This window comes from Eptesicus fuscus, chromosome 25 (genome assembly GCF_027574615.1).
Source record: "Eptesicus fuscus isolate TK198812 chromosome 25, DD_ASM_mEF_20220401, whole genome shotgun sequence".
Lineage (NCBI taxonomy): Eukaryota > Metazoa > Chordata > Mammalia > Chiroptera > Vespertilionidae > Eptesicus > Eptesicus fuscus.
The window spans coordinates 11,723,111-11,862,927 of record NC_072497.1 but is presented as its reverse complement, the minus strand read 5'-3'; the positions used below and the strand labels follow the sequence as shown (position 1 = coordinate 11,862,927).

At 55.0% G+C, this 139,817-nt stretch overlaps 6 protein-coding genes, 1 long non-coding RNA gene and 1 other non-coding gene across 8 annotated transcripts in view; 4 read left to right on the top strand and 4 right to left on the bottom strand.

Moving 5' to 3' along the window:
- Positions 1-11,906: 11,906 nt before the first annotated feature.
- NDN (necdin, MAGE family member) lies at positions 11,907-13,047 on the top strand. The gene has a single exon (XM_008160158.3). It carries the CDS (start codon positions 11,983-11,985, stop codon positions 12,991-12,993), a length of 1,011 nt encoding a protein of 336 aa, XP_008158380.2. The 5' UTR covers positions 11,907-11,982; the 3' UTR covers positions 12,994-13,047.
- A 4,284-nt stretch (positions 13,048-17,331) lies between these two features.
- LOC114229187 (5S ribosomal RNA) lies at positions 17,332-17,450 on the bottom strand. Its single transcript, XR_003615280.2, has one exon. It is a non-coding gene; the product is annotated as a 5S ribosomal RNA (ribosomal RNA).
- Positions 17,451-26,218: 8,768 nt separating this feature from the next.
- MAGEL2 (MAGE family member L2) lies at positions 26,219-29,722 on the top strand. Its single transcript, XM_054713187.1, has one exon. The coding sequence runs from the start codon at positions 26,219-26,221 to the stop codon at positions 29,720-29,722; it is 3,504 nt and encodes a 1,167-aa protein (XP_054569162.1).
- An 11,866-nt stretch (positions 29,723-41,588) lies between these two features.
- MKRN3 (makorin ring finger protein 3) lies at positions 41,589-44,209 on the bottom strand. The gene is made up of 2 exons (XM_054713185.1): positions 42,969-44,209; positions 41,589-42,126 (listed from the first exon to the last, which is right to left on the bottom strand). The coding sequence occupies exons 1-2, from the start codon at positions 44,207-44,209 to the stop codon at positions 42,105-42,107; spliced, it is 1,263 nt and encodes a 420-aa protein (XP_054569160.1). The 3' UTR covers positions 41,589-42,104.
- A 79-nt stretch (positions 44,210-44,288) lies between these two features.
- Positions 44,289-50,309, top strand: LOC129148354 (uncharacterized). The gene is made up of 3 exons (XR_008555420.1): positions 44,289-44,603; positions 48,314-48,480; positions 50,049-50,309. It is a non-coding gene; the product is annotated as an uncharacterized LOC129148354 (long non-coding RNA).
- Positions 50,310-54,671: 4,362 nt separating this feature from the next.
- CHRNA7 (cholinergic receptor nicotinic alpha 7 subunit) lies at positions 54,672-74,792 on the bottom strand. The gene is made up of 10 exons (XM_008160147.3): positions 74,747-74,792; positions 74,376-74,515; positions 63,666-63,710; positions 61,299-61,408; positions 60,171-60,250; positions 59,730-59,897; positions 58,464-58,658; positions 57,540-57,626; positions 57,000-57,109; positions 54,672-55,205 (listed from the first exon to the last, which is right to left on the bottom strand). Exons 1-10 carry the CDS (start codon positions 74,790-74,792, stop codon positions 54,672-54,674), a joined length of 1,515 nt encoding a protein of 504 aa, XP_008158369.2.
- Positions 74,793-111,775: 36,983 nt separating this feature from the next.
- On the top strand, positions 111,776-123,272 carry OTUD7A (OTU deubiquitinase 7A). The gene is made up of 11 exons (XM_054713345.1): positions 111,776-111,926; positions 112,562-112,744; positions 113,504-113,722; positions 114,260-114,361; positions 115,104-115,231; positions 116,378-116,493; positions 117,410-117,537; positions 117,946-118,095; positions 119,834-119,948; positions 120,088-120,172; positions 121,500-123,272. Exons 1-11 carry the CDS (start codon positions 111,776-111,778, stop codon positions 122,955-122,957), a joined length of 2,835 nt encoding a protein of 944 aa, XP_054569320.1. The 3' UTR covers positions 122,958-123,272.
- A 12,712-nt stretch (positions 123,273-135,984) lies between these two features.
- Positions 135,985-139,817, bottom strand: part of KLF13 (KLF transcription factor 13) — a 23,723-nt gene continuing 19,890 nt past the window's right edge. Inside the window, exon 2 of the mRNA XM_054713371.1 lies at positions 135,985-136,517. Coding sequence (XP_054569346.1) covers positions 136,228-136,517 — 290 coding nt within the window. The 3' untranslated portion in view covers positions 135,985-136,227. The remainder of the gene's footprint in view (positions 136,518-139,817) is intronic.

Sequence of the window (139,817 nt, the reverse complement as noted above, 5' to 3'; positions counted from 1 at the left end):
ACAAGGATGGTGGGATATACAGGCCTGGACCAAGCCTGACCGTTTAAAACATCCTTCCTTCCTTCCTTCCTTTCTTCCTTCCTTCCTTCCTTCCTTCCTTCCTTCCTTCCTTCCTTCCTTCCTTCCTTCCTTCCTTCCTCCCTTCCTTTTCCCTCTTCTCCCTTTTTCTCCTCCTCCTCCTCTTCTTCCTCCTCTTCCTCCTCCTCCTCTTCCGTTTTCTTCTTTTTCACCGTATTTCTAGAATCCTTGTTCCTTTCCACGCTAGTTAATTTGCTCTTCTGGTGATGGGGTCTTGCAGTGTTTGCCCCTCTGGGCAAGGTGAACAGTGAACAGGTGTACAGAACGAAGACTTAGGAACTGTCTCCCAAATTATCCCAGTAAAAAAGGAAAGGGGAGTCAGGTTCACCCTTCAAATACTTGTTGGGGGTGGGTGAGGGGAGCTGAGAAGTCAGAGGAGCTGGTGGTGGATCTAAGGGACTATCAAAATGTGGCCTCTTGGCGGGGCTCAGTGGTTGAGCATCAACCTAGGAACCAGGAGGTCATGGTTCGATTCCCAGTCAGGGCACATGTCCGGGTTGTGGGCTCGATCCCCAGGGTGGGGCGTGCAGGAGGCAGCCGACCCATGGTTCTCTCCCATCAGTGATATTTCTCTCTCTCTCTCCATCTCCCTTCCTCTCTGAAATCAATAATATATATATACTAATCCGTGCACCAGTAGCTCGCTCCCGCCCTCCTGTAGCTCTCCACCACCCGCTTGTAGCTCCCTGCCCCACCCTCCTGCTGATCTGTGATCCGGTCGTTAGGTGGTCGGTCATTACGCTTCAGCGGCATAACGACCATTTGCATATTACATCTTTATGATATAGGATATATATATATATGATATGTGGTCTCTTTTCCACGGGAAGGGAAGAAGCACAAGTCCCTGGCCCTCCTTGTGGTTCAGACCTTGGAAGACACTGGCAGAGAATGTGCTGACAAGACAAACTTGAAGAAGAACACAGGACAGAGGAGCTGCATTGCCGTGAGACGTTCACAATGAACCGTCAGTGGGAAGAGACAGGAAGAGGAACACAATTCGCCCCCACGCACACACGGCGAAGATGGGCCCAGGAGAGCTCTCCCCCATTCAAAGCGGCTGCGTTAGAGCCAATGGATTATAAGGACGTTTTGCTTCTGTTCCGTGTTATTCAAATCTCACAACAAAAAAATCTACACTAGATATAAAAGTGACTTAAAACCCAAGGAACTGATTTGCTGCCTTTCACGGCCTCGCCCTGGGGCCAGCTTAGAAGCACTGACCGGGTCTCCAGGAGAACCCGGGACTCCACCTGTGTCCTTGAATGGATCATCTTGTCACCGCTTCCTCTGCACGGGGGTTTGTTCTTTTAATCTTCTCGTGCCTATCCCTCCGAGTCACTAACCAAGGTCCTTTCCCCAGGACAATGGCCCTCAAGGCTGGACTATGGCTCACTGTGTGCATAAACGGGTTTAATCCTACATCCAAGTGGAGAGGACAGTGCAGGGAAGGCCAACCAGTAGAAGAAATCACAACAGGAGACTGGTTTTGATTTACAACTACTGTGCTAAATAAGAAACAGCGATACGATTAACAAGCAAAACGTAAAAATAATGAGAGATTATCTTCCCTCTGTGTGGTCAACAGGTAGTTCAGATCCTGACCTTATCTATAAGTAAAAGGCAAATGAAAAAAAAAACAAAAACCAAGAACATCCCTTTTCAAAGTAATTTAGAGAAGCAAATATTAACTCAGAGAGACATTCATTGTAAGGTGGCTAGCCTCATTGGTATGAAATACATTTATCTTTGGAAGATGATTTACCAGTAGACAGTGTTAATGTATGTGAGAGAAATCGACATTAAAGGGATACTGGTGGACTCCAAACTTGTGAAATGTATATGAAGGCAACTGGGCAATATAAGAATAAAACATTAATTTATATTCTTTAATACAGCAATTCCATTTCCAGAAATATGTAAATTAAATATTCAAAAATGAGGACGTCTATTGTGTCAATTAATACTAGTAAAAATGGAAAAATATTCCTAAATGTCTATCTATAAGAAATGTTTTAAATATTCTATGCCTAGTGAACGTAATAAAATGTTGAGCATTCCTTAAAAAAGGTATTGGCATGGAAATACATTTTCAACATTACAAGTAATATAAACATATATTATTCCATTTTTTTACAGTGTATACATGTGCAACACCATTGCAAATAGATAAACTAAATTGTGGTTATAATGAAATATGGAATTGCTGGAGTGTTTTCTCTTTACACACATCTATGTTGTCATTATAATTTACACTTTATTTTAATATATTTTAAATTTTTGTTTATTTATTGTTTATTGATTTTTTGCGAGAGAGAGAGAGAGACATCGATTTGTTATTCTACTTATTTATGCATTCATTGGTTGACTCTTGTATGTGCCCTGACTAGAGATCGAATCTGAAACCTTAGAGTATCAAGACGACAGTCAACCCCAGTGGTCGGCAAACTGCAGCTCGCAAGCCACATGCGGCTCTTTGGCCCCTTGAGTTTTTAGCAAAGGCCAGCTTAGGAGTACCCTAATTAAGTTAATAACAATGTACCTACCTATATAGTTTAAGTTTAAAATTTTTGGCTCTCAAAAGGAATTTCAATCGTTGTACTGCTGATATTTGGCTCTGTTGACTAATGAGTTTGCCGACCACTGGTCTACCCAACTGAGCTACCTGGCTAGGGCAATACATTTTAAATGTATAAGTATGAAATAATATTGTACTTTGAAAAACTAAACCATAAACACTTAAAATGGGCAAAGACAGAGAAATTAGAAATATAAATAAATATAAGACAATTGTCTGACCTTCCAAATAATTAAACAAATTCAGAGTGATATAGCACTTCCATATATCCAGTTTTCAGGGATGAAAAAATAAGTACTGCAATGTTGATGAGAAAACATAATATCTTTTGCACCCCTGGAAATTAACGAGGCAAACCCTAGCAAGTACACTGAAAATGCCTTACTTTTTCTGAGTTTCCACATTCAGGAATCAGTATGGAGCACACAATAAGAGACTAGACAATAACTTCTTTTTTTAAATATATTTTTATTGGTTTCAGAGAGGATGGGAGAGGGAAGGGAGAGAATCACTGATCGGCTGCCTCCTGCACGCCCACTACTATGGATCAAACCAGCAACCGAAGTATGTGTCTTTGACTGGAATCGAACCCGGGACCCTTTAGTACACAGGACAACACTCTATCACTGAGCCAAACTGGCGAGGGCACAAGATGTATTTTTATACCTTCTTAGGATGATAGTGGCACTTACCCTGATTCAACCTAGGGCTACCACGGTCATGTACCTGGGATAAGGTCATCTTTCCACAGAAAACTCTAAATACAACATCTGGCTTGCTTGGTGACATTTTTGCTTACCCATTTACCAGCTGTCACGAGGATCATGTTCCTACTGTGGAACGTTGCTCGGGGCAGAAATATGAACTTTGTTTTTAAAAGGAAAGGTCAGCGCGCATTTTTGACCTGTCATGCAGTTCCTTGATGGGGCGGAGCAGAAGCTGACACTTGTTTTCCCCCACCTTGAACTAGAAGATGAAGAAACATCATCACTGATGTTTCTGTTTCTCTCTCCCTCTCCCTTCCTCTCTGGACTCAATAAAAATATACTTTCGAAAATAAATAAATAAAGTGTCCCCTAAATCTAATGACTGATGTGTCTATCGGAGAAAGGAGAAGACTCTTCCAGCTACACAGACCCGGGGGGGTGGGGCGGGGGAGAGACAGGCATGGGAATACTCAAGTAAAGATGGAGGTAGAGATTGGAGTTATTTGGCCACAAGCCAAAGAATTTCTCCAGAATCTGGGAGAGGCAAGGAAGGATTCTCCCCTAAAGCCCTCGGTGGGAGTGTGGCCATGCCAGCACCTTGGTCTCAGACATATACTGACAGAAGGAGGAGAGAATAAGCTGTTATTTTAAGCCACCCACTCTGGCAATTTGTGACAACAGTCCTAAGAAACGGATGTGGGGGAACGGCTCACTGTTGGCAAAACAATTAATGTGATGCCTACCAGCCACCAGCCCAAGGATGAGAAATCACGGAATCAGCTCCATAGATGCAGGAAAAGCATCTGACACATCCAACCTCCATCGATGATGATGAAAGCTTTCAGCGAAGTGGATAGAGAAGGAATTTACCTCAAAATGATACAGATTACCTATGACAAGCCCACAGCTGACATCATACTCAACGGTGAAAAGCTGAAAGCTATTCTTATAAGACAAGGATGCCCACTATTATTCAATATAGTATTGAGAGCCCTAGCCACAGTAATCAGGCAAAAATTTAATATGGTTAACAAATGAATTCAGCAAAGTAGCAGGGTACAACAAAATGAATATACAGAAATCAATCATGTTTCTATACATTAATAATGAATGATCAGAAGGGAAAAAATGGAGAAAACACTCCCATTTACAATTGCATCAAAAAGAATAAAATACCTAGGAATAAATTTAACGAAGGAGGTGAAATACCTGTATTCTGAAAACGACTAGACACTGGACAATGAAGTGAACACAAATAAATGAATGGATAGTCCATGGATTGGAAGACTTAATATCATTAAAATGTCCAGACTGCCCAAAACAATCTACAGATTCAATGCAATTTCTATTAAAATACCTATGGCATTCTCTCAGAATTATAAAAAAAAAAAAAATCCTAAAATTTATATGGAACCAAAAAAAGACCCTGAACTGCCAAAGCAATCTTGAGGAAGAAGAACAAAGTTGGGTGGATCATGCTTTCTGATTTCAACCTATACTACAAAGCTATAATAACGGAAACAGGATGGTACTGGCACAAAAACAGACACAGAGTCCAGTGGGATGGAACCCTCAGCAAAAGATCAGCAAATTCCAACAATATGTGGGGGGGGGGGGAGAAAAAGAATTGTGCATCCCAAACTTGAACCCCGGGGTCTGCGTGAACAGGGTTTAACTTCCAGAAGAGCGTTGAAGATGAAGCAATCTATGTTGATACGTCCCATAAACAGATGTGGAGAGGAAACTCCTATGGCCGTCTGGTAACGGGCTTCGGTGGCCTGGGCCTGTTGGTTGTCCCTGCTTCTTGTTGTGTTTTTCTTTTCAATGGCTCTCAAGTAGTGCGGGGAGACGTTCACCTTGTGGCTTTTCTTCCACTTTATGTTTGTTTCCTCTGTGTCTGGAGGGCATTTATACGTGTGTTTATGGGGACAGAGGTGTGGACCTCTGTGGTGTGCATCACACTTTCACACAATGAAGAATTATTCCACCCTAAGAACACCCCTCTGGGCACTCTCTCTGGGTGAGGCGATTTACTTTCACCTCCCAAACGTGGATTCCCTCTATTCCCTGCCACAACATCGAGTCCCCTTCGCAGTATGCATTGCAGAAAAATTACTTTTTAAGAATATCCCATTTCTAGGAGACATATGTAGTACTTCCAACGGTAAAGAATTAAAAAAAAAATAGAATGTTCCATGTCTGTTTTTTTTTTTAATAGTGTATTTTTTCTTTTTATATTTTTATCGATTTCAGAGAGGAAGGGAGAGGGCCAGAGAGAAACAACAATGATGAGACAAGAATCAGGGATGGGTTGCCTCCTGCACAAGCGCCACTTGGGGATCGAGACCACAACCCGGGCATGTGCCCTGAACGGGAATCGAACCTGATCTCCTGGTTCGTAGGTCGAAGCTCAACCACTGAGCCACACCAGCTGGGCTCAGTCCACTTATGGACTGAATGCAATGATGGGATGACCCATTTGCTCGTTTGCTGAGGGGCCCTTTTCCTTCCACCACGTCCCCTCACTACGGATGGCAGAGACCACCTCCCTCCTCGTTATATCCCGGGAACAATGGCAGCAGCATGTGCAACTCATAGTTGCAGCGTGAAGAGGGGACCTGTTGTTTTTCCTTCACTCCGAGGAGTCCCGGGGAAAGGTCTCTTATCCACCTGCAATCTTATCTCTGGTTCCCAGGTGACCTTTCCAAAGATCAGTGCCTCCGTGCAGGCAGACCAGCTGCCTCGTGGGTGTGGGCGTTTCAGTCCTTCGGCCTTAGCTGGCCAGGCATGTGCAATGCCCCCCCCCCCCCGCCTTAGGGATACTGGAGAGACCGAGGGGCCGAGGTCGAGTCCGCTCCCCGCCCAACGGTGAAAAGCAGCAGTCCCTGCCCTCACTTCTTCTTTTCTAGCAAAAAGGGGGCCAGGCTGCCACACAGCTACTCCTCGCACATGAACTTCTTCCTGCCCTGCTGGTGGGGCTCGGTGGTGGGACATCGACCTATGGATGAACCAGGAGGTCACGGTTGGATACCCACCCGGGCTGGATATCCGGTGTGGAGCGTGCAGGAGGCAGCCCATCGATGATTCTCTCTCATCATGGATGTTTCTCTCTCCTTCTCGCTTCCTCTCTGAAATCAATAAAAAAAATATACATTTTTTTTTTAAAAATGAACTTCTTCCAGGCACATGATATGACATTGCTCAATAGCTGCTAAGCACATTCCTGGGAGTGCTCTTTCTCAATCCTTTGGCCTGTCTTTGGGGCCAGGATGGGGGCTCCAAGGTTGACTGAGGTTGCAGCCAGCAGCCTATGTGGACAGGAGGGAGCCAGAAGGATTCACATTTCATGTGGGATAGGGGAAGGGGGGCGGGGGGACGGGGAGCCTGGGCCTCTGTGCTGGGAGCATGCGCACTGTCCACTGGAGTCTCTGGGGGCGACCCCCACCCCCTTCCCCTGGTCACTATGGAAACCAGCGCTGGGACAAGGCTTCTCCTAGTCCCGAGCCTGCCAAAAACAGCCTGTCCACAGCTGTGTGATCTGTTTCACATTACAGTTTGAGGCAACCCACCCCCAAAACCGTCCCGCCCCAGAAGGTTTCATTACAATGTCTCCATGTACTTCCTGCATCCCTGGAGCTTGATGGACAGAATCTCCATGCAAAGAGTAACCCCTTTTCCTGAGTTTGACTGGCAGGTGTTTTTTGCAAACTCCAGGCTTTCATTGCTAAGCCGCTGGCCCCTGAGGTGACTTATTTTCCATGTCGAATCGGGTCGACCTGGGAGAACCCGGCCAACCCAATGTATCACTGGAGCTCCAGACCCCACCCAGTCTTGACCTCGAATTAAACAAGTCGTCGTGGAAGGCCGTGGCCGGGTGGCTCAGTTGGTTAGAGCGTGGTCCGGAGACACCAAGGTGGCAGTTTCGATCCCGGGTCAGGGCACATACAAGAACCAACGAATGGACGCAAAATTAAGCGGAACAACAAATGGATCTTTCCCTCGCTCTCAAAAAAAAAACTTTTTTTTAAAGGAAGTTGTGTCTGCCTTCTTTCCCACAGTGCCATCCGTCCCGTGAGGAGGTCTGCATCTCTGTTTTATGGACTGGCACCTCACTGGATAGCAAGGAAGCTGCTAACCCCTCTCCCACCCCCCAAACGATACTTTCTGTACTTGACGCCTATCCCAAGCTTTTCATCTTCCCCACCATCCCCCTCTCCATGAATCCTCTTCTTGGTGGGAAATCCAGCCTCACCAACAGATCTTTTCCTGGGTAGAAAGGATGTCCTAGGGGTCTGCCTTGTACTTGGCTCCAAACTTGAGCATCAGTTCCAATGCTTGAAAACCAGGGGTGGGGAACCTTTTTCTACCAAGGGCCATGTGGATATTGGTAACACCTTTCGAGGGCCATATAAAGTTATCCACTTAAATATTAGCCTGGTCACGTTATTTGCAATAGCTAAGATCTGGAAACAGCCCAGGTACCCAGGTATCCATTTATCCATATGTCCGTATCAGTAGGTAAATGGGTAAAAATTCTGTGGGACATTTACACTATGGAATACTATGCAGCTGTAAAAAAGAGGGATCTCGTACCCTTTGGGACAGCATGGATGCACCTGGAAACTATTATGCTACGTGAAATGAGCCAAACTGAGAAAGAGAAATGGTCTCACTTGTTTGTGGAATCTAATGAACAAAATGAATGGACCAATAAAATAAAACCCGAAGCAGGGAGGCATGGAACACACGGACATACCTCGATGTGGGGCTGTGAGGTAAACCAAAGAACTTACATATGTGCAAGAGGCCCGATGCACGAAATCCGTGCAAGGAGCTCAGCCCTCACAGCCCCGCTTCGTCCGGAAGGTCATCTGGAAGGATGTCCGGTCTAATTAGCATATTACGATTTTATTATTGTAGATATGCATAGCCCATGGACACATGGACATGGGGTAGTGAAGACCTGGGGGTGAGGGGGTGGGTAGGGGCTGGGAGGGGGAACCGGGGGGGGGGGGAATGGGAGATATCTGTAATGCTATCAACAATAAAAAATATACTTAAAAATGAGGGGGAAAATTAGCCTCCTCTATTTCATTAACTCGCCCCTCATGCCTTGGCAGGGCCAGACCAAATGATTTCGAGGGCCTTCCTTCTATGGCCCACGGGATGGACGTTCCCCACCCCTGCCTTAAACCCTCTGAGCATAAGACCTCAGCGTGGTCCTAACGCTCAGGCCCTGCACAGTATTAAACAACTCTCGTCACAAGTGAGGAGGGAAGTGAGCTGTCGTAGAGGTGGGGGTCTCTAGGTGACCATGAACGACCGCACCGGAATGAGGTCAAGTCCAGCGCACAAGGCAACGAGAACCCAAGCAGCCTTCTGGCCAGAGCTCTGATTTCTCACGGCAGCCGGAGCTTTTATAACTTTATAACTGTTTTTATAATAACCGCATTTATACTTTTTTAAAAAAATATGCAGCGGTGTTCACGCTTTTACAACGGTTGTGCCCAAGTCTGAAGTGTAGTGTCATGAATCCATTAAATCCGGACAGGAAAAACAGGAGGATGCAATTTTAATAACTTTACAATGGCAAAGATGATGGCCCGTGGCCCACGCTGAGCTGAGATTTAAATAATTGGCTCAAACATTTTCATTAGAGGGGGAAAAAAATATCTTCGATGAACTAGTTTGCCAGGATCATTAGAAAATAATAAATATCCAAGTGAACAGAAGAAACAAAAAAAGGAAATGAATGGATATAAAATGCAAGAAGTGAGGATGATCTTGAAGAAGCATGTGGGCAATAAGTTGATGCCGATCCAGTCTTAAATAATAAAAAATAACATAACTGAAAGCACTCTGTCAGATGTACTGAGAAAAATAGAAATCTACAAATTAAAGAAGAACATGAAAGATGGGAACAATCCAACTAAGATATATCTGAAAGATATGTAGGCATTAACCTTGTGAAGGGAAATGTTAGGAAATCCTATCGGAGGGACTGGGGTGGGGATGATCCCCCTAAAAGTGATACAAGCAGGAAAATCCAAAGAGAGAGAAACAGCGTGGAAAATCCTTCCAAGTCAACCTACTCGAGAGAAAAATAGAGAAATGAGAAATGGGATACAAGAAATAAAGAGAGTGCTAGAAATGCCCAGACAATATTGGATATAAGCTTTGGGTTTCAAGGGACAATAACCAGACACAAGATGGCATATTTTTTTTTCCTTTTTTATTCTTTGTTTGGGTGGCATTTTTAATTGATTTTTTTTAGAGAGAGAGAGAGAGGAAGGGAGAGGTATAGAGAGATAGAAACATCATCGATTGGCTGCCTCCTGCATGCCCCCCCCACCCCCCAGGGAATCGAGCCTGTAACCTGGGCATGTGCCCTGACCAGGAATCAAACCAGTGGCCTCTTGGTTCCTGGGTTGACACTCAACAGCTGAGCTACTCGGGCGGGGCCAAGGTGGCCTATTTAATCAGCCCTAGCCGGTGTGGCTCAGTGGCTAGAGCGTCAGCCTGCGGCCTGAAAGGTCCCCTGTTGGATTCCCGGTCAAGGGTACATGCTAGGGTTGCAGGCTCGATCCCCAGTAGGGGGCGTGCAGGAGTCAGCCAATTAGATTCTCTCTCATCATTGATGTTTCTCTGTCCCTCTCTGAAATCAATAAAAAATACATTAAAAAAAGAAGAAGAAGAGAAGCTTTCAGCTTGAGGAAGCCCAGAAAGGACTGAAGGCCCACACTGGCTCACGCCAGGGATGCTTCCCTCCGGGGGTGGGGGGTGGGGGGTGGGGGGTGGTGGTGGTGTCAGCTTTGTTTGCCCACTGCACACTTGTTTTTATAAAATACCAAAAAAAAAAAAATAAAGAAAGAAAGAAATTAGAAAATACAGCCACCAATATGTGAGCGAGGGGGCCAGATATCATCTATGCTACCAGGTTTGAAAACAAGTTCCGGGCGTGGCTGGCAGGTTGGGACCAGCCAGGTGCTGGGAGCAGGTGGAGGTGACATTTCCCCGTGAACTCGGAGCGGAGGTCGCAGGCAGCAGACGTCAGGGGAGGGAGGGTGCTGGGCAAAACGGAGGGGAAAAGGTCTCGTACACGTTTCGGGGAGTGAACGTGGCGATCTTGGAAGGATGGGCACTTTCATGGGGAAAAAAATAAAATCAAATAAAAATGACCCCAGGGACGTGGGAAACAAAAATCAATGGCTAGTCCCCTGGCCGGGTTGCTCAGTGGTTAGCGTGCGGGACCAAGGGAGGAGGACACCTACTAGGGTTGCAGGCTCGAGGTCAGGTGCATGCTGGGAGGACACCTACTAGGTTTGCAGGCTCGAGGTCAGGTGCATGCTGGGAGGTAACCAATCCATGCGCTTCTCTCACATCCATGTTCCTCTCTCTCTCCGTCTCTCTCCACCCACCCTTCCACTCTCTCTAAAAATCAAGGGGGAAAATATCGCCGGGTGACGATTCAAACAAACCAATAAAAAATAAACATATAAATACATATTTTAAAAAATCAATGGTAGGGTTCAGTAAAATACGTTTAAAAATAAAATCCATGACTATTCACACACGACCAGGGTCACCCAGGAAAGTCCCATTGGCCCATGGGAGTTGACGACATTCGATATTTCTTTTTTTTTTTAATTTTTATTGGTTGGTTGATTTGAGAGGGAGCACGGGAGAGAGAGATTTGCTGCTTGCACATATTTTTGCATCCCTTGCTGGATTCGCGCCTGGGCCCTGGGCTCGAACCCGCAACCATGGCGCGGCCGGGGCTGCCATTTTTTGTTTCTGTTTCTCAGTCTTTCCCGCTGGAAGCACTGCCTCCGCTCCCTCTTTCTGCGTTTCTTCACCCTGTCACCCCTCTGCTCTGGGGGGGGGCCTCGACGGGGCGGGCCTGGCCTCTGGGTTCCCACGTCCGACCGACCACCGACCGACTCGCCGCGGAGAGACCCCTTTTCTCGGCGTCCCCTCGCACCCTCGGGGTCCGGACACCACGCGGACACCCCGGCCTGGGTCCCTCGGAGGCCGGACGCCTGTCTGAGGTGATTCCGCGTGGAACCACGGCCATTTTTCCTCAGAAACGCGTTCCCCCCGGCACCGCAGCCGTCAGGGAACACCTTACCTCGTCCCTGTCCAACTTCGGCAGCGCTCGGCCTTCTCCCTCCCTCTCTCCCCACGACCCGCTGCGGGCACACGGGACACTTCGGGGGGTCATGGCTGCTATCCATTCCAGGGGGGTCTGGGCCTTCTGGGGGGGCGGGCCTCGCCACGTTCCCGACCCGTCGGGCGCGACGCCCCGCCCCGCCCCCCTCCGCAGCTGGAAAGGCGCGGGCTCGCGGTCGCGCATGCGCAGTGTCCCGTCTGTCCGAGCTCCCGCCCCGTCGGGCGCCGCGCCACGCCCCCTCCGGCAGCTGGGACGGCTAGGCTGGCGGACGCGCGTGCGCAGCGGGCCCGCCTGGCCGCTGGCCCCGCCCCCGGCCCGCCCGCCGCTACGGAAGGCGCCGCGCGCCCAGCGACGCGCACTTCCTCTCCAGGCGTCCGTCTGCGAAGGGAGCGCAAAGGCTCGACGAGCTGCTGGACGCGGAGGCCCTGCCCTTGTCGCCCGGAGCAGTCATGTCCGAAGCAAGTAAGCAGGGGTGCGACCCCGACTTTGCAGCCGAGGCCGCCAGCGCCGAGGCGTGCGGCGGCGGCGGCGGCCCTGGGGTTCCCGGGGGGCCCCCCGCGCTCGCGTCCGCGTCCGCGTCCCAGGCCGCGGCGACCCTGGCGGGGCCCGACAGCCCACCCTCAGGCCCCGGCGACGCCCCTGCAGCCTCGCCGCCGCCGCCGCCGCCCGAGGCCTGGAGCGACGAGGAAGACCCGAAGGCGCTGCTGCAGGCCGCGGAGGAGGGGTGCGCCCACCAGGCCCCGAGCGCGGCCCAGCCGGTCCCCGCGCCGCCCACCGCGGCGCAGCTGGTGCAGAAGGCGCACGAGCTGATGTGGTACGTGCTGATGAAGGACCAGCGGCGGATGATCATCTGGTTCCCCGACATGGTGAAGGATGTCATCGGCAGCTACAAGAAGTGGTGCCGCAGCATCCTGCGGCGCACCAGCCTCATCCTGGCCCGCGTCTTCGGGCTGCACCTGCGGCTGACCAGCCTGCACACCATGGAGTTCTCGCTGGTCAAGGCGCTGGAGCCCGCCGAGCTGGACAGGGTGGCGCTGGGCGGCCGCATGCCCATGATGGGGCTGCTGCTCATGATCCTCAGCCTCATCTATGTCAAGGGGCGCGGCGCCCGCGAGAGCGCCGTGTGGAACGTGCTGCGCATCCTGGGGCTGCGGCCCTGGAAGAAGCATTCCACCTTCGGCGACGTGCGCAAGCTCCTCACCGAGGAGTTCGTGCAGCAGAACTACCTCAGGTACCAGCGCGTGCCCCACGTGGAGCCCCCCGAGTTCGAGTTCTTCTGGGGCCCCCGCGCCACCCGCGAGATCACCAAGCTGCAGATCATGGAGTACCTGGCCCGCGTCTTCAAGAAAGACCCCCAGGCCTGGCCTTCCCGCTACAGGGAGGCGCTGGAGGAGGCCCGAGCCCGGCGGGCGGCCGCGCCCCCGACCCCCTGCCCCCGCAACAGCTTCTCCGAGGACTAGCTGGGTCCTCGGAGGGAGGCGGGGAGTCCCCTCCCGGTGTCTGATCCTCTCTCACCAGGCTGGTGGGGGGGAGGGGGAGTACGGGAAGGGGCCTGTAGAGTCTTAAGGGGGTTTCCAGCGCAGTATTTCACGTGTTACACGTTTTAAGTTTTTCACTACCCGTGCTTTTATACACCTTTTATTAATGCCATGTTGTATTCCTTTCAGCCCTCTTCGGAGGAGGTAGTGGGTAGGAGGTCTCCCCTGCATGTCTGTTTTATAAGTAACCTCTCTGTTGGTGCTTTCGGCTTCTGTGCTGCCTTTCTTGAATTTTTTTTTCTTCCCCTTTTGTACCAGAGACGTGCTAAAAAAAACACACACACACACAAACAACAACCCACACATTGAGAAGTTGTCCATCTTAATTCTCTTTCTATGGGACGGAGGACATGGTGTGCATCGGGGTGGACTGTGCCCCAGGAGAGGGTTGATGGATGAGAAGGACTCCACCCGCAAAAAAAAAAAAAAGGCTGGCCTTTTCGAAGCCAAGAGAGAAAAAGTCAAGGTTCCAGCCCCTCCGGCGGGTGACCTCGCCGTGGGCACAGGCGGCATCCGTGTGGCGTGATGTGGACTGGACTGGACTGGTCTCGTTTCAGTGTGGGCACTTGGCACCGTTTACTATAACCCGAGTTACAGACCCCCACCCCTGAGTAAACTTTAAAAAAAAACACGCAGTAAAGTTCTTGTGATACGATCATTTCTGGAGAGAAGCGTGCTTTTATCTTTTCCGCCGCCGCATGCATGCGGGTGGGGTGGGGTGGGGTGGGGGAAACGGGGACATTTACGAGGGGGAGCACATGACAGCTATTTCCGTGGGGCTGGGACACACGACTCACGCTCACTCATGAACAGTGTGAACTTCTATAGTTTTGTGTGTGTGTTTTTTTAATGCAACACACACACGTTCAGCACTTGGGCCAATCCAGAGAGGTATAGAGAAAGCACATATGCTCATCGTCCTAGTCCAGAGAAGTAAGTAGCAGTGATTAATAGGGAGGGTAATTTCCCTTCCTGTGGTCACTTTAACTTAACCCCCACAGCAGCCAATTGCACCGGGGAGGAAGGTCAGGAACAAAGCCAGCATTTAACTTGCCCGAGATCATCAAGTTTAATGAGAGGAAGGGCTGGGATTGGAACCCACACAAGGAGCCCAGAGCCTCCACGTTTGCCCACCTGCCTGCCCACAACTGCCCCCTTCCCCGTCCCTTCCAGTTTATTTCTTTAAAAATTGCACGTTAGAGTCTCTACTCTTGGTTCCCTACCCCAAATGCGTGTACACACACACACACACACGTGCACGCACACACACGCACACGGCTAAGGGATCCTCCCATTAATCTTAGAGAAAGCAATCCTATTCGGGTTGTACAGATGAAGAAACTTGGTTTCAGAGAGATTAATGGGCCTGATCAAGTCACACTCCGGCTAAGCCGTGAGGCCAAGATTTGAAACAGGGCCCTCCCTGGAAGGGCTGAGGTGAAGGAGCCAGAACACCCGTGGGACTCCCGGGGGAGGGGGAGGGAGGAGGGGTGGGGTGGGACGGCTGCCTGTTGGGACATCTGTGGCCCAGCAGTTCTTGAATTGCAAAGCGCCCCTAGCGAGTCCTCGGAGGGTGGAATGGGGTGAGGGTGAGGGTGAGGGTGGGGTGTGGGGTGGGAGAGAAACCCAGGAAGGTTTCAGTCTTGTGAGCGGGTGGGGGAGAGAGAAACCCTTCACCCTTCAGGAGGCTGGAAAAGACCGTGGAGGGAGCGTACAGCTACAACCACTCCGTGGGGTGGGGCAGTCACCGCTCGTAAACGCGTGAATTTTATAGTTTTATTCGTTTTTAAGTGCATCTCCCGTGCTCAACGCGTCGACCGATACAGAAAAAGGTGTAACTAAAGCCCCAAAATGCTCATAATCACAGCCCATAGAAGTAGCAGCTATTAATATCTGGTCAAAGCCATTTGGGGGGGGGACATAGACGATGAGAGGAATGTATCGCCCCTAAAAGGACTAACCAGGAAGTTCTGTTGGGGTGAGGGGGTTCGGTCCTGCTTTGGGAGCTCGGATTCCCAACACTTCATGGCAATACCCAACAGGTGGGTGGGTGCAGGTGCGGAAGGTGGACTTCCTGTGGTCTCCCGGGGCGGAGGGGGGCACATTTCGGCAAAAGCTCCAGCAGCCGTGACCTGACTTGGATGCCCCCTCTCACCCAGAGCCAAGGGGGAGTTCATAGGAATTTTAGAATTGTGAAAAATATTTTTACCCTGCCCGGCCAGTGTGGCTCAGTGGTTAAGCGTCGACCTATCGAACCAGGAGGTCACAGTTCAATTCCCAGCAGGGCACGTGCCCAGGTTGCGGGCTCACTCCCCAGTGTGGGGCGTGCAGGAGGCAGCCGATCCCTGATTCTCTCATCATGGATGTTTCTAACTCGCCCTTCCTCTCTGAAATCAATAAAAAAATATATATTTTAAAAAACGTTTTACCTAGCCCTGACCAGTGTGGCTCAGTGGATAGAGCGTCGGCCTGCGGACTGAAGGGTCCTGGGTTCGATTCCGGTCAAGGGCGTGTACCTTGGTTGCGGGCACATCCCCAGTAGGGGGTGTGCAGGAGGCAGCTGATGGATGTTTCTCTCTCATCGATGTTTCTAACTCTCTACCCCTCTCCCTTCCTCTCTGTAAAAAAAAATCAATAAAAATATATATATTTTTAAATGTTTTACCTAACCCCGCCCCCCCCCCCCAAAAAAAAGAACTCCCAAAGAATCAAAATCCATTGCTCCTTGGAGTGTAAAAGGACAGCGCTCTCCAGGAGGCTCCATGCCTGGGGCAGGACCAGGGCTGCCACTCCTGCCCGGCGGCATGCTGGTCGTGTTTTCGAATGCCCTCGTACTTGGTTCCTTGTGCAGTTCTTTCCTTCAAACCCAGTCCCTGCCAGGCAGGCCCCTCAACGCCCCCGGGAACGCCCTGTGTTGGGTCTCTCGCTCATCTGTGCTACACGTGAGAGGTGGCGAGAACTCCACAGCCGCCCCCAGCTCGTGGGCACGGGGATAGGAGCCACACCGCAGAGGACAGACCCTCCGGAGCAGGACGGGGTCATGGGAATCAAGGAGCTGGCCCCGGAAAGTCACATGGGCAGGGCTGCGCGGCTCCTGTCTCCGGCAGCGAGAGGCTTCCCAGGTGTGCCGCTGACTTCATTTCGGATCCCTGGTCCTGCAGGGTCAGCAGCTTGGGGCTCAGGAAAAAGAACAGTCAACAGTATCTCCGATTTCCCCCCCCCTTCTTCCTCCTCCTCCTCCTCCTCCTCCTCCTCTTCTCGTTTTTTTTTTTTTTTTTTTTTTTGGTCAGATTTTCATGCGAGGCTCCATTCAAAGGTTGGAGGGTTTGGCAAATATTTCCCAAACGGTGGTGCTCTGTGTAACTATGAGTTCTTGGTTTTATTCATCCTCACCGGAGGGTATTTTTCCATTGCTTTTCTAGAGAGAGTGGAAAGGAGGGAGGAAGGGAGAGGAAGAGGGGGAGGGAGAAAGGATAGAGAAACATCACCCACAAGTGCCCTGACCAGAGGCGGGGATCAAACCTGCAACCCAGGTACGGGCCCTCGACGGGGAATCAATCCCACCGCCATTTCAGTGCCTGGGTCAACGCTCTAACCACTGAGCCACACCGGCCAGGGCATACGTGTTTGTTTCTTAATTCCACTTAGAAGCGGTAATCTCTTTGGAGAGCCACATTTTTTAAACTTAAACTTCTTCTAACGCCACTTCTTCAAAATAGACTCGCCCAGGCCGTGGTGTTTTGTGGAAGAGCCACCCTCAAGGGGCCAAAGAGCCGTATGTGGCTCTAGCTGGTTTGACTCAATGGATAGAGCTTGGGCCTGTGGACTGAGAGGTCCTGGGTTCGATTCCAGTCAAGGGCATGTACCTCGGTTGCAGGCTCCTCCCCAGCCGGAGCCCTGGTCAGGAGGCAACCCATCGATGGGTTTCTCTCCCATAGATGTTTCTCTCTGTCTTTCCCTCTCTCTTCCACTCTCCCTAAAAAAAAAAAAAAAAAAAAGGAAAAAATAAATATCTTCAGGCGAGGATTAAATAAATAAATAACAATCAATCAATGATTTTTTTTTTCAGAAAAAAATATCCCTAGCCGGTGTGGCTCGGTGGATAGGGCGTCGGCCTGCGGACTGAAGGGTCCCAGGTTCGATTCCTGGTCAAGGGCATGTACCTTGGTTGCAGGCACATCCCCAGTAGGGGGTGTGCAGGAGGCAGCTGATGGATGCTTCTCTCTCATCATTGATGTTTCTTTTTTTTTTCTTTTTTTAAGCCTACAGCACCCGGCATTCCCAGGCGGTCTCCCATCCAAGTACTAACCAGGCCCGACCCTGCTTAGCTTCCGAGATCAGACGAGATCGGGCACGTTCAGGGTGGTATGGCCGTAGACCTCATTGATGTTTCTAACTCTCTATCCCTCTCCCTTCCTCTCTGTAAAAAAAAAAAAAAATCAATTAAAAAAATATTTTAAAATAAATAAATTACTTGGTTCACGTGACAGGGAATGGTGGCTAAGGAAACGGGCACCCGAGTACAAAAGCGTTTTCTGGAAAAGGTGAAATTTAAGCGGATACTTAAAGGATTAGCAGGGATCTAAGCAATATCAAGCGGGAACATGATCCCAGGCAGCAACAAACAAACAAAAAGGCGCACCTCGCAGCACCCGCGAAAGCCAGAGTTAATTAAGGGGATTTGCGGTCTCCCTCCTCAGCAGGAGGGTCGGGCTGACCAGCCAGCAACACCCAACCACTCTTTTCTCCTGAGAAAGTGCAGGCTGCATACTTGGTTTATCAGCCTCTCGGCCATGGTTTATCAGCATTCCGCCCCCGAGCCCTCAGGAAAGGGCGGCTTGCACTTTCCCTTCCCGGCTTCCTCTTACTATTATTATTTTTTTAAATTTCATTTCATTTTTAAAATATATTTTTATTGATTTCACAGAGGAAGGGGAGGGAGAGGAGAGAGAGAGAGAGAATCATGGATCGGCTGCCTCCTGCACGACCCCTCCTGGGGAATCGAGCCTGCAACCCAGGTATGTGCCCTTGACCAGAATCCACATCGAACCCAGGACGCTCCCTGCATCCTTTAACATCAAATGCAACAGAGCCAGGACAAGAACACAGCAGGACCCGGCCCGTGTGGCTCAGTGGTTGCATGTGGACCTATGAACCAGGAGGTCACAGTTCAATTCCCGGTCAGGGCACATGCCCGGGTTTCAGACTCAATCCCCAGGAGGGGGCGTGCAGGAGGCAGCCGATCCATGATTCTCATCATCAATGTTTCTCTCTCTCCCTCTCCCTTCCTCTCTGGAATTAATAAAAATATATTTATATTTTAAAAACAAACAAACATAAAAACACAGGAGAGACCTCAGGGGCCGGTGCAGCTCCTGGGATGACCAGGATCAAAGAGTTGAACCAGCCCTGACCAGTGTTGCTCAATGGTTAGAGCGTCCACACTGGGACCAAAGGGTGGAGGGTTCAATTCCAGTCCCCAGTTGGGACATGTGTGTGTGTGTGGGGGGGAGGGGCAGGCAACCCATTGATATGTGTCTCTCTCACACAGCAATTTTTTTCTCTCTCTCTCCCACTCCTCCCTCCCTCTCTCCCTTTCACTCTCTCTAAAAAATGAATGGACCCTGGCCGGTTTGGCTCAGTGGATAGAGTGTCAGCCTGTGGACCAAAGGGCCCCGGGTTCAGTTCTGGTCAAGGGCACGTACCTCGGTTGCAGGCTCCTCCCTGGCCCGGGACCCTTGTTGGGGCTCATGCAGGAGGCAAGCAATTGATGTGTTTCTCTCACATCAATGTCTTTCCCTCTCTCTACCACTCTCCCTAAAAATCAATGGAAAAATATCCTCGGGTGTGGATTAACAAAAATAAATCTAAAAAAATTGAAAAATAAGTAAAAAAGAGCTGAACGAATCCGAGATGTTGGCCTCTTTAAACCCCTTAACAAATATCAATAGTCATCTACTTATCTCTGTATCTCTTTTCCTCCCCACCTGGTTGGGATGCGTGCGGGGGCAACCGATCACTGTTTCTTTCTCTCTCTCCCCTCCCCTCTCGCTCTCTAAAACCAATAAAAAACATATTCCTGGGTGAGGATTTAAAAAAAAGAAGAAAGGAATATCTTCATCGCACCCAACCGTGACCTCCATGTTCACAGGTTGACGCTCAACCACTAAACAGTCTTTAATTTTTTAAAAAATTTCATTTATTGATTTGAGAGAAAGGAAGAGAGAGACAGAGAGAGAGAGAGAAACATCAATTTGTTTTTTACAGAGAGGAAGGGAGAGGGATAGAGAGTAGAAACATCAATGAGAGAGAAACATCGATCAGCTGCCTCCTGCACTGCCGAGAACCAATTCCGGCATGTAATCATTACAAGAGTTTTACCAAAAGGGTGGTGAAGCTCGGGGAGCTCAACGGGGTTGAGTCACATGTAGCTTACCTGTTGGAAACGGCTAAAAGGCACTTCCCTCAAACCTGAATAGGATTGTTAGCTGCCAGACAGCTCAGGGCATTCTATTGCCTCCTGTTGGCCAAACACCTGAACAGCTGTAGGCTGTTCCCCAAACTGACAATACCTTTTGATACCTTACCCTTTGAAGTGTATATCTCCACCTTGCCTTGGGACAAATTGTGTTAGAATAAAAGCACGGGTCCTTGGTCAAGGAGGGTCTTCAGTTCCCGTTAGCTGAAGCTCCCCTGACCCCCAATGCCTTTCAAAACTATCTTTCGTCTTTGAACTCCTTCTTGAGTCTACGTGCAGCCCCTTTCTCCAGCATGCTGAACCCTTTGTGAGGCTGGGACAAGTATCCTGGCATTGCACACTCCCTACTGGGGATGTGCCTGCAACCAAGGTACATGCCCTTGACAGGAATTGAACCCAGGACCCTTCAGTCTGCAGGGCGACGCTCTATCCGCTGAGCCAAACCGGTCAGGGCCATTGGTTGCTTCGTCAATGTGCCCTGACCGGGGATCAAACCCACAACCTTGGCGTGTCAGGACAATGCTCGGCAAACCGCGGCTCACGAGCCACATGCGGCTCTTTGGCCCCTTGAGTGTGGCTCTTCCACAAAATAGTACAGCCTGGGTGAGTCTATTTTAAAGAAGTGGCGTTAGAAGTTTAAGTTTAAAAAAATGTGGCTCTCAAAAGAAATGTCAATTGTTGTCCTGTTGATATTTGGCTCTGTGGACTCATGTGTTTGCCGACCACTGCTCTAACCAACTGAGCTACCCGGCCAGGGCCAGTCTTTAATTTTTTATAACATATTGTTTCACACACAATAAAAAAAAATTTCAGCAACATGGGAAGAAGCAGAAAAACATAACCTGTGGACAAGGAAGGAGGCAAGCACACCAGAGGAAGGCTAGGAGAGGATCCAGATGTGTAAATTGGAGGAGGAAGACTGTGACCCCCAAGGCTGGTCCATACGTTCAAGGACAGAGAGAAATGGGTAGAGAACCTACACGAACAAATGAGAGGCTGCGGCAAGAGAAGAGATGGGGAGCCACGCGGAGGCGTGGACACGTCTGAGAGGAAAACACAATTTCCAAACGAATAATTCCCCCCGATGGGCTTCCTATCGGACTGACTGAGCCTCGGAACAAAGGGTCAGTGGACAGAGAGGCAGGTTCGTGAAAAGCAGCGAAAGCGAGAAAATGGACAGCGCATCCGCGACCCCGCCGGGCGCCGTGGAAATGATTTTAATGTGTGTGTAATCAGAGAGCCGGAGTGACAGCGGAGAGAAGAATACCGAGAAATTATCTGACAAGATAATGGCTGAGGATTTTTTGCGAACGTGGTGAAATGCATTAACCTCTCCATCCAATCAGCTCAATCAACTCCTACAAGGATAAATAAAGAGAACCCACACCCAGGCCTATTATGATCAGGGGGGGAATGAGGGGGGCAGGGGGGGGAGGAGATACGAACTCAAAAGCAGCGGAGTGGGGAACATTACATCCAGAACAAGGATGCGGAGAATGATGCTTTCTTGCGAAATGCAATGGAGGAACAGCCTTCAAGTGCCCAGAGGAAACATCCAATTGTGCACCGAGAAGTCCTATCCAGCAGAAAGATATTTCAGGAAGGAAGGGGAGCGCCAAGGAGGTCGAATGGGTCGCCAGCCACAGGCAAAAAGATGAAACGGGCGCTAGTCGGTGTGGCTCAGTGGATGGAGCGTCGACCTATGAACCAGGAGGTCACGGTTCCATTCACGGTCAGGGCACATGCCCGGGTTGTGGGCTCGATCCCCAGTAGGGGACGTGCAGGAGGCAGCGGGTCCATGGTTCTCTATGATTGGTGTTTCTCTCTCTCTCTCTCTCTCCCTCCCTCCTCCTTCTTCTCTGAAATCAACAACAACAAAATTTTATTTTTTAAGACAAGTGCAGATCTATGCATTTCATTGTCTGTTCATTAAACCAAAATTTTGGCAGACCTGGCCTGATGGCTAAGCATGGTGGCTCTCGGCAACCCCGTGGCGCAGGCTTCGGTTCCAGAGGTCGGTTGCCAGGTCGGCCACAAGTTCGCTGACCCACCTCAGCCTCGACTTCTTGATCTGCGAAATGGGCTCAGACCGCCTGTGGATGTTGTGAGGCTCACACCATGTCTGTAGGCTTTTTGGGATGGCATTTGACCAAAGAATAAGCGTCCAATCCGTAGTCGTTAGACTATTTTAAGGAACCCTTGCAATGCTTGCACACGCCAAGTACTTCGGAGATGGTCTATGTTTTTCTTCTTGGGCTCAGCCTGTCTTCTTGGGGAACACTCAGGAATCTCCACCTCTTTAGAATTGGTTTTTTCTCTCTTTTTTTTGCTACAGCACACACCCCCACACTCCAAACAGAAGGGAGGATTCCATGACTGACTTGCACCAACTGTGACCAACGCTGAGTTTTAAAAACAATGCGAAATAAATACTACATGCATATCCGAGGTGTCTGCAAGATCCGGTGTCTGTAGATCCACCCAACATAGATCCTTCATGAAAGGCGTTTCTTAAGTAAATAGGTTTGGGCTTTGGGAACACGGTAAGAGAGTCTTTGACTAGCTCCTAAACATGTGCACCAATTCTCACAGCTATGGGATGGGGTGGGGAGGGGCGGCGGGGGGGCGGGCAATTGTGGTGCTAATTTTACACGTTCATTCAACAGTTCATTACTGGACACTCAGGATGAGCTGGGGTTTGCAAGTGAACAGAAAAAGGCTCCTGCCCGGCCGGTGTGGCTCAGTGGTTGGGCATCGACCCATGAACCAGGCAGTCACGGTCGGATTCCCCAGTTGGGGCACATGCCTGGGTTGCTGGCTCGATCCCCAGTGTGGGGTGTGCAGGAGGCAGCCGATCCATGATTCTCTCTCATCATTGATGTTTCTCTCTCTCCCTCTCTCTCTCTCTCCCTCTCCCTCTCGCTAAAAAAATCAATAAAAACATATTTTTCAAAAGAGAAGTCCCCAGCCCTAGCTGGTCTGGCTCAGTGGATAGAGCATGGGCCTGTGGACTGAACGGTCCCCGTTTCGATTCCCAGTCGGGGCACATGCCTAGGTTGCGGGCTCGATCCCCAGGGGAGGGCCTGCAGGAGGCAGCCGGTCGATGATTCTCTCTCATCATGGATGTTTCTGCCTCTCTCTCCCTCTCCCTTCCTCTGTGAAGTCAATAAAAACACATATTTAAAAAATGTATAGCAAGGAAAATTAAAAAAAAGGAAGGCTGCAGTCCCTAGGGGAGTCTCCCCTCTTGTGACGATGCAGATAATCAGCACATTCACACATTCCCCCTGCACCCCACTCAATGCTTTGCCTCCTTGTCTACACTCCGCCTTCATCTCCCCCCTTTTTGGTTTGTTTTGTGTGTTTTTTGGGGGGGATGATGCGTGTTACCCTTTGGAGATAGACTTATGCAAATACCAGAGTTCTTCCTGATCAGAAGACAAACATGCAAGCTCTGTATTTGCCTTCGGGGTCCCACTCACCTTGGATTTTGAATCTGTCCCGTGGCCGAGCGAGGAGGAGGATTCTGGCGACGCCTGGTTCCGAGGTCTGGGGTACGAAGAGCATATAGGCAGAAGAGGGGTTTGGGGGTGTGTGGGGGCTTCAGAAAGCCAGATGGGACCAGAAGGAGAAGGTTTGGGGGGGACCTATGTAAAATTCGTGGCCCCAATTTCCCACTGGATTCAGGAGAGTCTTGGGTTTTGCTGGTATCAAAACAGTCGACCTTGCCCTCGCTGGTTTGGCTCAGTGGATAGAGCGTGAGCCTTCGGATGGAAGGGTCCTGGGTTCAATTCCCCATCAGGGCACATGCCTGGGGTTTTGGGCTCCATTCCCAGTAGGGGGCGTGCAGGAGGCAGCTGATCCATGATTGTCTCTCCTCATCAGTGTTTTTCTCTCTCTCCCTCTCCCTTCCTCTCTGAGATCAATAAAAATATGTTTTTTTTTAAAAAGTCAGTCTCTACAAAGGGGCTGTGGGTCAGCTGCTTCCTCAGGTGTATTTCCTACTGGGAGTCAGTCATTTGCGAGCCTTTCTCTTTCTCTCTCTCTCTCTCTCTCTCTCTCTCTCCCTTCCTCTCTCAAAAATCAATTGTTTAAAAAAACATTTTTAAAAATAAAGATAAAAAAATAAAGAGAGTAGACATGGCATCAGCTGAAACTCACTTAGAAATGTCAACTGACCCCCCCCACCACCCTCAAAAGCCAACCACGTCCAGTGACTATCCTGGGGCCGAGCCCGTGACAGGGGGGCGTGAGGGCTGACGTGGTTCTAACTCCCCATCAGATGGACAAGTCTTGTGTGGACTGTGAACCCGGGAGAGGGGCCCAGGAACCCTAAGCCTGAGGACGGGGCATCGTGAGAGGTTTGGCGAGAACAACTCTGATGTCCCATTCCTCCGATCATCGTTAAAACCAGATACCACCGCCCTGACCGGTGTGGCTCAGTGGATAGAGCGTCGGCCCGCGGACTGAAGGGTCCCAGGTTCGATTCCGGTCAAGGGCATGTACCTTGGTTGTGGGCACATCCCCAGTAGGGGGTGTGTGTAGGAGGCAGCTGATTGATGTTTCTAACTCTCTATCCCTCTCCCTTCCTCTCTGTAAAAAAATCAATAAAATATATATTTTTTAAAAAAACCACCCAGATACCACCTTCCCATATGGCTCTCTCATTACACAAGGCCAGTGTCTACTGAGAACGTGTGGCCCCGACTCCCCCAGTGGACTTGGGGGGGTGTCTACGCTGTCCTGGGGACTCAGACACGCCCAGCTCTGAGAAGCACTGGCTGGAGGGGTATCCCTTCAGGGCGAATGGGGTAGAGCCCTCTCCACTCTCTTATGCCCCCTGGTGGCCTGTTTCATATGGTGTGGGTTTTTTTGTTTTTGTTTTTTTTGTGGTTGTGTGTTGTGTGTGTGTGTGTGTGTGTGTGTGTGTGTGTGTGGTCGCTCTGGACTCTTGCCCTAGGGCTGAGAGCAATCCCTTCTAAATGAAACCACCTGAAGAGTCAGCACTTGGTCGATTTCTAGAAAACCATTTTCCAGGAGAACTTGGTCAGCGGGGAGCAGGGGCCCCGGGTGGGCGCGGTTCATTCATCCCCTCGCTCGTGGGGAAGCTGATTTGGCCTAACCAGGATTTATCCCCCCCACCACCACCACCCCGCGGAGGTATGTGTTTTGGGGTTCACGTGTAGCTGTGTTCCTCTTCCCCACACATGCACCTGGGGGCCTGCGGGCTCGCCCCGCTGCTCGCTTGCCCGCCGTCACTGTTTATTTTTGCAGCTGCTCTCCCCGCTCGGCAACGAGAGGAGAAACACGGGGAAGAAACCCACCCCAACCCTCCCATCCCGGCCGCGGCTCGGGAATGCGTCCTGGTGCTAAAAAAGATAAAAATAAAATAAAATAAAAATGCTGCCTCCCCTATGTTTGCTCCGACCTCTAGACCTTCTAGGATTTCTTTCCTTCCTCTCTGGACTCTTGGCCACCCCTTATCCTCTGCCTGTGTCCAGAAGAAAAAAAAAAAAAAGAAAAGAAAAGAAAAAACCACCGCCTGTTCTTTCTCAAGCCCCATTTCCTGCATTTCAGGCTAAAACACGGATGCTTCTGCAAACCCCGGTGCACACCCAGGGGGTCTTATTTTCCCCAGACGTGTGCCTGCCTGCTGCCTCCGTTTCCCTCCTGAATCCCTCGCCCTGACACCAGCGTGTCCGCGGGGCAGGCGTCCCTGCCCGGCCACCCGACAGCCCCGCAGACGCCCGCATCCTCATCCAGACGGATGCGCGGGCCTCCCGCCGCGTCCCTGAGAGCAGGGGCTGCAGGGGGGCTTGGTCCCCATCCCCCAGGGGAGGCCAGGGGGCAGGCGTCTCTGCCTCCTCCATCAACTTTGACAATTAGATGAAAGGAGGAGGGGGGTGTGGGAGGGGAGTGTGTTGGGGGGGGGGGGGGGGGGCGGGGGGCGGCTCCGGCTGACGCCCGCATCGCAGACGTCTTCGCTTGCCGCGGCTGCGGCTGGGCTGCGGCTGCGCTCAGCCCACGCCATCGCCCCCCTCCTCCTCCTCCCCCCGCGGGTGGATGCCTTCCCCTGCTCCGCGGTGGTCCGTCCCCACTCCGCACCGCAGCGCGGAGGGCTCGGGGAGGCAGAGCCGCGCTCCTGCTCTCGCCGCCTCAGCCGCAGACGCACCGACCAGCATCCTCCCTCGGACGGAGCCGGCCCGGGCTGCCTGCGTTTGGAGACGGGACCCAGACAGAGAGACAGACGGACACAGACAGAGGGGAGAAAGGTACGTGGCGTCCAAGCCAGGATTTCGGGTAGGTGCGCCCCCCTGTGCGGGATCCGCTGGTGGTGGTCGGGGAGGCGGGGAAGGGGCGGGATCGGGCCCCCTTCCCTCCTCCTCCTTACTGCGCAAAGCCGCTGCGGAGAGCGAGCCGCCGGCACGGACTTCCTATTCAGCAGACGCTCGGCGGGGAGAGAGCCGCCGACCGGCCACGTAGGCGCGTTCTCTCTTCTCTCCTCTTCTCTCCCCTTCTCCCCTCTCCTCCTCGCCTCTCCTCGCTCCGGGGGAGAAGGAAAAGGAACAGGAAAGGAAAGGAAGGAGGCCCGGCAGCTGTCGGAGAGAGCCCCATCCACCGGCTGTCAGAGCGCAGCGGCGGCGGCGGCGGCGCACGCACCGCACCGGCATGTCGCAGCTAAGTAAGAATCTGGGTGATGCCAGTCCCCCGGCCGAGGCGCCCAAGCCTCCGGTCTACAGCCGCCCCACCGTCCTGATGCGCGCCCCGCCCGCCTCCTCCCGGGCGCCGCCGGTCCCCTGGGACCCACCTCCGATGGATCTGCAGGCGTCGCTGGCCGCCTGGCAGGCACCGCAGCCCGCCTGGGAGAGCCCGCAGGTCCAGCCGCCCGCCCCGGTGGCTGCGCTGGCTCAGCCTCCTGCCCTCGGGGGTCCCCCGCTGGTCCAGGGGCCCCCGCTGGGAGGGCCGATGGGCAAGCCCCCCACCACCGGGGTCTTGATGATCCATCCGCCCCCTCCGGGAGCCCCGCTGGCGCAGCCTCCGACTCCGGGGGTCCTGATGATGCATCCTTCGGCTCCCGGGGGGCCCCTGGCCCCTCCTCCCCCTCCCGGGACCCCGATGGCGCCTCCTCCTCCTCCCGGGACCCCGATGGTGCCGCCTCCCCCTCCCGGGACCCCGATGGTGCCGCCTCCACCTCCCGGGACCCCGATGGGGCATCCGGCCCCTCCGGGGACCCCGATGGCACAGCCGCCGGCTCCGGGAGTCCTGATGGCGCAGCCTCTGACTCCCGGGGTCCTGATGGTCCAACCTGCTGCTCCGGGAGCTCCGCTGGCCCAGCCGCCGCCCCCGGCAGCCTTGATCGCCCAGCCGCCGCCTCCGGGAGCCCCGATGGCCAAGCCTCCAGGTCCGGGAGTCCTGATGATTCATCCGACGGCCGGGAGAGCTCCAATCAACCAGCCGACGGCGTCTCCGGCCCCGATGGCGCAGCCGATGGCGCAGCCGACGGCCCCCCCTGCGCAGCCCCTGGCGTCCTGGGCCCCGCAGGCTCAGCCTCTGATCCTGCAAATCCAGTCGCAGGTTATAAGGGCGCCTCCGCAGGTCCCCCAGGGCCCGCAGGCGCCGCCAGCCCAGCTGGCCACTCCCCCCGGCTGGCAGGCCGCCTCGCCGGGGTGGCAGGCTCCTGGGCAGGGCTGGCAGGCCACGCCCCTGGGCTGGCAGGCGGCGCAGGTCACCTGGCAGGCGCCCACCATCGCCTGGCAGCCTCAGCCCCCGCTGCGCCAGGTGCCCCCGGCCATCCGCCCGGGGCCCCCTCCCATCCGCCCGGGACCCCCTCCCGTGCGCCAGGGGCCGCCTGCGATCCGCCAGGCGCCGCCGCTGATCCGCCAGGCGCCGCCGCCCATCCGGCCTGCCCCCCAGGTCCTGAGCACCCCGCCGCCGCTCTGGCAGGCCCTGCCGCCCCCACCCCCTCTGCGGCAGGCCCCCCAGGCTCGGCTGCCCAGCCCGCAGCTGCGGGCGGCGCCCCCGATGAGAGCGGCTCCGCAGGTGCGCCTGGCCCCACAGGTGCAGGTGGCCGGCCCGCAGGTGCCCACGGCGCCCCCTGCTGGCCCGCAGGTGTCCCAGGCTGCCCTGCCGGCCCCTCTGCCGGTCCCTCCCATCCTCTGGGAGGCCCCCAAGGAGCAGGCTCCGGTGGCCCAGGAGATGCCCACCTCGATGGAGTTCCAGGAGGCGCCCCAGGCTCAGGCGCTGACCTGGCAGGCTCCCAAAGCCCCTGGGCATTTCTGGCAGCCCCTGCCCGCCCAGGAGGCTCAGAGGCAGGGCCCCCCCCTCCTGCAGATGGAGGAGCAGCCCTTTCCGGGGGCCCCGGCCTCCCAGAAGGCACTGCAAATGCAGCTACCCCCCCAGCAGGCCCCGGCGCCGAGTGCGCAAGCAGAGCTGCCCGACATGCAACTCCAGCCCTCCTGGCAGCAGGGCCCCCCGGCGGCCCTGCAGGGCCAGCCCGCAGCCCCCCTAGTGGCGGCAAATTTTCCCGTGGGCCCTGTCAAATCACTGCTGACTCCGTCGGGGGAATCCAGGGCCTCGTCCATAGACCGTAGGACCTCCTCGTCCAAGGAGCGCCGCACCTCCTCCCGGGAGCGCAGGGCCCCCTCCAAGGAGCGCATGATCTTCGCCGCCACCTTCTGCGCGCCCAAGGGGATGGCGGCCCGCGCCCCGCCGGCCTGGAAGAGCCTGCCCGCCGCCCCGGAGACCTACGGGGCCGCCCCCAGGGGCTGCTTCCCGTCGACCTCCCAGTTCCAGCCGGCCTCGTCCGACGCCTTCAAGGTGCCCCCTGCCATCCCGGAGGTCCCCAAGTCGCTGCCGCCGGCGCCCAAGGATCCCTTCGCCTACGCCGAGGCCCTGCCCGCCGTGCCCTGGGTGCCCCAGCCCAACCCCAATGCTCCCAGCGGGTCCAAGGCGGAGCCCACCATGCTGATGGCCACGGCGGCGGCCCCCCAGGCCATGGCCTTCCCGCAGGAGGGTTCCAAGACCCCCGACGAGCCCCCCCGCCGCCCTGGGGGCAAGGCCACCCGGAAGAAGAAGCACCTCAACACCGAAGACGACGACGACTACTACGACGACGAAGACAACGGCCGCGGCCGCATGCTGGCCATGCGCAACTGGCAGCCCCCGCGGCGCTGGGCCGACGTGGACTATGACGACTGGGAGGTGCTGGGGGACTGGGAGGACCCCATCGCCGCCGCCCGCGACCTGAGCGGCTGGGAGGGGCCCAGCACCTCCCGGATCCTGAGCGGCTGGGAGGGTCCCAGCACCTCCTGGGCCCTGAGCGCCTGGGAGGGCCCGGCCACCTCGAGGGCCCTGAGTCTGTGGGAAAACCCGGGGAACCCTCAGCCCCTGATGCTTGCCGAGATCGCCGGTGTGTCCCTGGGGGTGGGGACCAGCCAGGGGGAGCCCAGGGCGGAGGCGGGGCCCCTGTCTCCCTTGGATGAGCGGGCCAACGCCTTGGTGCAGTTCCTCCTGGTCAAGGACGGAGGCAACGTGCCCATCCGGCGGTCCGAGATGGTGAAGTTCATCATCCGGGAGTACAAGGACCAGGCCCTGGACATCATCCAGCGCGCCAACCACAAGCTGGAGTGTGTCTTTGGGTACCAGCTGAAGGAGGTAGACCCCCAGACCCACTCTTACATGATCATCAACAAGTTTGGGGGGGGCCCCGTGGCCACGCCGGCCCCCTGCCTGGAGATCCCCAAGTTGGGCCTCCTGATGGCCGTGCTGAGCCTGATCTTTATCAAAGGCAATTGCATCCGGGAAGACATGCTCTATAGCTTCCTGGACAAGCTGGGGCTGGATGTCCGGGGCCATCACGGCCTCCTGGGCAACATAAAAAAGCTCATCACCGAGGAGTTTGTCAGGCAGAAGTACCTCGAGTACAGGGAGGTCCCCAACACCCAGCCCACCGAGTACGAGTTCCTGTGGGGCCCCCGGGCGTTCATGGAGATCAGCAAGATGCTTGTGCTGAAGTTCCTGGCCAAGCTCCATAACAAAGATCCCGAGTGCTGGCCGTTCCACTATTTCGAGGCCCTGGCCGAGTGCGAGTCCGACGACGAGTGGGATTACGAGGAGCTGGGTCCCTTCTACGGTCGCGCCGGGGGTCGCTACCGCAGGTCCCACCCCCGCTAAGTCAGATCCCACCACTATCTCTGTTCCTTCGTGTCCCCCCGTCCGCCCCCCAGCCCCGGGCCAAGAGCCGCTCACAGGGTCCTCGTGCGTGTGCGTGTGCGTGTGTGTGCGTATTGCGGGGGTCGGGGGGGTGGGGGTGGGGTTGTGTCAATTTGTTTCCTGGTGTTGTTTTCTGTTCCAATCCTACCGTGTGTAACACACTTGGATCTCAAATCCGGTTCCTGTTATCTGCCAAAGCTTTGTACATCCTCACGTGCTGTTGACTTCAAGTGGCTACTGTCCTCCTGGGTACCTCCTGGCACTTGTGTACTTCAGTGAGCCGTGTGATTCTCTCTCTCTCTCGCTCTCTCTCTCTCTCGTTTTCGTGTTCGACGACGTGTTCGACGTGTTCAACTTGTGGCTGTACCCAGAGTTGTGCTGGCTTTGTGAAACGAACTGTCACGCAGCCATCCACCTCATCCTGGTGCAAAACTCTGTAGTCTCGAAAGTTAGGCTGTCCTTTGACGTGTAAAACATGGCTCATCAGTCACGCTGTCTGCAGAGAAATAAATATCTATATCTATATCTAAATAAATATACTTTCAGCATAACACAGAGGTGTTTGTCTTCATTCTCATTTTTTACTCGCCAAGTTTTTGTGTGTGTGTGTGTTTTCCCCTCTCTGAATACACCAGAACATCAAGACTATGACGGGACACATTCTTCCTTACAACGCAATGGTTTTGATGGGGGTGGGGGTGGGGGGCGGTGGGACATAAGATTGACATCAAACCCAGAGTCCAGACTTCACAAAGCCCCTCGCCGTGGGCTTATTTCCGCACTGTAGGCAAGTGTTTAAATGCAGGGGGATTCATTCAATGGCAGGGGCCAACGGGAGGTGAATGAGGTGGGCATTCAAAGCAGGTTTTCTGGAGGTTATGTGGGTGAGGGGGACCCTCCACCTGTAGGAACACAGGTATCCAGGCATTTGTCAGTCACGTGGCCCTGGGTGGGGGTCCAGTAGCTCGGGGGAACTTGCGTTTTATCAACACACGGATATTGGGGTGGAGACGTGCATCCTGGCCAGGGTTCTAGTAGGAAAAAGGGAACGGCAGCCTTCAGACAACGAGGGGTCCTATATATTGGGGGTGATGGGGGGTGGTAAGGGGATCCTGGGGGTTGGGGGGCTCAATCCTAACATGCAGGGGACGTCAGCTGCCAATATCTGAGCCCTGGGGTGCAGGGACTGGTGAGGGAGGGGTCACAAGGGACCATTGTGCCATCCTGGGTGTTTGGGGGGGAAGATATTCACGCCTGCACCGGGCTGGCTTATAGAAGACTTTCTTGAAGTCATTCTCTCTTCAAGAGGACGGGGATCATCAGCGTGGCCGCCACCCCTACTGTCCTATAAGGGCCAAAACCCCCCAACCCTAACCCCCCTCCCCCCCCTCCCCCATCTCTAGGTAAAGATGAAGTCCCAGGCAGGCGGTCATTGGTCATGGTGGAATTCGCCTGCCACCTAGCGGCCGACCCTGGTTCTGTCGCTCCGGCAGCTGCCGGGTGTACAACGTCGTCGCCACCCCCCCAACACCATCAAACTTGCTTCATCACCTCTGCCCCAAGTTTTCCCGCCCAAACATTCCTCATTTCCTCTTAGGTCGTAGCACAAGGTAAAAACCTCTTCTCCACCCTTTCTAGGACGAGAGGCCTGGCTACAGGGGATCTTTCGCAAGTTGTCCACGTGACCAGGGGGCCCTGAAACGGGGGAGCAGGTGGGTTGGGGTGTTTTTGTTTTTGTTTTTGCAAACGTGCTGGGTCAGGGAGTATAGTACAGCGCTTCTGCCCCCAAAGCAACAGTCAGGTATTTATTTGGGAAACAGCAAGTGCCCATGGAAGGCAGCTGAGAATTACCCCCCAAAGAGGGTTTGCTGGCTCTCGTCTTTCTTGTTTGTTCCTGCAAAGTTGTCTCTCTAGCTTCCTCTACATCATTTACTCACGGGCGGGGGCTTGAGCAAGATGCTCTTTGGGCGTCGCCATCTTGGGCACTGAAAGGTGGCCAGTTCGACTCCCCGTCAGGGCACTTGCCCGGGTTGTGGGCTTGATCCCCAATGGGGGGGGGGGGGGGCGATGAAGGAGGCAGCTGATGGTTGTTTCTATTTCACATCAATGTTTCTCTCAAAATAATTTTTTTAAAAAGATGTTCTTTGTGGATCAACATCGGAAAGTAGCATCATATGACACTTGCAATTTATAATCCACTAAAGCCGTGGTCGGCAAACTGCGTCTCGCGAGCCACGTGCGGCTCTTTGGCCCCTTGAGTGTGGCCCTTCCACAAAAATACCACGGCCTGGGCGAGTGTATTTTGAAGAAGTGGCGTTAGAGGAAGTTTAAGTTTAAAAAATTTGGCTCTCAAAAGAAATTTCAATCGTCGTACTGTTGGTATTTGGCTCTGTTGACTCATGAGTTTGCCGACCACTGCACTAAAGCAACCATCACATAGAAAATGTAATGAAGACCCACTTTTCATGGAAACCCCCCAAAATATGTAGTGGAATGTCATGGCTGAGCCCCACACTATGGAACTCACAGCCTTCCCATCACTACACGTGAGAACTTTTTTGTATTCGATTGTAAGGAGAGACAAATTACAATAATAATGAATGTTTAAGTACAAACAAACTAGCCAGATATTCCACTGAAAAGTTTAAGAAAAGAGGGATGATATTATGAAAGTAGAGGCAGAAAACAACATCTGAGGATATGTAAAAAGATAGGGTAAAAAGCGGTAAGAATAATTTCAAGACCCATTTATTCGAAAGCACTAAAGTGTCGATAAACGTAACGCAAGGCGTTTTATCGTAAAGTGGAGAAAAGAATAAATTCCCTGTAATTAAATGGGGAAAAGTATCAAATGACAAAAAAGAAATATAAATAGGAGATAACTCTGAAAACGGTTGCACCTCACTCACATCTCAAGACAGATATTCCAGTTTTCATGTGTTAAATTGGCATAGATAAAATAAAAGCCCGTGGAACACCTAATATACATAAAGTCGTGCAACTGGCATCCTTAGACACTACGGACGAAAGTGCAAAGTACTACAACCTCCCCTGAGATAAATTCGGCCCACTGCGTTTTTAAGATGTTTAAAGATATTAATGCTCTTCTACTTAGAAACTCATATGGGACTATAGCGAACAGAAATAACCTTCCGTGGGAGCAAAGATTTCTTCACAAAAACATGCTTATCAGAGTGTAAGATACTGAGATATTAAGTAGAATATGTATCCCCCGCCCCCGCACAGAGCCAGACATACTAACATCAAGTTGGTCCAATGAGTTTTCTGCTGAAAAGACAGAAGACTTCCCCAGAAAACAACTTGCCATTGGTTCTAACACTAAATGACATTCTGGGGGATTGGAGACATGACCACATGTGCCTGAAAAATACTTTTTTTAAAATATATTTTTATCAATTTCAGAGAGGGAGAGAGGGAGATAGAAACATCCATGATGAGAGAGAATCATGGATCGGCTGCTTCCTGCACGCCCTACACTGGGGATCAAGACCACAACCCAGGCATGTGCCCTGACCGGGAATCGAACCGTGACCTCCTGGTTCATAGGTTGACACGCAACCACTGAGCCACACCAGCCGGGCCTGAAAATTTTTTAAGTGGGGGCTAGCAGACTCCCATCAAAGCCGTAACATTATCTCAACAAAAGCCATTTCCCATGACGCTGCCTGACTCCTGGGAAAGAGAAATTTAGAAATATTTCTCCAAGTGACCAAATCCAGGATGTTCAGGTACAAGCAGTGTAGGATGATCAGTTACAAGCGAGTGGATATCTTAGTATATTTCTCTAAAAGGGATGATCCGATTTGGGGGGGGGGGACAATTTTTACTTTAAGTGATGTTTCCGGAGAGCAATCAAGATGTGGGCTAGTGCCCCGCGGGCATGGCTCAGTAGTTGAGCGTTGACCTACGGACCCGGGAGGTCCCCGGTTCGATTCCCGGTCAAGGCACATGCCCCGGTTGGGGGTCGATCCCAGTGTGGGGCCTGCAAGAGGCAGCCGATCAATGATTCTCTCTCATCATTGATGTTTCCCTCTCTCCTTCTCTGAAATCAATAAAAATATATTTAAAAAAAATTTTTTTTAAAGACGCAGGCCAGTTACTTGTCAAAGTTGTACATAAGGCAACAACGTTGTCAGCAAACGGGAACTGATGGTTGAAGCTGTGATGGATGGAGAATTCTTCAGGGTCTCTGTGGCCTCTACCGGGCATGCAGTCCACTTGTTATTCATTTACCTTCATGCCCACAACTGTAGGACATTGCTCGCCCACGGCTCCAAGACTTGAAAGGCTACGGCGCCCTCTGCTGGGAAGTTCTGGCAACTCCTCAAATTCGCACATAAAAGCTTCTCAGAGTTAGAGAAACCCCCCTTCTTGATTTTTTTTCTTGTCCCCAATTGTCCAAGTGGTAGGGGCACAGAAAAGAAATGGTTAGCACAACAGGCATGGCCCCTCTGGGGAGAATCCCCACGAAAAGGAAGACTCGAGAGATCTACCTGGAGAGCCCAGGTCTTGGGTTCCCTTTCTTTCTGTCAAATCTTCCAGTAGGTTCTAAGGGAGAATCCCAGGAAGGGATAGAACACTACTAGCTATATTCTCGCTGGTGAGATGTCTCTTCGTCCTCTTTGCCCGTTTTCTAAAAGATATGTTTTCATTTCATAATGTTGGTTTTCGGGGTTTCTTTCACCTGGATTTCCGTCTTCCTGAGGCAGGTAAGGCTAGCAGGTGGCTTTTCCTCATCGTAACAGGGCCTTTCACGCAGCACAAGTTTTCCATTTTGATGACGTTTAATTTGTGGATTTATTTCTTTGTATGAATCATGCTCTTGAGTTCATATCTAAATATCTTCCATCAGACCTTAAGTCCTAAAGATCTTCTCCTAGTTTTACTCTAAAAGTTTAGGGTGATGTGTTGTTGTTGTTTTTTTAGTGCTTTTGTACTTTATACTTAAATCCACAATCCATTTTGAGCTTATTCTGTATACAAGTGTAGGAGATTTATTTCTCCCGATGCTTTTGCACCTTCGTCAAAGATGCGCTGGCTGCACCTGTGTGGGCTATTTCTGAGCTCTCCAGTCTGTCTCCTTGATGTACATATCTATCCACCGACACTAGCATCTTCATCACTGTAGCTACGCAGAAAGCCTTGAGATCAAGCACAGTGATTCTCTATTACTTCTTTCCAAATTATGTTTATCTATTCTAGATCCTTTGACATGCCACGTATATATTTAAAAATATTTTTTAATGATTCCAGAGAGGAAGGAAGAGGGAGAGAGAGAGACTTCAAGGATGAGAGAGAATCATTGATTAGCTGCCTCTTGCACACCCCATACTGGGGATCCAGCCGGCAACCTGGGAATCTAACGGTGACTTCCTGGTTCGTGGGTTGATGCTCAACCACTGAGCCATACCAGCCAGGCATCCATTGATTTGTCAAGGAATTATTTTCCAATACAGATCTGCTCCAAGATTGGGGAGTTTCTGCTGTACATAAGGAAAGATACTCCAAAGGAAAGATACCAGCTGGTCCCTTAAGATGATGCAAGAATGGGTGTCATTGTTAGGAGAAGCCGGGTTCGGCGTCAGCCCCTGCCTCATGGCTCCGGGCAGAGTCCTGTCTCATGTCTGAAATTCCACATCAGAAGACAGGGAGTTTGGCCTTGGTCTTTGATCTATTCCTATCTTTTACCCCTTGCGAGGCTCAACCACCTCCCCTTAGGGATTTGTATGATGAAAAACAAAGATACCAACACTCAACCTCCAACCCAGGAGATCTGGAATTGTTAAAGATAGAATCAGAAGATAAAACAGTTCTCAAATGCAGCGACGGGAAGGCGCCGAACTCTAATCTGGGGCTCAGCCACTGGTATTCCACCAGCCGTGACCTATTTTGGGGGTTTCCATGAAAAGTGGGTCTTCGTTCCATTTTCTCCATGGTTGTCATTTTAGACGGGATTTTCTTAGTACCTCACTGGTTTTTGCTTTTTGAAGTTTTCCAGATACGTTTTCTGTTTTCTTTTTTGTTGTTGTTAATCCTCACCAGAGGAGATTTTTCCATTGCTTTTTAGAGAGAGTGGAAGGGAGGTGGAGAGACAGAGAGAAAAACATGGATGGGAGAGAGACACATCGATTGGTTGCCTCCTGCACATGCCCCAACCAGGGCTGGGGATCAAACCTGAAACCGAGGTATGTGCCTTTGACCTGGAATCGAACCCGGGACCCTTCAGTCCACAGGCCAACGCTCTATCCACTGAGCCAAACCGGCTAGGGCAGTTTTTTATTTTCAACATGCAATATTCTATCACCTGCTCAGAGAGAAGACTTCACATCCCTCTTTGAAATGTCTGTATGTCTCATTTTTGTTTTTGTGGGCAACGCATTAATTGTCAAAATAATTTTCACTGTCAGTAAAGAGAAGGGGCCTGCTTGTTTGGGCCTGATCCAAGCCGATAGCATTACTTCCCTTTGACTTATTCACAGGTATAAAAATACAGCAATATTTTTACTCGGATTTTTTTTTCTAATGTGTATTTTTACATTTTTCATAAAGTGGATCACATGGGTGTGGAGGGGCAGGTGTGTGCGTGTACCGGCTATACTTTGGTATAAATTATGTCCTACAATGAAGTGTTATTAAGCCATAAAAAATGCAAGGAAATCCTGCCATTTGTAAAGCCATGAATGAGCCTGGAGGCCTTATGCCAAGGGAAGGAAGTCAGAGACAAATGCTGTATGATCTCATGTATATGTGCAATCTGAAAAGCAAAACAAAACCCCCAAACTCACAGAAACAGACAACAGGTTGGTGGTTTCCAGGGGTAGAGAGTGGGAGATGAGAGACGTTGGTAGAGGTGATGGGAGAAAAATCCTGAGATGTCCCTGAATGAAATGACATGGGTGGGTCAGAGTGTGGGAGATAGAGACAAGAGTGACGGAAGCTCATTGCTGTGGGCCAGCTAACAACAGACAGCTCACATTTCTGAAGGTATGCTGCAGGTGTGTGTGTTTTTTTAATGTATGGGGGTGACACGGGTTAATAAAATTACACAGGCTTCAGGAATACTGTTCTACGGTACATCATCTGTATTTCGTCTCGTGTCCTTACCATCCAAGTCAAGTCCCCTTTCATCACCCTTTGTCTCCCCTTTACCTTCTCCTCTCTTCCCCCTTTCCTCTGGTAATCACCTCACTGTTGTCTGTGTCCATGAGTCTTTCTGGTGTTTTGTGTTTTTTTTTTCGTTGACTCAATCCCTTCACCCTTCTCACCCAGCCCCCAACGTCCTCCCTCTCTGACAGCCATCACGTCTGCTCTGTGTCCATGAGTCTGGCTCCACGTTGCTTGCCAGTTCATTTTGTTCACTAGATTCCACATAGGAGTGAGACCAGCTGGTACGCGTTCTTTCTCTGACTGGCCTATTTCCCTTAGCGCAATGCTCTCCGGGGCCATCCCTGCTGTCCGGCTTCAGGCGATGAATGTTGGGGCTTTGAACCAACTTCCGGGCAACTGCCTCCAAGGTAGCTGACCACCATGTACGGCCACGTCCTGCTTACATGTGAACTTTCAAAACTGTTGCCCGGGGGCAGCCAAAAGTCATACATATGTCTTCCTTAGGGACAGTTGTACTTTCTCCTTTAACTTTTGGTCAAGTTACTACATTATCTGTTCATTGATTTATTTTTTTTCCAAAGAAGCAGCTTTTACGTTCCCATTTCCTAACCCACTAATGTTTACTTTAATCTTGTTTCTGATTATGTGTGCGTGCACTTTGCGTGTATGTTGTTGTGTCTTTCAAGTTTACAGATTTGGATGCTTATTTTATTACATGATGGGTCTTTCTAGGCAATGCATATTGTATTCGTATTTAAAGTTGGTTTTACTCTGAGCACAGACCAGCACTGTCCTGTAGATCAAGGCGTGCATCATTTTTGATTACTCTATCCTGCTGAATGATTCTGCATTCATTCATTCTCTGATCAAATTATTTTTGAGAGACACTTAGAAGAATTTTCATGTGGCAGTCACTTATTTCCTTGCTATCGACATCAGAGAATGTTGCCTATACTACTAACTTCTCAATCTCAATCAACAGGTTCATTGTGATTAAATACAATTATTTTTTTAATATATTTTATTGATTTTCCACAGAGAGGAAGAGAGAGGGATAGTTAGAAACATCAATCAGCTGCCTCCTGCACACCCCCTACTGGGGATGTGCCCGCAACCAAGGTACGTGCCCTTGACCGGAATCGAACCTGGGACCTTTCAGTCCGCAGGCTGACGCTCTATCCACTGAGCCAAACCGGTTTTGGCAAATACAATTATTTTTGTTAGTTGTCATTCAACATGGAAAATGGAATATAGTCTACATTTTCATGGTAAAAATTCTGATGTATTTTTTTTTTTTTGCACTAGTGCTGGGCCATTTCCCAAGCGCCCCTTTCCCCATCTACACCCCAACTCTATTCTATGGGGAAAGTTGTATTTTAGTATCGTCTATAGAAACAGAAACCAGCTTCCCCCCCCCCCCCAAAAAAAAAACTGTTTAAAAAACTTACCCAAAAATAAAAGTTTATTAACTGGAAATATTTCCCTTCCCATCACTGAAATTCCAGAAATCACACAGTGCTGGGCGAGGCTTAGGGAGGAAAGAGTAAGGACCATGTAGAGTTGCAGCATCTTTGTTAAGTCTATACATCGACCAACTTGAGACACACCCAGTGTAGGCAAGTCAGACTTGCTTCACCCGGGCATTCTTCATGTGGTTAGAACCAATCTTGTGTACAGACCCCAGGGCTGAGTGAATGAGTCCCCATGGAGGAAGGGCCCACACACTCTCTGAGTCACTCAGAGCAAAGCTATGTGTGGGGAGGGGTCCTTTGCTCCTGACCCCAACAAGGGTGGCCTGGCTGTCTCCATGGGCAGGCCCTGGGGACGTGTCACCCAGCCTTGGGGTCAGTGACATCCCTATTAATGAACCTCTTTCTGATGGAGCTGATGAGGGACAGGAAATTTCCTATGGGTAAACATCATCTTATTTCTTATTTGACTCATGTAGGCATCCATCCCAAAGAAAACATCTTTGTTGTGTAGTATATTTTCAGGAATAGAATAGCATTTCAGTTTTACCTGGATGGGCTTTTGCTGGGGGGAAAAAAATTACTTGGGCCTCTTTGAAATTATGACCAAAAGGGAATGAACCCCCTTTCTATGAAAGTAATCTACACTAATAAAAGAGAAAGATGCAAATTGACCATACCTTCACAACACCCACCAGCCAATCAGGAGTGAGTATGCAAATTAACCCAACAAAGATGATGGGTTAATTTGCATACACAGGTGCCCAGCCACCAGGGGTGGGATGCTTGTTACGTTAATTCCAGTTCCAAAGGTTCCCAAAAAGAAAAAAAACTTAGTGGACTGCCAATTCTTGGGTCTGCTCTGATCAGGTCCACAAACATACCCAAGTCCCACTTTTAAAACTGCCACTTTAAAAAATACCACAGGATTCAAGCTCCTTGCCTCATTATACTTGCTCCTCACAGCACCCCTGCAGAGTACGTGCTGTTGTACCCATTTCTCACATGAACAAACTGAAGTGCAGACGTTGGAACTAACATGCTCCTGAGTGCATGGCTGGTGAGAAGCCGAGTCAGGATCCTGTTGCCTGAACATTTTACCTTCTACTAACCCAGGTCCCACTGCCTCCCAAGCCCCTGCATTTCATGATTGTTATCTGGTGCAAGAATCTATGGGAATAGAAAAAACGTGACATTTCACAACACCAGGTAGCGTACGTTAGAACACAGCTCTCTGAGCTTTCCAGGTTGTTTAAAAACCCCCCTCTGACGGCGTAGCCACCACTCGATGCTCACCAAGCCTTTGGCGTCAGCTCAGTCTTTTGAGTGTCCCATCCCTTGGGGGTGGGCACACGCTTAGATTTCACGTCAAACCGCTCACCCTGCATGCCAGTAACAGCCAGAACCTCCTGATGGGGAATTCTTTGGATAAGAAGGAATCAAGAGGGAAGGACTATGGCAAGGGTCGCAGTGAAAACAGGCTGAATGCTAACTTATGGGCGTCACGTCACAGGGGAGAGGCAGTGTACGGATAGGGGAGGCTGAGAGGTGGGCCAAGAAACACCGCGTCTGGCGGCCCACGGAGAAAGCCCCAGGACTCCCGCACTCCCCCGGCGTGTATGTATGGCCCTCTTTGTCCCACCTGGCACACCATCCATACTTAAGAGACTGCAGATGTGCTTCTGGTAGCCAGTGTCACGTGCTCCACCTGCTCTTGGCCATGTATATGGGGGATCACAGTGTCTGTGACCTGGAAATACACTGAGTACCTGTAGGTCATGTGTACCCATAGGCCACAGTGAAAGCAGCAAGTAATTTCACCTCTTTACTTGGACTCATCAGGATGAGGAGAAAAACCACAGGAAGGGGGGGGGGGCGGTTCTGGGAACTAAACTCATGCTTTGTTGAGTGCTAAGTACGTGGTAGAAACTCGGCAAATACGTTAGATATCGAATCTCCTGGGACTTGGGGCCCCCAGCATATTTTCAGCTACGTCAGCCCAGCGGGGTGCATTCTCAACGAATTCAGACAGCCCTTTATGCAGGTTCACTCAACAGTTAACCCGTGCTGTCCACCTCACATTCTCTCCTTGTTTGTTACTGAAAAGACTTTTAAAATTTTTTCACTCAAACACTGTAATTTTTCTATTCTTATCAATTATTCATTTGTGCATCTGATGCTGGGTTATTAAATGACTACAAAGTTGGGATAGTTTTATCTTCCTGGCCAATTTTAACTGAATTGTATTGCCATCCGTATTTATCTCCAGGGATGCTTTTATCCTTAATATACACTTTGTTGATAAGAAGTCACAGCCTCCCTGCTGGATTGATTTTTTTTTTCCATCCGATCGCTTTTAATGTTCCTGTATTCTTACATTTCAGCTGTGTCTTTTAAACAGCATAGAGTTTCATTTTCATTATAATCAAGGCTGGAAAACTGTGGCTTTTCATTTCTAAAACATGTTCATGCAATCTAATGGGGTATTTGTGTTCTAAACTTTTGACATTACTGTTGTATTTCATTCATTTCTGTTAATTTCTAGATTTCAATTTTTTTGCCTTTCCAATCTTGTATTCTGACTGGTTTCAATATTTTTTATTATTTTTCTATTTGCTCTTTTAAAAGCTTTTCAGTGACATGTTGAAAACTTCTGTCAAAAGCCCCGCGTGCGGAATGTCTAGAGATCACACAAAATACGGAATACAAAGAGCTGTGTCCAGAATTGTGCTGTAATAAGGGAAAATGAGATGGTTGTAACACACATTTCTTTATTGATAACAGCAGAGCGAGCTAGTAAAGCCACCACGGAAAAAAACAACATCCTACTTAGCAAATCCTTTAAGATCTGTGCCCTACTTGGCCAGATCCGTCTGAATAGCCTTTTTCAACAGATGCTAACCACTGACGCCTGTGGAAGGAACACAAGAATTATTCACCACCTCACACACACACACACAACAGCGAAATTTCTGTTAGCCTGTGGCCTTTAGCTTCCAGTTCAATATTTACTTTACTACATAAACATTATAGAGACGTCTTCAAATAAATAACTTTTTTTGTTGTTGTTGTTCATCCTCACCCGAGGACATTTTACCATAGATTTTTAGAGAGGGTGGAAGGAAGGGGGAGAGAGAGAGAGAGAGAGAGAGAGAGAGAGAGAGAGAGAGAGAGATTGAGGAGAGAGGGAGAGAGAGAGAGAGAGAGAGAGAGAGAGAGAGAGAGACATCGACTGGTTGCCTCCTGCACTCGCCAGGACCAAGGCCGGGATCAGGCCTGCAACCGAGGTACATGCCCTTGACCGGAGTTCAAACCCGGGACCCTTTGGTTCACGGGCCAATGCTCTATCCACTGAGCCAGACCGGCTAGGGCTCAAATACATCACTTGGATACTCACTTCTACGCACACAGACTGATACGCCGAGTTCTGAAATAGATACTTCCAAGTAGAAATACTTTTCACATCAAGTTAAGCAGGATGAGAACATGTAAACATAGATACCTGGTTCACAAAAAACCACAAGGTCACCACAGGTAAGAAAGGGCACTTGAATCGGGGCGGGGGGAAAAAACACACATGTAAACAGCGGAGACGAGGGAGCAGCTGCCCAGGGCCCCCCGGATGGGTCCGGCTTTCTTAAGGCTGTAGCAGCACAAAGGTCCTCTGTTCAGTTAAGACTTCTCCCTTCACCCTGTCCCATTTACTCTCGAGGGGCTTCACAATGAGTGTGGAAGTCCTGCAAACACTAGCCTAGAACTGAGTCAATCCTGTTGAAAACAGAGATGACAAAATAAACCATAAAACTGACAGTCAAGAGGCATTGCACCAGAAAAATAAAAATTTAAAAAACACAAAAACACCACCACACACCAAAAATAACAACAACCAGCAATAACATTAAAGGACTTTGTGTTATTCTGGGGGGGGGGGGGGCAGGGGGCACCACACTCCTGGGGGTTGGGGGGAGAGTAATGGGGATGGGCGAGAACACGGATGAGTGACCCATAGAAATGGCTTTCCACAGCTGCTGGTACATGGCGGATGGGCCTATCCACGGGCAGCATTAAACAGGCAACAGCGGATGGGAGAGCGTCAGCACAGAAGCAGTGAACACACTACACCACATGCCACAGAGTCAAGTTGCAATCTCTTTCCCCGGGGCCTCCCCACTCCTTCCCAACGAACCACGTCCCCACGGGTTCTCTGAACAAAAAAAATAAAAATAAAAAAATAAATAAAATAAATAAAAAGAGGCTCATTCTCTCCCAGTGAAAAGAAACACTTACACAACCACAGACTGACCAGCCAAAGCGTGACAAGCTCTCGCTGACGGCGGTTAAAGGGCATGCTGTCCTCTCCCACCTGCTTAGGCTCCAACTCTTGGTTGCTCGAGGCCCCAGAACCCTGCCTCTCAGGCTCAGGCTCAGACTCAGGCTCCTCCTCCTGCTCCTCCTCCTGTTCCTGCTCCTGCGCCTGCTCCTGGGCCTGCGCCTGCTCCTCCTCCATCTCCTCCTCCTCCACCACCTGCTCTCCCTGGCCCTCGGGCTCTGCATGCTTGTAAAAACAGTTCTCGCCGAACGGGCAGCAATCCCTGACTACAGCAAAATACCTGCAGGTCTTGGTGCGCATGGCCTCCTTGTACTGCCGGATCAGTTCCTGCTTGGCCGCCGGCTCCTCCACCCAGAACTCACTGGGGATGACCAGGCGCGAGGAGACCCTGCACTGCGGGCAGGATTTGATCACCCTGCTCCGAAACTCGCGGGCCGTCCTCCAGGTGCGGATGCACCGGAGGCAGTAGGTGTGGTTGCAGTTGGAGAGGATGCCGAAGCGGCGATCGCCCTCGTTGGCTTTGTCGTAGACCACCTCCATGCAGATGCCGCACACTTTGTCCGCGCTGCGCTGCACGGCGAAGGAGAGCTCCATATCCTGCTGGTGGCGCTCCATGCAGGCGCGGAGGTGGTCTGCCCTCTGCGCGGCGTCCGCCGGGTGCAACGCCTGCCGCCCGCACAGCTCGCACAGCTCGCCGTGGAGATACGCGCAGCTCTCCCCGCGGAAGCACTGCCCCGTGGCGGCATCGCGGCAGAGCCGTCGCCCCGAGCCCGCGGCATCGGGCTCCCTTTCCATCTCGAAGTTCTGCTGGGGAACCTCGGGGGCGGGGAACACCTCGCGGCCCCAGTACGGTTGCCCGGGAACAAATTCAGTGGCATTCGCCCAGCCGTGCGCACCGGCGGCCCAGCCTTCCGCACCGGCTTCCCAGCCTGATGCACCGGCGGCCCAGCCTTCCGCACCGGCTTCCCCGCCTTCTGCACCGGCTTCCCAGCCTCGCGCACCGGCTTCCCCGCCTTCCGCACCGGCTTCCCAGCCTCGCGCACCAGCTGCCCAGCCTTCCGCACCGGCTTCCCAGCCTCGCGCACCGGCCTCCCAGCCTGATGCACCGGCCTCCCAGCCTTCCGCACCGGCCTCCCAGCCTGATGCACCGGCCTCCCAGCCTTCCGCACCGGCTTCCCAGCCATGCGCACCGGCTTCCCAGCCGTGCGCACCGGCTTCCCAGCCTGATGCACCTGCTCCCCCCACAGCTCCGAGCGCTGAATCGTCGGTCTCGGCTTCCAAGGAGCCCCTGTCAGTGACCCAGCAAATCCCAGGCAAGGCGCCCCAGGAGGCAGGAGGAGGGGCCCACGCCACTTCCTGAGGCTGGTTCTCTGGCTCGTAGTGCGCAGCCGCAAACGCGCCGGGGCCTAGCTCCTCCTCGGGGGCCTGGGGCGGCGGCGACGACGGCCCGCGGTCCTCCCCGGCCTCCTCCGGGTCCGGGAGGGCGTGGGAGTAGCGACAGTTCTCCCCCTCCTTGCACATCCCATGGCGAAAATACCTGCAGACGACTTGGTTGGTCCAGGGGCCTGGGCGCCGCTGGCTCTGCAGCCAGCTGGGTCCGGGCCCTTCCCTGGGCCTGGCCCCGCCCACAGAGGCGTAGGCCAATCGCAGACGTGACGTGCCGATGGGGGGCGGGCCTCCAGGCTCCAAACGCCGGAAGACCGGGTGCGTGCGGTAGCTGGGCCCGGCGGCCGCCTCCTCGGCCTCCGGGGCATCCGTTGCGTCCCCGGCGGCTTCGTGGGGCTCCGAGGGAGCTGCAGCCTCTTCCATTGCACCTTTTGCCCCCTGAAACGGTGCCAAGACGTGTCCGGTGCCCCCTGCGCGCGGGCTTGAAGCCCGGAGGCCGAGGAGCCCTCACGGCTCTCCAGACGGGAAGGTGCGCCTTTTTTTTCCTTCCGCCCAGCCCTCTACTTCCGGTTGCTATTGGTTCCGGCTTCCTCGGGCCGCCAGCGTGGCGGACACTTCCGGTGGGGACACCGGCTGTCTTCTAACCAGTCCGCGCCGTGTGTAAAAAATCCCGGCGTGGGAACAAAGCCTCGCGCCGGCTTTGTTCCGGGCAGCTGGGTTCCCTCCGCCCCCCAGGCTCTGCAGCGGCAGCGCAGCGGGGCGCGCGCGCGGCCGGAGGATGCAATCGCCGCCCGCTGAGGTTTTGATTTTTTTTTTTTCTGTCGCGCCGTTCACGCAGACACACTGCATTTGCTCGTTCGTATGCATGTGTCTATTTTTTAAAAAAAATCATAAAAACCATAAAACCCTTGTTTCCCGCCCCCCCCACCCACCCATGTTGAAAAGTTCGCCTCGTAGTGACTGAAACATCTCACAGGTGAATGTTAATGAATGTTCTGTGCCTATGATGTCCATGTGGGGCTTTTTAAATTTCAATCGGATTCTTTTATTTTTATTTGTTTATTTCTGCCGCGGATGGAAGCTTGCATCCTTTGGCTTCGTTGACAAGATCTGTTCTGGTCTGTGTGTGCTGGGAATTCTCAGGGGCTGGCGTTGGGGATGCCTCGGCCTGCGGGGTGCGAGCCAAGGGGGCGCTTGTGATCGGAGCCCGCCTTTGGTGGGGGGCGGGGGTCCCGGTTTTATGGGGGTTTCGGACCGGCCTCTCCCCGCGCTGTGTGTGCAGGAGCCGCAGGCTCCGCTCAGCCCCGCTGCCGCTGGCGTGAGGACCGCCCCGGCCCCCGTGCGCCCCGGCTTTGGTGCTCTCCTGCTGGTGTCAGGCGCGGGGGGCTCCTTTGTTTCGCCGCTTTCTTTCCCCGAGGCGCGCGCTGCTGGGCGGTGGGACCGCCTTTCACCGCACTCTTCCTCCGCCCTCTGCTCAGAGCGGTGCTTTCTAATCGCCGCCTGTGAGCGCTCTGTCCTTTTTGCAGATGCATTTTATTAACGGGGTAAAAGTAGTGTAGAGTCCTACTGTGCTGAGGGTCCTGATCATGAATACAGTCCTGAATTTTATCATGTCATTTTCCGAGTCGTTTTTTGAGATCTTGCCGTGATTATTTGCACTGATAGGTGTTTGCTGTTTTTTTTTGTGGGTTTTTTTTTTAAGATTTAACTTACCATTTTTCCAAGAATAAATGTGTTAGGCTGTATCATCGTATTATGTGTTATTAGATGTTGTTTGCTAAAATAAGTTTCTGAGGGAATTTTATATCCTAAATTTATAATTTAAAGTTATGTACCATGTAAATCAGATCGAAGCAAATAATAAAGAAATTAATGAAAGAAAAACAAACATGAAGTAAGGGGGCTGAATCAAACAAAATCCTTTGAAATTTATTATTATTATTATTATTATTATTATTTGAAATTACTATTGAAATGGATAAATTTCTGGTGAGGTTTATTGGGAAAATATATGAATAAGGCACAAATAACCAAGATCAGATATTTAAAAAATAGTATCACTCACTACATTAATAACACATTAAAATAATGAAAGAATTTCAGGAACGAGATTAATGTATTAAATTAGAAAATCTATATGAAATGGTCATATTTCTAGAAACACACTTATTACTAAAAATGACGATTAGAAATAAGAAACATACATATCGATCTGTTGCATAAGTGATTCTGTAATTAAGAACAATTCTTTAAATGAAAGCTTTCTGAAAAAAAAATAGGCAAAATGGTCTATATTTATTTTATTTTTTTTTTTTTTGGTCTATATTTATTATTGCAAGTTCTTGCCAGTACAAAAAGGCGAAGCAAAAAAAAAAAAAAAAGATGTTAGAATTGGGAAGGAGTTATTGCTAGGAGAGAGCAAAAAATTGAGAATAACTGATAAATCTATTGGATTTAATAAGCACATTTAGCAAGGACATCAGATAGAAGCCCAGTGTACAAGATCAGCTGTATTTCCTGCTACTGTGATATTACATGTGTACAGTCAATGACAGGAAGACATTTAAAATTCATAGCACTCACAATGTTAACAGTTAGCCATCTCGGGAATTAAGCTAATCCACGTTGTGGAACTTGAAATCGTTTTTGCTCATGAAAGGGCTTTCCCACCACGAATCTAGGAATCTAGGAGTTGTTCTCCCGAAGCCGGACTCTCACCTCTGCTAAATGTATTTGTTAATGGCTGTTCCTTTGACGGTCCCTGAGAGTTTCACAGGAAAAAGACTGGGAGCATAGATACTAGGCTCACTAGTCTATACCAGGCTTTTCACAGATTCACACAAACCTCAGAATCCTGACTATAAATGTGTTATTTGTTTTAATGGTACTTTGTTCCCAGCACTGTTTAAATCCTCTTCGATCCATCTTTTTTTTACAAACAGCCCCGTCCGATGGAAGTTCTGTGGTAATTGTACATACGTGTTGTCCCGTGCAGTGGCTGCTAACCCCATGTGGCTCTCGAGCACCTGAGATGTAGCTAGAATAATTTAGGAGCTGAATCTGTAGTTTTTAAATTTCAGAATTAATTTAAATAGCCACACGGGGCTAGTAGCTATTATACCAGACAGTGACGTTGCAGGCAGTATTTCACCATCTTACTTCCTCAAAAGGAGGGATCAGGGACGATTTTGTAACTTGGCCAAGGCTATGCTGCTGGCATCGAGGGGGCTATTTGCTTCCACATCCCCTCCTGTGTGCCTCCTGCTCACGTTCATGTCCTAGCACCTCATAGGGAGCTGTATCGTCTTGTTTCATAGTGACAAAATTTCATATGCACCATCAGAAACTAAAATTGTATCTCCTGATGATAAATATTATATGATATTGAGTCCGTGGAGTTACTGGGTGTGCATCTGGAGAGAAATAAGCAAATGTTTCCCCATCCCAATCAAACCACTATTCTCAAATAATTTTCTCTGTCATAGTCCATTTTCCTGTCTTGGTATATTTCTTTTTCTGAGCCCTGATATTGTTTTCACAGTCCCTGAGAATACACATCTGGCCATTTATCTAGTTATTTGGTTCAGTTGATCCTTCTTTTCTCCCCCAAAGCCCTGAGGGGATCAGGGGCCGAGACTTGACTGCGACAGACTTGTGTACACACTCCAGTCTGCAGGGCTGCACGAGATCTCCTGGCTGGTCCGCATTTGGGTGTCCAAGTAGAAGGAAGTGACATTCCACTTGAGCAGGCTGTGCTAAACACCCGCCCCCCAATCACCAGGGAGCAGAGTGACAATGTGTGTGTGGGTGGGGGGAGGGGGGGTTACAGCAATGCAGGGGTGAGACCCAGTCCAGAAAACATAACAAAAGCCAGAGAGGCAGGGACTAGTTCAGAAGTGGCCTGTAAGGACGGACGGAAAAGATTCAAAGGCCTCCTCCCTCGTCTTTTATCCCAGACAGCTCAGGCCTGCTGGGCTGAGCCCCACACGGCCCCTACATTGTTAATCTATTTATGTATTTTAATGGAATGTATTGGGGTGGAGCCCGCAACCCCGGCATGTGCCCTGACCAGGAATTGAACCGTGACCTCCTGGTTCCTGGGTCGATGCTCAATCCCTGAGCCACACTGGCCGGACAATAAAAACATACTTTTTAAAACCCATTACATAGCCCTCTTTCGTAAAAGGGTCCTGCTGTCCTTACCAAGGGTCATGAATAATTTTTTCTTTAACTGCTCAGGTGCCTGCAACAACTCAGATAGGATCCTATTCATCCTTGGAACCTCCAGCCCTCGCAAGCCAGGACACCTGGGAAGCCTGCATCTTCATTCCTGGCTGATTGATCAAGGAGCTATCAGCGAGGGAGACCCCTTAGCCAGTGCGCCAATGACAGTCCCTGGACGCACGGTAAGGACGCAGTTTGATACCTGTGATTCTGATTCTGAAATGCTGTCGGAAGCTGGGCTACAGACACCCCAGGCTTCGTGAGAAAGCTTCCCGATTGGCCGGAAGTTTTCTTCCTGGCTTCTCCTCCATGCTCCACTAACTCTCCTCCTCCTTTTTTTTATTTTTTATTTTTTTACTATATTGATTTTAGAGAGGGAGGAAGAGAGAGAGAGAGACACATCAATGATGATAGAGAATGGTGGATCTGCTGCCTCCTGCACGCCCCACGCTGGGGATGGAGCCTGCAACCCAGGCATGTGCCCTTGACGGGAATCGAACCCAGGACCCTTCCGTCCGCAGGCTGATGCTCTTATTCACTGAACCAAACCGGCTAGGGCCCACCTCCTTCTTGTTGGCATGATGTTTGCAGAGGGTAATTTGGAACTTCAGCGGCCTTTGGGGAAACTGAAGGGTTCCCAGCTGAGAGCACAAAGGGGGAGTTACTGGAGAGTCCCGGGCCTGGGCGCATGCGCACTCTGCTCTTCTCAGCGCCAGCGCCGCACGCGGGGAGGGATGGGGCGGGGGGGGGGGCGCTCTCCCAATCTCGCCGCCCTACCCCGACCCTTTCACTTCGGCGCCACGGGACCTCCAGCGCCTAAGACCCAGGCCTGCTCCGAGCACCGCTTGGCACAAGGCACCTTCGGAATCAGGGTCAGCTGACTTCCCGGGACCGTGACAGGGAGATCGGAGCGGAGAAGCCTGGGACCGGGCTGTCGGGACTACATTTCCCACAATGCCCAGGGAGCCCTTCCGGCGTCTCGGCTTGCGGGGCTCAGGCGGGGCTCTGGCTCCGCCTGGTGGCTGGTTCTGGCTCCAGCGGGTGATGCTAGTTGTGGAGGTGCAACTGCCGCTTTAATACCTGAATTCCCCTTATTTTAATCCCTGTTGAGGAAAGACTGAAGATGGGAAATATATAAAATGGAGTCCCTTTAGCCAAGCTGCCGAAATTATTAACACTATGAAGGAAAGCCCCCCTTCTTAGTCTAACTAGCCTGGGAACTAAAGATCAATTAGAACTTGGCAGTCCATCCTCCATGTCTCTTAAAAGGCTTTTCTCTGTGGTCCCCCCCCCGCCTGGTCTGGTGCCTGGCCCTGCAGATTTTATCCTGTTTCCCCGGATAAAATGCTATTAAGTTCTGAGTTTCTTTTATTTTAAAATTATATTTTTATCCAGAGAGGAAGGGAGGGAGAGAGATAAAAGCATCAATGATGATAATCATGCATCAGCTGCCTCCTGCACGTCCCACACTGGAGATCAACCCCGCAACCTGGGCATGTGCTCTGACCAGGAATGGAAGGAACCATAGCCTCCTGGTTCATAGGTTGATGCTCAACCACTGAGCCACACTGGCCGGGCAAATTCTGAATTTCTTATTCAGAAACACCTCTTAGTGGAAGTTGGTGCCTGTCTGGTTCTGCTTCAGTTGCTACTGAGAGAAACGACGTGCCCAAATGAAGTTTCCGAGGGGCAGGGTGTTTGTCCTATGCTGTTCTTGTGAAGTATTAACATCTGCTGTTTTGAATCCTAGTTATCACAGATGGGCATCGTAAAGGCTCAGGGGATACATCACTGCCGGGATAAACTGTCGTTCTTTGAGGGAGGTCTAGTCAACTGTGAAATAGCCACGAGGGATAATACTTTGGCTGTCTTTCCCGAGCCCAGTGGGAGAAGCCCTCTTATGACATAAATCTTTGCGGAGATAGGACAATCTGAAATGAGGACAAGCAAGAAAAATGTCCAGATCAGGGGCTCTGACATCCAGCAGGAACGCGACCTTTCTGGAAATAGAAACGATCAATAAAGCGTATCTGAAGTGGGGATTCATACACATCAATATGTCTTTTGCCTTTAGAGGGGGTTGGTAGCCAGTTTTTTTCCATGTGGAATTCCATATATCTTGTCGGTTGCTTCAGCCTTCCAGAAGTTAAATGCTTGGGTGCTTTGGAACTGGGAGAGGGTAGCATATTTTAGCATAGTGTGCAAGAGCATATAAATGGAACAGAAATATCTTCTCACATCAGTCAAAATACGTTTATCGTTTTGTACATGCATATATGTGTTTACTTATCGATTGATATGTTCACATAATGATAAGGACAAACCAGAACAAGGTAACTTCTCTTTTATTTTTTTCATCTTTGGAAAAAGCCTAGTTGCCTTTGGCAACCCTAGGCGATTAGTGAGTAATGTGTGTAAGTCTTGCTAAGTGATGATATTTATTTTAATTATCTTAGTATTGTGGAGCATCTCCTGACATCTTTTTGGCTGCCATTTACTGGTTGGGTGGCCTTGATTAAGTTAGCCAATTTTTATGTGTTCTGGTTTGCTTCTCTGTAATCTGGAAATACATCATCTATTCAAAGGGTTATTAAGAAGGTTAGAGACGAAAAGCACTTTGAATAGTATCTGGTATGAACTGTTCCGGGAATGAGTGGTAACTTTCAAAAGTACTTAAAATATACATACATACATATATATATGTACTGAGTGGCCAGATTATTATGATCTCTGAACACATAATAATCTGGCCACTCAGTGTGTGTGTGTGTGTGTGTGTGTGTGTGTGTGTACACACACTAGAGGCCCGATGCACGAAGATTCATGCAAAAATAGGCCTTCCTTCCCCTGGCTGCCGGCACCGCCTTTGCTCTGGCCCAGAGCCGCCTTTCCGCCTCTCACCTTGTTGCATCAATTTGCATATTCCTTCCTTATTGGCTGTGGGCACCACCATCTTTGTCGCAGAGTTACGTTCAATATTTATATTCCGTCTTTATTAGATAGGATATGTGTATATGTATATGTATATGTATATGTATATGTATATGTATATGTATATTGATTGATTCTAGAGAGGAAGAGAAAGGGAAAGAGACAGAAACATCAATGAGAGAGTCATTGATCGACTGCCTCCTGCACACCCCCTACTGGGGATTGAGCCCAAAACCCGGGCAAGTGCCCTGACCGGGAAATAAACCAGCGACCTCCTGGTTCATAGGTCAACGCTCAGCATTGAGCCATACCAGCCGGGCTCGAAAGTACTTTTGAAAAGGGTCATTTGTTTCTAGATACCAAATACTCATCTGGCTTGATAAAAATCAGAACTCCTAAAGTATAGTTGAAGAAGAGTTATAAATGAGATAGCATAATAATTTTTGACAGTGAATTTTTAGCCATTGTTCCCTCAAAGACCCTATTATTACTGTGTGTGTGAGAGAGAGTAGGGGAGGGAGGGAGGATTAGTTGAGGGGAGTGTTGACTTGCAGATATTCACGTTAATATGGTTATTTGATACTAATATGAATAAAGCCTGAGAAATTTGAAGGCATTCATGGAGAGATAACAAAACAGAAATAGAGCCAAACATTTAAAGGCATTTAGCTTACAAAAAGGTGGCATTTTGAACAAGTGGGGAAAGGATTATAATTGTATCACCAAAATGTAGGTTATCTATTTTATTGTACAAGTGACCAACCATTTGGAGAAAAAACAATTGCATGTTTACCTCCATTACCTGCAACAAATGAATTCCAGGGAGTTGGAAGATGTAAACAAATGGAACCCTAGGGATTTAGAAGAAAATATGAGTAAGTTTATTTGTAATCTCAGAATGGGAAGGTCTTTTACAACTAGAACCAAACTCCAGGATGTACAAAGGAAAAGATGATAAATTGACAACATGAAACTTTACACTTTCTATATGCCAATCAGTCAATAACATCAAAAGACAAACATTTCAAGTCGTAAGACAGAAAGATTCCCAAGTGCACAGGCGAATTAATTAAGACAACGGCTGCTGTTTTCAGGCATTCACTTTTCTAACCACACGTCCTTCTCCTCCGAACTGCGCCTTTAAATGGCAGAGTAGTTATTGGGATGATCAAAATACAAGCTATTTTGTCTGCTTGTCAATATTTTTCTCTACAAAATACAAAACCACAAAGGCTGTTTTCAAAAGCAAATTTGTAGTAGGGATCAGTTTTCAGATAGCAAGAAGAAATGAAGTGTTCTCTTTTTCTTTTTTAATCCTTACTCTAGGATATGTTTTCCATTGATTTTTGTTTTGTTTTGTTTTAGAGACAATGGAGGGGATGGAGGGGAGGAGAGAGAGAGAGAGAAACATCAATGTGAGAGAGATACACCCTGACCGGGGCTGGGGAATCGAGTCTGCCACTGAGGTATGTGCTCTTGACCTGGAATCAAATCCCAGATCCTTCTTGTCCGAGGACTGTTGCTCTAACCACTGAGCAAAACTGGTCAGGGCTGAAGCATTCTCTTTATACATCAAAATGCTCTACTTGTTTCTAAAGGTAGTTTAATAAAAGAGAGAGAGAGAGAGAGAGAGAGATATGAAGGAAATACTGTGTGTTGTTTGTCCCATGTAAAATGGGTGAAGTCTTGAGGACGGTGTGTTTTGGGGATGCTCTTATTTATCCATTTTGTTGTAAACAAGGTGTCCGTTCTGAGCAGGTGCACACAAACACGCAACATACACACACACACACACACACACACACACACACAGCATGTACAAGCCACCACCCCCAGTGCACAGCAATCTATGTGCATCACCCAGCAAGGAGTGAAATAAATGGCTGGAGACATGTATGGAGTTTCTTTTGCTCTGAAAAATCAAATCTTTGCTCATGATGGATCCATCTTGAGGATTAGAAGCAAATTAAAGACCCTGAAAGTGGGGTGAGTCGGGGGGTTGGGGGGAAGAGAAGGGCTTAAAGCCTTTGGGCTCTGAGCAGTTACTGGATGAGACAGTAGAACGGGCAATATTTTCTTGAGTCTCCCTCTGATATTATTAAAAAATAAGAACTATGGGAAGAAGCAACGTGACTACTGTCAGCTAGATCATCTAAGCCGGCGGTCGCCAACCTTTCGGACCTTGCGGACCACCGGTTGGCGACCCCTGATCTAAGCAGTGACTTCTGTCACCGTGTCAGTTTAAAATGAACATTTCCTTGGCTTTCAAAGCACAGCTCCAGGGAGCCCACCTGTGCAGCCAGCTTTCTAATGCATTCTCTCTTTTTTTAATATATATTTACTAGAGGCCCGATGCACAAAATTTGTGCAAGAGTAGGCCTTCCTTCCCCCAGCTGCAGGCACCGGCTTCCCTCCGGGACCCGGGCTTCCCTTGCAGCCCTGGCTTCGTCCAGAAGGAGATCTGGTCTAATTAGCATATTACACTTTTATTATTATAGATCGATTTCAGACAGGAAGGGAGAGTGAGAGAGAGATGGAAACATCAATGGTTGAGAGAGAATCATGGATCGGCTGTCTCCTGCACGCCCCCTACTGGGGATCGAGCCCACAACCCAAGCATGTGCCCTTGTTTGGAATTGTACTCAGGACCCTTCAGTCCGCAGGCCGACGCTCCATCCATGGAGCCACAGCAGCCAGGGCTAATGCATTCTTTTTAAATGTTGGATTCATTTAGCTCTGGAGAGTACACTGGCTGCTGGTCCTGAGGGAACCCGGCCATCCTTTGGGGTTTGCAGCATGGAGCAGACTTGCTGAACTCCCCAGTGTCTCTGGAAATCCACCTGCCTGGCCTGGGGCCGGTCCTCGCCCGGAGGAGGCGGGGTGGCAGAAATCAGGCAGGTGAAAGGATCATGGACAAGGTCAACTATGTCTTTTTTTTTTTAAACATTGAAGCAGCACACCATGATTTCTCTCTACCAATTCTCTCTGGTAATTAAAAGCTGAATCGCCGGAAAACCAGCTGGTTAGGTTTCTAGGTTTAGTTGGGCGTCCCCTCCCCAGTCAGGTATGGGGATGGAGGGAGTGTGGCTTATTCTCACGCGTTCCAGTCGAGGGCTGTGCACAGGCAGAATCGGATGGGGGGTGCTCACGTGGGCCTGGTGGCGGGGGACGTGCAGGCATGCAGTATCAGCCCCGAGGGCCCCCAAAGCTGTCCTAGCCACCAGGGCTCACCGGGGGCAGGGTCCAGGCCCGGTGCCCTGTCAGGGGTCCCGCCGACCTGAAGGATGCTCCAGGGATGTCCAGCTGAAAGGATTTAAAAACAAAAACAAAAACACATGCTGACTGGCATCCTGAGACGGAGCGTGACCAGGAGACATAACCACACGCCTGACAGCCACCGGCTGGCGTTCCCCACCCCCCGCAGCCTGGCGCCAGCACCGCGTTAGGTGAAGTCCTTGGACACGGCCTCCACGAAGTTGGGCGCGGACATGAGGATGCCGATGGTGCAGAGGATGGTGAAGACGGAGAAGGCCATGAGGCACAGGCGGTCCACCACGCAGGCGGCGAACTGCCACTCGCTGCGCACCGCCTCGCTCTCGTCCTGGCCGCGGAAGCGGTTGGCCAGGTAGCGCACCTCCTCCAGGATCTTGGCCAGGTCCGGGTCCCCCTCGGGGGGCGGCCCGCCGTGCAGCAGGTGCTCGTCGTGCAGGTGCGCGGGGGAGCAGGCCAGGCGGCCGCACACCACCCCCGAGTCGGGCGTCGGGGCGCAGTGCACGGCGCCGTCCAGGCCGCGGAAGCCGATGTAGAGCAGGTTGCCGCCGTTGGCGGTGGCGGGCGGCCCGGCCACGGCGCTCAGCTCCACGCTGGCCAGGCTGCAGCGGCGGGCGCGGTGCTGGCAGGCGGGGCGCACCTTGTCCTCCCCCGGCCGCTTCATGCGCAGGAACCACGCGCACCAGTTCAGAAGGATGACCCTGGTCTGGGGACACAGGGGAGATTAGGGGCGGCAGTGCCATCCTGCAACACCAGCCCTGCCCCGTGCGGCTCGGGTTGAGCGTCCGCCTAGGAACCAGGAGGTCACGGTTCGATTCCCGGTCAGGACACATGCCCAGGTTGCGGGCTCTATCCCCTGTAGGGGGCGTGCAGGAGGCAGCAGACCCATGATTCTCTCATCATTGATGTTTATCTCTCTCTCCCTCTGCCTTCCTCTCTCTGAAATCAATAAAAACGTATTTTTAAAAAAATCTTAACAACAGCAGGTGCCGGGAAAGGTGACATCGGGACAGAAAAGGCGGGCAGCGTGCTCCTGAGATGGGGAGGTGTCCTGGGCGCCCAGTGCCAAGGATGGAGTCTGATAAGTCGTCCTGGCATACACCTTCTTACTGATTTTATAAAGGACGGGAGAGTGAGAAACACCGATGTGTGAGCGAGACATCAGCTGGTTGCCTCCTGACCTGGATCAAACTTGCAACCTTTGGGTCACGTGACAGCATGCCAACCACTGAGCCGCCCGGCCAGGGCCGTTCTGAGCTATTTAATGAACAGAACTGCTAGGTATTTCTTTTGCCCGAGGGGCTCTGTGGGGGACATCTCAGACAGCAAAGGTGTACTAAGCGAGGGAGTTTAGGAACCTCTAACCGAACTCGGTAGACGGCAAGGAAGACGGAATAAGGGGATATGGTGAAGGTACTTTGTAAAGTCTGACGCACGGCCTGCCGACCTTCCTGTACAGGGTCAGAGAGTAAATGTTGTAGCTTGTGGGCCATGAGGTCTGCTTTTACTCCGCTCTGCCGACAAGCAAAACCAGCCATAGACAGCCTGGTAAAAAAAAAAAAAAAAAGAAGGCAGGCCTGGCTGTCTTGTAATAACATTTCATTTGCAGACGTACTCGGTGGACTGGCTGTGGCCTGCAGCCCACCCCTCCGCAGAAGGCACCGGGAAGCTTGGGCCAGAGCTTGAGGGAGTGCGTCTAACCCAGAGGCAGCGGGCCCACGGAGAGCTGCGCCGCGCCGCTGGCAGCTTCTCCCGCCACGTGGTGGTGGTGGGGGGGACTTTGCATCTCGTGGGGCCCGTCTCAGGCTAATGGGACCCCTCCCGCCGAGCTGACGCTCCATTCCACGGCTGAGTCATCAGCTCTCAAGGCAAAAGCATCTCCAAAGTGAAATGATGCTCTTACACTGTCACCCTGAGCTGGCGACTCCTCGGTTAGGTCACGGTTTTGTCTCTGGCTGTGCAAACAGCCACATAATGCCGCCAGGCTGGGCAGTGCCTCCTTCACGGCCACCGATCATCCTGAACGGCCCTGGGAGGCTCGTTATGCGTCAGGCGCCCCGGGAAGAAGAAAAACGCGGGGTGTTATGTAAAATGAGAGAGCGCGCGCCAAGCTTCACGTTGCGCTGGCAGCCATTGGTTAGAACATGGTCTTGTGCTGAGAGGCGAATAATTATTGCTCTTAATTAAGATGGTTTTTTCTGGGGCAGTCAAGCACCACTCGGTCATTAAAAATGGTTTGGGCCCGGCCGGCGTGGCTCAGTGGCTGAGCGTCGACCTAGGAACCAGGAGGTCACGGTTCGATTCCCGGTCAGGGCACATGCCCGGGTTGCAGGCTCGATCGCCAGTAGGGGACGTGCGGGAGGCAGCTGATCCATGATCCTCTCTCCTCATGGATGTTTCCCTCTCTCCCTTCCTCTCTGAAATCAATAGCAAATACATTTTTAAAGATTAAGTACGTGAGCCCCCCGGCGCCCCCTGTGGGGAGAGCGGAGGAACGCACCCACTTGGGCATCTGGCCGCCATCCGGGTCGTGGTGGTGGTACTGCAGCACGATCACCGTGACAACCACGGAGAGGCCCACGATGATCATGGTGCTGGCGAAGTACTGGGCTGCGGAGAGAGCAGAGGCGGTGAGGCCCGGCCGGCGGAGGGCGGGCCCAGAGGTCATGCCTTAGATCTGTCCGGGCCCAAACACGTTTGTCCTGCTCGCGTGTCCTTCAGCGAGTCGTCCCAGGAAACCGCTGCTGGGGATGACAGTGCGTGCCTTCCCGTCTTAAGGGAGGCGCTGAGGGGGACGGGGTTCTGGCAAACACAGTGAATCTCTAATGCTAAAATCTCTGGCTCCGGAACATGCATGAGGGGGAGTGAGGGAGGAAGGGGGCCATGTCTGCATCTTAGAGCCGACTGCAAAGCTGAACTCCGCACCCCCTCACCTGTGCCCAGGTGAGCAGAGGCCACAGGCCACTGAAGTGACAGCAAGACATCGCCCCACGGCAGAGCCGGCGGCGCCGCGCTCCGTGCCCGTGCTAGGAAGCCTTACCTATCAGGGGCACCGAGTCGGACGTTGCAGGCATGATCTCAGCCACCAGCAGCATGAAGACGGTGAGAGATAGCAACACTGTTATCCCTGAGGCAGAGAAATGGCGCCTGAGACAGACCAGCCACAGACCCCAATTCCCTCCAGCAGGGTCCTGCCCCGAGGTTCCAAGAACTAGAGAGGGGGAGGGAGGGGCAGGCATTCCTGAACACGTTTTCTGTGTGTCTGGGGGCGGGGTTTCTCTGGGGACAGGCACGTCCTGTACCCGCGTCCAGAGAAGCCCCGGCTGGAGTCGGATTGAGGCGCCAGAACTTTAGAACAAGACAAAATGCATCTCTGACATCAACGCTCGCATCTCTCATTTTCTTTATTTCATTCGTAGGGAGAGGTAGTCTCATGAGGCAGGAAAAAGAAAACAGCCAGTCCAGCTGGCGTGGCTCAGGGGTTGAGCATGACCTAAGAACCAGGAGGTCACGGTTCAATTCCTGGTCGGGGCACATGCCCGAGTTGTGGGCTCCATCCCCAGTAGGGGGCGTGCAAGAGGCATCAGATCCATGATTCTCTCTCATCATTGATGCTTCTACCTCTCTCTCCTCTCCCTTCCTCTCTGACATCAATAAGAAGATATGTACTTAAAAACAAACAGCAGAATGGGGTGGCGGAGGGGAGAAACCCCAGGCCCCCAGGGAAGAACTGGCCCCTTCCTGGGTGTTCCCACCCTCCTTGTGGGATCAGAGGCAGGTAGGGTGTCTCATGAGGGCATGGCATCCGACACAGGCGGTATCAGGAGCCTGCGTCCTCAGGGAGACCCAGGTCACACAGACCCCGCCCCCAACCTCTCCGGGCGCTGTCCGTGGTGCTGATCCCCAGGCAGCGCCCTCCCCCTGTCCCTGTCCCCTCTGGCTCCCACGGAAGGCGGGCACTCACCCAGGGAGATCTTCTCCCCCGAGTCGGCGGGGAGCAGGAAGACCAGCAGGGCCAGGGCGGAGATGAGCACGCAGGGGATGAGCAGGTTGAGGCCGTAGTAGAGGGTGCGGCGGCGGATGGTCACCGTGAAGGTGACGTCGGGGTACGGCTCCTTGCAGCACTCGTAGAACCTCTCGCTGCGCTTGCCCGGGATGCCTCCGTGGGGACAGGGAGGAAAGGAAACTACATTACCCTGCTTGTTCATTTTAACACGTGTGACACACACGCACAGCCATGGAGTTTATGCCCTAAAAATACTGGGGCCTGGCCGGTGTGACTCAGTGGTTGAGTGTGGACTTATGAACCAGGAGGCCACGGTTCGGTTCCCTGGGTTGAGGGCTCGATCTCCAGTAGGGGCCGTGCAGGAAGCAGACGATCAAGGATTCCCTCTCATCACTGATCTCTCTCTCTCTCTTTCTAAAATCAAGAAAAAAAATATTTTTTTAAAAACTGGGTAATTGGTGTCTGCATGAACACTTCCTGGTTTACCATAGAGTTCTTTAGGGGTATATTAGTGATATTTGAACAGCTTAGCAGGGTTTTTTGATGGATTGGAATTACATGGGCTATAAACTGAATGTCTGGGTCCCCAAAAAAATTCATAGGTGGAAACCTAACCCCTAAAGTGATGGGGTCAGGAGGCGGGGCCTTTGAGAGGTGATTAGGTCAGAAGGGTGCAGCCCTCATGTGTGGGATTAGTGCCCTTGTAAGGGAGACCCCAGAGTGCTCCCTGGCCCCTTCTGCCACTAAGACACAGCGAGGAGGCCGCTGTCCATGGGTTGGAAGCTGCCCTCACCAGACACCAAATCTGCCAGCACCTTGGAGTGGACACCCAGGCTCCAGAGCTGTGAGAAATAAATGTCTGCTTGTTATTTGCCACCCAGAATGGACTCAGCGCCATGACTGTAAATAACACACTGTGAACTTTACACCAGTATAATGCAGTTTGCTGCTGTCCAACGTGACTGCAGGAACAGAAGATTCGCAGATGCACGGACGCCTATCCTAGCGCCGGCCCATTTAAATGTTTATCACCAAGGCCCCCGGGAAGCACTGAATCTTCTCACCGCTTTGGCGTCTAACCCTCTAGCTCTTGATGAATCATGGGGAGTGCCGCCGGGTGCAGTAAACACACCGGAAAGCAGAGTGGAAAATCCCCAACTGTGAGCAAGCCCAGGAATAGAGCCGCTTCCTCCCGGGCAGCGAGCCCCACGCCCGCGGGCTTACCTATGAGGTCCCATTCTCCGTTCGGGATGTAGCCGCTGACGTCCGCCTCCTGCATCTGGAGGTCCAAGGACCACCCTCCGTAGGACCAGGACCCAAACTTCAGCTCGCACTGCTGCACGTCGAACGGGAACCAGCGCACGTCGATGTAGCAGGAGCTCTTGAATATGCCTGCGTGGGCCCGGGCCGTCAGAGCGCAAGGGGAGCCGGCGAGGTGCGCGTCAAACCCACAGCAGCCTCGCAGCCGGCAGCATCATTCACAACAGGGAGAGCGCACCTGGGGGGCCACATCTGGGGCGGCACCTGGGGAGCAACACCTGGGGAGCAACACCTGGGGAACAGCCCCCGCCCAGAGCTCAGGACGAGCTCACGGCTCATGGGAGAAGGAGGATGACACCCCTCCCTCCGCCTGTCTCCGTAGGAGCACCGGGGACGCAGCCTCACCTGGGGGGAGGTACTGGCAGTGCCCGGAAGAGTTCACCAACACATTGGTGTGGAACGTGGCGTCAAACCGCTCGTCGGCACTAGGAACGGGAAAAGGATTCCGTGAGCTGGCACTGCCCCCGTGCCTTTCGGGCTGTCAGGACCGTGTCCCGGCAGCTTGGAGGGGCTGCCGTTTGTTCCCCGGCCACGGACTGAGGGCGCCTTACGCAGCCGGCCTGGGAGACGGGTTCCCAGGGGCCACCATCCACCCCCATTTCATAGAGACTGAGAGGGAGAGAAGAGACATCGATGCGAGAAACAGCCACTGGTTGCCTCCCATACCAGCCCCCTCCTGGGGACTGAACCAAAACGTAGGCGTGTGCCCTGACCGGGAATCGAACCCGTAACCTTTAAAATGTTTTTCAAAACCACAAAATTTCCTTTTGTATCTAAAAATATTTCATAAAAATCCCAACACTCCAACAAGGCTGAGGCAGCCACCCGCACAGCACAGCTCAGGGGCCCAGCCATCCCGGCTCAGGCTGCTGACCCCCAGCCAGGCCTTTCCTCCGCCCAACAGGGGAGACGTGACAAGCCGCCCCCCTCGCGGCTCTCCGAGCGCCACAGGCTTCAGGTAACTCGGGAGGAAGCAAGCAAGAAACGCCTGGCTCAGCACCCGCCCTCTCCGCTGGCAGCCCGGCCAGCTGGCTTGTCCACCACCCGCCAGGGACATAAAGCAGCCGGTCCCACAGGACAGACGGCTGGTCTGCAGCCATCGCCTCTTTAAAAAATACATACGTTTCCTGATGTCAGAGAGGAGAGGAAAGGGGAGAGAGAGACATCCATGATGAGAGAGAAACGTCGATGGGCTGCCTCCTGCACGCCCCCTCCGGGGGGTGGAGCCCACCACCCGAGCGTGTGTCCTGACCGGGCTCAAACGGGAGACTTGGTGCCGGGGTCGACGCTCCCTAACTGACCACACTGGCTGGTGGGCATCTCTCTTAAAAACCATTTAGCTCTTTGCCACTTTCTAGGCCTCATTGCTAAACTCTGCATTTACACACACACACACACACACACACACACACACACACACACGACCGCTAAACAAAGGCGAGCGCGCAGCCGCCTCTCCTCCCGCGGGCTCACCTGTTGTACAGGAGGATGTCCGGCTTCCAGATCTGACCGTCTGGGAAGCGCACGGTCGTCACGCCCGGGTACTCCGACGTGTTCCACTGCAGATAGTGATCTGTCCAAGACTGACACGCACAGTGCCGTCAGGAGCACGTATGTCCGGGACCCCTTAAACTGGCCTATGACACCACCAGGTAAACTCAGTGCCAAAATGAGCGAACCGGGAGGTGACAGTTCGATTCCCGGTCGGGGCACAAGCCTGGGTTGTGGGCCCCATCCCCAGTAGGGGGTGTGCAGGAGGCAGCCAATCCATGGTTCTCGCTCATCATGGATGCTTCTCACTCCCTCTCCCTTCCTCTCTGACATCAACTTTAAAAAAAAAAGGGAAAAAAAAACAGAAAGGGGAAGAAAGAAAGAAACATCACCTTTAACTACGGATTGCAAGCATGGCCCCCAGCAAGCCACAGGTTCGCGTGTCTATGAGCCCAATGTGTGAAGTGACAGAGTACAGAAATGAACAAGAGAAACGCGTTAGAAATAAATACAGTTGCACTACCCGGTTTGTCTCAATGGACAGAGCATTGGCCTGCGGGACAGAAGGGTCCTGGGTGCGATTCTCATCAAGGGCACATGCTCAGGTGGAGGGCTCGATCCCCAGTGGGGGGGGGAGGGTGTGCAGGAGGCAGCCGATCCATGATTCTCACTCATCACAGATGTTTCTCCCTCTCTCCCTTCCTCTCTGAAATCAATACAAATGTATTTAAAAGAAAGAAAGAAATAAGGTTTTAGCATCTGCCATGTGGATGCTATCAGGCCCACAATTAGAATCAGGAGGTAAGAAAGAATAGAGACTATGATAAGGCAGCTTGGAAACCTAGACCCAAGAAGAATGACCGACATTCCACACTCAGAGAAGACAGGTTTTTTTTCTTGACTCGGTGACAATGTCCCTGTTTTCCAAGGAGCACCGGGGGGTGTGAGTGGCCGGAATGTCCCTGCCCACAGGAAGCGGCGCCTGCGCTTCTTTCCCCGGGTCAAATCAGATGGTGTCTAACAGGCCCTCGGAAGCAATAAAGTAAGCCACGGAGCAGATCTCCCCCCCCCCCCCCCCGCTTCCTCCGAGGACCAGAGAGAGGCAAATATGACATCAGCCGCCTTCCCCTCCTCCGGGCCAAGTCACCGGAACGCCGGACAGACGGAAGCAAGGCCGAGTAGGACGACGGGAAAGCAAGATCATACCCCGCTGGTCAGGAAGAACTCACTGTGCTTTCGCTGTTCACCTTTCTGCCTCTGTCCTCGGGACGCACAGAAACATGGAGCATCTGCAGGAACATCCGCTGGGGGGCCCTGGCGTCCAGGAGGTGGATGTAGATGTTGGGAGCAGGAATTCAGCAACGTGAAACCCCAGGAGCCCCATTTCCTGTGCACATGCCCATCCTCCCTCGGAACCCCGGCCTTCCACCCGCAGCTGCTCTTGTATCTGTCGTGTATTTTTAAAAATATATATTGTATTGATTTTAGAGAGAAAGGAAGGGAGAGGGAGAGAGAGAAACATCGATGGGCTGCCTCCTGCACGCCCCCTACTGGGGGATCGAGCCCACAACCCCGGCCTGTGCCCCGACCCGGAATTGAACTGTGACCTCTTGGTTCATAGGTCGACGCTCAACCCCTGAACCGGGCTTTAACCTTTGTTTAGACTAAATGACACAGCCTGACTGGAAGTGGCTGGGGAGCAGCTGAATCAGTAAACGCGATGAAAGGGATGTTTTCAAGCAAACGAAGCGGAGGATGCCTGTGCAGCAGGACAAGCCTTAACCAGAACCGGCTGTGCCTGAGGGAGCTGAGGTCTCTGGGGCTCCTCCAAACGGAGGGGGGTGTTTATGGAGAACGGGACTCAGACAGTACCCGGTCACCCAGGTATGGGCTTCTCCTGACAATCAGCACCCTTCCGCATAAATTGCCAAATCTTTTCCTTTCAATCCTCACTCGGGGATATGTTTTCATTGATTTTTTTACAGGGAGAGGAAGAAGAGGAGGAGAGAGAGAGAGAGAGAGAGAGAGAGAGAGAGAGAGAGAGAGAGAGAGAGGGAGAGGGAGAAGGAGAGGGAGAGAAGGAGAGGAGAGGAGAGGAGAGAGGAGAGAGAAGCATCGATGGGAGAGGGAAACATCAATCGGTTGCCTCCCGTACACACCCAGACCAGGGATGGAACCCACAACCTAAGTAGGTGTCCTGCCTGGGAATCGAACCTGCAACCTTTCGGTGTCTGGGACAGGCCTGGCTTTTCTCCCGGGGCCTCTGCTGTCCCTACCGTCCACACACGAGCATCTCAGAAGCCAGGGCAGGGCCATCCGAGGGCGAGGACTGCCCTGGTCTCCACTTACCATCTGCAGCCAGATGTTGGTGGTGAGGACCTGGTTCTTCTCGTCCTGGAAGGAAAAGAAGGGATTGTGACTGATGGATACGGTTTCCAAAAGGACCTGACCCGCCGCTCTGAGAGCAGCCGGTTCCTGGGACGGCGGGGACGTGTGGAAAGTGGCAGGCGCCAAGCCTGCTCGAGCCGCACGGCCCCGGAGTCCAGCTGCCCTCTTCGGAGGTAGCACGCATTTATCATCGAGCCCTTACAGAAGGCTGAAAAGTACAAAATAGAAAATGAAAACCCTGCCCTCGCCAGTGTGGCTCAGTGGATAGAGCGTCGACCTGCGGACTGAAGAGTCCCGGGTTCGATTCCAGTCAAGGGCATGTACCTTGGTTGCGGGCACATCCCCAGTGGGGAGTGTGCAGGAGGCAGCTGATGGATGTTTCTCTCTCATCGCTGTTTCTAGCTCTCTATCCCTCTCCCTTCCTCTCTGTAAGAAAACAATAAAATATATTTAAAAAAGAAAATGAAAACCCTGCTACCCCACCACCTAGAGGTGGCACCTGCTAATGGCTTAGCTTATTTTTCTTTCTATTTTAAAAATAATTTATATACCTAGAAAATTAAAGTGGGCACAAAGTCCAATATTTTAAAAAACCCTCACCCGAGTATAAGTTTATTGATTTTAGAGAGGGAGAGGGAGAGAGAGAGGAACATCCATGAAGAGAGAGAATAATGGATCAGCCGCCTCCGCACACCTCCTACTGGTGATCGAGCCCACAACCCCGGGCATGTGCCCTGACCTCCTGGTTCCTAGGTCGACGCTCGACCACTGAGCCATGCGGGCAAGGACTTGTTCCTTTGAATGGACTTAGTGAGCCAGTCGGTGTTCCATGCAGGTGGCTGGCTCTGTTAATTGCGTCATGTCTGTCTGCCTGGAAAAAAGGCTTCTGTGGTTTGGGAGTCTGATTGCTACCGATCTAATTAAAAGGCTTTCTTCCTCCCAGCACCCTGCCTGAAACCTCATTAGAGCGGAGCGGGTTTCTGTGGAGCGCAGCGGCGTGGGGCCGAGACGGCATTTCCACAGTCAGCAGCAGCCAGCCAGCGGCCACAGTCTGCGAGTGTCGCAGTGCCAGGTAGGGACCACTCCGGGGGACAGACCCACAGAACCGGCAGGCAGGGACACCCACTCGCTGGCTTAGCCTCTCAGCTCTGTCTGCTCCATGACAAGGCATCAAAGCTCCTTCCCACCCCCACCCCCCAGGGCAGTACCACCTCCTCCCTCCCCAGATTCCTACATCGAAATGTAACCCTCACTGTGAGGGTATTTGAGGTGGGACCTTTGTGGGGTGATTAGGTCAGGAAGGTGCGGCCCTCGTGACTGGGATTAGTGCCCTTATCAAAGGGATCCAGGGCCCTGGCCGATGTGGCTCCATGGTTGAGCATCAACCTGTGAACCAGGAGGTCACGGTTGGATTCCTGGTCAGGACACATGCCCAGTGGCAGGCTCGATTCCCAGTAGGGGGCATGAAGGAGGCAGCCGATCAATGATTCTCTCTCATCATTGATGTTTCTCTCTCTCTCCCTTCCTCTCTGAAATAAATAAAAATATATTTAAATAAATAAATAAATAAAAGGGAATTGGGTTAGATCCCTGTCCCTATTTAGGGCACATTCAGGAGGCAACCAATAAATGTATTCCCCTCACATTCTCTCTCTCTCTCTCTCTCCCCCCCCACCTCGCTTCCACTCTCTCTGAAAAATAAGTCAATGGAAAAATATTCACTCACTCATTATTTACTCATCCATTCATTCACTCATTCATTATTCACTCATTCATCCATTCGCTCATTCACTATTCACTCATTCATCCACTCACTCATTCATTGTTCACTCATTCACTCATTCATATGTTCACTCATTCATTATTCAATTATTCATCCACTCATTCATTATTCACTCATTCATATGTTCATTCATTCATTATTCACTCATTCATACATTCACTCATTAGTTATTCACTCATTCATTAGTCACTCAATCATTCACTCTCATTCATTCAGTGAATGCTGATGGAGCACTTCCTGTTTGAGGCATTTATGCCAGGATGACAGGTACAGGGGCCCTAAACGGACATTGTCCCTGAGCTCATGGGGTGGGGGTCACACAATTCAACGTGATAGATATAACCACAGTAGTGACAGGCCCTGGAGACAGGAGAGGACAGAGAGGCAGGCTTTCCGGGGGGGCGGGGGGAGCCAGGAGCAGAGAGCCCTGCGGACGAGCCTCCCCGTACACAGCTCTGATCCAGGAAGCAGGCTCGTGACGTCTAACAATTACGAAAAATGTCGACTTCTCCGCTCTCCTGAGAGGAGCTGAGACACTCTGGTCCCAGGCCAGCGACTGGGGCCGTCTGTGCTGCACAGACACCCGAGGGAACCCTCTTCTGTGTGCACCACCACGGTGGGCCGAGTCGGACATGGCGGGCAGAGGTGTCTCGCGGCTCAAACGACAGATTACAGACTGTCTCAGCTCTCACCCTGAGCCGTGCACAGGGCCAGGAGCGTGGTTGCTTCACAGCTGTGCTTAAGCACCGGACCGGCCTGGCTCAGTGGCTGAGCTCTGACCAAGGAACCAGGAGGTCACGGTTCGATTCCCGTCAGGGCACAGGCCCGGGATGTGGGCTCCACCCCAGGAGGGGGTGTGCAAGAGGCAGTCGATTCATGAGTCACTCTCATCATGGATGTTTCTCTCTCTCCCTCTCCCTCCCTCTGAAATCAGTAAAAATATATTTAAACAACAACTGTGCTTAAGCAGCCCCTTCCCTCTTGATTATGTGCTCCCTGCAGAACACTGGGCAGAGCAGAGACACAGAGTTACGTGTGGGGCTCCCTCACCACCCCCATGACTAAATGGGAGCAGTGGCAGTAGTGACTGCCGTGCGTGTGCGTGTGAGAGAGAGAGAGACAGTTAGACAAATGCACTCTATTTAAGGTTCAGCCCTGTTATTTTCAGGGTTTCATTTGCTGACATCCTCGGTGCTGAGGACCTCATGCTTCATTTTTTCTCCCGGATTGCCTGTCTTTGCCTTTCTGATTGGTAGGAGTTGGCTTCTTATTCTGAATATAACTTTTTTTGTCAGCTCTAATATCTCGCTGACTCAGGGAAAAAACACCCTCTCAACTTACTCCTCTTTAAAACGGGGGGAGGGAGAGAGCGGGAATGTGGTCGGCGGGAAGACTAAATGAGGTAGAAGGAGTGATTCTCGCTCTAAACGCCAGAGTGCTGCGCAGATGGGGGTTTCTATTACCCAGCCATTTTCCGTGCAAACAAGAATGTAGACACGGGGAGATGTATGGCTATCGGTTTCTCCCGACACCGGCACAAAAGCAGAGAGAGAAAGCCTGGCGGCGCTGCAGGACCCTGAGGAGCCAGGCCGCCCCATCGCTGCGGGGAGAATCATCGCCGTGGAAATGCAAGACAGCACTTTACACATTACCAGGGGAGCTGTATCCACAGCCGATGCACGCCTCTTCCAGAAGATTGATTTTAAAAAGCATTAGATACTTAAATCAAAGTGCATTTTAAAAAATATTTTAAATACGTTTTTATGGACTTCAGAGAGAGGAAGGGAGAGGGAGAGAGATGGAAATGTCAACGATGAGAGAGAATCACGGATCAGCTGCCTTCTGCACGCCCCGCACTGGGGATGGAGCCCGCAACCTGGGCATGTGCCCTGACCGGGAATCGAACTGTGACCTCCTGGTTCCTAGGTCAACGCTCAACCACTGAGCCAGCCGGCCGGACAAACATGGGAATTTCTATTCAAAGGCTCCAAATGACTTTCCTCTTCTCTGAGCAGAAGGCTCCCAGCCCTAATAAACTGAGGAGAGAAGAGAGATTTCCGTGCGCCTCCCTCCAGTCGGGGATGAAACATGGGCGTGGAGAGATGGGAACCTTTGGGAAACACCGCCGGCAGCCGACCTGAAAGGCAGCGTTTACAAGGGAGCTTCCTGTGGCAGACGTGCCCATAACTCTCTGTAAAGCCGAGAGCATGGCGCCCCTTATTGTCCCAGAGCCAGAGAGAGGGCTGTGAGGGGTAACACCGCTCCATCATAAACCGGGACCCGTTGTCGAAGGGCCTTGTAAACACGCTTTAACCTAGCATTGCCCTTCTGCCGTCCCCAGTGAGGAGCAAGGGGCCCTCACCAACCTCCCGGGAGGACGGTGAGAACCGCTGGAGAGCCCGGGCGGTGTGGCTCAGTGGTTGAGCATCAACCTATGAACCAGGAGGACACGGTTCAATTCCCGGTCAAGGGCACATGCACGGGTTGCGGGCTCGATCCCCAGTGTGGGGCGTGCAGGAGGCAGCCGATCCATGATGCTCTCATTACTGATGTTTCTCTCTCTCTCCCCGCTCCCTTCTTCTCCGAAATCAATAAAAATATATTTTTTAAAAAAGAGAAACAAACATAAAATTGGAGAGTAGTTTCAAGACCGCCCCCCCAGCCGAAACCGGTTTGGCTCAGTGGATAGAGCGTCGGCCTGCGGACTCAAGGGTCCCAGGTTCGATTCCGGTCAAGGGCATGTACCTTGGTTGCGGGCACATCCCCAGTTAGGGGGTGTGCAGGAGGCAGCTGATCGATGTTTCTCTCTCATCGATGTTTCTAGCTCTCTATCCCTCTCTCTTCCTCTCTGTGAAAAATCAATAAAATATATTAAAAAAATAAAAATAAAAAAAAGATCGCCCCCCCCAAATTATTGCCACAATTTTTCATATACAATGTCTGGGACACAATTTAAAAATAACCAACCAGGCTTAGCAGCATCATGAATCATTTCAATAAATGCTTTTTAAACATTTTCTAAAATAAAGGACTGGAATAGGGATTGAATATGCAATGATGATGAGAGTTATGTAATAGTGGGACAAGATACAATTTCATTTTAAAGCTCCTATTTGTTTAGAACTTGGCCTATTTGTGTCATTTTTAGATTAATGCCTGCTAATTATTGTTTAAGGCGCCATAATGCTGTTAGACAGTTTTAATATTTAAATATATTTTTAAATGTATTTCTTTATTGATTTCAGAGAGGAAGGGAGAGGGAGAGAGATAGAAACATCAATGATGAGAGAGAATTATGGATCTGCTGTTTCCTGCATGCCCCCTACTGCGGATCGAGCCCACAACCCGAGCATGTGCCATTGACCCGAATCAAACCCGGACCTTCCAGTCCCCAATCTCATGCTCTATCCACTGAGCTAAACCAGCTAGGGCCATTTTAATATTTAGGTATTTCTCTATACCTCCTATAACCGTAGAGAAAAGATAGGAGGGAGTGTACCGATGTCTTGAGTAATCGTAATTTGGGTAATCACCTCCTTAGTCCTTTTTATTGTTTACTTTGGTATGTAGTCTTAAAAAGTAACACTTCTCACCTGGCCGATGTGGCTCAGTGGTTGAGTGTCGACCTATGAACCAGGAGGTCACTGTTTGATTCCTGGTCAAGGGCACATGTCCGGGTTGCAGGCTTGATCCCCAGTGTGGGGCGTGCAGGAGGCAGCCTATTGATGATTCTCTCTCATCATTGATGTTTCTCTCTCTCTCTCTCTCCCCCTTCCTCTCTGAAATCAATTAAAAAACTATTTTAAAAAATAACACCACTCAAAACATTACTAGGACAATGACTTCATTGCTCCTGGGACCATCTTCATAGACTGTGTTCAGGTGTGTGATTTTCATAGCTAATATCTGATCCCATTAAGTTAGAGTGGCAGCATTTTCACTGGCTAGTAAATGCAAACCTGTAAGTCTGACAAAGCAGAACAGAAAGCCCCCACAGAGGTACCAGGTGACATACACGCCCGTGGGATCCTGGGCTTCCCAACCCTGCCTGCCATCTGCAGTAGCAAACCCCAAACGCACCCCCACGGGGTGCTACTGTCTGGGGGCCAGAGCTTCCCAGAGGGGAGCCTGCAACCCAGACTCTACAGAAGACCCCAACCCCTTCAGGCATGACGATGTGCTTTACATGTATGTGTAAGGATGAGGTGAGTCATACTGTTCATTCTCAGTCGTTTGCCTTCTGAACACGCCTGCATAACTGTGCACTACTTTTATGCAAATCCACCCCTGGAATGGCCTCTCAATGCGTGTGCACCGGTGAATGACGAAATGGCACAAATTAAAAAGAAATATTGTGGGAACTGCCGGCAGTTTAGCCCTCCCATTTGCATCGCTTCACAATGATGTCTCAGGTATTCTCTCACTCCCAGCCCATGAAGTAAATTAATTATCACCGTGAAGCCAGGGCATGCATTCAGGGATAATTTAGGGTCTGTCACTTAACAAATCTGTCTCTGTGCCGACGTGAAGTTTATATACACAGTTATATATCACAGATAATTGGTCCCAAATGCCCCTGCAATCTGTCCTTTTCTCCACATTCCCATGGTGACTCTTCTACTTTTGACCTCCTCATCCCCTTACACTTTTCCTCCTTTCTATAATCTATACTCTATTATAGATTATAGATTCCGAGAATCTATAATCTATAACAGACTATAGATTCCTATAATCTATAATAGACTATAGAGCTCTATAATCGATAATAGACTATAGAGCTCTATAATCTATAACAGACTACAGATTTCTATAATAGACTATAGAATTCCATAATCTGTAATAGACTATAGATTCCTATAATCTATAATAGACTATAAAGTTCTATAATCGATAATAGACTATAGAGTTCTGTAATCTATCCCACACACACTGCCCTCAGCATCCTCTCTCTAAACACAGACGTAGCTACATCCCTCCTCCATAAAATCCACCAGATTCCCAGAATCCACCTCATCCTTCACCAAGAGACCCCGCCCCCCCCCCACCGCCCGGCAGGGAAAGCGTTCCTTTGAAGATGCATGCTTTGTCTTCCAAATGGATGCACGTCTCTTTCTATTCTCCTCCATCACTTATGCTGGCTGGACTGGATACAAACGCCATGGTTTGGACTGTTTCCACCTCTAGGAAAATATGCTACGGCAAGCTGATTTTGCTGCTTCACGAACACCCTGGCACGCGGCCTCCTGCTGCCCTCGGAGAGGCCCAGGCTGGGGCTCTGGGCAGAAATCTAAACTCTGCAGAGCCCCCCCCCCCCCCCCGCAGACACCTGCGTCCTCTACAACCCTCCCGTCTCTCAACTGGCCTCCCGCGACCCCCTCCTTCCAAAAATAACCCCACGCGCGCTTCACTTTGGAAGGTGTGTTTCTAGAACACACTCTGCAACCATTCCCAGCCACCCCGGCCGGAAGTGAAACGTTTTCTCCTGCGTGAGTCTGCAGCCCTAGGTACAGGCACTTCGGCTACATGTACACCTGCGGGAGTCCCGGATTTACCCGTCCGTTTCCCTCGCCCGGATGTTGGGTTTTAAAAAGTAGAAACGACTAGCGCTGATTCACGGATGAATCCCCAAGAACCTAGCCAACCTGACAAGCCAAGCTCAGCGACGATGTGTGGCGTAAAGCGGTGCCACAGAAAGGATCTGCCACAGAAGTAAAATGCGAGCATGCTAGGTCGTGTCCTTATCACCCCAGCGTGGAAACCTCCGCTGGGAAAAGAGGGGGACAGTAAGAAGACCTGGGGGGCAAGGGCGCAGCCTCTAAGACAGCCCGTCCCCACGGGCACACGCCCCCCCCGGAACTGAAATAGCGAAGAGAACCTAGTACCAGGCATGACTTCTTTCCATGGAGCCCCGCCCGACCGGAAGGCAAAGGCCCGCGTACCTCGTAGTCCCGGATAGAGAGACTCCCCTCTCCCCCAGGATCTCAGGACAGTCCCCGTCAGTCCGTTACAGCGCGGCCCGTTTAAACAAGTTAAGCGGACTTGGTTCTGCAAAAGAAGTCACCGACTCTCCAGGAGGCAGGCGGCGGTACTGGCTTCCCGATCGAGGCACTGAGCACCTCTCGTGATGGCGCGCCTGTCTCTCGCGGTACTGGCAAAGTCTCGCGATATTGACAGCGTCTCGCGATACTGTCTGCCTCTGGTGATACTGGCAACCTCTGTTTTTATTGGGAGGGAGAGAGCGGGTGGGGGAACATGGGTTTGTCGTTCCTACTGAGCTACCCGGCCAGGGCCCAGGCAGGGTCCTCAGTTCCACTAGGATGAGTCCGCGCCCTGGGCATCCGGGGACTCTGGAGCGCGTGGCCCTTGACCCGGGCGGGCTGCGGCTGCGTGGGCCTCGGTGAGAGCCCGTGTCACGGTCACCAGCGTGGCCTCCGTGCCCGGGCGGACTCCCGGCCACACGCAGAGGATGCAGATGTGCCCCGAGGCTCCCGTTGTAGACGGAGCCGGGTGGCGGTGTCCTGGGCCCGGCCTTGGCCATTTGCCCCCTGATTTTGGAGGCACCAGAGGACCTCTAGCTGCGCGGAGTCTGTAGACTACCTCAGGCCCGTGGTCGGCAAACTGCGGCTCGCGAGCCACAGGCGGCTCTTTGGCCCCTTGAGTGTGGCTCTTCCACAAAAGACCACGGCCTGGGCACGTCTGTTTGGAAGAAGTGGCGTTAGAAGAAGTTTACGTTTAAAAAATGTGGCTCTCCAAAGAAATTTCAATCATGCTGTTATTTGGCTCCATGGACTCATGAGTTTGCCGACCACTGCCTTAGGCAGTGAGTACATTTTAACGATATTCGACTCTCCAATCCACGAGCAAGGTCCATCCTTCCGTTTGTTTCTACCTTGTCCAACTCCTTTCTTCAGTGTCGTATCGTTCTCAGAGTACAAGACCTCCTTCGTGAACATTCATTCCTGGGTATTTTATACCTTTTTTTTTATTTATTTATGCAATTGTAAATGGAGCTGTTTTCTTCACTTCTTTTCCTGATCATTCACTGTGGGTGTAGAGAAATGCAACTGATCTTGTAGATTGTTTCCCACAAACTTACCGAAGTCATTTATTCTAACAGTTTTTTGGTGGCGTCTTCAGGATTTTCTGTACCGAGGGCCATGCCACCTGAAAGTAGTGACGGTTTTACTTCTTCCTTTCCAATCTTTTGGTGCCTTTGATGTCTTTTTTTCCTGGTCTGACTGCCGAGGCTGGCACTACACCGCACTGACCTGACCTCGCAGGGAGGCCGAGCACCTGGATAGCGTCGTCCCGTCCCCCCCCCCCCCCCACCTCCCAGGGGGACCCAGATGTGCACAGTGGTGCTCCCAGGCTCCTCTGCGCGGAGCATTCCCAAAGTGCCCCGGGGCCGCTCCCCAGCCTCCTCTATAAAGTCTCTGCCTCGTCTGCAGTGGAGAAAGGGCTCCCGTCTAGAAGCGGCCTCGAGCCGGGTCCCACCGGCGGGCGCCATGTGCAGGCGGCTGTAGAAACAGGAGGGCGAGCCTGCGCATGCGCTCAGGGCGCCCGCGCACTGCCTGCTGGGAGGAGCCGCGAGGGCGGGAAGGAAGCCGGGGACGGTGCAGGCGCCATTCTGCTCCGCGAGCGCGCCAGGCGGTGCTGCCGGCCGGGACCCTCCACCCTCCGCGGTGACCTTGCAGGTGGGCCAAGCCGCAGCCTGGGTGGGGAATGGGGGGGCGGGGATGGAAGGGCCTCGACCCATGGTGCTCAGGCTGGACAGGCCCTCGGCCTCTTGCTCTTGCGTGTGGTCCAGAGCTGGTCACTGGGCGCCGGCTGTCTCACAGGAGCCATTGCTCCGTGTCCGCCTGCACACTGGATTTTGCTCACGGGCGGGGAGCGTGCAGCGCCCTCCCTGGTTGCAGGGCTATGACCTATGACCCGCCTTCTTTCCCCACTGATGTGACCCCCTCTGCTGGCTCCGAGCTCGCCGTCCATCGTCCTCCGTGGCGTTGTGGCTGTTGTCGCGCCTCTCTCCCGCCATGCTCTTCCCTCCCCTCCCCTCCCCTCCCCCTGCACCCCCTCACCCCTGACCCCCACGCGCCTCGGAGCGGAAAGCAGTGCCCCATACAGACACACACCCTCCAGCCCAGTTACAAGGGAGGAGACCCGCGGTGACATGGTTGTGTGGCGGGAAGGCCTGGCCAGGGGACATGGAATAGTCAGAGCAGCCTGGACGAGCCAGACAGCAAAGTTACCGGGCGGTGGCATCGATCTGGCACCGGAAGCGAGCGCCCATGTGTATGGCCGGGGACAGCCGCCGGAAGGGACACCCCGGGGCGCCCGAGGCTGCTGCGTGCCTCGATCGCCATCCCGGCAGGACTGTCAGCACGACCCTCAGCAAGAAGGCAACAAGTTGGAATTGGGGAGCAGGGGGGGGGGGAGTATCCTAAATGCTCACAGCTCGCCCCCTGCCCGGGCATAGGAACCAACCACCAAGCCCAGAGCCAGGCCCTCGCCATAGGAACTGGATGGCACCACAGCAGAACAATCTAGAAGCGGCTAGAGGACACCGCACGCGGGCACTTGTTCCGGGGGCGGGCTGAGATGGGCGCAGTGGGGCCGTGTTCTCGCCGATGCCTGGCCCGGGAGACTTTCTCCCGGAGTTTCTGAGCGCTGTGCACAGGTGGCCGGGTGAAGCAGCCTCGCTGGGTCCTCCGAGGCAGGCGGGGAGACTGAGGCACGCCGCGGCCCGCAGGCCGGGTTGGGGTCCTAGCACGCCCCCCGCTCCGCCCCCCGGCCCGGGCCAGCTAGCTTGTGGCGGCCAAGCCACCCCACCGGCCGGCCGCCGCCCCCACGGCCCCGGAGCCCTTGGCGGCCGCGCGCAGGGGACTCACCACGTCCATGATCTGCAGGAGGCTCAGGGAGAAGTAGACGGTGAGCGGCTGCGAGTCGTTGGCCACCGGCCTCTCCAAGGGGTTGTAGTTCCTCACCAGCTCCTTGTAGAGCTTCCTCTGGAACTCGCCTTGCAGGGACCCTTGGGGCGGGGAGAGCCGGCCGGGCTGCTCAGGAGAGGCCGGCGGGGGTGCGCCTTTACGCCCCCGCCCCGTGCCCGCCACCCCAGCCTCCCTCCCCGCGTAGCCCCCCCCCCCGCATGCCCGTAGGGACCCCCAGAGCTGGCCGGGGCGCGGGGCGCACTAAGCCGCCCGGGTTGCGCCGGGGCAGCCCGTGGAGGAGGAGCGGAGTGCGGGGCGCCCCGCGGCTTTACCGTGCAGAAGCGACGCGGCCAGCACCAGCCAGACCGAGCGGCGCATGTTGGGTCCCCGAGCGGCTGCCGGCCGGCGCGCCCGGCGTCTCGCGGTCAGCGGTCAGCTGTCAGCCGGGCCTGCGCCTGGGGCCGCCGAGCCACCGCTCCCGCTCGGCGCGCGCTCCTTTAAAGCGCCGAGCGCGCCCCCGCCCCGCCCCGCCCTCCCCCAGCCTCTCCACGTGACGATCTCCACCCCCCGCGCCCCCACTCCCACCCCAGCCGGCCAGCGGGGGAACTGCAGCCCGGGGTGCACGTGGGAGGTGCGCCCCACCCCGACTCGTCTCCAGGGAGACCTCCCGCCGCCGCAGGGCACCCGGCTCTGCTGTTCTTTGTCTCCACTCCCTCCCTCCCGCTCGGACAGACAGAAGCTGACCTGGGGCAAAGCCTTGGGGAGGGGAGGGGGTGAGGGTGGGGGAGCCGGGTTATTCTGGGGTCCGGTCCTCTTCCACGCTGGCTGGCGGCTGGGGGTCAGCGACCTGGAGCCGGGCTCCCCTTCCCCTGCCCCCCACCAGAGCCGGGTGTCCTGCCAGCATCCCAGCCTGATGCTCGGGGGCGGGTGTGTGAGCCCTTCCTGGCGGGGTGGGGGGAGAGGCTGCAGGAGTGTGTGAGGGAGCCCCGGGCCCCCTCTCTCTGAGCCATCCTCTCGGAAGGAGAGGCGGGAGACGGAAAGTGGACTCCCAGCCTCTTGCTCTGGTGGAAGGCTGGGGTGTGAGCTGGGCTGTTGTGAGCCTGGGCGAGTTCAGTGCCAGGGGACGCTCAGAGGGGACCCAGTGGGGGGTGAGGGTGGGGGGTCAGGGACGAAGGCAAGTCCTAGGTGTTGAGGGGGGCGTGGTTCTGGGAGGGGAACAGGGAGAGGGTGCGAGGAGGGGCTGTACCTGGCCGAGAACTCCGCCTCTGCCCACAGCTCAGCCCCGGGGGGCGGGGGTGGGGGCAGCCGAGCCAATGCCCACCTTTCTGAACTGCATCCGGCACCGGCTCCGGGATGGCACCAGACGCCAGGCCGGGAAAGGCTCATGAGCACGTGGCCGCCCTGGAGTGCCCCCCTCGCAGCAGGAGTGGACGGCGGAGCCAGCGATGGCATCTGGGAACAGACAAGGGATGTGACAGCCGGCAGGGAGGTGCGTGTCCCCCAGCACATCCGCACCTGTTAACAGATGCGGGTACAAGCACATCCTCATCGGCAGGCCTTGAGCCCCGTGGGAGGATGCGGAAGGAAGGAAGGAAGGACGGATGGGCCCAGAGAGGGACCCAGATGGGAAGGATTCAGAGAAGAGGAGCCAGCTGCCCTGGGCTTGCCTCGGAGCAGGCGTTGGGCCAGGAGACGGGGACCCCAGGGCCATGTTTATGGGCGCAGACAGGCGTGACGGAGCTTTTCTGGCCGCCGACTTGCACACCATCTGCGGCTGAGCTGGCACGCGGTGGAGGAATGAGTGTGGGGTGTTGGCTGCTGGCAGAGAGGGAGTCAGAGGCGGCAAAGAAACCCCGACAGCCGCCTGGAGGAGGCGAGGGAGCATGTGCTGGGAGGTGCGCCCTGCCTCCTGCCTCCTGCCGGAGGGACGTGAGCCCAGAGGGGCCCCGGGAGTTCCTCTGCCTGGAGTGTGGTCATGGGGACCCTGTTCCTGAAAGCATCGCACCCCCTGCCCCCCATAATATCAGAGACCTAGAAACAAGCCACTTTCCGCGGGACAGCAGGTCCGCAGTGTTTCTTCATGGCCTGTGGTCTGCACGGGGCTCCCCGGGGACAATTCAGTCCGTTCCAGTCGGTGCTGTGCCCGTCGGTGTGAGTGTCCCATCCCCCCCCCCCCCCCCACGTCCCGCGTGGTTCAGGGTTCGGGCTCTGGAGGAGGCCGCACGCAAAGGAAAGAGACTAGAAAATATTAATTGGGAAATATTGGGGGGCCAGGCGGGAGCCCAGCTCTAGAGGAAGGACTCCGCTTTGCTCTGGCCTTGCGATCCCGGTTTATTCAGATTGTGGGATCCACCTATAGCCCTTAGGCAGGCAGTTTCCAGTAACCGGCAAACTATCTTATCAGTAAGGATTTACAGGAGACTCCAAGGTGGAAGCTGCTTCAGCTCCCTTTGTCTCCACCAGACAGTGGGTGTCTGGCTCTCTAAGGTTGACCAGCCTTCCGGTTCCTTGCCCACGCCTCTCCGCTAGTGAAGGCAATGGGCCGCTCCCAACATCTCGGTCCGTCTGTGAGGCTGGCTCTCTATGCACCCCCGTCGACGGGACTCTGTGTTTTGTTTTGTTTTTCGTTTATAAAATGAAGAGGGGCGCGTGGGACATTTAACTACCATTTCCCATCAATCGAACGGGAGATGAACACGTACTTGAGCTTAAAGGGCGGGCGGGGGCCAGACGGGCGGGAAAGGAAGGGAAGAAGACGTGGTGTCCCGCCCCCCCCCCCCATCTGAGATAAGGGGGTAACCTGTGAAAACTGGGGTACGGATGTTTGAAGTGTGAAGCTGTGGGTCATGGTGAGCAATGTCAGCTGAGGTCCCGGCCCCAGGGGAAGCTGGGAAACAGTCTCCCACCCGGGCCTGGGAGGAGAATGCAGGCTACGCAGGAATCGGCTCCCCTGAGGTCGGTGCAGGGTGGGGCCCTGGTAGGTTTACAGCCCCGGCCCGTGTGCTCAGCGGTCAGAGCAGAGCGCTGGCCCGAGCGCTGAAGGGCCGCGAGTTCGATTCCCGGTCAAGGCACGGACGTGGGTTTCAGGTTTGATCCCAAGCCTGACCGGGCCGTGCAGGAGGCAACCAACAGATGTGTCTCTCTCACAGTGACATTTCCTCCCTCCCTCCCTCCCTCCCTCCCTCCTGGTCGGAAGTCGTGTTTCTTTAGGAAGGAAAAGGCCTTGCTTGCCTGAGGCCCCGGAATAACTGGTCTTGGTGTTGGCCACTTGTGTACGTTTTTTAGGTTTTTGTTCGGTGCTCTGCCCTCGGGGTGGTGCTCGAGCTTCCTGTCACCCCCTTCTCTGCGGGGCACCCGATGTTCAGAGGGACCTTGCCATCCAGAGACTCACGCCCTACACTTCTGAAATGTCTAGCGTTTCCTCACCATCATGTACCTTCTTTTCTTTTTCTTCGTCTTTTCCTTTCTTTTCTTTTTTTTTTTTTGGAACTCTAATTATTTGCACGTCGGCCTTCCCAGCTTGGTCTTTGTTTTCTTAGAGCTTCTCCGTCTGCCCGCCCTGCTCCACACACGCGAGGAATAACTCCGCTTTATCGTCCAGCCCTGCTCATCCGTGTCCTGCTCTTCCCTTCCCAGAATGTTTGTTCTCTGGATGCTCTTTAAGAGCCTCCTGTTGTGTCTATCTCCCTCTCCCTCTCCCTCTCCCTTCCTCTCTGAATCAATAAAAATATATTTTTTAAAATTAAAATTAAATAAAAGCCTCCTGCTGTTATTCCATGGCTGCAGGCTCCTCCGTCACATTCATTGGCCTCCCTCCCCGGAGGCCCTTAGCTTCCCGGTAACTCAGACACCATTAGTCCTCGCACTTTGCTGCTTTTAAAGGTTTCTAACATCTGTTAATTACCCGTTAATTGATGTCATCATATTTGCTCTGTCCTTCCCACTGAAACAATGTGTCTCCTCTTTATTCTGATCTCACTGGAATGTTGAACAGAAAATTCCTTTCATTAAAAAAAAACAAAAAAACCTCTAGCCCCGCCGGTGTGGCTCAGTGGATACAGCGTCGGCCTGCGGACTCAAGGGTCCCGGGTTCGATTCTGGTCAAGGGCATGTACCTTGGTTGCAGGCACATCCCCAGTAGGGGGTGTGCAGGAGGCAGCTGATCTATGTTTCTCTCTCATCGATGTTTCTCTCTATCCCTCTCCCTTCCTCTCTGTAAAAAGTCAATAAAATATATTTTAAAAAAAAAACACCCTAGCCCCACTGGCATGGCTCAGTGGTTGAGCGTCGACCTAGGAACCAGGAGGTCACAGTTCGATTCCCGGTCAGGGCACATGCCCGGGTTGTGGGCACATCCCCAGTGGAGGGCGTGCAGGAGGCAGCCGATCCATGATTCTCTCTCATCATGGATGTTTCTATCTCTCCCTCTCCTTTCCTCTCTGAAATCAGTTTTTTTAAAAAATGGTTTTCTAAGGAAGAGGAGGCCCTGACCAGACGGAGGCGGAGTCCTCCACCGTCCCCTCGGTCCGTGCTGCCACGGCCATCGATCGAGGCGTCCGGCAGGCGAGCGCTTGCTGTCCTGGCCCCGGCGTGTATCAGCTGACCTTTGACATTAAGTCATTCTCAGCCTCGATTGTCCCTTTAACAAGGGGCCAGTGCCGCACACTGTGGGTGACCTGTGTAAAGCCCTGCTGCGTAGTTAAAGCCGAACAAAGTGTCCGCATGTCCCTCCTCCTCGCCACTTTGAATATGAGTCCCCCTCACCCCCCCACCCCCATCCTGGGACTTCTCTGAATAACGGGCATTTCTGCTGCACCCTCCTTCTGTACGTTCACAGCCGCTTAAGCACCGCCCGGCCATTCCCGGGGGCCTCCTGAAGAGATTATGGCTCCGGGGTTCTGTTCCTCAGAGAGTGTGAACGTGCAGGATGTTGGAGCGGGCGCCGGGGTTCTCCGAGCGGAGGCCGGTGGGGTTCCGCAGCTGGGAGCCCCCGATTCTGCCAGGGCAGGTCCAGGCCTGCCAGGGAACCTCTCAACGCGGCTACTCCGCAGAGTCCCGATGGCGTGCCCCACGGGTAATCGGAAAGCGTTGTGGAGGGGGTGGTCTCATGTCATGGCACCGATTTTCTTTTCTTTTTTTAATATATTTTTTTATTGATTTTTTTTTACAGAGAGGAAGGGAGAGGGATAGAGCGTTAGAAACATCAATGAGAGAGAAACATCGTTCAGCTGCCTCCTGCACACCCCCCACTGGGGATGTGCCCGCAACCAAGGTACATGCCCTTGACGGGAATCGAACCCGGGACCCTTCAGTCCGCAGGCCGACGCTCTATCCGCTGAGCCAAACCGGTTAGGGCCATGGCACCGATTTTCTACTTGGGCGACGCATACCCAGAAAACATAAATCTAAATTTATAGCAACCAACGGTGCAAAAAAAACCAAAATGCGCATCCTCAAATCATGCCCAGGGCCGGTCCTATTGGATCCCAAGAGGTCAGAGGGTATCTGGGCTGCGGGGCTCGTGTAGATAGGGTGTCGGCAGGGGACCTGGGCCTGGGAGGCCGGCTTATCAGGAAGACAGCCTCCCTAGGTGCACAGAGCATCGGCCTGTGGGCTGAAGGGTCCCGGGTTCGATTCCGGTCAAGGGCATGTACCTAGGTTTCGGGCTCAATCTCCAGTTGGGGGCATGCAGGAGGCAGCTGATCGAGGTTTCTATTTTTCTCTCCCTTCCTCTCTATAAAAATCAATTATATATATGTGTGTGTGTGTATATATATATATTATATGAGAAACAAGTGTTTATTAAAAAAAAGAAAGACAGAATAAGGATTTTCTTTTTTTTATATTTACCTAAGTTTCCTTATAATTTGTTGTTCCCCTATGACCCACAGGAAGGCGACTTGGTAGTATTTTTATTTTTTATACCATTTTAGACTCAGAGAAGAGTTGCAAAAGTTGTGGGAAGTTACAGGATACCCCCTCACCCAGCTTCCTTTTATGTTACAAACTTACGCAGACATAGAACATTGATCAAAACTAAAAAAAAAAAAATTAGCCTGGCTGGTGTGGCTCAGTGGTTGAGCATTAACCCATGAACCAGGAGGTCACGGTTCCATTCCCGGTCAGGGCACTTGCCCGGGTTGCCTGCTCCATCCCCAGTGTGGGGGGCGTGCAGGGAGCAGCTGATGGATGATTCTCTCTCATCATTGATGTTTCTCTCTCTCCACCCCCTTCCCCCCCCCCCCCCCGCCTTTCCCTTCCTCTCTGAAATCAATAAGAAAATATATTTTAAGGAAAGTGTTCTGTGGATGTTGACAAACGAATAGAGTCAGCCACCACAATTTCATTATCAACGTTTTCCTATCAAGCCGTCCAGTCTTCCCCTGAGCTCGCCCTTTCCACGCACCCCTCCTCCAGCGCACGGCACCCAGTGGACTGCTTGCCTCCCCGGAGGTTTGGCTCTCCAAGGTTACATAAATGGGATTACGTAACAGGTCACCTTCCACGTCCTTCTCGTCTCACTTAGAAAAATGCATCGACGAGCCCTCCATCACTCTGCATGCTTGAAATGGTTTGTTTCCTCCCTGCGCCGAAAAGTCTTTTATTTGATGGCTGCATCCTAGATGAACTATCCATTCATCATTTCAAGGACGTTCACATCCAGGCTTTTGGATGGACAAGCATTTTCATTTCTCTTAAAGAAATACCTAAGGCTCAAGGACTCTGGGTCACGGAGTAGGTGTACGATTAATTTTATGCAAAAAAAAAATATTTTTTGCCCATTTTTTCCCCCCCAGTCAAGACCAGGGTCAGACTAGGCGGAAGTAACTCCTGTCCTGTTCTTTCTACCCCAGGGACGCCTGTCCCTCCACCCTCTGCACAGACCGTCTGAGGCTGTCCACACACCCCTGCAGGGACAGCACCCCTGGCCTCCTGCCGCAGCCAGATTTATTTATTTTTTAAAATATATTTCTATTGATTTCAGAGAGGAAGGGAGAGGAGAGAGAGAAACATCCGTGATGAGAGAGAATCATGGACCGACTGCCTCCTGCACGCCCCACACTGGGGATCCAGCCCGCAACCCCGGGCCTGTGCCCTTGACCGGGAATGGAACTGTGACCTCCTGGTTCCTAGGTCGACGCTCAACCACTGGGCCACGCTGGTGGGGCCAGTTCTCGCCATTTCTGGAGAGGGATGAATGCAGTGGCTGCAGGCGGAGTAGCTCAGGGGAGAATCGGAGACGGGGGCTGAGGTTGTTCGGACATTCTGCCGGTCTCAGAGCCAAGAAAGCAGGAAGCCAGCATCCCTCCCACCTCTCTGCCGGCTCCCTTGGCAATCCTACCTCCGCTGGACTTGGAGATGAGCCATTTGTGCCTTTCGCCACTAGGTGGTGCCACAAGACAACCTTTTAAAATGAGGGACTTGGCCCTTCCTCCACCGATGAGATTTCTTCTCTTCCTGGAGGACCAGTGATTTCGTCCAAATAACGATTTGAAAATCACAGCCCCAGCACCTGGCCAGGGTGGCCACATCGTCGAGGAGCGCTGGAGGGTTTCTTTACAAAAGTCTCTGCTTTCCCCGATCGAAAAATCAATGCCACACCGCGATTCCAGTGCAGGGAATGGCTTGCCCTTCAGGGCGCAGTGACCTTGCCCTCAACCACCACCCCCTTGTCAGGGCAAACTGGTGCTTGGTAAACGTGTACATACGCAGTCAGTCTTTTTTTTTTAGTTTTCAGTATGCGTCCTGCCCGTGCTTTCTTAGCTTTGCATTAAGCAATTCATCGTCTTTTTTTTTTTTTCCAGTGAATGTAACTGGTATTTTATTTTCAATTTCAGTTTCCACATTTCACTGATAGTATATAGAAGCAAAATTGATTCTTGTATGTTGGCCTTATATTCTGCAAACTCACGAAACTCACCAGTATTTGTCCTAATATAAATACATACACTGAGTGGCCAGATTATTATGATCTTTGAACGCATAACAATCTGGCCACTCAGTGTATACATATATGTATTATGTGTGTATATATACACATACATACACACACACACACACACACACACACTCACAGTATTCCAAAAAAATGCATACACACCTTAACAGCTGATGGCTCAATTTTGAAAATGAAATGTATTTTAATAAACACTGCCTTTATAATTATTCAAAGTGTGTGTATACATTTTGGGACAAGCACACACACACATATATGTATGGATGCATGTATGCATTTTGTAGGTTCCTTAGAATGTTATACTTGGACGGCTACACGAGGCCTGCTTGATGCATGGACCCTTCATCATCGTGCCATGTCCCTCTCTGCCTCTGGTCATTGTGATAATGGGTTTGTTTTGGCCTTCTTTTGATTAATGTCTGTGTCTCGTGTGTTTTCTCATCCCCTTCTAAAGTAGATCATTATATTTGAAGTGAGTTTTTCATAGCTTAGGTGTATAGTTGGGTCATTAAAAACAATCCAGTCTCTCTTTTTTAATTTATATATTTTAGACCATTTATATTTAATGTAATGACTGATATTTAGGGCTTACGTCTTCCCATTTATTTTTGTCTTCTCGCTGTGCCCCCTGTTTTTGTTTTGTTTTGTTTTTCTCTCTGTTTTTATCCTGCTTTCCTGTGGCTCCCTGGAACATTTGTTTAGAATTCCATTTTGATTTTTCTATAATTTTTGAGTGTATCTCTTTTTATAGGTGCCTTATGGGTTGCCTAGATATTACATCTCCGTGCAGGTGTGAGCACGACCAAGAGGAGGCATTGTCGATGCGTTATGTGCGTCCCTGGCATCGGCGCAGTGCGCAAGCGGGCATTCTGATGTTTCCTGTCGTCTGGGCGGGCAGGGCCGTCGCCGGGAAAGGCTGCGTCCCCCGCTTGGCAATGAAAACGCTGCCAAGAGGAGACTCGGGTGGTGCGTTGTGGCCCGTGTGCGGAGGTGCGTGCGCCTCGTAAATGCGCGGGTACAAGCAGCTCCCCGCCCCTGGCGACTCCCCAGCCGCCCCGGGGCCTTCCTTTCACGTCCGGCCCATGGGGTCCTTCCCCGGGGTGTCACCGCGTCACGGCGCAGGCACCCGCAGGAGCCGCCGGGTCCCCACGGGGACTCTCACCCGCCGTCCTCCCGCAGCGTCACAGAAATCCCGCCGGTGCTCCAAGGCCACGGCCACCGGCCCCAGGTCAGGGCCGAGGCGCCAGCTGTGCAGGCGGCGGGCGAGGGCTGTGCAATGAGACCGACTGCACCGCAACCCCCTGCGCGGTGAAGGGCAGCGGGAGCAGCTCCCAAGGCACCGTGTTCTCCGTGGGCAGCAGAGGGCACCGTGTTCTCCGTGGGGAGCAGAGGGCACCCGTGTTCTCCGTGGGCAGCAGCGGGCACCCGTGTTCTCCGTGGGCAGCAGAGGGCACCGTGTTCTCCGTGGGGAGCAGAGGGCACCCGTGTTCTCCGTGGGGAGCAGAGGGCACCCGTGTTCTCCGTGGGGAGCAGAGGGCACCCGTGTTCTCCGTGGGGAGCAGAGGGCACCCGTGTTCTCCGTGGGGAGCAGAGGGCACCCGTGTTCTCCGTGGGCAGCAGAGGGCACCCGTGTTCTCCGTGGGGAGCAGAGGGCACCGTGTTCTCCGTGGGGAGCAGAGGGCACCGTGTTCTCCGTGGGGAGCAGAGGGCACCCGTGTTCTCCGTGGGCAGCAGAGGGCACCGTGTTCTCCGTGGGGAGCAGAGGGCACCCGTGTTCTCCGTGGGCAGCAGAGGGCACCGTGTTCTCCGTGGGGAGCAGAGGGCACCCGTGTTCTCCGTGGGCAGCAGAGGGCACCGTGTTCTCCGTGGGGAGCAGAGGGCACCCGTGTTCTCCGTGGGCAGCAGAGGGCACCGTGTTCTCCGTGGGGAGCAGAGGGCACCCGTGTTCTCCGTGGGCAGCAGAGGGCACCGTGTTCTCCGTGGGGAGCAGAGGGCACCCGTGTTCTCCGTGGGGAGCAGAGGGCACCCGTGTTCTCCGTGGGCAGCAGAGGGCTCCCATGCCGTGGGCGGGCTCTGGTGGCTGCCGGTCTTTTGTGCAAACAAACTTGAGCAGAACGGCCAAGGACCCGGGTCCTGTGCGCTCAGGTGTTTCCTAGCGTTGGCTGCTCGCACAAAGCAGCTTTCCCAGAGCATGGCAGACATGGAGGCCACCAGACAACATTCAAAGACTTCTCGAAAGCGAGTTCACATTTCAGCGAGGGCCATGACTCATCCTGTCGGCTTGGCTGAAAATCTAAGTTTGTGGGTGTGGGTTTTTTTGTTTGGTTGTGGTTTTTTTTACTGCGTGGGAGGAGCCAGCATCTGTCACCAGAAAAAAAAAGAAGAACAGGAAGGATGGATGGAGCGGCGTGGCAAGGCTGAACGTGTAGAAACACCCAGATATGATGTATGTTCTTTTTAATAAATCATGCGCCGTGAAACGCACACCACGAGACACCGGGAGAAAAGCCGACAGCATGGGAAAAGCATCCAATGCCGTGAGCAGGCCCTTCACCGTAGGACGCTTATTGCAGGGGTGTTAGGAGCTGGGGGTGGAAAACCCTGAAAACACAGGGGAAATATCTCCAGAGGAATGGTTTCACGACGAAGGAAGATGTCTAGGTATTCTGATTCTTGGCATTCTGTTTAGTGACTTGTTTGTAACAAACCTTCGCAAAACCTGTGCTTAAAAACAATGAACAGACCGGGCGGTGTGGCTCCGTGGTTGAGCATCCACCCGCGAACCAAGAGGTCACCGGTCCGATTCCCCATCAGGGCACGTGTCCGGGCTGCGGGTTCGATCCCCCGTGTGGGGCGTGCAGGAGGCAGCCGATCCATGATTCTCATCACTGACGTTTTTCATCTTTTTCTCCCTCTCCCTGCCTCTCTGAAGTCAATAAAAATATATTTTAAAGGTCAAAAAAATAGCATCTGCATGGCTAGAACGCTTTCATAGTCATCGTTTCTGTCCTCTCCTCATGCCATCTGCTTGCATCATTGCATTTCCAGTCTGCAGACACCCACGGGCAGCCCTCCCTCGTGTAATCTTCATCACCACCTTGGAGGGTCCTTGTGTCATCTACAGAGAGATGCTCAGGGGGCAACTGGTCACCCGCCTGGCGAGGACCCGTCCGCAGCTGCTGGCCCTCAGTCCTGCTGTGTCCCCCGTCCCACCCCCCAGCCCACCTCCCCCGGCTCCCCCGGCCTCGCTGAGGCCTCTGGGTCCTGCCTCCGCCTGCACAGCCCGGTCCTCTGCCGCCTCCACGCCCCCCGCACTTGCTTCCCTGACTGGGTTACTGTGACAGGATCCGCCAGCCCTGGAAACTCCTCCTGGAAAGTTGCTATAGAAACCCCCCTGCGGGGATGCTCCTCGGGCCGCGGTGTGGTCCGTCTCCCGGGAGACCGTGCCACCCCAGCGGGCGGAGGGGAAAGCCGCCCTGCTCCTGTCCATCGAAGAGAAAGGGGGTCTCTCCCGAAGAGCTCAGGAGGCTGGGCCCGGGCGGCCACCGGCCGGCCAGGGGTGGGCAGAGTGCCACCTCGCCCACGGAGGCGGCCAGGCCGTGCCCTCTCCAGAGCAGGCTGGCGTGCAGGTGGGAGGAGCCGCCCCCAGCTGGGTTTTGGACGACAACCTCCCACCTCTTGCATCCCCTCAAAGCCGCCTGGTTCCAGCCCGGCCAGTGTGGCTCAGTGGGTGGACATCGACCCGTGAACCCTGAGGTCTCGGTTCGATTCCAGGTCTGGGCACATGCCGGGTTGCGGGCTTGATCCCCAATAGGGGGCGTGGAGGAGGCAGCCGATCTATGCGTCTCATCATTGATGTTTCTATCTCTCCCTCTCCCTTCCTCTCTGAAATCAATAAAAATGTATTTAAAAAAAAAAAAAAACAAGACCTGTAACTGGCCACAGCCAGGGGCCCTGCAGAGGGAGGGACACACAGCTCCGCAGTGGGCTTCGAACCAGCAGCCACGAGGCCGCCCATGAGAGCATCACTGTCGGGGTGGGCGGGGCCAGTGGCTGCCAGCCGGCACTAGGGCACCGGATCCCCCATTGTGGGTTTCACAGCGTTGCCCGTGAAGTGTTCTCTGTTCCTACAGCCCTTAAAATACCAGGTGCACCGGTGAATAGTGCAGATTTTTTTCACTAGATGGAGTTACACACATGTTGATATGTATGCGATGTGATATGTCTGCTCTCTTGTTGTATTGCTCCTTCAGACGACCACACTTGTTCCGATCGATGGCACACGCACTTTCTGAGCAGCCCTTCAAAACGTACAAAGAAGCGGAAAATCGGGTCTCTGAATGGTCCGCCTCAAAACAAGAAAAGTCCTATGGGGACGGTACCCACCAATTACCTGAAAGATGGGGGAAAATGTGTAGCTAGCGATGGACATCACTTTGCATAAAGCACTTTTGATGTTTCTCTTGAAACGATCGTGTTTTCTTTGACTACAAAATCTGCATTTTTAACCGGTTGACAGTTAATCCGCATTGTTAGCCAGTTGAGAGGCAATCCGAATTTCTAACGGTTAATAATTAATCTTCATTGTTAACTGGTTAATAGTTAATCCGCATTATTATAACTCAGAGGACAAAGCCACAGATCCAGGGAGCATTTGCGGGAAGTTTTTGTCAGCAGTGCCTCACGGCCAGAGATGGGCTTTGATGTAATAAACTTGTCTATGAATAGCATCAATTCTGTTTCTAATCCAGAGGACTCTTCTTTTTCTTTTCTTATTGCATTTGCTAAGATCTCTAGGACATTGTTAAACAGAAATGATCCTAACAGACACTGTTATTTTGTCCTGAATTTAAAGGAATACTTCTAAAATTTAGCCATTAGGTATAGTGTGTGCTGTAATTTTTATTATAAAATAATACTATTAGGTAATAATAATTTTATCACATAAACCAGGATAAAAATATCTACTATTGTACTTTTATCGTACATTATACTTTTGCATATTTCAAGAAAGATTAAAATAATGGAATCTTTCAGTGCTGTAAGTTACACTAATCCATTTTTTTCAGGTTCAATTATTCCTGGGATTAACTATTCTGATAACATGAGGGTTTTTTTTATCACATTACCGGATCTGAATGAAATTAATATTCTATTTTTGTAGAGGTTATATTAATCTCATGATTTGATTTGGTCATCTTTGCTTCTGTATGTATTCTATGGAAAATTTTAATTAAAATTATGATGATTTGTTATTTGAAAGTTCTACGGAGCCCAATTGAAATGCCATAAGCCGCGTGCCATATGGGAGAGAATATAGGAGAGTCTCAATTCCATTTCTTTTTTATATATATATATTTTATTGATTTTTTCAGAGAGGAAGGGAGAGGGATAGAGAGCTAGAAACATCGATGAGAGAGAAACATCGATCAGCTGCCTCCTGCACACCCCCCACTGGGGATGTGCCCGCAACCAAGGTACATGCCCTTGACCGGAATCGAACCTGGGACCCCTCAGTCCACAGGCCGACGCTCTATCCACTGAGCCAAACCGGGCAGGGCCAATTCTATTTCTTTAATGCTAATGGGACTATTCAAATTTCCTATTTTTTTTATTTTTAGTGGCAAGTTTGGTAACTGACATATTTTCTAGGAAGTTAGACACTTTATTTAATTTTTCAAATACAATGGTAACATCGTACGCTTAGTTTTCCTCTTATAATTGTCAGATCATTCCTGTGTCTTAAGATGCGGTTGATAGTCATTCTCGGGACCTTCTTTTGTTCGCGTGACTAATCTTTCCAGGTGTCCAGCTCATCAGGAGTCCTCTCCTAGGAGCTAGCCCTGGGCTTGCCTAGCCATCTTCACGGCATCTTCGCTTCCCCATTCTATGGTATCTGTGCTTTCTCTACTTTCCCCTTCTTTCCTTGGGGTTACACTCTTTTTAAGTATATTTTTATTGATTTCCAAGAGGAAGGGAGAGGGACGGGAGATGGAAACAATGATGAGAGAGAATCACGGATCGGCTGCCTCCTGCACACCCCCTCTCAAAGATCGAGCCCACAACCCAGGCAGGTGCTTGACCTCCTGGTTCCTGGGTCAACGCTCAACCAGTGAGCCACACTGGCCGGGCGTGCAGGACTTTTTACGTTTCAGGTGGGTCTATTAGCTTCCGGTAAACATCCTCGGCATCTATTTTTAGACCTCATCAGCTTAATGAAGGGAACGCTGAATGCTTCACCGCCAATTACCGTGCTCAAGATAAATGCACGCATCTATTCACTCTGAGTAGTGATGATTCAAACGGGGTGCATCTCGCCGTAGCCTGGCAGGCATTTGAAACATAAATGAACTGGCTGCCGTGAAGAAGACCCCTCCCCTCCCCAGCCCAGCCTGAGGGGAATGCTACCCCAGACAGGGCTCGCTCATCCTGTTAGCGTGCCGTCGCTCCTCTGTTCCCCCGTGCATTGTGGGGGTGAGATAAAGCACGAGCCAGACACATGCCACTCACAGAGGGGGCCTGGCCCAGCCAGCGTGGCTCAGTGGGTGAGCGTCGAACTATGAACCAGGAGGTCTCGGTTCGATTCCCGGTCAGGGCACAGGCCTGGGTTGCAGGCTTGATTCCCAGTAGGGGGCGTGCAGGAGGCAGCCGATCCATGATTCTCTCGTATCATTGATATTTCTATCTCTCCCTCTCGCTTCCTCTCTGAAATAAATTAAAAAAATATGTGTTTTTTTTTTTAAAAAAAAGATGTGTGGGTGTAAATGCTGGTAAATGCTTTTTTCTTCTTTTGTTTTATGACTGTATTATAAAACATTTTATGACCAAAATATCAATCTTCAATGCTTGCACCACCATAGGGTATCTCCCAGAAATGTGTACACACATTTTGAATAATTACAAAGGCAGTGCTTATGAAAATGCATTTCGTTTTCAAAATCGAGCTACCTGCTGTTAAAGTGTATCTACATGTTTTGGGACACCCTGTATATGTATTTGTTAAATAGTATCTATTTATAAATTAAATACGTTAGTACTTTTTAATCGCTTTTTAAAATTGATTTTAAAGAGAGGAATGGAGAGAGAATCATGGATGTGAGAGAAAAACATTGATCGGTTGCCTCCCGCACACACCCTGACCAGGGCCGGGGATCAAACCCGAAATCTAGGTATGTGCCCTGACCAGGAATGGCATCCACAAGCTTGCTTGCTTTCTTCTTCTTCTTCTTCTTCTTCTTCTTCTTCTTCTTCTTCTTCTTCTTCTTCTCTCTCTCTCTCTCTCTCTCTCTCTCTCTCTCTCTCATGCTCTAACTGACAGAGCCACCCGCAAGGGCTATAATTATTTTTTGAAAGTCACAGTCCCCAGTTCAATTCTGCATTCGTTTTATAATATTGTTCCTCATTGATGCCTCCATTAAAATAACGTGCTTTACATTTCCCACCACCGAACAGATTTTATCGCCATCCAATAGCCCCAAGGCTTACGAGTAGACAGAGGTTATATTTTAAAGGAGGGCAGGGAGCATTTAAAAGTATTTGCCAAAGCAAACACCTTCTGTGCTCAACAACTGATTCTTACCCAACTCTTCGTCTTCCAGGTGCCCGGTACCGTCCTGGGAACCGGCAATACCGCCGTGAGCCGACCCGGCCTGCTCCAGCCCTGGTGGGACTTACGGGCCGGAGGGCTCAGCGGATAATGAAAGAAGCAAGAGAAGCCTATGTGTCCGTGGAAGAAAAGACCCCGACACGGCAGGGAGAGAGGCAGGTGTTTGACATCAGGTAGGATGTTCAGAGGAGACGTCTCTGGAAAGAGTTATTTAAGCAGAGACGTGAAATCGTGCGAGGACAAGCCATGCAGGTTGCCCTCGGAGTGCACTCTGAGCATTCGGAACAGCAAGTGCCGATGCCCCGTGTGAATGCCAGGGGTGGCCTGGAGACGAGAAGAACAGGGCCCCGGTGAACAAAGCTGGGAGGATTGGGGGCTAGAGTCATGGTGGTGGTGGTGGCATGGGCTACAGTCATGATGGTGGTGGTGGCATGGACTAGGGTCATGATGGTAGTGGTGGCATGGGCTAGGGTCATGATGGTGGTGGTGGCATGGGCTATGGTCATGATGGTGGTGGCATGGTCTACAGTCATGATGGTGGTGGTGGCATGGACTAGGGTCATGATCGTGGTGGTGGCATGGGCTATGGTCATGATGGTGGTGGTGGCATGGGCTAGGGTCATGGTGGTGGTGGTGGCATGGGCTATGGTCATGATCGTGGTGGTGGCATGGGCTAGGGTCATGGTGGTGGTGGTGGCATGGGCTAGGGTCATGGTGGTGGTGGTGGCATGGACTAGGGCAGGGGTCCTCAAACTTTTTAAACGGGGCCAGTTCACTGTCCCTCAGACCATTGGAGGGCCTGACTATAGTTTAAAAAAAACGATGAACAAATTCCTATGCACACTGCACACATCTTATTTTGAAGTAAAAAAACAAAACGGCAAAAACACCCGCATGTGGCCTGCGGGCCGTAGTTTGAGGACGCCTGGACTAGGGTCATGATGGTGGCGGTGGTGGCATGGGCTAGGGTCATGGTGGTGGCATGGATACACATTGTAGCAGGACAGTGATGAAAAGGAATCAGATGTGAATGTGCTTTGAAAGTCGAGCCCTCAGGAATGTACAAAACTTGCATGCAAACAGCTTGTAGACCAGGGTCCCCACATCATCCCGAACTGGAAGCCGCCCAAATAACCTTCCCGAATGAATGAACCAGACGTGGTGGGGCCCGGCTGGCGTGGCTCAGTGGTTGAGCGTAGACATAGGAACCGGGAGGTCACCATGGGATTCCCGGTCAGAGCACACAGCCAGGTTGCGGGCTCCATCCCCAGTAGGGGGTGTGCAGGAGGCAGCCGATCGATGATTCTCGCACATCTTTGATGCTTCTATCTTTCCCTCTCCCTTCCTCTCTGAAATCAATAAAAATACATTTTTAAACTCAAATAAATTACATTTTATTAAACATACTGGTAGATAACGTTTAAAAACCTTGCAAATGTCCTAAGCTTGGAGGAGTATTGTCAAGAAATACACGAGGGCGGTGTTATCTGTAATATTATTTGCAAAGGGGGCGTGGTCACACCAGGAGGAAGGTGTGAGTGTGGGCAGAGAGCTCTGGGCCGTCCTTGGCATCAGCCAGGGAAACCACCCCAAGTGGCGGCGCGAGAAGTATTGAGAGGGAAGCGAGCAATGGGCGGAGGTCGGAGAAGCGGCTTCAGAGGCAGAAGGACCAACTCTGGATGAGAAGGGATGCGTTGGCCCGGAGCAGGGCTTGGAGATGGAGCCGAGACAGGATGCGTGGGAGAAAGTTTGGGATGCTCAGGAAGGACGGGTGGACGCAAACAGTGCCAGGCAGCAGAGGGCGAAGGCAAGCTGTCCAAGCAGCGTTATCTGTCGCCCCGCCGGCGGGTGCCCGCGGGCATCGGGAAGGGCGAGCGTCGGGGCGCCGGTGCCGGGCGCGGGGGAGCCGTGCGCTCTCCCGGGTCCTGCCACGAGTGCGCGCGCTCGGGGGCCGGCGCGGCGCGGCGCGGCGGGGCGGGGACGCAGAGCAAGGCGCGCACTCGTCCACCTTCCACGGGCGGCCGGGACGCGGCTGCGGCCGGTGACGTCAGGGAGGGCGCGCGCCGGGCGGCTGCGGGCGGAGCCGGGAGGCGGGCGCTGCGCGCGGCCGCCAGCGCACGGGCGCGAGGGGCGGAGCGGCGCGCGGGAGGAGGCGGGGGAGGAGAGGCCCCCGGGACCGCGAGCGGCAGCTGGGGAGGGGGCCGCGGCACCGGAGCGGAGCGCGAGCGGAACAGCTGATCTGATTTTTCTGTTAAAGCGAGAGAAAATGGAAGTCGGGTAGCGGCGGCTTCGGTGCGGGGCTGGCCGAGCGCAGAGGCGCGCGTGCGGCAGGTGAGACGGCGCTGGCCGCGGTGCTGACGGCAGCGGCGGGGTCGGGGCCGCGAACCACACAGGTGCTCCGTGCGAGCGCGGGCGCCGGGTCCCTCTGTGGTCCCGGGGCGAGGCGGGTGGGCGCGCAGACCGGGTGGCCCTGGAGCGAGGGCGCGGGGGTGACAGGGGGCGCCGGGGTCATGGGGTCCGCACAGGGCTCGCCCGCGCGTCTGCATTGCAGGCTCCTCTCTGGACCCCGAGGGCGCCCGTGGCCACCGGCTCCAGCCCGGAAGGCGCGCCTCTCCCGGGCAGGGCGCGGCGCTCGGGCTGGATCGGGGCCGGCGGCTCCTCTGGGCCGCTTCGCTGTCCGCACTGGAACGTGAGGACGGGCGTGGGGGCACCGGCCCCGCTACGCGTGCGGACGCGCCGGGGGTCTCGCGAAGCCGGCTGGTTCCCAGGCCCGGCCCGGCCCGGGAGCAGTGCGTGAGGCCGCCAGCCGGGCGCCCGGGCTGTGGCTGCGTGGGCCACCGCGCGGCCCGAAGCACCGCTCCCTGCCTCGCTCCCTGGCCCGCTCGCCCCGCCGCGTCCGGCTGGACAGCAGGCAAGCCGCTCATGCAGTTTGGCTGTGAAGCCGGAGGCCTTCCCTAGTGTCTTCTCCCTGGAGGAGGAAAAAAAAAAAATTGCATCGACTGTGCCTTAAATGCTCCTTTAAATTGGGGAGATGTCAGTGACGTCATCATTAACAAAAACTTTCCTTCATTGGACACCGCCGCTCGCGTGTCCCCTCCCTCCCCTCCTTCCCCGGTAGCGGGTGCAGCCCTTGGAGAAAGAAGCCTGGGCACCGGGCGGGTCTGCCCTCTGCCCTCTGCGCTCCGTCCCGCCCCTCGCTCGAGTGCAGCGCTGTGTCTTTGGTTATTTATGGGCCTGAGGGTGGGTCGATGTGAGGGGAGCCCAAGGGGAACGTGTGAGCTCCCGGTGGGTCTGGGAGCTGCTTCAGCCACAGCTCCAGGGCCCGGGGAAAGTCACCCATGACACTCGCCGGGCCTGAGATTGCTGATCGACAGCGGGTCGAGAGCCGGGGGGCGGGGGGGGGATTGTAAAGATATTCTATGGGGGGGGGGCAGGTGGTGTGTCCAGGAGGAGGCGGACGGTGCCGCCCAGATCTTCACAGGCCTTGCGGGCTTCGGGGAATCTCCAGCTCTCCTTCCTGGTCGTCACCCTCCCCCGCCTCACCCCCCAAGATGTATCTGGGAGCAGCCTGCCCCGCAAAAGGGGGTGGCGGCTTGTCGGTGTTGGTTTTTCAGTTCACACATGTATTTCTTTATTGGTTCATCCTCAGCCGAGGATATTTTTCTGTTGATTTTTAGAGAGAGTAGAAGGGGAGGGGGGGAGATTGGTTGCCTCCCCCCCCACGCACCCCGACCAGGGCCAGGGATTGAGTCTGCAACCTTGACCGGAATCGAACCCGGAACCCTTCAGTCCGCAGGCCGACACTCTATCCACTGAGCCACGCCGGCCAGGGCTTCTCTGGGGCTCTTGTGTCCTGACCACAGTAGCTGTGTGTCCCACCAGCGTCCAAGGCCAATTCAACACCCACAGCGGGCAGAGAGCGAGCAGGGGGCCGCAGACCTCCCTACAGCACCGCCCCCCCCCCCCCCGCGGTTCTGGGGGAACCCTCTCCCCACCAAGTGTGAGCAGCGGGCCATCATGATGGTGCCTGTGGGTGTTCATTAGTGCCGACCGTTGTGAGAACGAAAGGAAGCAGGTTCCCAAGGCAGTCTGGATGCCTACTCAAGCCTGTCATTTCCAGGATGAGAATATTGACATGTTTGCTTTTAATAATGAATGACCACTCCTCGTTGGCTGAAATACGCTTGCCTTGCCCAGCATCAACCTAGGAACCAGGAGGTCACGGTTCCATCCCCGGTCGGGGCACATGCCCGGGTTGGGGGCTCCATCCCCAGTGTGGGGCGTGCAGGAGGCAGCCGATCCATGATTCTCTCTCGTCACTGATGTTTCTATCTCTCTCTCTCTCTCTCTCCCTCTCCCTTCCTCTCCGAAATCAATAAAAATATATGAAAGTAATGATGAAATATGCATGCCTTACATCACCAGAGCAGCATGGCGGGTCTGTAAGGAGTGCAATGCCACGTGCCACGCAAACGTTAGAGTCTGGTCAGGGACGCGCGACTCTCGGCTCCTGGGTGGGCGTGAAGGGGATGGGAAAGCTGTGGTGTACCAGAGGCCCCTGGCATTCAGGGTGGCCATGGGCAGAAGCTGTTGCTTTTAAATACATACATATATATGTATATATTTTATGGCATGTGCCCTTGACCGGAATTGAACCCGGGACCCTTCAGACCACCGGCCGGCGCTCTATCCACTGAGCCACACCAGCTAGGGCGAAGCCACTGCTTTATGGAGTCTTGCCAGGCCTGGGGCTCAGCTGGATTGTGTGTGGCAGGTGTCTGCTGAGGAGGGACTGCTGAGGCCCTCAGCCCGGGTGGGGGCAGCGCTGGAGTTGGGGAGACCCTGAAGCCTGTGCTCGCCTTGTGGAGGAGCTGGCGGCACCCCCTTCGGCGGCGAGCAGGGTGTCCCTGTGCCGCCCTCTTGAAGGCGCCGCGTGTGTCCGTCATGGCCCAGCTGGTGGGGCGGGCCTGGGAGCGGAGCTGTCTCCAATGTGTGTCTTTTGGGTGACTTTGCCCCGTTGAGTGTTGGTTGGTTTGTTTTTGAATCCTCACCAGAGGATGCTCTTCCATTGATTTTCAGGGAGAGACAGAGAGAAACATGGATGTGAGAGAAACACATTGATGGGTGGCCTCCTGCCCACGCCCCCGACCAGGGCCCGGGCCAGGGAGGAGCCTGCAGCCCAGGCACGTGCCCTTGACCAGAATCGAACCCGGGACCCTTTGGTCTGCAGGCCGCGGGTCTATCCATGAGCCACCCCGGCCAGGGCTGCCCTGCTGCTTACAGGCGCTCTAACGTTTGGGCTCTGACGTCACAGTCGAGGCGTTTCTGCGAGTGAAGTGTCCTCCGTGGAGGAACTGGTTGTTCAGGCTCTGGGCTGTGAACCTTTTAGAAATGGGGTCTGGATGCAGGTCCGGCCCCGCCCCGGTCAGGGCACGTGTGGAGGTGGCAGACAGAGGGTCTCTCACATCGATGTCTCTCTCTCTCTCCCTCTCTCTCTCTCTCTCTCTCTCTCTCTCTCCCCTCCCCCCCGCCCCTCCCTCCCTCCCTCCCACTCTCTCTTAAAAGCAAGTCTGTGAACCAGTCTGGCCGCAGACCCGTTCATTCTCACCGGTAGCCTGTGGAGATGCCACCACGACGTTGCTGACTGAGCTCGCTGTGCTGCGTGTGAAAATAAACACAAATGCAGTCAGCCCTTCCAGCTGCATGCTTAGCCGCCCGCCCCCCGTTTCCGGAAACCCTTCAGAAAAGCAGTCCCTGCGGACCCTCTTCCGTTTCCGAGAAGCCAGCCCTGCCTCGGCTGTGCCTTTCCTTCCCTGTAGGTGTTCAGGTCACGGATTTCCTCCCTTGGCCCCGGGAAGAAGGGCTGAGTCAGCTCCCGCGCGCGGCCAGCAGGGGGCGCGCTCCACGCGGCCGGCCGGCGCCGGGGGACCACTACCTGAGCCACCTCGGGAGGGATCGCCACGTGGGGGAGAGGGGGATGCGCGCTGGTGTGCCGGTGCGCGCACGGGGGGGTGTGTGCGCGCCTGTGCGTGTGTGCGCGCTGCGCCCGGGGCTGGAGCAGACAGAAGGTGGGGAGCATACTGGATTGAACAGCCAGCCGTGGTGGCTTCCGGAGGTGGGCCTCCCTGGAGGGTGAGGGAGATGCTTTTGTCCATGGCTCCCTCCGTGTGTCGTGTCCTGGGAGAGGGGCGGCTGGCTCTTGGCTGGAGACCCAGTGCCTTCCCAGACCCCCCGGCTGCTGTGGAAGGGAAGGAGCGAGTTGGCCCTGCGCTGCGAGGGCTTGAGGGTGCCAGGCCCTGTGCTGTCTGGTCTGGGTTTGACTCCTATTGGCTGAAAGCCCCTGGGACTCAGGGTCGATGGCACCTCCCCGGTTCCTCTGCCTGCCTCGCCGGGATCTCTGGCCACACTCAGGGTTTGTCCGACGGAGACCAGCAAGTGTTCAATCACCGGGCGTTTCTTTTGCCATGGAAACAGAAAACAGACCCGGCCGGCGTGGCTCAGTGGTTGAGCGTCGACCTATGAACCAGGAGGTCACGGTTCGATTCCCAGTCAGGGCACACGCCCGGGTTGTGGGCTCCATTCCTAGAGTGAGGCGAGCAGGAGGCGGCCGATCCGTGATTCTCTCTCATCATGGATGTTTCTCTCTCTCTCTCTCTCTCTCTTCCTTCCTCTCTGAAACCAATAAAAACATATTTTACAAAAAGAAAAAGAAAATAAAAAACGGGAGAAAAGAGTCAGCTGTGCTTTGCCCAGGAGTGTGTTCCCGACTTCAGGCGAGGGCCGGCCTCCTCACAGCCAGTTCCCACCGGGCCTCTCCTGCCAGGACCGGGCCTGGGGAGGGAGGTGCTGGGCGCAGGTCTGTCTCGCCCAGTTGGGACGGTGTTTCCCACGGTGGATGCACACCGCCGCATCGGGGGAACGCACTGAAAACCAGACCCCTCTCTTCCCACGGAGCCCACACGGGAAGGGGAGCCATCTCACCCTGAAGGGAAGTGGTTTTCTACCAAAGAACTACCCCTCCGCCACGCCTGGACTTTGCTTTTCCTTCTTATTCTCCCGAACGTGCATGGACGCCCCGGTCGGCTTTGGCTCAGCGCATAGCGCGTTGGCTGGTGGACTGAAGGGTCCCAGGTTCGATTCTGGTCAAGGGAACGTGTCAGTTGCAGGCTTGATCCCTGGCCCTCGTTGAGGCACGTGCTGGAGGCAGCCAATCGATGATTCTTCTCATCATCCTCTCTCTCTCTCTCTCTCTCTCTCTCTCTCTCCTTCCCTTCCACTCTCTCTAAAAATCAATGGGAAAGTATCCTCAGGTGAGGATTAGCAGAAAAGGAAGGAAGGAAGGAAGGAAGGAAGGAAGGAAGGAAGGAAGGAAGGAAGGAAGAAAACAAACTACTGATTTCCGGGGGACACCGGGAATGATGTGTTTGGATCTTTGGGCTGAGCCACGCTCTGCACTCGGCACACTTCGATCGGCCGCAGGGAGAAGGGCCACTAGATTTTAAAAGCAAACCAGCAGGTGGCTATCTATCTGTATTGATTTCAGAGAGGAAGGGAGAGGGAGAGAGAGAGAAAGATCAGTGATGAGAGAGGGTCGCCGATGGGCGGGGCCCCTGACTGTTCTTCTGCCCTTTGACTTGCCTCATCCGGGAGACAGTCTGGCAGGCGTTGTGCTCACAAGTGCGTGATCACAAAGGGCGCCTGAGGCCTCGGGGCTCCTGGGAGGGGCCGGTCCAGGCGAGACCCCGCTGCTCAGCACGTGGGGTTTCGTTGTTACAGCATCAGTATGCGGCTGCGTTTAAATTCAGCTCCTGCACGCCCGACGTGCCTGGAGGGCCGGGAGCACGGACGTGTGCGTGGAAGAGCGTCTGTGTGTGGCCCTGCTGTCTCCATGGTGACAGGGAGGGAGCGCCCAGCCTGGAGAAGGCCCTCTCCTGGCTCCAGCCCTCACCGCGGGCCGTTCCCTAGGCCAGTGGTCGGCAAACTCATGAGTCCACAGAGCCAAATACCAACAGGACAACGATTGAGATTTCTTTGGAGAGCCACATTTTTTAAACATAAGCTTCTTCTAACGCCACTTCTTCAAGACAGACTCGCCCAGGCCGTGGTATTTTGTGGAAGAGCCACACTCAAGGGGCCAAAGAGCCGCATGTGGCTCGCGAGCCGCGGTTTGCCGACCATGGCCTTAGGTCTTCGTTTCACACGTCGAAGGAAGACACGCAGGTGCCGATATTCCCATTTCATCCCACGGTTCCATGCACCGTGGCCTCTTAGTTTTCTCCAAGGCCCGACCGGTCATTGCTGAGGAGGAGAAAAAGAAAAAAAGCAGTGAGCAAAGTGAGAAGCCTCTTCACCCTGTCTGTGCGCGCCCGGCCGAGGGAAGACGGGCACCTGAGCAAGGCCTTGCGATTAGAAATGAGCCGTGTGGAGAGCGTGCCTCCGCCCGGCTCCTCGCCTCCTGGAGGAGACGTCCCTCCTGCGTCTCGTCTCCGCGGTGCCTCGTTCGGAACTGGCTCCCCATCTGTGTTTGCTAAAGGCCCTGAGCCGTCCTGCGGGAATTAAAACCAGAAATTGGATTACGCGTCCCGGAATCGCTGCGCTCCCCGGGAGCGCTGACGGGGCGGCGTCGGGAACACCCGAGGCATTTTCCAGCCTCAGCCCCCACGTCGCCAGCGTGGGAAATAAACAAAACCCAGGTCCCACGGTGACGCGCGGTAACGGGACTCGGTTGTCCTGCGGCACCGACTTCAGTCTGAGAAGTGATCGCTTCGCCCGGCTGGTGTGGCTCAGCGAGCGGTTGAGCGCCCGCCTGTGGTGAACCAGGTTCAGATTCCCGGTCGAGGCCCAGGCCCAGGTGGCGGCCTCCATCCCCAGTGGGGGGCGTGCAGGAGGCAGCCGATCCATGACTCTCGCTCATCATGGATGTTTCTCTTTCTCTCCCTCTCCCTTCCTCGCTGACATCAATAGAAAAGAGAAAAAGAAGTGACTGTTTCCTCTTTTCCATTATATGTATACATCGCAGTCCCTGAATGCAGATGTAGCCCTACGAGCTACATCTACCTGATAAGACAAATTACTGCACACTAGAATCCTCACCCAAGAATATCTTTTCCATTGATTTTTAGAGAGAGTGGAAGAAAGAGAGAGAGAGAGAGAGAGAGAAACATCGATGTGAGAGAGACACATCAATTGGTTGCCTCGTGCATACACCCCAACCAGGGCCGGGAGATGGATCCTGCAACCCAGGTATGTGTCCTTGACCGGGAATCAACCTTGTGACCTAACAGTGTACAGGCCGATGCTCCAGCCACTGAGAACCCCAGCCAGGGCTGCACACTAGATTTTTAAAACTCTTCTCTCTGCCTCGCTGTTCCGAGTCCGGGTTTACAGAAGGGCCTGGAAGCGGGAAGCATTTCTGTGCCGTCCACGCTGCACAGCGGGGTCCTCCCCCCAGGGGTCGGCGGGTGGGCACACACCGTGGCCACTCTGATGGACACTGGCCCTAGCACACACACAGATGCCTTGCACTTGTGTTTGTTGCCTAGGTTCGTGGCAGGTGGAATATCTCTCTCTCTCTCTCTCTCCCTTTTCATTGTTTCGGGGGCTTTCAAAGAAAGTGTGGAGGAGTAACCCATTCCCTAGAAGCAGCTTCTGGCGGGTGGTTGTGTGGGTGCTGGGGGTTTTGCTGACAACCTTGGGGGCCTCCGTGTGCTTTGAGAAGGAGATGAGGGTCAGCGTTTCCCGTCGGAGCTGGGCAGGGTCCTGCGTTTGTAACTCTGGGGATCCTTTTCCAAGAAGAGATGTTGTGTCCGGCCGGCGTGGCTCAGTGGTTGAGCGTTGACCTATGAACCAGGAGGTCACAGTTTGATTCCCGGTCGGTTGGGGCACATGCCCGGATTGCAGGCTCGATCCCCAGTGTGGGGCGTGCAGAGGCAGCCAATCCATGATTCCCTCTCATCATTGGTGTTTCTCTCTCTCCCTCTCCCTTCCTCTCCGAAATCAATTAAAAGAATTTTAAAAAAAAGGAGTTGTTTTGCTCCAGAACACTTGCCCACAAAGGCCCCTCTGTGAGATGAGGCGAGCTATTGTATTAGAAATCTGGCGTTGCCCCCGCCCCAGGCCCTCCCCTGCACAGCAGCCGGGGGCAAGGAGGCACATGGGTGCCACACTGGACTTCTGGCCCCGGCCCTACCCCTCCGGAGTCCCAGCAGCCGGGGACGGACCCCCGCCCGTGTCTCGGAAATCTCTGCGGCCTTCTGGACGCTCATCAGTAAAGCCTTCGGTGAACACTTCCTGCTCTAGTCACTAAAGAACACTAAATGGAGGCCACATTTCTAAGCAGCAGGAGTAGCCACTGCCCGGCCGGCGTGGCCCAGTGGTTGAGCGTCGGCCTAGGAACCAGGAGGTCACGGTTCGATTCCCTGTCAGGGCACAGGCCCGGGTTGCGGGCTCAATCCCCAGTGTAGGGGGCGTGCAGGAGGCAGCCGATCTATGATTCTCTCTCCTCATGGATGTTTCTCTCTCTCTCTCTCTCTCTCTGTCTCTCTCCTCTCTCTCTCTCTCTTTCTCTCTATCTCCCCCTCCCTCCCATCCACTCTCTCTGAAAAGCAATGGGAAAAATATCCCCTGGTGAGGAAAAACAAAACAAAACAAAAAAGAGAGAGAGACTCTACTCATCAAGGCTCATTTGTATTTTGTCTTTTTGAGAAAAATGCTTACAGGATTCTTGTCACATGGGGGGGGGGGCGGTTTGCTCCTGGCAGACAAAAGCTCCCAAGAGCAACGCCCCCTCCCCCCAGGAGACGGGGGAGCGCTGTGTGTCTGAGGCCCTCCTCCAGGGCGGTGTGCCCCTGGGCCGTCAGGAGGGTGACCCCTGGGGCCAGTCTTCCCCGCTGCCAGGCCTGGCTCTCCTTCCTCTCCTTCCCCTCGCTGAGTGAGGCCCGAGGCTGCCCAGCGGGACGGACATGGGTCAGGAGACCCCGGGCTGGCGATCCGCAGCTCCCTGTCCCTCTCCCCAGCCCTGCCCTCGGGGTCCCCGGGAGTCACAACCTGCCACGCCAGCTTTTGGGATCTACCGGGGCCAAGTGGCAACTGTCCCCCCATCTTTTTTTTTTTTTTTTTCAAATATATTTTTACTGATTTCAGAGAGGAAGGGAGAGGGAGAGCGAGAGAAACATCAGTGATGAGAGAGAATCACGGATCAGCTGCCTCCTGCACGCCCCCCTCCTGGGGATCGAGCCCACAACCCGGGTGTGTGCCCTGACCGGGGATCGAACCCAGACCTCCCGGTTCATAGGTGGACGCTCACACGCGGAGCCGCGCCCGGGCCGGCCGGGCTGTCCACCATCCTTTGGAACTGCTCCTGCGCCGCGCTGGCTCCGGCCGTAAGAGACGCTTTAAATGGGGAAGCGGCGGCGCTGTCACCGGCGGCTTCCCGGCACCAAGTAGGTCAGGGTGCTGTCACAGTTCCGCCGGGATCGCAGGTGAGTCACCGTGCGTGTGGGGAGCCACGGGTCTCGTGCACAGTTGCAATCTGGTTACGTAGCCTGCCTTGTGAAAACTGAGGTCTGCCGGCGTCCTCCAGCCCCCCCCCCCCCCCCGCCTCCCCCCAGCACAACCACGGCCAAAACAGCCATCAGAGGGCTGGCTGGCCGCCCGCAGGGCCCACAAGAGGCTGGCCCTCCCTGCTGGCTGGGAAAGCTCTGTCCCCTTCCCGCTTCACTGGTAGGAAAAGCCACGTCCTGGGGAGCACAGTGGTTAGCGCCATTCCTGGTCAAGGGCATGTACCTGGGTTGCAGGTTCGATCCCTGGTCCAGTCGGGGCTCCTGCGGGAAAGAAACCTGGTGACCCATTGATGTGTCTCTCTCACATGGATGTTTCTCTCTCTCTCTTCCCCTCCTTCCCTCCCTTACACTGTCTCAAAAAAAAAAAAAATCAATGGGAAGAATATATATATATATATATATATATATATATATATATATATATATATCCTCGAGTGAGGACTAACAAAATAATAAACCGTTTTTTAAAATGTGAATTGCAGAGAACTATCAGATCATGTTTTAATACAAATTTATCCCAAATATTTGCATGGGACATACTTATAGAGAACATGTGCTGTTTCTCTGAAATTCAGATTTCACCAGAAAATCCTGTATCTTCTATCGGACATCCCTCGCTTCTTAAAAACGTTTCTTTCTCTTACTCCGAACCCGGCTCGTTCCCGTCCGAGCAAAACGCCAAAGTCATAGGGAATGCCAAGTTCGGTGGCAGTAGTTTTATTTCTAGTCCGAGACGGCGAACGGCTTTCCCCGGCCGGTGAACATGATGGCGGCCCGTGTATAATTACTGTTTCTTCTCTTTGTGGAGCCTGCGGTGGGGTGCTCAGCCCTGCGCAGGGTGATGCCCCCCCGAGGACCGGCCTGTGCCCGGAACCCCCCACCCCCCATGCCCACACCTTCCATACGCAGGCATCTCACTTCATTCCTCTCGCCACAGGGCCTAATTATACAAAGAGTTTCTTGCTTGCCCGCATTCACACCTCACTCCTATCTGTGACGGCCCTTTTACTTTATATTTTTGTAATGTTTTTCTTGATTTCAGCGAGAAAGGGAGAGAGAGAGAGAAGGATAGAAACATCAGCGATGAGAGAGAACCATGGATCGGCTGCCTCCTGCACGCCCCCCACTGGAGATCGAGCCCACAACCCGGGTGTGCGTCCTTGGCCAGGAATCGAACCGTGACCTCCTGGTTCACAGGTCAGTGCTCAACCCCTGAGCCACGCCGGCCGGGCACAGCTGGAAAGTGTAGACATCTGAGGATCAGTGGCAAATGGGGAAATGAGTTCAGTTCTCACAAGGCAGGAAGAAAATGACCCTGTCACAGTGTAGAAGCTGCAACTTTGCTTTTGGGGTGGGGGGCTCCCCAACGCATCCCTGCCCAGACCCCCGGGTTCCTCGGGATCTTACAGATGAAGCAGGACGTGGCCTGGGATGGCGTTTTGGACTTGCCTTCAGAGGGCGTCTGGCTCTGACGCCAGCAGTAGCTCTAGCTGTGGGTGGCTGGGCTGATTCCCGCGGCCCCGGGCGCCCTGAGCAGCCAGCACCACCAGCGAGAGCCGGGGCGCTTCCTTCTCCCGAAACAAGCTCCAGCAGACAGGAGAACAGAGCCCGCAGCAACGTGGTTGGAGCTCACGGCGCCGTTTGGCCAGCCGCTGGGAACGGAATCAAAGCGAAAGGGAACAGGATAGGGGGCTGGGTCAGCGGGCCTGCTGCCCAGAGGGAGAGAGCAGGCCCAGCCAGGTGGCTTAGTGGTTGAGCATTGACCTATGACCAGGAGGTCACGGTTCGATTCCTGGTCAGGGCACACGCCTGGGGTTGCAGGCTTGATCCCAAGTAGGGCGCGTGCAGGAGGCAGCTGGTCCATGATTCTGACTCATCATGGATGTTTCTCTCTCTCTCTCCCCCCTTCCTCTCTGAAATCAATAAAAATATATTCAAAAAAATAAGTGGGGAAAAATATCCTTGGGTAAGGATTAACAACAACAACAACACAAAGAAATAAAATAAAGAAAAAATAAAAAAAACCACATTTTAAAAAAGGATACACACATACACACACTATGAAATGATTGATACAAAGTCCTGGTGACTTTTTTTTAAAAAAGTATATATATATTAAATATATTAAATAAAAATATTAATTTTAAAAATACAAAATATATTGCAACCTGTGCATGTGCCCTGACTGGGAATCGAACCGTGACCTCCTGGCTCGTAGGTTGAGCCACACCGGCCAGACCCGGTGACTTTCTCGGTTCCCTTGGCGCCCTTCACTGGCATGGAGGGACGATACGGGACGGATGTCGGCGGGTGGCACCGTGCGGGCCGGCCTCTGCCGCGCTTCACCCCCCACACGGACACTGAGCGGCTCTGAGGGCACAATGGGTGTCCGGGGCGGCCTCATTCAGCCAAACCGCCCTCAGCACGAAGACAGAGGCCACGGGCAGATCCCCTGCCGCGGGCCAGGCCTCGGACAGCCTCGCTGCTGTGAGCCCTTTGAATGCGCGCTTCGAACCAGACGATTGAACGTCAACATCCAGCCGGCACGGGAGTGAAGAAGCGTTCAGAGCTTGGTCGAAGACGGGGGGTGAACCTCCAGTCTGTTTAAATGTACAGCCCGGCCGGCGTGGCTCAGGGGCTGAGCGTCAACCTAGGAACCAGGAGGTCACGGTTCGATCCCGGTCAGGGCACAGGCCCGGGTTGTGGGCTCCATCCCCAGTAGGGGGCGTACAGGAGGCAGCTGATCCATGTTTCTCTCTCATTATGGATGTTTCTCTCTATGCTCCCCTCCTGTCTCCCTTCCTCTCTGAAATCAATAAAAAAAGATCTTTAAAAAATTAAGAAAGATTAGCCACCTCTGTGGATTATAGCAGCAACGTGAAGTATGAATGATATAAACCTTACAAATGGTGGTCTGACTTCGGGAAATCCCTGGGTGGGGGAGGGAGAAGCCTGGCACACAGATAAAGTCCTCGTCTTTATAACAGCACAGTCGAGGGTGAAAATGCTGTTTGAAAGGTGAGGGCTCCTGCCCAGTTTGTGTGGCTCCGTGGTTGAGCATTGACTATGAACTGGTTCAACTCCTGATTAGGGCGCACGATGCCCAGTAGGGGGGCGTGCAGGAGGCAGCCCATCCATAAATCTCTCTTGTCATTGATGTTTCCCTCTCTCTCTCCCTCTCCCTTCCTCTCTCTCTAAAAACCTATTTTTAAAAAACATATTAAAAATAAGGAATGAGTGCTGAGTTTAGTTAGATATCATTAAAAAAACCAAAAAAAAAAAAGATGAGAACCCTGACTTCAAGGTTCCTCACAATATGTGCGTTACCTTCCCGGCAGCCTTTTGAAACACCATCTCCCACAGCGAAGAAACGCGTCTCTGAACTTCAATGGGGTGTGTTTTCTTCTCATTCTCTGTTTTGCTGTCACGTCTTCGCTTCCCTTTCTTTGTCCATCATGGAAAAAAAAACGCCGCTCGCTCGCCAAATGCTGAGTGTGCGGTGGGGGACACCTGGTGCGCTGGCATGGGGAAGGTGAGGAGCGTTGCCATGGAAACGGAGCAGGTGAAGGGATGCAGGATCCGAGGTGAGATGTGGCTGAGGAAGGCCGCTGGGAGGAGACGCTCAGGTGAGGCCCAGATGCCGGGCCGGAGGCAGGCGGCCAGGGGCCAGGCTGGGGGGTGCTGCGCAGCACAGGGCGGGGCCTGTTCCGGGAACAACAGAGGCCTTGTGTTGGGGTGCCCTGCTCTGTTGGTACTCGAGCAGGTGGTGCGCCCACTGCACCATCCTGTCCCCGCTCTGCTCTTCATGCCTTGGACTGTGTCTTTGTTTTTCTGCCTACCTAACCAGCTTTTAGGACTGTCTGGAAGATGCTCAATGAAAGTATAAAGCTAGACGAATGGATGAATGGATGAATGAAAGAATGGATGGATGGATGAATGAATGAATGAATGAATGAAGGAAGGAAGGAAGGAAGGAAGGAAGGAAGGAAGACTGGACACATTGAGGGTGTCGGGTTCATGACATACCACAATGTATGCCATGAGCTGCGTTTTATGTTTCATTTTAATATTTTAAAAATAGATTGCCTTGCCCAGCTGGCCTGACTCAGTAGTTGAGCGTCGATGATAGAGAAACAGGTCGGCTGCCTCCTGCACGCCCCCTACTGGGGATGAAGCCGGCAGCCTGGGCATGTGACCTGACCAGGAATCGAACCCTGACCTCCTGCTTCATAGGTGATGCTCAACCACTGAGCCACACGGGCCGGGCCAGCCTGTGGTTTCTGACCAGGTGGGTACGGGATATATTGTCTCCGTTCCTCCGGAGCCGGTCATTTAAGCATCCTGTCTCCCAGGCAGGGCACCTCCTGGTTTGGTCCCTGGCTACTTCCCTCTTCCCGTGCAGGTCTCGGCCACCTGTCTGGAGTGGTCCTCACACATGTAAGCAGTGTCGGTGCACACACACACACACACACACACACTGTACCATACAGACCCATAAACACACAAACACACACGGTGTATCACAAAGACACACAAACAACACATGCTACACACATGTGCATACACATCCCCCCCACACACACACACCACATAACAGGCTACACACTCACACATACACACATCAGCCCGCATCCACGTCTAATCAATCTAAAGGTCTCCATAACTCATTTTCTCAAATGTCTGCCTGCCTCTTCTCATTCCTGCTGTCCTGGCTGCAGCCATCACTGTCTCTCCCTGACCTGAAATACTATTATCGTTTCCACCAAATGTAATTTAAATTGCTCCTAATGGAAGGGTCTGAGACGGGCGGTTAAATCCAGCATCCCCCTCTGCGGTGCCCAATCTGTGTCTATTGTGTTTTCAGCTGGCCCTGGCCCTCTCTCCCCCATTTTTGGATTTGTATAAAATAGAAATCTGAGGCATTTATTTATGTGAGGTCCATTAAAATATCTCAAACCACTTGGCAGTGCATAAATTTGCAACTGTGTCAAGTGAGCATCTAGCCATTGCTTTGGGGGGTCAGGCACATGGGTGACCCCACCTAAGGGTCACTGGTGAGTCAGCTGTGTTTGTAGTAACGTGTATTTTTTATTGATTTCAGAGAGGAGAGAGAGGGAGAGATAGAAACAGCAATGATGAGAGAGAATCATTAATTGGCTGCCTCCTGCTCGCCCCCTACTGGGGATCGAGCCCACAACCTGGGCATGGAATGGAACCCGGGACCCTTCCGTCTGCAGGCTGACGCTCTATCCACTGGGCCACACTGGCTAGGGCTGTTCCTGGCCCTGGTTGGCATGTGTCCCTCGAGTTGTTTGAAGTAATATTGCAAGTGTCCCCTGGACCATGACGAGAGCTGGTAGCACGAGGAGTGATACAGTGAGATCTACCCCCACCACATCCTCTCCTGGCCCAGGCACCCTGGACATCTCCACACACATCACCTGATCTCATCTCCTCAGGAACCACAAACGGGAGGCGTCGTTTCCACCCTCACTTTGCGGAAGTAGACGTTAACTAACCTGCCCAGGCGTTGGCAATGGGAGGATGAGAACGCTGGCCACAGCTGCTCCAGTTTGAGTGTCCTGGTGATCCGGCACCTGGGGCAGCGCCTATAGGGTCAGCGCTGGGGCAGTGTCTATAGATCCAGGACCTGCGTCAGTGCCTACAGTTTCAGCACCTGGGACAGTGGCCGGTGGGTTCAGCACGTGGGACAGTGCCTATAGATTTAGCACTGGGGGCAGCGCCTATCGTTTCAGCACCCAGGACAGTGTCCCGTAGATTCAGCACCTGGGAGAGTGTGAGTGCAGCACCAAGGGCAGTGGCTATGGATTCAGCACCTAGGACAGTGTCTGGACTCCGCCCCTAGTCCAGTGGCTTGTAGATCCAGCACCCAAGACAGTGTGTATTCAGCACCAAGGACAGAACCTACGGGTTCAGGGCCTGGGACCCCACCTGCTTTTCTGTTCCCGACAGGAAGGAGCAGGAGGTGGGGTATGGGCGTGACTATACCGTGGCGAGGTTGGGTTTGTAGCCACAGGCCGGGAGGGTGAAGACCCTCATTAGATGCATGCCTCTCTCTCCTACTGGAGCTCGGCTGTCCCCTGTTCTTGCATTACCGTTGCTCCTTGGGGTGAGCAGCACCCCCACCCACCTGCTACCTGACCGCCAGTCTGTTGTCCATTGACCTGGGGACATACCTAAGCCCTCACTGGGCAGAAAACAAACACACAGGTAAGACCGAAGCTTGACGATGAGGAAGCGTTTCCATTAAAATGACGTTCTCGTTTGAGCATTTCTCTGCGTTGCTCGAAGACTCCAGATCTTAGCTTTTCCTTTAGTTTTTAACTTAACTTTTATTGTTGAAAGTATGACAGCTGTCCCTATTTCCCCCCGCATGGACCTCCTCCACCCCAACCTCCGGTGTCACTTGGAAGAGGGTCTCATGAGCTATGTAGAAGGGCGTGCTAAGTTTCCTCAGTGTACGGGGATTTGTAAAGTTATCTGCCGAACCCAACTGCGGCATGGCCAGAGAGCATCGTCCGTGCGATTTAACCCTTGGACTTTTTTGTGTGATATGCTTCACATCCCAAAATATAATCAATCTTTTTATCTTTAAATAACCTAAGTACTGTATTGCCACCCATTGTCATAGAAAAGCTCTGTTGGTAAATATTTTTTAAAAGGTTCCGTGTGCCCTGAAAACATTTGGTAGTCGTCAGCTCTTGAGAGTATAGAATCCTGTATGTCCTTTGGGTGAAGTGTGTCAGCGGCAAGGTCAAGTCTTTTCTGCCCCTACGCCTATGACGTGTGATTTCATTATTACGAAGCACTTCTCTTCGTCGCTGGTGAGTGCCCTCGGCCTCAAAGCCTGTTCTGTCTGACAGTCACAGGCCACAGCAGCTTTCTGCTGATTGCAATTTGCATAGTGTGTTCCTTTCCTACCGCTTTAATTAAAAATTTTTGATATCAGAGAGGAAGGGAGAGGAGAGAGAGAGATAGAAACATCAGTGATGAGAGAGAATCATGGATCGGCTGCCTCCTGCACACCCCACACTGGGGATCGAGTCTGAAACCCAGGCATGTGCCCTGACTGGGAATCAAACTGTGACCTGGTTCATAGGTCAATGCTCAGCCACTGAGCCCACCGGCCAGGCGCCTACCATTTAAATTTCAGCTTTTCTGTATCTGTACCTTGTAGACATCTTCCACAGACAGAGCATTCGTGAATTGTTGTCCTCGGTCTGCCAATTTATTGCTTTGAACTGGAGCATCTGGTGTCTCCACATTTAATTTAATTAGTGGCACATGTAGGTTAGGGCCACCCCTCTCATCTTGGGCTTGCTCCTCGCTTCACATCTGCTTCCTGCCCCTCTCGTTTATTACCTCCTTTTGCATTCCTTTAAAAAAAAAATCAGCTTTTGGGAAATATGTCAAGAATTCAACCACTTCTCACCACCCCACGGCTGCCGTCCTCACCCGGACCATCCCCCCACCCCCACCCCCAGCAGGAGCCCGCAGCCTCCTGACTCATCGCCTCGCCTCTCTCCTGCCACCCACTCCCCACCCGCCCTCGGCCATCTGCTCTCGGAGCAGCAGCCAAAGTCAGCTTCTTACCGTGGAAGCTCCCTCATGCTAGGCCTCGGCTCAAAAGGCTGCCACGCGCCCTGGCCCGTGTGGCTCAGTGGATAGAGCACCGGCCTGCGGATTGAAGGTCCCGGGTTCAATTCCGGCCAAGGGCACATGCCTGGGTTGTGGGCTTGATCCCCAGGAGGGGGCATGCAGGAGGCAGCCGATCCACGATTCCCTCTCATCATCGATGTTTCTATATCTCTCTCTCCTTCTCTCCCTTCCTCTCTCTCTCAAATAAAATAAATAAAAACATATTTTTAAAAAATTAAATGGGGTAGTAACCAAAAGCAAGTATTCTAGGAGAGAAGCACGGGGGGGGGGGGCGGGGGGAGAGAATACTTAGACGTGAGGAACGCATAGAAAGACCACCTGCGGTCCGGGGACTAACCTGGCTGGATCGACACCGCGCTCCCTGTGCTGGTTCACAGGGAATCCCGAGTGAGGCACTCGGCAGGGCCGCCATTCTGAAGCCAGCTAGCCGGGGGTGGGGGGTGGTGGAGGGAAGAAGAAAATAAAGTGGACGAGTCGGGCGTGCTTGTTGGCGCCGCTCCAGGAATTCACACGGTGACTCTTAGGACAACGGGCTCCGAGGAGAAGGTGGGAGTGAGCGGAACCGATCGCAGGGCGAGCCCCCGGGACCTGTGTCCTTTGCAGGTCACGTGGCCGTGGAGGAGCCCGCAGGCCTGAGCAGGGGCTGCAGAGTGGCAGGAGCCCAGGTGCGTGCTGACCTAGGAGAACATGGCGCCAGGTGAGCTCGCCAGGTGGGCACAGCCAGGTGGCTCAGGCTGACGGCTGGCGCTTAGAAAGGAGTCCGGCCCGGCCGGCGTGGCTCCGTGGCGGAGCGTCGACCCATGAGCCAGGAGGTCACCGGTTCAATTCCCGGTCAGGGCACAGGCCCGGGTTGCGGGCTCCATCCCCAGTAGGGGGCGTGCAGGAGGCAGCTGATCCATGATTCTCTCTCATCATGGATGTTTCTCTCCCTGTCCCTCTCCCTTCCTCTCTGAAATCAACAAAAATATTTTTTAAAAAGAAGACATTCTGACACGCGCATTCCCACGCAGATGAACCTTGAAGACGTGATGCTGGGCTGACTAGGCCCCTCACAAAAGGACACGTGTGACACACGTTGCCTCTGGGAGGTTCCCAGTGTCGTCAGCATCAGCCACAAATGCACAACAGCAGTCGCCAGGGGCCGGGGAGGTGACGGGGAGTTGGTGTCCAATGGGGGCCGGGCTTTCGTTCGGGGAGGATTTTAAAAATTCTGGAGATGGACGGTGCGGGGGGGCTGCCCAGCAGCAGGAATGCCCCTAATGCCACCACGTTGTACACTCACAAAGGCAGAACGGTGAGTCGCGTGTTACGTCTGTGTCACCACAATAAGGGGGAGGAAAGGCTGAGAGGCAGCGTATCGCGATGGGGTTTGGTGGGAGGTTAGAAACGGCTGTGGGCTGTGGACGGTGGCAGGTAGGTGCCAGCTAACCCGAGGAACGGTGAGAAGCCCCCGGAGGTAGGGGCCGGTGGCCGGCCGGTGGGCAGGTGTCTGCAGCAGCGGTGTGGCCGCGGGCGGTCGGCCGAGCCCCACAGGCAGCCTCCCCGCCGCCCGAGGGTGCGAGCATAACGAGCGTCTCCTCTGGTTTGTCCCCAGGCGGAGGTGACGCGCGAACCGACTCCCGGGCGCGGCCGCGGGGCCTGGACGGAGGGGAGAAGGCAGTCTCTTAGTTGGTGCCGCAAACATCAGGTCCAACCATTTCCTTTTTAATGCATTCTCATTGTTGATAGTTTCACCCATATCTCCCCTTTTCCCCCTTCCCTTCCATCCTCCAGTGATTTCATTTTAAAAATAATATTTTTATTGATTTCAGAGAGGAATGGGGGAGAGAGAGAGAGAGAGAGAGAGAGAGAGAGAGAGAGAGAGAGAGAGAAACATCAATGCTAAGAGAGAATCATGGACCGGCTGCCTCCTGGTGGTCCATGAGCCTGGCGACTTCGGCTGTCAGGATTTAACGTCTGGCATGGGAGTCAGGGCGTTGTCCCAAACCCAGCCCGGAACTTCATCCCAGCAGACCTCGCCGGTGTGGCTCAGTGGATGGAGCGTCAGCCCCCAGGACTGACGGGTCCCGGGTTCGATTTCCGGTCAAGGTCACGTACCTCGGTTGCAGGCTCGATCCCCAGCCCTGATGGGGGCCCGTGTGGGAGGCAACCAGTGGATGTGTCTCTCTCACATCGATGTTTCTCTCTCTCTCTCTCCCCTCCCTTCCACTCTCTCTAAAAATCAATGGAGCCCTGACCGGTGTGGCTCAGTGGATAGAGCGTCGGCCTGCGGACTCAAGGGTCCCAGGTTCGATTCTGGTCAAGGGCATGTACCCTTGATGTTTCTCTCTCATCGATGTTTCTAACTCTCTCTCCCTCTCCCTTCCTCTCTGTAAAAAAATCAATAACATATATATATATATATTTTTCTTTTTTTTTAACTAATAATCAACGGCAAAGTAACGTCGGATAAGGACTAACAACCTATGTGTATGTTCCCGGCAGGCGGGAAGGGCTCGCGTGCTCCCAGGCGCACGGCCACGCCCGTGACCCCGCTCTCCCGTCTCCCCGCAGATGGATGGTTTCTAGCCTGCTCCCCAACCCCACCTCGGCCGAGTGTTGGGCGGCCCTTCTGCGCGATCCCATGACTCTTGATATGGACGCAGTCCTGTCAGACTTTGTTCGGTCCACGGGGGCAGAACCGGGTCTGGCCAGAGACCTGCTGGAAGGTAGGCGTCCTCCCCGCGCCCCCACCCCCCTCTCGGGAGCCACCGCCGCCCACCCCGGGCGAAGGGGAAGAGGTCTCTTCCTGGGCAGCCGCGGCACGTGGACTCTAGAATGTAAGAGAAGGCGATGGTGGGGACGTGATTTCTGCTATTTTTAAAATATAGTTTTATTGCGCTGACCAGTTTGGCTCAGTGGATAGAGCGTCGGCCTGCGGACTGAAGAGTCCCGGGTTCGATTCCAGTCAAGGGCATGTACCTTGGTTGCAGGGCACATCCCCAGTAGGGGGCGTGCAGGAGGCAGCTGATGGATGTTTCTCTCTCATCGATGTTTCTAGCTCTCTATCCCTCTCCCTTCCTCTCTGTAAAAAAAAATCAATAAAATATATATTTTTTAAATAAATAAATAAAATATATTTTTTATTGACTTGAGAGAGGAAGGGAGAGGGAGAGAAACATCCATGAGGAGAGAGAATCATGATCGGCTGCCTCCTGCATGCCCCACACTGGGGATGGAGCCCGCAACCCAGGCATGTGCTCTGACCAGGAATCGAACCGTGACCTCCTGGTTCCTAGGTCGCCTGACGCGCAACCACGGAGCCACGCCGGCCGGGCCACCTCCCGTCCTTTCTCGTCCACAGGCAAAAACTGGGACCTGACGGCCGCCCTGAGCGACTATGAGCAGCTCCGGCAGGTGCACACCGCCAACCTCCCGCACGTGTTCAACGAGGGCCGGGCCCCCAAGCCGCCGGAGCGCGCGCCCGCCCAGCCCGGGCACAAGGCGGAGCGGGCCTGCCTGCCGAGACAGGACGACATCGCCCAAGGTGCCCGCCGAGGGTCCCAGCCCGGCCGCCGGGCCCCCCGCTGTCTCCCCCCACCCAGTGCCTGAGCCCCGGAGTCCGCCTCCTTCCCGGGCGGTCCCAGGGAGAACCCCTTCCAGGGCCCGGGTTTCCCGTATTAAACTCAAAAGACAAAGGAACACTCGGAGCAAACATCTAAAGGAAAATTGGGGCCTGGCCAGCGTGGCTCAGTGGATAGAGCGTCGGCCTGCGGACCAAAGGGTCCCGGGTTCGATCCCGGTCAAGGGCACGTACCTTGGCCACAGGCTCCTCCTCAGCCCATGCAGGAGGTAACCCATCGCTGTGTCTCCCACATCGATGTTCCTCTGTCCTTCCCTCTCCCTTCCACTCTCTAAAAATCCACAGGCCCGATCCCCAGTCGGGGGTGTGCAGGAGGCGGTGGGTCCATGATTCTCTCTCATCATATTATTGATTTTCTTATTAAGACTATCCTAATCGCTTGGGTTTTCTAACTCTATAGTCCTCGCATCTGAAATAATTACACATGCTTTCTATTTACACAACGAAATCCATGTGTCTCCTGTTGCATTAGGTCACACACACACACACGTGCCCGCATGCACACTCACTCAGTGCACATACACACACACACACATGCACGCACGCACACTCACACACCCGCCCAACTGTGGTGACTGAGCGTTGAGTTTGATTCTGTTCGCCGGGCCCCGGCGTCCCAGCCGAATTAGAACCCCAGTATTCCCCCGCCCTCTCCCCCCACAGAAAAGCGCCTGTCCCGGGGCATCTCCCACGCCAGCTCTGCCATCGTGTCCCTGGCGCGGTCCCACGTGGCCAGCGAGTGCAGCAGCGAGCAGTGCCCCCTGGAGATGCCCATCTACACCTTCCAGCTGCCGGACCTGAGTGTGTACAGCGAGGACTTCCGGAGCTTCATCGAGCGGGACCTGATCGAGCAGGCCACCATGGTGGCCCTGGAGCAGGCGGGTGAGCGGCCACCCACGCCCCGGGACCGCGGCTCAGGCCTCACTGACAACAGAGAGCAGGAGAGACGCGTGTGGCCCTGGCCGGTGTGGCTCAGTGGTCAGAGTGTCAGCCCACGCACCGCAGAGTTGCGGGTTCAATTCCCGGTCCTGGTTGGGGTGTGTGTGGGAGGCAACCAATCAATGTGTCTCTCTCCCATCAATGTTACTCTCTCTCTCTCCCCCTCTCCCTTCTCCTGTCTAGAATTAAAAAATAAAAGAAAGAGGGAGTAGCCACAATGCCCCACCTTCCCCTGAGGTTCTGGAAACCCTCTAGCCAGTTTGGCTCAGTGGATAGAGCGTTGGCCTGCGGACTGAAGGGTCCCGGGTTCGATTCCCAGTCAAGGGCACATGCCCAAGTTGGGCGTGCAGGAGGCAGCCGATCCATGATTCTCTCTCATCACGGATGTTTCCCTCTCTCCCCCTCTCCCTTCCGCTCTGACATCAGTAGAAATACGTTTTTAAAAGAACGCGCACTAAAGCGAGCTTCTGCCGCACGCAGGTCGCCTGAACTGGTGGTCCACCGTGTGCACCAGCTGCAAGCGGCTCCTTCCTCTGGCCACGACCGGCGACGGGAACTGCCTCCTGCACGCCGCCTCCCTGGGTAAGCTCCGCGGCGTGGACGGGACGGGACGGGACGGGGGCAGCGCCCAGGCCTGCTCTGGGCATTGGTGAAGCACAGACACCGGCTCAGTAGAGCCACGCGCGTCGCTGCCATCTGGAAGAGTCCCCGGCATTCCCGGCTGTTCCTGCCAAGTGCCTGGCAGGGTTAGGGGTAGGGGGTGGGGGTGGGGGGCGCGAGACATAGCAAACACACGAGGAAAGACCTGTCGGGATGGGAGGAGGCCTGAGTGGAACTGCCGGGATGGAGATCTAGAGAAATCAAAGGGGACTTCCTGGAGGAGGCGGGGTTTTACTGAGACTCGAAGAACTTGAAAGCATGAGAAAGAGGCCCAGCCGGCGTGGCTCACTGGTTGAGCATTGACCTATGAACCAGGAGGTCACGGTTCGATTCTCGGTCAGGTTGCGGGCTTGTCGGAGCATGCCGGAAGCAGCCAATCAATGATTCTCTCTCATCATTGATGTTTCTCTCTCCCTCTCCCTATCTCTGAAATAAATAAAAAAAAATATATTTTTTAAGAAGGGGACATTCCAGGCAGGGAGCCCACATGGGTACAGCAGGAAGGCGGGAATTCACAGGGCACGTGGAGGCCGGGAGTGCTGCGGGAACCGCACAGAGACGGATGGGTTAGCTCTGTGCGAGCAGATGTGCGAGGTTAAGTCTCGGTGGCGGGCACCCCCTCCCGCGTGTCCCCCTCCTCACGCACGCCCCGCCCCCGCCGCAGGCATGTGGGGCTTCCACGACCGCGACCTGGTCCTGCGGAAAGCTCTCTACACCATGATGCGGACGGGGGCCGAGAGGGAGGCCCTGAAGCGGAGGTGGCGCTGGCAGCAGACGCAGCAGAACAAGGAGGTGGGTGCCCGCCACCCCCACGCCCCCCAGGACCCCTGCCTCATCCGGGCACAGCCGTGGGCGGGGGAGTGGGGAGCTGGGCCCCAAGGCCAGGTCTGTCCCTGAGCTCAGGCGGAGCAGTGGCTTCTGGGACGAGTAGGGCACCCCCAGCCTCAGAGGTGGACCCACTGAGGATGAGCCCAACCAGTGAGCGGTTCCCAGCGTGGGCACACCCCCCAGGGGGGCAGTTTGATGTTTAAGGGGGGCAATTCAAGAAGGCGTTATTCACAGTGAATGTCTTATGGTTCGAGGGGCCTCGTGGACAGCCTATACATATATGGTGACATATTTTTGCATCTCAGTTCTCTGTTACATGTTTTGAAACTTTATTTGCTATTTTTTCATATCCCTTCACATTATTATTATTTTTTTAAACACTTCCTTAGTGATCTCTTCCTCAGTCCGTCCCCTGTCCTTTCGTCCTTCTGTTTTTCTCTCTCATGGATGCCATGTTCTTTGGCAGCTGGTTTAGACCAAGTTCATGGCCTCTGAGGCTTCCTCCACGTGAAGGGGAGCTCGCTTTTTGAATAATGAGAATTCTGTGTCACGGGGGTGGGGGGGGGGTTAGGATGTTAGAGATGCTTAGCTGGGGCATGGCCAGAACGAGGCTGGGAGCCGCTGGCCCAACCCTAACGCAGTGAGCACGCGTCCACTCCCACCAGCGAATCATGCAAACCCACCGTCCTCGCTCTCAGAGGTCACCACCCTGCTGGGCCCTGCGGGGGGCGGCTTCAAGGCCACGTGCAGCCCCGTCTGTGCCCACGGCCGCGCCCCGCAGTGTGGAGACGCCCAGGCGCCCTGAGCACACGCACGCTGGCACGTGGCCGTCCCTGCGGGCGGGATCTGCCTGCCGCGTTGGCCCTTTAGACGTGTTCATGGCCGGCCCAGGCCTCGCGCCGGTGCAGGCCACCCCCCTTGGTGCTGGGTGGACCCCCAACGGCACTGAAATGAGAGATGGGGGTTCGGAAAGCTGTTGTCAGACGTGGGGACAGTCGGTGGCCACTCACAGGTGGGCTTGCACCGAGCCGGGAGGTCCCGCGGGCTGCCCGGCGGACCTGGCCGGGGAGGGAGAGGGGCCGCCCCCCGTGACCCCGCGTCCTGTGCCAGTCAGGGCTGGTGTACACCGAGGACGAGTGGGAGCGCGAGTGGACGGAGCTGCTCAAGCTGGCCTCCAGCGAGCCGCGCACGCACTTCAGCAAGAACGGCGGCGGCTCGGGTGGCGGGTAAGTGCGGGCCAGGGCGGCGGGGGGACCGGTACCAGGGAGCACGTGGCACCCCAAGATCGGGGGACACGGAAACCCCGGCCTCCAGATGCTAGATTCTACTCGGGGATGAAGGTCTCAGAGCCTGCTCTGCCCCGAGCCGGGATGTGAGCCCGGGCAGGGGCTGGGAGGGCCATCCTGTCACTTCCCCTCCTTCGCTGAGGGCCGAAGTCCAGGCAGCCTTCTTGCCGCCCCCGTCCATGGGGGTATTTCTTAGAAAGCCCCTCAGCCCTGGCTGGTGTGGCTCAGTGGATAGAGTGTCGAGTGTCGGCCTGAGGACTGAAGGGTCCCAGGTTTGATTCCCGGTTAAGGGCACATGCCTGGGTTGCAGGCTCGATCCCAGTAGGGGGCGTGCGGGAGGCAGCTGATCCATGATTCTCTCTCATCACTGATGTTTCTATCTCTTTCCCTCTCCCTTCCTCTCAGAAATCAATAAAAATTAAAAAATTAAAATAAAAGAAAGCCCCTCAGACCTCGGTAGCCACGGCCCCAGCGGCCCGTCAGCCACGCGGGGGCGGGCCTCACCCCTAGCGTGAGGATTGAGCCCACCTGCTAGAAGCAGAGGGAGCCGGGAAACCAGCCTCTCTCCTGCCCCTGCTGTGTCCTCCCTAACGGACCCAAAGAGCCGCCCCGCCCCCGTGTTCCCACGAGCTCTGCGTGGCTGCCTCTGCCACCAGGAAGCCCTCCAGGCTGAGCGGGGGTGGAGGGCAGGGACCTGTGCGTTTGTCATCAGCTGGGAGCGTGGGAGGAAGATGGCCTCGGGTGGCGCGCTGGCCAGGGTCCGTGGAGGTCCGGTCGGAGGGAGGTGTCCGGTCTCCAGCACGCCCCGCCCCGCCCCCCATCGGCGCAGTGACAGCTGGCCTTCTCCGTCCCGCAGTGTGGACAACGCCGAGGACCCCGTGTACGAGAGCCTGGAGGAGTTCCACGTGTTCGTCCTGGCCCACATCCTGAGGAGGCCCATTGTGGTCGTGGCCGACACGATGCTGAGGGACTCGGGCGGAGAAGGTGGGTCCCCGCGTCACAAAGCGGGAGAAATCCAGGGGGGCCTCCTGGAGGAGGCGGGCTTTTACTTGAAGAACTTGAAAGTGTGCAGAGGATGCGGCGGGGCTCAGTGGTTGAGCGTCGTCCTATGAACCAGGGGGTCACGGTTCGATTCCCGGTCAGGGCTTGATCCTCAGTCGGGGGCGTGCAGGAGGCAGCTGATCCATGATTCTCTCTCATCATGGATGTTTCTCTCTCCCTCTCCCTTCCTCTCTCTGAAATCAATTTAAAAAAAAAACAAACATATGGAAACTGAAGCCCCTCCAGGAACGCCTTGGAGGAACCGGGGTCCCCGTAGCCCCTGCGGGGTGAGGGTGCCGTCCACGCGGTCCCTGCCGGCTCCCCACACCCTCACCGTGTCTGTGTCCACAGCCTTCGCCCCGATCCCGTTCGGAGGGATTTACCTGCCCCTGGAGGTGCCTCCGAACCGCTGCCACTGCTCCCCGCTGGTCCTCGCCTACGACCAAGCGCACTTCTCCGCCCTCGTGTCCATGGAGCAGCGGGACCAGCAACGGGAGCAAGGTAGGCCCGCCGCCACCGCCCGCCGCCACGGCGACAAGGCCGCGCACGGGCACGGTGGGCTACCGCGGCGGCGAGGGGCTGGGACCTCCCCGGGAAGCACGCCCCGCGTTTCCCAGTCGGGGCACATGCCCAGGTTGTGGGAGGCAGCCGGTCCATGACTCTCCCTCATCGCGGCTGTTTCTCTCTCTCTCCCTCTCCCTGTCCCCCCTAAACACTGGGCACTGGGAAGCGTAGCCAGGGGTGGGTAGGCCTCTCCTGACGCCCAGGTGCACCCACAGAAACGGCCTCAAGCCGAGTATTGTTCTAGACCCCTGGTCGGCAAACTCGTGAGTCCACAGAGCCAAATACCAACAGCACAACGATTGAAATTTCTTTGGAGAGCCACATTTTTTAAACTTAAACTTCTTCTAACGCCACTTCTTCAAAATAGACTCGCCCAGGCCGTGGTATTCTGTGGAAGAGCCACACTCAAGGGGCCAAAGAGCCGCATGCGGCTCTCGAGCCGCGGTTTGCCGGCCACTGTTCTAGAACAAAGGCTTCCCTTTTCCCCTGCTGGAAAGAGCCACGGTGTTTGTTTACAACGTGTCCTCGCCCCTGGTCGGTGTGGCTCAGTGGATAGAGCGTCAGCCTGAGGACTGAAGGGTCCCGGGTTCGATTCCGGTCAAGGGCACGTACCTCGGTTGCAGGTTCGATTCCCAGCCTGTGCCATGGTCGGGGCACATGCGGGAGGCAGCCAGCCCATGCCTCTCTCACATGGATGTCTCTCTCTCTCTCTGTCTCTCCCCCTCCCTTCCATTCTCTCTAAAAAAAAAAAAAAAAATCAATGGGAAAATGTCCTCCGTGAGGAGTAACAACCACAAAATTGTGGCCTTTGGCTCCGTGTCCTGGACCCTGGGGTTCGGCCGGCTGAGTGGGGGCTGGAGTGGGGGCCTTTCCCCGGGATGGCACGTCCTCCTTAGCAACACCAGAGGGCAGCCTTGAGTCGGTGCGATGGCGGTGCCCTGCTGCTGTGCCCAGCCTCGGATTCTGCTTGTTTATTGGCCTTTTGTTCTGCCAGGAATCCGGGGGCCTGACACCGGGGGCCTGGCCGGCCCCTGGAGGGTGGGGGGGAGGGAGAAGGAGGCGGCAGGCCCAGGGCAGGGGCGGGGCCTGGGGCTCGCTGACCCCCAAGGCTCACCTGTGCCTGGATCCGGGCCAGGCCACATCTGGCCGCCAGGGGAGGGCTCGCCCTGAGAGAGGGGGCCCAGGCCCCGGGCTGTGGGCTCAGCCGCCTTCCCCACCTGCGGGGGTGCCGCCGCATCTGCTTCCCAGGCGGGTGCGGGGACAGGAGGGTGCACAGGCCTGCGCCTGCCCCCACGCCCGCGAGGGGCCTTTTTTGTGCCCTGTTTTCCCCGGGGAGAGGAAGACGCACGCCCCCTCCGAACACAAACCGTGGGAAGTCCCCACACAGCTCCGTCTGGAGAGGGGAACGCCGGTGCTGGCGGAGTTAAGGAGACGCCTGTGTGCGTCCTCGGGAAACCCCGGAACCCGGCCGCCGGGTCCTGCGATCCTGGCGCCCCGGTGGGCACAGGTGTTGTCTGGCTCCCTCGGCTGGACTTAGTCACGGAGACATCTGGTCTTGGAACTCCCTTTCCCGCGCCCCCTGGGGCTGCGGGGCGGGAAAGGGGAGGTGGGGGCTCTCGCCTCGCCTCCAGCCGCCCTGGGCCCCCTGGCACCGCGGCTCTGTCTTCTGTTCCAGCCGTGATCCCGCTCACGGACTCGGAGCACAAGCTGCTGCCGCTGCACTTCGCGGTGGACCCGGGGAAGGACTGGGAATGGGGCAAGGACGACAGCGACAACGCGCGGCTGGCGCAGTAAGCCCTGCCCTGCGCCCCCTCCGCCCCGCCCCAGACCCTCCCGGCCTGCGCCCCGGCCTGCGCCCCGGCTGCCCCCGCGCCTCCCCGACAGCCGGCGAGCCGCTCACGGTTCACTCGGCGTCTTCCTTCGCTGCAGCCTCATCCTGTCGCTGGAGGCCAAGCTGAACCTGCTGCACAGCTACATGAACGTGACGTGGATCCGGATCCCCTCGGAGACGCGGGTGAGCCTGGCGCGCGGGCCCAGGAGGCGACCGTGCGCACGCGGCCCCTGGGCTGGGCGCCTAGCAGAACCGACGCTTCCTCCCAAACACGGTCCGGGTGGGGCTCGCCTGCCCCGGGGCTACGCCGGGGACCCCACCCCCGGCCCAGCCTTGCAGGGAACCCCCGACCCCCAGACTCTGGCGGGACGAACTTCCGGCGGTTCCCGTGCGCGTGGGTGCGCGCTCCTGCCAGGGGATTTATTTTTCTCCTGCGTTTTTCCCGGGAGAGAAGACACACGCCCACTCCGAAAACAAACCGTGGGCGAGTCCCCGCACAAACGAGGTCTGCGAGATGCGGACCAGGTGCTGCGCGGGGCGGTGCTCATGAGACGCCACGTGCGGGTCCTTGGGGAGCCGGGGACCCCGCGCTGGTCCTCCGCGCGCGCGCCCCGCGTCTCTTCCCCGCTTTAGAGGGAGTCGCTCTAAGTATCTGACTGACGATGTTTTGTTAGCTCAGGAGTGAATCCCCAGGGAAAGGGACTTGTTTAAAAAAAAAAAAAGAAAAGAAAAGAAAGAAAATGTGCCAATACTTGCTCCTCCCAGACTTCGGATTATTGGTCGTAAAGCGGGGATGGTGTTCAAGGCGGTATCGGGGCCCAGGACACCGGGGCGCTGCTCCTAGCGCTTCCACACTTGAACCTTTACCTGTATTTTAAAAATATTTTCTATTGGTTTTGAGAGAGAGGAAGGGAGAGGGAGAGATAGAAACATCCATGATGAGAGAGAACCATGGACCGGCTGCCTCCTGCACGCCCCCTACTGGGGATCGAGCCCGCAACCCTGGCCGGTGCCCTGAGCGGGGATCGGACTGGGGACCGCTCGGTTCATGGGTCGACGCCCGGCCCTTTACGGGTATGTAATCCGCACAGCGGGCAGGTACGACACCCGTTTCCCCGCCGGTACACGTGACGGTCGGTCGGTGGCAGCCTGGCTCCCGGGTTCTGCGTGCCCGTCACGTGCCCGCAGTCCAGACCTAGAATCCGGAGGCTCTGGGGCTGGGCACACTCGGTTCCGCAATGAGGAGGGCCAGGCCGTGGTGACCCCACGTCCGACGCGGGGCCCTGAGCGAGCAGACAGGCAGGCGAGGGCCCTTCCCGCCCTCGGGCACCTGAGCCCCTGAGTTCCCCAGAGCTGCCCTGGGGCTCGGACCGGGATGCCCGCGGGCCCCACGGTAGCCAGCGCAGGGCAGGGACAGGGTCTCTCGTGGGTCCCGCGCGGGGACAGCTCCTCTCTGACCCTCCTCCTGCCCCGCCCTCCCTGTCCGCCTCCCCCGCTCCCCGTTCCACAGGCCCCGCTGGCGCAGCCGGAATCCCCGACGGCCTCGGCGGGCGAGGACGTGCAGTCCCTGGCCGACTCCCTGGACTCGGACCGCGACTCGGTGTGCAGCAACTCCAACAGCAACAACGGCAAGAACGGCAAGGAGAAGGAGAAGGAGAAGCCGCGCAAGGACAAGGACAAGGACAAGGCCCGCGCGGACTCCGTGGCCAACAAGCTGGGCAGCTTCAGCAAGACGCTGGGCATCAAGCTGAAGAAGAACATGGGCGGCCTGGGCGGCCTGGTGCACGGCAAGATGGGCCGCGCCGGCTCCGCCAACGGCAAGAGCGGCGGCGGCGGCGGCGGCGGGGACGCGCCCGAGCGCGCCAAGGACCGGAAGGCCAAGTCGCGCAAGGGCAGCAAGGAGGAGTCGGGCACGTCGGCCAGCACCTCGCCGTCGGAGAAGACCACGCCGTCGCCCACGGACAAGGACAAGGCGGCGGGGGCGTCGCCGGCGGACAAGGGCGGCGGGCCGCGGGGCGATGCCTGGAAGTACAGCACCGACGTCAAGCTGAGCCTCAACATCCTGCGCGCCGCCATGCAGGGCGAGCGCAAGTTCATCTTCGCCGGCCTGCTGCTCACCAGCCACCGGCACCAGTTCCACGAGGAGATGATCGGCTACTACCTGACCAGCGCGCAGGAGCGCTTCAGCGCCGAGCAGGAGCAGCGCCGCCGCGAGGCCGCCGCCGCCGCCGCCGCCCCGGCCACTGCCAAGCGGCCGCCCCGCAGGCCCGAGCCCGAGGGCGCGCCGGGCGCCGAGCGCGCATCGCCAGGCCCGCCGGCTGGGCCGCCCACGCAGCTGGTGCTCAAGTTCAAGGAGCGCCCGAGCCCAGGGCCAGCGACGGGCACGCGGGCGGCGCGCGCAGCGGCTGGCGGCACGGCCTCCCCGGGCCCTGGGGGCGCACGGCGCGCCGGTGCCAGCGGACCCGTCCCCGGGCGCAGCCCCCCGGCGCGCCAGAGCGTCATCCACGTGCAGGCGGCAGGCGCGCGGGACGAGACGTGCGCCCCGGCTGTGGGCGCGCTGCGGCCGTGCGCCACGTACCCGCAGCAGAACCGCTCGCTGTCCTCGCAGACCTACAGCCCCGCGCGCGCCGCCGCCCTGCGCACCGTCAACACCGTGGAGTCGCTGGCGCGCGCCGTGCCCGGGGCCCTGGCGTGCGCGGCGGGGGCGGCCGGCGCGGCCGAGTCCAAATCGCAGACCTACACCAACGGCTTCGGCGCCACGCGCGACAGCCTGGAGTTCGCGGACGCCGACGCGCCGGCCGTGCGCTCGAACGGTGAGGGTGGCCGCGGCGGGCCGGGCCCGGCGCAGCAGCGGTGCCAGCGGGAGAACTGCGCCTTCTACGGGCGCGCGGAGACCGAGCACCTGTGCTCCTACTGCTACCGGGAGGAGCTGCGGCGGCGGCGCGAGGCGCGCGGGCCCCGGCCCTGAGCGCGCGCCCCGGGAAGGACCGCTTCCCATGCTCTCGGTGTCTTTCTTGTACGCGCCCTGGTCACCCGGAAGGCCGGCCGGCGACCCGCGTGTCAGCGCCGTGTACGTGCGTGTCGGGTCCCACGTTCCTACTGGTGCCTGAACCTACACTGACCCACTCAGGTAGTAGACGGATAGGAGACAAGTCATACCGCCGGCAGTGGGTGCGCGCTCGCATCCGCCTCGCCCCGTGGACACTCACAGCCATGGCAAGAGTATTTTTGTTCCGAAATAAAGGAAATTTGCAGCCCTTTGTTTTTAGAAGGGAGTGTTTTACATGCTTTTATTTTATTTTTTTTCCCTTTTTTCCTACATCAGCCACCGACCTCTTCCATGCAGTGGTCACGTGTGTGCGCGCTCGGGGACCACCCCGGATGGAGAAGCAAAGGCGCGGTGGCCGCTCCGTGGTGGGCGCCACCTGCTTCCCCGCCCGGGCCCCTGGAGGAGGGGAGGCACCTGGCCTCGTTCCCTGTGGCCCTGTAGGCTCCATCTCATAAGCAAAGCCTCCTCCCAAAGGGCCTCCCACCCACCCCACACCCCACCCCCACCCCCGCTCGAGCACCACTCACACTGCCATCCGGGCCTCGGGCGCCGCCGTCAGCATGGGCACCGGAGGACAACCTACCTCGCAGAGCGCGGTGAGGTGTGGCGATGGCCCCCGGGATGGGCAGCGCAGGCGGCGGCAGCTCCAAAGACTCCTTGGGTCCCGAAAGCCAGGCTCTGAACTGCCCACCTCTGAGCGAAGGTGCCAGCCTGCTGCCCCCTTTCTCCTCCGAAGACTCTTCCGTGGAGGCCTGTGGCCGGTGCCCGGGGAGAGAGGCGGGGCATGGAGCCTCCGGTCACTGTGGAGGCTGCTCTGACACCAGGCTGCGCCTCTTTCTCCGCGCGCCCCCCCCCCCCCAGCCTCTGTCTGGGTTCAGCCAGGTACAGGGCAGCCATTCCTATGGGGTGGGGTGGGGGGGGTCCCCATCCACGGGCCTGGGGTCCCCCTGCCCGTGGCTCCATACCACATGGAGGGGGCAGCACCCTCCCTGAGCGACCCCTTTTTTTGGTGCCTCCTATATTTCTTGAAGAAAAAAACAACAACAAAAAACAAACAAAAAAATGTGTCCTTAGCTAGAGCCCGTTTTGTGCAGCAATATGCAGCCTCTTGCGCCCCAGATTACCTCTGGAGATCTCGCCCCGGGTCCAGGACACAGCGTCCGCCCTGCCTCCCTGAGGGGAGCCCTCGTGTCCACAAGAGACGGAGAAGACGGGGCAGTCCTCGCCGGGGAGAGAAGGCTCAGGGGAGCCTCTTCCCGGGGACCCTCCCGCAGGAGGTGCGCCGAGGGTGCCCTCAGGAAGGGCAGAAGGCGGACCATCTCGCCATCGGAGCCAGCGTCTCCTCCAGAAAGGACGCTTATCCCGGACATAAAGAGCAGCAAAAAAATTATATATATATACACACACACACACACACGGGGAGGGGATTATTTTTTACTTGTTTGAAGAATTATAATAAACTAATTTGAGTATCTCCTGTGAGTAATTCTTTCTTGTTTTTTTTTTGTTTGTTTTTAAAATATATTTTATATTGATCTCAGAGAGGAAGGGAGAGGGAGAGAGAGAGAAACATCCATGAGGAGAGAGAATCACGGATCGGCTGCCTCCTGCACGACCCCTACTGGGGGTCGGGCCCGAAACCCCGGCCTGTGCCCTTGACCGGGAATGGAACCGTGACCTCCTGGTTCCTAGGGCGAGGCTCAACCACGGGGCCACGCCGGTGGGGCGGGCAATTCTTTTCTTGTTCTCAATGATTCCACGGCACGTGCACTGCTCCGTAACTTTACTCACGCGTGGCATCAGTGGTTCCCGAGACTAAGCAAAACGGCCTGTGAAATGGAGTGTTTTTAACACATTCTTTCTGGAAGGGTTACTTTTCATGCTGAATACTTTCCACGCGCGGCCATTAGGAACCATCCTGTCCTCGGGCTGTCCCTGGCGTTGCTGGGGTTCCGTTTGTTACTCAGAATAACAACGACAACAAAAGGCGTTTGTCTTTTTAAATCTGTCACCGAGAAGGTCTGTGGCAGCTTGTTGGACCGACTCTTCACGTCGCTGCTGTTCCGGTCCCTCTTCCTGTGACGTCACACCCACAGCTGTGAGGTCACCGGAAGGGGGGCGGCGCCGGAGACGGCTACACTGTGCATTCCGGAAACCAGACTCACACACGCACAGCATCAAGGAGGCAGGAAGCAAGTTCTTGCTTGTTTTTGTTTCTCATTTTTTTTTAAATATAAAAACAGCCAACCAGAATTTTCCAAAACGGGCTATGCAAATATTGTGTCTTTCTCATGTTCTCTGCCAGGTTCTTGAAAACACACACACACACACACACACACACACACACAAAGGTAAGCTGAGAATCAAACCCGTCCATTGGAATAAGAGAGGAAAACCTTCAAAATCAGGCAGTGTAGGTATTATCAAATAAAGGTGACCTGGTCTCTCTCCTGGAATTTCAAAGTCACCCCAGCCCCAACCATATCTGACAGATGTGCCAGGAATAAGAGCCTGAGATCTAGCGGCAGGCCACCCCTGGGCTCCTTCCACTCTAGGCTCCTCCCACTATGCGGGCTCCTCCCAGTCTTTGGGCTCCTCCCACTCTAGGCTCCTCCCACTCTAGGCTCCTCCCACTCTAGGCTCCTCCCACTATGCGGGCTCCTCCCAGTCTTTGGGCTCCTCCCACTCTAGGCTCCTCCCACTCTAGGCTCCTCCCAGTCTTTGGGCTCCTCCCATCTTGGACTCCTTCCACTCTCGGCTCCTCCCACTATAGCTCCTCCCACCTGTGGGCTTCTCCCACCCTGTGGGCTCCTCCCACTATAGCTCCTCCCACCATATGGGTAGGAACTAGTGGACACTGCGTGGTGTACATGGGGGCCAAGAGGTCCCCTAATGTCCTTCTGTGACTCCGGGCGCTGTGGTGCCGGGAAAGGGGAGTGGGTTGTGGGCGCTGCGGGGAAAGGAAAGAAGCCAGTCCCGTTCTAGAAAGGGCGGGAGCCTCGCCTTCTGGAGCGTCCAGGACTAGGCTGTGCGGCCCACCCAGACCTTCCCATCGGATGGGGCCTCGTCCCTCTCCAGGGGGGTCGGAGGTCTCCAAAGGACAGTGGGTTCCCAGCAGGATCCGAAGTCCTTTCCATACTTTAGTTCGCATTACCTGGGTATGTGTTTTTTTTTAAAGAATAATATGTTGCCCTAGCCAGCTTGGCTCAGTGGATAGAGCGTCAGCCTGTGGACTGAAGGGTCCCAGGTTCGATTCCGGTCAAGGGCACATGCCTGGGTTGCAGGCTTGATCCCCAGTGGGGGGCTGTGCAGGAGGCAGCCGATCCATGATTCTCTCTCATCATTGATGTTCTCTCTCTCTCTCCTCCCTTCCTCTCTGAAATCAATAAAGAAATATATTAAAAAGAAAAAAAAAAGAATAACATGTTGTGTCCGGCTGGCGTGGTTCGGTGGTTGAGTATCGCCCTATGAACCAGGTCAGGGCACATGCCCGGGCTCGATCCCCCGTGGGGGGCGTGCAGGAGGCGGCCGATCCATAATTCTCTCTCCTTATCGACGTGTCTATCCCTCTCTCCCTCTCCCTTCCTTGTTGAAATCCATAAAAATATATTTTTAGAAACAACCTATTGTTAAAGGAAGGTGTTCTGAAGTGTGGCCTGCCTGTCGATGCCATGCTCTGTGCCCTGGAAGTCTTATATTCTTTTTTTATTATTATTATTGATTAAGGTATTACATGTGAAACCTTGTATTCTTTCCAGCCATCGTTTGTGCTCTGACCACAGAGCCGGCCCCCGGGGAAGGGGCTCGGTTCTAGTTCTAACTCTGTTGATTCACCCTTTTTAAAATTCCCCAGGAGTAATGGCCTCCACTCTGCCCTTCACACTCAATCCAGGCCGAGACCGTGTGTGGTGGTGTGTGTGTGTGTGTGCGTGTGTTTGTGTGTGTGTGTGTGTGTGTGTGTGTGTGTGTGTGTGTGTGTTTTCCTGGGGTGGAAGGAAGAAAAACCGCCTGCCTCCGGATGGACAGACCGGGTGGGGCGGGCAGTGGGGCCAAGGCCAGCCCCGTGCTGCCCCCTGGTGCTGAGGCACATGTAAGCATCAACCAATGAAGGCAATAATCAGTGGAACCACAGAGCCCTCTCTCTCTCTCTCTCTCTCTCTCTCTCTCTCTCTCTCTCTCAAATCAATAAATACATTAAAAACACACACAAACACCAAAAAAAACCCCTGCAAGCACTCCTAAATGATACAGTTGCTTTTGCATCTTTTGCGGCTTTCGGCTGCAAATCCCAACACAGAATTCTTCTAAGCGGGGTTCACCCGATAGGACCACCTCCTCCTGCCAAGCCTAGGGCTGAGGGGTCCCTTTCCCCCAAGACCAACCTGCTCGTGGGAAAAGCAGGCTCCCCGGCCCCCGCCTCGGTGTGGGAGCGAGAAATTCATTGACAGGCCTTCCCGTGGGATTGGGGGCCGGGGCGGGGGGGGGGGGTGTCTTTCCCCGGGACTTCCCTCTCACGCCCACTCTTCCTCTCTCCCTGGAATCTCGTGTCTTGCGTCTCCGGAGTTCAGGCGCCCCCTCTCCTCCGAGGCGGGGTGCACGGGGCTCCGTTGGGTGAGCTACTCGGTGGCCCCTGGAAGGCACCTGGCCAGCTCTGCAAGGCGGGGGCGCTGGCGGGGACGGTGTGGTGGGGAGCAGAGACCTTGAGGTGAGCTTGGGTGGCAGGGAGTTTCCGAGGGGGGTCACGTGACAGCCCGTCCTCCCACGGGAGGGTTTGTGGGCTCCGGGGAGCACGCACAGCGTCTGTCTCCAGGATGTAGACCATCTGGCCCGTGTTCCCCCACGTCTGCTCTCTGCTCAGGGGCTGCACCGTCTTGTGGCTGCCCCTCCCCCCGCCACCCCAAATCTGCAGCCTGAGCCCCCAGCCCCACCCCCCACCCCCAGGGCCCAAGAGGGGGGGCTGCCAGGTGACACTCGGACCCGGAAAACGCACCCGCTGCTTGTTTGCACTTGAAATAGAACTGGGCATCCTGTGCTTTTCTCTCTATTTATGTTATTTTAAAATATATATATATTTAATTGATTTCAGAGAGGAAGGGGGCGGGGTGGGGGGAGGGGGAGAGAGAAACATCCATGGTGAGAGAGAAGCCTCCTTCTCCTTCTCACAGCCAGAGGTTTGGCCCCTCAGAGACGCCCGGCCGGCGTGGCTCCGTGGTTGAGCATCGACCTCTGAACCAGGAGGTCACGGTTCTTCGACTCCCGGTCAAGGGCACAGGCCCGGGTTGCAGGCTCCATCCCAGGTAGAGGGCGTGCAGGAGGCAGCGGATCCATGACTCTCTCTCATCGTGGATGTTTTTTTTTTTTTCTCTCTCTCTCTCTCTCTCTCTCTCTCTCCCTTCCTCTCTCTGAAATTTATTTTTTTTTAAAAAATCTTACAGAGAAAACCCTAGTCACTTCCGTATCTTTTACCATCACCCTGAGAGCCAGGCCCTCCCTCCCGCCCCGAAGCCCCAAAGAGACCAAACAAGAGACAAACACTTAAAAGCAGCCACAGGCGGTGCCGGGCCACGGGCCGCCCCCCCTCGGCCGTCAGATACACACAGGAAGGAAGTGGCCTGGTGATTCAAAGCAGCCGGGCCCAGAGGTCTCCAGGAAGAGGAACATTTTCCAACAAGTCCGCCCTGGCTGTGGTTTGGAACACGATTCCAGACGGAGCTCGGGCCAGCCTCCCCCACCCGACCCCCTCCCAGCCCGCGTCCTGTCTGTCTGTCTGTCTGCCTGCCTGCCGTCTAGACACAGCGACTCGCAGGAGGCTGCCCGGCGGGACCCTGCTCCGTGGCCAGGCACACGCTCCCACGGGGCCACGGGGCCCGGCTGTGGTCCCAGCAGGGACGTGTGGGCGGCGGCCCAGTCTGCAGGGAGGACTCGGACCTCGGCCAGGCCTGGTTCCCTGTGTTCCACCTACTGACCCGCTGGCAAAACCCTTTTTCTTTCTTTCTTTCTTTCTTTCTTTCTTTCTTTCTTTCTTTCTTTCTTTCTTTCTTTCTTTCTTTTTATATTTTTATTGATTTCAGAGAGGAAGGGAGAGGGAGAGAGAGAGAGAAACATCCATGAGGAGAGGCAATCATGGATCGCCTTCCTCCTGCACGCCCCCTCCTGGGGATGGAGCCCACAACCCGGGCTTGTGCCCTGATGGGAAATCAAACCGTGATCTCCTTGTTCCTAGGTCGAAGCTCAACCACGGAGCCGGGCCACCTGGGCTCCAACAAAATTCTTACAAGTTCCTAGGTCAGCAGCCCAGAGCTGGGGGAGGGGGCGTGGAGGATGCCCGTTACCCACCCCCTGACCCCCCGGCCCTGGCGAAGGCCTCACCCCAGAGATCTCGTCAATTACTCTGCAGCTGGGAGGGGCCAGCACGGTATCAGGCTGAGGGTGGGCCCCTCTTAGGCTGTCGGAGGAGGGAGATGAGCTCTGGGTCGGCCCAGATAGGGGCTCCAAGCTGCTGTTTTCCTGGGGGGTTGGTCCAAAGCCCTCCTGCTGAGGCCTGAGTGGGGGAGGGAGGGTGATGGAAGAGGCCCGGGTTGCAGGCTCCATCCCAGGTAGAGGGCGTGCAGGAGGCAGCGGATCCATAACTGGCCCAGGAAGAGCAGAGGAGCCTGCAGAGCCCACCCAGGCCTCCACACTTCGCCCCCCAAACTCCACCTCCACACACAGGGCACCCTGAGGCTGTCTCTCTCTCTCTCTCTCTCTGCTTTTATTTTTAAAGAATATATCTGTATTGGTTGCAGAGAGGAAGGGAGAGAGAGAAACACCGATGATGAGAGAGAATCATGGATCGGCGGCCTCCTGCATGCCCGCCCCCCAATGGGGATCGAGCCTGAAACCCGGGCGTGTGCCCTGACTGGGAGTCAAACCCGGGACCCTTCAGTCCGCAGGCTGACGCTCTATCCCCTGAGCCAAACCAGCGAAGGCGATCTCTCTGCTTTTAAAACGATGTGTTTTTATTGATTTCAAAGAGAGGAAGGGAGAGGGAGCGAGAGAGATTTACCGCTTTGGTAAATTTTTTCAAAATTGTTTTTACTGCCCGGCCCGCGTGGCTCGGTGGTTGAGCTTCGACCCATGAACCAGGCGGTTATAATTCGATTCCCGGTCAGGTGCCCGGGTTGCGGGCTCGATCCCCAGTGTGGGGCGTGCAGGAGGCAGCCGATCCACGATTCTCTCTCGTCATTGATGTTTCTCTCTCTCTCTCCCTTCCTCTCTGACATCAATAAAAACCTATCTAAAAACAAAACAAGAATCCGCGCTAGCCCATCCAATAATGAATCATAAATTTTTATTTCAAAATGTAAACGTCACTAAACATGCATACACGTTAAAACAATCCAATGTACAATTTCGTTCTTTTTTTTTTTCTTCTTTTTTTTTTTTAGCTTTTGCTGTTTGCATAGGAGAACATCATGACAATATAGACTTCTATGCCGTACAAAATACATACAAAGTTTCATCGGCCCAAGAGGCCCGGGCCCGGCGGGGACTGTACATGGCTAATACTTCACTGTAGTGATCCGGGAGCGCGGCGCGAGGTGCTGGTTAAAAAAAAGGAGAACAGCAAACGACAGAGGGGAAAATTCCTACGCAAAGAGGGAAAACGTGCTTTTGGGTGGAAATGGTCTTGGACCCTTGGATCCTGCCTGGGGGGAGGGGGAGGGTGGGGCGGGGGGGGCGCAGTTTGGCCAAAAGTTTCTACAGACGCTCCATCCATGGCTTTGGAGGGGACGGGGTCATTGGTGTGGCGGGTCTGGGGGCCCCCCCGACGCCCCCACGCATGCACCCGACCCACCCACGCGGGCGATTCAGACACCTGGGAGGTGGCCCCCTCTTTCACGGGGCAGCCCAGCTGGCCTGCTCCGAGTGGGAGGCGCAGCCTCCGGCCAGACCCGCGAGCAGGCGTTCAGCTCGCGCAGCTGGTTTGCCTCTGGTGGGGTGTCCAACTGTCCATGAGGAGGACGCCCCGAGCCCTGGGAGCAAGCTGACCCCCGCCCCGTAACTCCCACCCCCGCCCCCATCCTGTTCACCTTTAAAACCTATTTGTATTGATGTCCAGAGAGGAAGGGGGAGGGAGGGAGAGAGAAGCATCCATGAGGAGAGAGAATCATGGACCGGCGGCCTCCTGCACGCCCCCTACTGGAGATGGAGCCGACAACCCGGGCCTGTGCCCCTGACTGGGAATGGAACCCTGACCTCCTGGTTCCTAGGGCGACGCTCCACCACGGAGCCACGGAGCCACAGAGCCACGCCAGCCGAGCCCACCCTATTCATCTTTAAATCAAAGGAGTAAGGTTTTTTTTAAAGCTTCATGAGAATGGGAGAGGCTGGGCAGCGCCAGGCGGCCTCCATGCAACCCCCACGTCACAATAGGGGGGCGCACAGACACCCAAGGGGGCCCCTCTTCCCTCGGGGACACCTCCCGGCAAATCCAACCCTTCTAACCCATCAGGCACTCAACAGTGGGTGAGGGGAAGCCCCCCCGGCCCCACCAAGGATGCTCAGGCATTTGTCAGTAGTAAGCCGGAGGGTGCACCCCAATCCTGACACAGAATTCTCCGGAATGTGTCCGGGACAAACCTTCGGAGCTGGTCTCCAAAACGGGAAATCGGCCAGGCACCCGGGTGTTCCCGGAGCAGCCCCGATTCCCTCCCCCCCTTACCCACATCCTCAGCGGTTTGCTTTTGGAAAATGGGGTCCCTGGGATGGCACAGGGGACCCTGGGGTGGCAAAAGGCATGGGGGAACCCCCAACGCGCCCCCAACTGGCTGAGATGTGCCTGATCCTTCTGACCTTTTCGACCTTGTAGCACTTGTGTGGGTTTTTTTTAAAAAATATACGTGTATTGATTCAGAGAGGAAGGGAGAGGGAGAGGGAGAAACATCCATGACGAGAGAGGATCATGGGTCGGCCGCCTCCTGCACGCCCCCCACTGGGGACCGAGGGCGCAACCCAGGCACGGTTCCTGACCCGGAATCCAACCGCGACCTGACCTCCGGGTTCCTAGGTCGACGCTCAACCACGGAGCCACACCGGCCGGCCCGGCGAATGAATGACTTTTTAAAAAAAAAAAAATGGGTTTCGACAAAATCAGCACTCCCTGTCCCGAGGCAGGCAGAACCGGGAGTCAGAAGAGAGGGGGTGCTATTGCTCTGACCACGTGTGCCTGTGGCGTTGGGGTGCTGCTGCCCGAGGTCCCTGGGGGGCGCCGTGACCCTGTGTGGTCCGCGTAGCACCTGCTTCTGGCGAGAAGGGACGCGGGCTCTTCCGGGCCCAGAAGGTCCTCTCTCGGGGCCACAGACAGCCCGAGGGCCACCTGTGGCCCAGCTGTGTGCCCCGCCCCCGCCCGCCCCAAATCGCCCTTCCCGGGTCCGAGCCGTGACCCGGGGCATGGGGAGGTCTGGGTACCCCTGGGAAAGCCAAGGTCAGCCCCCGGAGGCGGCACCGTGGGGAGGCCGGCACCTGCCTCGGTGTACGTGGCTTAGAATAAAGGAGGGGGGCCTGCAGCTCTAAGAGCGGGTACGGCCGGATCCACAGGGCACCTCCAACCGTGTTCCCATCAAGGGCACCCCCGCCTGTGGCTACGGAGCACCCAAGGGCCATCACGGGTCGCCTTTCCTGCCGGCTGTGGGACTCAGGAGGCTCCGGGGGCGCAGGCAGCCGCTCCCCTCCTATGGCTGAGACAAAAAAAATAAAATAAAATAAAAGGGGCACCCTCGTTTGGGATGGGAGTCTCCCCCCGTGGCTGGGTCTGGGGTCCCTTGAAGGCCCATGGGGAGGGGAGCCCTCCCCCGCACTCAGACAAGCTTCCTTTTCTGATCCCAGCCCCCTCGCCCCAATAAAGGGGTGAGCCCCCCAAGAAAGGCGTTCGCTGGGATGCCAGGAGGCCTCTGGGCTCCTCAGGGCACAGCCAGGACCCCAGCAAAGGAAAGACCCTGACACTGGTCCTCCCAGGCGGGGCCCTGAGGGAGGGCGGTTTCCAGGCCCCCCCCCCCCCCCTCTCCACCTGAACTTGGCCTGAGATTCATGGCTTTCCCGCCCTCGGCCCCCCAACGACCTTCCTGGGAGGTGAGTCTTCATCTCAGATAACAGACCCCGCCTGGAAAGGCTGTCCCCCAAGGGTCTTCCCGTTGGGGGGCGATGGGGGCCTGAGGGAGGGCAGTTTCCAGGCCCCCCGCCCTCTCCACATGAACTTGGCCTGAGATTCATGGCTTTTCCCCTCCTGCACCCCCGCCCCATGGTCCTTCAAGGGAGATGAATTTTCCTCCCGGATAAGTCAGGGCTGGCCCCTGGCCCGAGCCCCAGGCTGGGCTGGGGGGCCTGGAGGGGTTCCCCCACAACGCCCCACCCCCCCAGACCAGACCCACACCCGGCCATGAGCCCAGGAGCCGCCGTGGGACGTGCAGACACAGCCAGCGTCGCCCGCATCGGTGCGTTTTAAGGCAATGTTACCCTCCCACCCCATCCTGGGTCACCGAGAGGCAACACTGAACTCAAGTGCTCTCTTTGGGAAAAAGCAAATGCCCCCCCGCCCTCCCCTCTCCCCCCACCCCCACCCCCACCCCAGCCTCTAAAACAAACAGCTCCTCCTCACCCCAGGGGACTGCGCCCAGGGTCCTCCCCTCCCCTCCTCTGGGTCCCAGCCCTCCCTCCCAACGCCAAGGCCCGCGGCTCCTGGGGGGCGGGGGGGGGGGGCTCCCTCTCGTCGCCTTCGCCCTCGGGGGCCCCTTGGGGACCGGCGCACGGAAGGACTTTGGAATAAAATTCCTGAACCTGGAGTGTGAGTTCCTGAGACGTGAAATGCGTTCGGAGTGTGGCTTTCAGGGGGACCCCCACGCGGAAACAGCTTTGGGAGGGAGGGACCCCCCCACCCCCACCCCCAGGCCTGGGAACTGGGCACGAAGACATTTCGCCCCACGGCCGCGAGGGGGCGCTGTCCCGTCCTGTCCTCCCCGCGCGCAGCCCACTCTCTCGCGCGGATCCATTGCAAGCCCTGTGGTCTGCACCCCGGCCTGGGCGAGGGGCCACCCCCACAATGACACCCATGGCCACCTTGGTACCTGCTCAGAACCCGCCCCTGCCACGGGCCAGTCCCTGCTGACTCGGAGCCCTTGGGTGTGGGCACCAGGTGGGCACCAGGGTGCTGCAGGTGCCGGCTGCCACCCTCGAGGTCCCTAGGAGCAGAGGGTGCCCGTCCCCTCGGGGCTGCCCTGCAGCAGTGGCCGGGGGCTGTGAGCGCCCGCCAGGCCTCGGCCATCCCGGTGACCTGTGCAGCACCCCACACCCTGAGCGAGGGGGGTGGGTGCAAGGGGGTGGCCACCCCCAAGGCACTCCGGGCCCTGGACGCCCACCTACGGTCCCCCGAGGTCCCCAGGGTCATTCCTCCTCATCGACGCGGGCAGAGGGCTCTGTGAGCTCCCCCCAAGTCCGCCCAAACCGACACCCGCAGCCCCACACACACCCACACACACGCGCGCACACACACGCACTGGCCTGGGGGCTCGTACGTCCAGGCTCCGGCTCTGCCCGGCTGTCTGCAGGCGGACGGCACGCAGGGGTCCGGCCTCAGGGAGCGCCAGGGCTCGCACCCGCAGCCGGCCCAGGCCTGGGGTCCGGGAGAAACTTGCAGGCTCTCTGCTCTTCCTCGGCCGCCGGAGGGTGCGGGCGGGGGCCTCCCGGGCGGCTCGCTCAGGACACGCAGAGCGACAGGAGGCGTCCAGGCGGCTGAGGACGCGGGCAAAGCGTTCCACAACTTGCCACCTGCCGTCCCCGCCGTGAGGAAGCAGAAGGCAGGGTCCCCGACGGCGTGTCGGTCCCGTGACGCCCGGAAATCCCACCGAGTCACCACGGCCCGGTGTCCTGCTGGGTACGGAGCCTCGGGGCAGGCGGCCAGACACCTCCACGCACCGGTTCAGACAGAGGCGTCCCCGGAGCAGAGGGCGGGCCGGTGGGGAGCACAGGGAGCAGAGGCATTGCGGACACTCGGGGGGACATCTCCTCGGACGACGGAGAACGTGGTCTGATCCGGAACGGTCCCCGGTCGGGGCCCGGACTGTCTCGTTAGCCATCCATGGTGCCGCCGTGTCTCCCAAACAGCACCTGTCCCTCCGATCCAGGGCCCCACGGAGAGGCCAGAAAGGGGGTCCCAGAGGCAGGAACAGGGAGACGGTCCCCTGGGGTGGAGGGGACGGGGAGGGGGCGGGGGGAGGGCTGCTCCTTTGCCCCTTTGCCCGGCTCGGCTTAAGGCATCGCTCTGAGCCGTCTACGTCCTGAGCCCGGCCGCCGGCCAAGGGGGCCCCGGCGGGAGGCGTGGGTGGCGGTGGCCAGAAGGGGCCGCAGGCCTGGCCACCTGCCGGCCGCCCAACGCCACCTCCTCGGCTGTGTCCCCGGCCGGAAACTCGAGTGCAAATCTCTGTCCGGAGGAAGGCGGCAGGAAGGGGGTCCTCCCTGACCTCACGGAACACGTCCGTCCCTGAGAAAGGGGTGTCGCACCGCTGACTCCCCTCCGTGGGTCTGTCCCTTGTGCAATCGGTGGGGGGTGTTTTGTTTTTTAAAAAACTTTTTTTTTTTTTCCTTACAAATCGCGTTTGACACCTGAGGTGAAGAAGATTGGGGGAGGGGAAAGGGAGGTGTCCTGCATCCATGTCTCTCTCTCTCTCTCTCTCTCTCTCTCTCTCTCTCTCTCTCTCTAAGGAATCCCGCCCCCAGGGTATTCTTCCATGGAGACAGCGGAAGGGAGGGAGGGAGACACACAGAGAGAAACATCGATGTGAGGATGTGAGAGAGACACATCGATGGGTTGCCTCCCTCAGGTGCTCCCACCAACCGGGGCCAGGGATCCAACCTGCAAACGAGGTACGTGCCCTGGACCGGGACTCGAACCTGGGGCCCTTCGGCCCGCAGGCTTTTCTTCTTTTCTTTTTTTCCAGATGACCAAAGAGAAAGACGGGGATCACAGGAAGGAAGAGCATCCGTCTGCTCATGGCTGTCGTGGGGGTTGGGGAGGAGAGAGAGAGACAGGGGGACCTCCGCGCGCGCGCGCACAGGGTAGTGGCGCGCGCGCAGGGCGGTGGCGCGCCGGGTTGGGGGCGGGTCTGTGCTGCTGTTTGGGGGCGCCTCGCAGGCGGGGGGGGGGGCCCCGCTGAGCTCAGGGCGAGCTGGCCGGGCTGACGGGCGGGCTGCTGGCGTCGGAGCGGCTGTAGTCGCTGAGCGAGCCGGTGCGCGAGCCCCCGCCGCGGCGCGGCAGCAGCCCCGGGTGGAAGTTGGCGTGGCGGCGCGCGTGCTTGGTGAGGTGGTCGCTGCGCATGAAGCGCTTGTCGCAGATGGGGCAGCGGAACTTCTTCTCGCCCGTGTGCGTGCGGTAGTGGCGCGCCAGCTCGTCGGAGCGCGCGAACTTCTTGCTGCAGTCGGGCCAGCTGCAGGCGAAGGGCCTCTCACCTGCGGGCGGGGGACACGGCACAGCGTGGGTCAGTCGGGCGGGGCGCACGGGGGCGTAGCCACCCCCGCGTCACTCCCCCGCCTCCCCCCCCAAAAGGACCCACGGCGGGCCCGCCAAGGCCCCAGAGCTACGCACCACCGAGCTGGTGTGGCTCAGTGGGCAGAGCCTCGGCCTACGGACTGAAGGGTCCCGGGTTCGATTCCCAGGTCAAGGGCACGTGCCAGGGTTGCGCGCTAGATCCCCCACCTACCACAAGGGGGCGTGCGGGAGGCAGCCAATCCAGGATTCTCTCTCATCATGGATGTTCCTTCTATTAATTTATTCTTTTAAAGAAAAACATTTTATTGATTTTTTACAGAGGGGAAGGGAGAGGGATAGAGAGTTAGAAACATGGATGAGAGAGAAATATCGATCAGCTGCCTCCTGCACACCCCCTACCGGGGATGTGCCCGCAACCAAGGTACATGCCCTTGACCGGAATCGAACCTGGGACCCTTGAGTCCGCAGGCCGACGCTCTATCCACTGAGCCAAACCCGTCAGGGCATATTAATTTATTCTTTTTTTGAAATATATTTTATTGATTTTAGAGAGAGGAAGGGAGAGGGAGAGAGAGAGAGAAACATCTATGATGAGAGAGAATCCTGGATGGGCTGCCTCCTGCACGCCCCACACTGGGGATGGAGCCCACAACCCAGGCAGGTGCCCTTGACCAGGAATCCAACCGTGACCTCCTGGTTCCTAGGTTGACCCTCAACCTCTGAGCCACCCCAGCCGGCGGCCCACTCCGGTCCTTGAGGGTGGCCCACCTGTGCCCAGCCCAGGAAATCCATGCCATCCGTCCCCCTAAATAACACCATCAAACTTCAGTATGAACAGACACCCAAGGGTGCGGGCCTGGCGGCCATGGAGAACCCGCGGGGTGAGAGGGAAGCTCCCGGAGCGGCCACCGGAGACCCGGGCCGAAGAAGAGCGAAGCCAGCAAACAGAAGACAATGCCGTCAGCCTCCTCGGGGGCCCTTCAGACAGAACGCTTCCCCCAAAGCAAACGGGAGACCAGACCACGAGGAAGTCCGCACGACCCGCAGCAGCGGCGAGACGTGGAGAGTGGCCTTTGCCCCAACAAAAGGTCCATGAAAACCTGGAAATATGCTTAAGGAAATAGCCCCGGGAGGTGTGTGTGTGTGTGTGTGTGTGTGTGAGTTCTGGAAAACATGTCCAAGTCGGTGCTCTCTCCCTGGGAAGGCTGGCGTCCAGGGCTGCGTGTGGCTGCATTTCCTGTCCGCATGGAGCTTATGTTTTTTTGGGGGAAGGGCAGGCGTGGGGGAGGAGGAGGGGGGCGGGGGTGGAGGAGGGGCATGGAATCAAACAGGAGAGCAAACCATCGATTTTCAAAGCCAAACAATAGAAACTACACGTTCAGAGGCACAGGGAATCGATCCTGGGGGTGCCACAGGATCCTGGGGGTGCCACAGGATCCTGGGGGTGCCACATGTCCCAGGTGGCAGCGAGTCAAAGGATAGGGGGGAAAGGGAGGAGAGCCCGGCCAGTGTGGCTCAGTGGTTGAGCGTGGACCTATGAACCAGGAGGTCACGGTTGGATTCCCCGTCGGGGCACAGGTCCGGGTTCCAGGCTCCATCCCCAGTGAGGGGCGTGCAGGGGGCAGCCGGTCCATGATTCTCTCTCCTCATGGATGTTTCTCTCTCTCTCTCTCCTTCTGCCTTCCTCTCTGAAACCAACAAAAATACATTTTTTTTAAAAAAGAAAAGAAAAGAAGAAGTCACTCTCCCGGACCCCAGAACCCAGCCTGGGGTACCCCCACTCCCTCTGGCGGCCCCCACCTCCAGGAGGCCGGGCTGTTTGGGGGAGGGCGTTGTGGGGCAGGGTGGTGAGCGGGGCCATGTGTCAGGGGGGCAGGGGGAGAGAGGAAGGGGGCTGAGTTCCTGTCTTGTGGGGCGCTGGGTGCACAGGGAGGGGTGCGGGAAGCTGGGGCAGGGCGGGGTCCCTGTGTGTGTGTGTGTGTGTGTGTGTGTGTGTGTGTGTGTGGCGGGGGTTTGGGGACCCAGGGCCAGGCGCGCGCTGGGGGTGGGGGACCCAGCAGGTGGGCGCAAGCAGTTGCGCAGGGGGGTGACTGGTGGGTGCAGGGCGGGGCCCTGCGGGGCCCTGGGAGCAGGACTGGGGTGCTGGGGAGGCGAGGGGGGCGGGCAGAGAGGGGGAGCCGGGGGACTCGGTGGCGGCGGGCCCAGCGCGGGGCGGGGTTGCAGCAATGTCCCTGGCGCCCGGCGCGGCGGCTGCAGCGCGATTGCCTCATCTTATCAGGGAACAGCGCGTCCCGGGCGCTCCTGGCCCAACCGCAGGCCGGGCGGGACGGCGCGTTCCCTCCCGGGAGCCCGGGGGCGGGGCGGGGCGGGGCGGGGCGCGCGGGGCTCCCCTCCCCTTCCCTTCCCTCCTCGGGGGGCCCTCGGCCCCACCCAGGCCCCGCCCGCCCCGGCCGCGCCCACAGCTGCACCTGCGCGCAGGCTCCGGCGCAACCCCCAGCTCCGCCTGGGCCCTGGGGAGGCCCCCTCCCGCTCCGCACCCCCTGGTAAAGGGCCTGCTTGCTCCCCGCCCCCCGCATCGGTCCAGGAGCCAGGAGGTCCCGGTTCGATGCCCGGTCAAGGGCACAGGCCGGGGTTGCGGTCTCCATCCCCAGGAGGGGGCGCGCAGGAGGCAGCCGAGCCCTGATTCCTCATGGATGTTCCTCTCTCTCCCTTCCTCTCTGAAATCAATACAAACATAATTTTTTAAAAAACAAAAATCACACAAAAAGTAAAGGGCCTGTGTCAATCCCTCCACGCAGCCTCGCCCACCCAGCAGCCGCCACGGGGGAAGGGCCCCTCCGGCACCAACGGAACCCCCCCCCCCCTTTGCGCGCAGTCACTCCTGGGGGCCTTTTTAAACTCATTTCATTCCTGTGACATACCTTGTGAATTCTTTATAGTTGAAGGTACTACAGAGGTCCCCCTTCCCCCGCCCCTGGACCCCCTCCAGCCCGCCCCGGGCCCCCCGCCCAGGCCCTCACCCCCTCGTGTCTGTGCCCATGGGTGATGCATAGACGCATTCGCGGTCTGCGGTTGGTCTCTTCCCACCCACCCGCCCTCCCCCGCCTTCCCTCCGAGCTGTGACAGGCTGCTCCGTGCTTCTGGGCCTCTGCAGGGCCAGACCCGCGGCTGGCTGCCGGGGGAGGGAGGGGGCAGAGAGCACCTGCCCGGCCCAGCTCCCCACCCCCTCCCCCAGAGAAGAGCACATGGATCTTCATTCA

Bases quoted from the DNA above. Each gene is read 5' to 3' on its own strand.
- NDN (XM_008160158.3), top strand. From the start codon at position 11,983: ATGTCCGAAGCAAGTAAGCAGGGGTGCGACCCCGACTTTGCAGCCGAG.
- MAGEL2 (XM_054713187.1), top strand. From the start codon at position 26,219: ATGTCGCAGCTAAGTAAGAATCTGGGTGATGCCAGTCCCCCGGCCGAG.
- MKRN3 (XM_054713185.1), bottom strand. From the start codon at position 44,209: ATGTGCAAGGAGGGGGAGAACTGTCGCTACTCCCACGCCCTCCCGGAC. The intron at 42,127-42,968 runs GTATTTTGCTGT...TGTTTTCAACAG, and splicing joins ATGCGCACCAAGACCTGCAG to GATTGACTCAGTTCTAGGCT.
- CHRNA7 (XM_008160147.3), bottom strand. From the start codon at position 74,792: ATGCGCCGCTCGGTCTGGCTGGTGCTGGCCGCGTCGCTTCTGCACG. The intron at 57,110-57,539 runs GTAAGGCTTCCT...CTCTCTCCGCAG, and splicing joins CGACTCGGTGCCCCTGATAG to CCCAGTACTTCGCCAGCACC. The intron at 55,206-56,999 runs GTGCGTTCCTCC...CTGTGTCCCCAG, and splicing joins GCGGCCAGATGCCCAAGTGG to ACCAGGGTCATCCTTCTGAA.
- OTUD7A (XM_054713345.1), top strand. From the start codon at position 111,776: ATGGTTTCTAGCCTGCTCCCCAACCCCACCTCGGCCGAGTGTTGGGCG. The intron at 111,927-112,561 runs GTAGGCGTCCTC...TCTCGTCCACAG, and splicing joins GGCCAGAGACCTGCTGGAAG to GCAAAAACTGGGACCTGACG. The intron at 115,232-116,377 runs GTGGGTGCCCGC...GTCCTGTGCCAG, and splicing joins AGACGCAGCAGAACAAGGAG to TCAGGGCTGGTGTACACCGA.